Source organism: Coregonus clupeaformis, chromosome 34 (genome assembly GCF_020615455.1).
Source record: "Coregonus clupeaformis isolate EN_2021a chromosome 34, ASM2061545v1, whole genome shotgun sequence".
NCBI lineage: Eukaryota > Metazoa > Chordata > Actinopteri > Salmoniformes > Salmonidae > Coregonus > Coregonus clupeaformis.
Genome location: NC_059225.1, coordinates 37045193 through 37189371, shown reverse-complemented (window position 1 = coordinate 37189371; position 144179 = coordinate 37045193). Strand labels below are relative to the sequence as shown.

Here is a 144179-nt window from a genome sequence, read left to right as displayed (position 1 = left end):
CAAAATTAACGTTTGTAGCTGACCTGAGCTCATGCCTGTTAGATAGTTCATCTGCCTTGAATTGTGAATATGGCAGAGATAATTTAACCAAAGAAGTAGTGTACAAAACATTAGGAATACCATCCTAATATTGAGCTGGACCCCCTTTTGCCCTCAGAAAAGCCTACATTTGTCGGGGCATGGACTCTACAAGGTGTCGAAAGCGTTCCACTGGGATGCTGGCCAATGTTGAGTCCACCTGCAGTTGGAGTCAAGTTGGCTGGATGTCCTTTGGGTTGGGGACCATTCCTGATATACACGGGAAACTGTTGAGCATGAAAAACCAAGCAGCGTTGCTGTTCTTGACACAAACCGGTGCGCCTGGCACCTAATAATAATAATATGCCATTTAGCAGACACTTTTATGCAAAGTGAATTACAGTCATGTGTGCATACATTTTTACGTATGGGTGGTCCCGGGGATTGAACCCACTACCCTGGCGTTACAAGCGCCATGCTCTACCAATTGAGCTACAAAGGACCACTACCATACCCCGTTTAATGGTATTTAAATATTTTGTCTTGCCCATTCACCCTCTGATAGCACACATACACAATCCATGTCTCAAGGAATAAAAATACTCCTTTAACCTGTCTCCTCCCCTTCATCTACAGTGAGGGATCATAGCTTTCACCTCGATTCAAGTCGGAAGTTTACATACACTTTAGCCAAATACATTTAAACTCACTTTGTCACAATTCCTGACATTTAATCCCAGTAAAAAATCCCTGTTTTAGGTCAGTTAGGCTCACCACTTTATTTTAAGAATGTGAAATGTCAGAATAATAGCAGAGAGAATGATTTATTTAAGATTGTATTTCTTTAATCACATTCCCAGTGGGTCAGAAGTTTACATACACTCAATTAGTATTTGGTAGCATTGCCTTTAAATTGTTTAACTTGGGTCAAATATTTCGGGTAGCCTTCCACAAGCTTCCCACAATAAATTGGGTGAATTTTGGCCCATTCCTCTGGACAGAGTTGGTGTAACTGAATCAGGTTTGTAGGCCTCCTTGCTCTCACACGCTTTTTCAGTTCTGCCCACAGATTCTCTATAGGATTGAGGTCAGGGCTTGTGATGGCCACTCAAATACCTTGACTTTGTTGTCCTTAAGCCATTTTGCCACAACTTTGGAAGTATGCTTGGGGTCATTGTCCATTTGGAAGACCCATTTGCGACCAAGCTTTAACTTCCTGGCTGATGTCTTGAGATGTTGCTTCAATATATCCACATAATTTTCCTTCCTCATGATGCCATCTATTTTGTTTAGTGCATCAGTCCCTCCTGCAGCAAAGCACCCCCACAGCATGATGCTGCCACCCCCATGCTTCACGGTTGAGATGGTGTTCTTCGGCTTGCAAGCATCCCCCTTTTTCCTCCAAACATAACGATGGTCATTATGGCCAAACAGTTCTATTTTTGTTTCATCAGACCAGAGGACATTTCTCCAAAAAGTACGATCTTTGTCCTCATGTGCAGTTGCAAACCGTAGTCTGGCTTTTTTATGGCTGTTTTGGAGCAGTGGCTTCTTCCTTGCTGAGCGGCCTTTCAGGTTATGTCGATATAGGACTCGTTTTACTGTGGATATAGATACTTTTGTACCTGTTTCCTTCAACATCTTCACAAGGTCCTTGCTGTTGTTCTGGGACTGATTTGCACTTTTCGCACCAAAGTACGTTCATCTCTAGGAGACAGAACGCGTCTCCTTCCTGAGCGGTATGACTGCTGCGTGGTCCCATGATGTTTATACTTGCGTACTATTGTTTGTATAGATGAACGTGGTACCTTCAGGCATTTGGAGATTGCTCCCAAGGATGAACCAGACTTGTGGAGGTCTACCATTTTTTTTCTGAGGTCTTCACTGATTTATTTTAATTTTCCCATGATGTCAAGCAAAGAGGCACTGAGTTTGAAAGTAGGCCTTGAAATACATCCACAGGCACACCTCCAATTGACTCAAATGATGTCAATTAGCCTATCAGAAGCTTCTAAAGCCATTACATCATTTTCTGGAATTTTCCAAGCTGTTTAAAGGCACAGTCAACTTAGTGTATGTAAACTTCTGACTCACTGGAATTGTGATACAGTGAATTATAAGTGAAATAATCTGTCTGTAAACAATTGTTTGAAAAATTACTTGTGTCATGCACAAAGTAGATGTCCTAACCGACTTGCCAAAACTATAGTTTGTTAACAAGAAATGTGTGGAGTGGTTGAAAAATGAGTTTTAATGACTTCAACCTAAGTGTATGTAAACTTCCGACTTCAACTGTATGTCATGGAAAGAGCAATGTTTTGTACACTCAGTGTATGTTGAGGGTCAATGTTGTCAAAGTACGAGTTAGCTAGCCAGCTAGCGTAGAACCCCGTATTATCGGCATATTCAACAGTGTTTATGAAATATATTACCTTCAACAGTGTTATCTTATGATCAAGCCATCAATGTTTTGTGATTATTGGTGTCGTAAAAATATTAGCTAACGGGTTAGCAATTAGCATGTTTGACATTTCAGTGGAAATCCTACTACAATCAGCTTTTTGATAAGCGGTTTAGCAAAAAAATACGTCCCGTATTATAAGCATACGGTCCCCAGTTATTGGCCACCTTACTATTTTGTTCGATTACAAGATATATCCATTTAATTTTGTTCAAAAAATAGACACCAACCTTGTATCCGAAGTGTTTACTAGATAGTTGACTAGTTGGCTAGCCTTCCGGTAAAAAATAAAATGACTTGCCCATCAACTTTTCATTGCGTAGACCGGTGCGCCCTCCTGTGGACTCTTAAAAATGGTTTGTCACCAACATCTTCTTCAGTGTTGTAACCAAATAATGTCTCATAATTTGTTTTGCGGGTTAATCTTATGTTTTGAGAAGGTAGATACATTTAATACTAAAATATAAATGGGTATTACATCAAATAAAACATTAATTTCAGTAATGTGCATTGACATAAACAATGAAAACCCTGTTGGAGTTTGTGTTGCAGAGATGCACTTGGAAAGTAAAGGAAGAAATACACAAGATGGGTTGAATAAAAATATATATAAATATATACATATATTATATTTTAGACATAAATAATTTCATTTGAAAACAAACAAAACAAACAATTAAATCTAGACCTCCATCCCTATATTGTCACAATATGGAGGCGACTGTATTCGAATTGCAGGGGGCAGGGACACCAGACGAGGCTGCGGTGGTGGTGTGACCAGGGGAGACGGAGGAGGCAGTTGGCCAGAGGAGGCCACGTTGGTGGTGACAGACGGGGGGGCTCCCAGTGTGTAGTGGCCACCGGGGAAATACTTGGGGTAGATGATAAACGGGGGGACGTCCTCACCAGCTGCATTGAAACAGGCCAGCACTGTGATGTGCTCCTTGGTCTGCTGGTATACGTGTTTTGCGCCCCAGGAAGCCAGCACTGTGTGCCTGCTCTGGTCACTACGAAACCCAAACTCATCGCAGTTATAGATTTGTCTGGGTTTCTCCTTCAACCCACTCTCCTCCAAGTGCTTCTCATAAGAAGTGAAGAAGGTGTCCATCGTCGGACGTGTGGCACACTCAGCTCTCCCCCTGTCCAGGGTGTCCGGCCTCCTCATGCTCAGGTTCTTGTGCCTCCTCCTGAACATGTTCCACCTCCTCTTCCTCAGTGGTGGTATTGTTTCCCCTGGGTCCCGAAACCTACAATATAATAGAATATAAAACTGTCCATCCAGGATGAAAATGTTTATTTTGGCATCACCATACACATATACATTTACACCACATAATTCTTAGTGTGTGTTAGCCATTTTCTCTCTGACTGATGTTGTGCTGAAGCTGTGGCTATTGCTGCGTGTGCTGTATGTGCCCACTTGTATAGAATATATTTATAACCTCTACTAATGCAGTTAATAACTCCTCTTTAACAGAGGGGCCTAGCTCATCACATGGTGATATAAGCCAGCTCATATGTGTAGCAGGAGTGGTCTGTCATCTGTGTCCAGTTTTCTGAAGGTTAGGAGAATAGTACTGCAGCATTTAATGTCAGCAGAACGAACACCGACGACTCGGTGTCGCGTACAAGGCAAGCAGAAAGTGAATGTGACGAGAGTGAGGGTCAATTAATTGTGGTAGCAGGTGCAGTGATGACCGCTTAGAAGGAGCTGAGTGTAGAGGAAAGTGGTAAGGAAAGTGCTCTTAGGGCTGACCCCATTTAGTCGACTGGTTGCTTGTTTGGTCGATAGGCTGTTGGTCTAACAAGATTTCGTTCGTCGAGCAGTAGCTGATGGACTGATCCATTGTGGAGGCCGTGGGGATGTCACAGTCCATCAGTGTAAGACGTGCTACTACAATTGTATATGCTTATATTACATAAGAACAATGGTGCAACACTAATAAAAATAATAACAAGTGTGCTTTCTCCCGAAAAGGATAGCGGTCGCTGTCCGCGGTTCACATCAGTGCACTGTTGAATTGGCGCCTTTTCCTAGACCATGTTGCTATGTGCATAATAGCAAAGTTAACCAGCATATTGGTGTTGAGAACAATGCGGCAGAGGAGGTAGCAGAAGAATGAGGAGATGAGAAAACAGCCCATGCCTTATTGTCTAAGAAAAGTGAGGAGAGTGGAAACCCCAACTTAATTAGGTCTATAATCAATAGCCTAACTGTTAAATGTGCCTGGCTTTATAAATCATCAATATATCTATAGAAATAAGAGAGATCCTGCTTCTGTTGCCTGTTTGAGTGTTTGTTTAATAGCCTACTGATTCTGTGAGCACCAAGCCTCATGCAACAGCATGTCAAGTAAACAATTTCACAAATTCCGCTGTTTTTAATCTTTGCTTTGCTGTAATAAAGGCTTTTTTTTCTTCGTTAGAACCACTGGTATAATTTATTATTTATTTAGTGTTGTTCACACTTCCAAATTGTCCGAAAAATAAGATGTATAATAAGATTAATAACGCTCCTTTTTCTTGATTATCTTCTTATTCTTATTATTACTATCATTATTATGATCATAAGTAAAGTCATTATCATTAGTAGGCTTAGTTTAGCAGCCTTGTATAACCACCATTGAGCTGTAGGCCTAAGAGCGCATCCTGTTTCTTCTTAATACCGTAACGTACACTACCGGTCAAAGGTTTTAGAACACCTACTCATTAAGGGTTTTTATTTTTTACTATTTTCTACATTGTAGAATAATAGTGAAGACATAAACTATGAAATAACACATATGGAATCATGTAGCAACCACAAAAGTGTTCAACAAATCAAAATATAGTTTATATGATGAGATTCTTCCAATAGCCACCCTTTGCCTTGATGACAGCTTTGCACACTCTTGGCATTCTCTCAATCAGCTTCACCTAGAATGCTTTTCCAACAGTCTTGAAGTAGTTCCCACATATGCTGAGCACTTGTTGGCTGCTTTTACTTCACACTGCGGTCCGACTCATCCCAAACCATCTGAATTTGGTTGAGGTCGGGGGATTGTGGAGGCCAGGTCATCTGATGCAGCACTCCATCACTCTCCTACTTGGTAAATTAAATTAGCCCTTACACAGCCTGGAGGTGTGTTAGGTCATTGTCCTGTTGAAAAAAAAAATATGATAGTTCCACTAAGCCCAAACCAGATGGGATGGCGTATTGCTGCAGAATGCTGTGGTAGCCATGCTGGTTAAGTGTGCCTTGAATTCTAAATAAACCACAGACAGTGTCACCAGCAAAGCACCCCCACACCATAACACATGCGGAGATAATCCTTTCACCCACACCGCGTCTCACAAAGACACGGCGGTTGGAACCAAAAATCTCAAATTTGGACTTCAGACCAAAGGGCACATTTCTAGCGTTCTAATGTCCATTGCTCTTGTTTCTTGGCCCAAGCAAGTCTCTTCTTCTTATTGGTGTCCTTTTAAAATGGTTTCTTTGGAGCAATTCGACCATGAAGGCCTGATTCACACAGTTTCCTCTGAACAGTTGATGTTGAGATGTGTCTGTTACTTGAACTCGGTGAAGCCTTTATTTGGGCTGCAGTTTCTGAGGCTGGTAACTCTAATGAACTTATCCTCTGCAGCAGAGGTAACTCTGGTCTTCCATTCCTGTGGCGGTCTTCATGAGAGCCAGTTTCATCATAGCGCTTGATGGTTTTTGTGACTGCAAATGTTCTGTATTGACTGACCTTCATGTCTTAAAGTAATGATGGACTGTCATTTCTCTTTGCTTATTTGAGCTGTTCTTGCCATAATATGGACTTGGTCTTTTACCAAATAGTGCTATTGCTATTTTGCTGTCACGTGTGTTACGGTGTTCAGAGTTTGTTATAAACAATTTATTGATGTGATTATGATATGCTATAGGTCAGGCCCTATTTTGCCCTTTTCGGACAGGATTAGTTTTACTGAGGGAGGTCGGGTAATGTAATTACGTGCACGAACACAAAACACCATATCTTTAAATTTAGTCCCGCCCGAATCTGCCATGTCAGTAATTCTTACATGGCAGGAGAGTAACAATTACAGCCAGAATAACCTACAGTTTTTTGGCGAACTCCAAGGTCCTCTGATAATACTAGTCCCGTGCGTATTGACATCCCTGTGTTTTGAGAGAAATGTCTTAGTTTGACAGGTGTTGCTCACGGTTTGAGCAAGAAAACAATAACTGATTTGAGAAATTGAACTAAGTACTGCGCATAAACTAGATATGAATGGCCTACATGTAGCCTATCAACTATCACAGTTAATGCTTTTGTTTATATGTTTTGTGGGTATGAATTGAATATTGCCAAATGCATCAGTAAAAAATATTGAGCCTATTTAATGCAACCCTTGCTGTTAATAGATCGCAAAGCAGTATACAACTGACCTAAACGTTTGGAAATTATAAGTTAACTTTCTCATCCATAGCCTTAAAATACATCTCAAGTGCAATTGCACGGTTTAGCTCACATCTGAAGGCTGGAGGGCATTTAGGACGTATTGTGCTATTGCTAAAATATCCTAATGATTATGATCACACTTCCTCAATTAAAAAATTATGCCGACATTATACCAAAGATGGTTTGGTATTTTTTAGACATGGACATGTTGAAATACTGTATCTTTACACCTAGAATAAAAACCTCCAGCCTTCCGTCATACCTGTCAATTTATTGAAAAAAACAAATCAGAATAATGGGGCAGTTAGATTATATTTTTTGTCTGAATCGTCCTCTGGAATAATGGACATTCTGGGGTAATAATTACATAACCAACATTCTCTAGTAATACTAGTCCAATGCGAATAGGTCTTTGGTCACGTGCATGCGATGCATACAATGTCACGGTTCTCTACGACAGAACCCAGAAGCAGACCAGGACAAGGTGAGTTGAACGAAGGTGAGTATTTATTAACAGATTCAAAAAAAGATGCAGAATAATCCAGGAGACAGAGCGGGCGGCGGAGATGAGTTGGTGGAGGTGAAGTGGCAGATCCAATGATGGCATGGCAGCCGCCGACAACCAGGCAGGGGTTGGGTGAAGGTCCCGGGAGAATGACTGTAGACAGAAAAAAACGGAGGTAAGTACACGGCAGGCCAACAAGGTGCAAAACAACAAAACTAACGCTAGTAACTCAGAGGCTGATATGCTGACAAAACATACTGTTCATGGCTAACGATCCGGCAGGGAATGGATGTCAGGTCAGAGCTTATGAAGGGGTGATGATCAGGACCGGGTGTGCCGAAGCTGATGAGAAGCAGGTGCGGGTAATCGAGAGATCACCCGCCTAGCAACGTCGCCCGGCAACCGGACAGGGTGCGTTCAGGAACCTTCAGGAAACAGGAGATTCAGAGCAGAAAAACGGCAACACAGGCAGGAACAGACTCAGGACGCAGGGTTCATGACAGTACCCCCCCTCCGATGAACGCCACCGGGCGGACTACCCGGAGCGCCAGGATGGAGGCGGTAGAAGTCACGAAGGAGGTCAGCATCAAGGACCTGACGCCGAGGAATCCAACTCCTCTCCTCAGGACCATACCCCTCCCAGTCCACGAGATACTGGAAACCCCGGCCCTGCCGTCTGGAATCCAAGACAGGACCTCCTCCGATCATCCGAGGAGGAGGAGGCAGAGGGGGCAACAGAGGGCTGAGGAGAACAGGCTTGAGGCAGGAGACATGGAAGGTGGGATGGACTCTGAGCGTACTAGGCAACTTGAGTCGAACCACAACAGGATTAATCACTCTCTCCACCACAAACGGACCAATGAACCTCGGCGACAGTTTCCTTGACTCAGTCCGCAGAGGAAGGTCCCGTGTAGCCAACCAGACCCTATCTCCGATGGCATAAGTTGGGGCTGGAATACGGCGACGATTCGCCTGGAGCTGAAACCGGTCAGAAACTCTAAGGAGGGCCTTTCTGGCCCGATGCCAGGTCCGGTGGCAACGACGAATGTTGGCCTGGACAGAGGGAACCCGAGAGATCCTTCTCCTGAGAAGGAAACAAGGGGGGTTGGTAGCCGTATAGGCACTGGAAGGGAGACATCCCAGTGGCAGAAGTAGGGAGAGTATTGTGGGCATACTCAACCCAAGGCAACTGAGAGACCCAAGAGGTGGGGTTGGAGGAAACAAGGCAGCGCAGCGTGGATTCCATCTTCTGGTTGGCTCTCTCCACCTGTCCATTAGATTGTGGGTGAAATCCAGATGTGAGACTGACTGTAGCTCCAATGGCCAAACAGAAGGATTTCCAGACAGCAGAGGTGAACTGAGGGCCACGGTCGGAAACTATGTCACTGGGCAATCCGTGGACCCTGAAATGGGCACAAAGTGGGCGAACTTGCTGAATCTGTCCACAATAGTCAGAATGACCATGTTCCCCTCAGAAGAGGGCAACCCAGTGACAAAGTCCAGGGCCAGATGCGACCATGGTCGCCGGGACAGGCAGCAACAAACCTCCGAGTATCTTCTCCCATGGCAGGCCACCAAAATCGTCTGCATAGAAGCGCCATCGTCCGAGCCACGCCAGGGTGACAAGCCATCATGCTGGCGTGGGACCATTGGAGGACAGCCGAACGGACCGACTCAGGCACAAACAACCAACCGGGTGGACCGCTACCGGGGACGGGCTGCGTCCGAAGGGCCGCCATAACCTCCTCCTCAATCCTCCACATAACGGCTCCCACGACAAGGTTCCGGGGAAGAATCGTCTCAGTCTTGGCCCCACTCTCCTCCGTCTTGAGAACATCCGGGACAGAGCGTCCGCCTTTGCCGTTCTTAGACCCCGGTCAGAACGTCAAGGAAAAATTAAAGCGTCCAAAAAACAACAACCACCTGGCCTGACGGGAGTTGAGACGTTTAGCCGATTGCACGTAAGCAAGATTCTTGTGGTCAGTCCAGACAACAAAAGGTTGCTCCGCCCCCTCCAACTAGTGGCGCCACTCCTCCAAGGCAAGTTTCACCGCGAGAAGCTCCCGGTTAACCACATCGTATTTCCTCTCCGCAGACGAAAGACGACGAGAGTAGTAGGCGCAGGGATGGAGTTTACCGTCAGTGGAGCATCGCTGGGAACAGGATGGCGCCAACCCCCACATCAGATGCATCCACTTCAATGACAAACTGACGGGCAGTGTCAGGTTGAGAGAGAATCGGAGCGTTGGTGAATCGCCTCTTCAAATCCAGAAATGCTCGTTCCACCTCAGGATTCCAACTGAAGGTTCTGGTACTAGAAGTCAGGGCAGTTAAAGGAGCGGCCACACGGCTGTAATCACGGATAAATCTACGATATAAATTCGCAAACCCCAGAAACCTCTGGAGCTGCAATCTCGTACCGGGCTTGGCCCAATCCAGAACCGCCGTAACCTTCTCTTGGTCCATCCTAATCTCTCCCCTGGAGATGATGTACCCGAGGAAGGATGTAGTGTGGGCGTGAAATTCACACTTCTCGGCCTTCACAAACAGGCGATTTTCCAACAATCGCTGCAGAACCTGCTTGACATGCTGGACGTGGCTGGAAAGCTCCTTAGAGAAGATAAGAATGTCATCCAGGTAAACAAACACAAAAAGACCGATCATATCTCTCAGGACGTCATTCACCATACTCTGGAACACTGCTGGAGCATTGGTCAGTCCAAACGGCATCACCTGATACTCGAAATGACCCATCGGTGTATTGAAACCAGTCAACCACTCGTCCCCCTCTCTGATCCGGACCAGATGATACGCATTGCGTAGGTCCAGCTTGGTGAACACAGTAGCACCCTGTAAGGAGTCGAAAGCAGAGCTCATCAAGGGCAGGGGATACTTGTTCTTGACCGTGATATCATTCAACCCCCGATAATCAATACAAGGTCGAAGAGAGCCATCCTTCTTACTCACAAAGAAGAATCCTGCCCCCAAGGGTGATGACGAGGGACGAATGAGACCAGCAGCTAGGGACTCCTTTATGTAGGTCTCCAAAGCTTCACGTTCAGGTCGGGAGATGCTGTATAACCGTCCCTTGGGATAGGCAGCTCCAGGGAACAGGTTTATGGCACAATCATATGGTCGGTGGAGAGGGAGTGACAGAGCCCTCTGCTTACTGAACACTTCCCCCAAATCGTGATATGTTTCGGGAACCAGGGACAAATCTGGGGGGTTAGCCTCAATGACCTGACTGGGAACAGAATGGGAACAGGCAGTCTTGAGGCAGTTAGCATGACAATCAATGCTCCAACTAGTTACCTTGCCAGTCACGCAATCGAACGTGGGATTTTGTTCTTTCAGCCAGGGGTATCCAAGGACCAGAGGAACATGGGGAGAAGGCAGAATGAAGAATGAGATAACCTCAGAATGATTCCCTGACAACAGCATCTTAACCGGTTCAGTCCTCATCGTGATACGTGCCAGACTACTGCCGTTCAGAGTGGTAGCTTCAATGGCTTCCGGTAATCGCTCCTTGGGAAGCCCCAGCTGTTCCACCACGTTGGCATCAATAAAACTGCCATCGGCACCTGAATCGACGAAAGCGTTAATCGCTAAACTCAGATTCCTGTTCATGAGGGTAGCCGGAAAACGGGGTCTGACAGGGGAATTGAGAGGTTGAAACTGGCTCGCTAAATGTCCTCCCAAACTTCACGAGTCGGGCAGTTTGACGGCCGCTGGGAACAAGTGGAGATGTAATGTCCCGAACTGCCACAGTAGAGGCAGCGGTTGGTCTCACGTCTATGTTGGAGCTCCTCATTGGTTAACCCGTGCCGCCCCACTTGCATGGGTTCAGAATCTGGAGGCAGGACCTCTCCACTAATCCCGTGTGGTGGACAATGATCGACGCGTTCTGGTCCACCTCCTGACCCGACTGGGAACCGAGAAGCTGATTGATTGGACGGGCCCCATTGCTTCTCCCTCCTTCTCTCTCGAACTCTGTTATCCACTCGAATAGACAAAGCTACCAAACTGTCCAGGTCACTAGGCTCCGGACAGGAGATCAACTCATCCTTGAGTTGCTCCGACAACCCCTGATAAAAGGCCGCTTGCAATGACTCTTCATTCCGCCCACTCTCCACAGCCAATGTCCTGAATTCGATTACGAAGTCGGCAACTCTGCGAGCTCCTTGGCGAAGAGAAAACAGGCACTTAGCTGCGTCCTTACCTTGGACTGGATGGTCAAACAGCTTCCTCATCTCTGCCGTGAACTCCTGGTATGACGCCATGCAGGAGTCCTGTCGTTCCCATACGGCTGAAGCCCACTCCAGTGCTCTACCACGCAGCAATTCAATAACAAAGGCTATCCTAGCCTTGTCTGGCGTAAGAGTGGGGCTGTAGATCGAACACTAATCCACACTGCATAAGAAAGGAACGGCATCTTCCCAAATCCCCTTCATACTTATCAGGCGTCGGAACCTTGGGCTCACGGAAGGGCACAGCTCCAGAAGCGGCAGGCGAGAGGGGTGAAACCGGTGGTGGATTCTCCACCGGCAAACTGAGCTGAGCCTGGATCTTCGTCAGACTGGTAGAAAAGTTCCGAACCGACAACGCTATCTCCTGTAGCGCCGTGCTTTGTTGTCCCAACATCTTTTCCTGATGGGTAATGGAATGGCGAACAGAGTCCAGGTCCGCTGGGTTCATTTCTGGCCGGATCGTTCTGTCACGGTTCTCTACGACAGAACCCAGAAGCAGACCAGGACAAGGTGAGTTGAACGAAGGTGAGTATTTAAACTAGGTTAGTCTATTCCTAGAAAACATTGAACCACTGTAGTTTACAACAATTATAGTTTCTGAGGTGGAAGTTGGGAGAGTTATATTTGGGAGTTGTGGTGAGGGAGGCCCCGCTCTCTCCTTTCCCAGATGTTTAGTTCATTTTATTCCGATCTCCTCTGCATTATTGTAGCCATCTGCTGCAGCCTGTCAACTATGCCTCTGCCTATCCCTGTTCTCTCCTCTCCGCACAGGCTACACAAACGCCTCACACCGCGTGGCTGCTGCCTCTCTAACCTGGTGGTCCCTGCACGCACGACCCACGTGGAGTTCCAGGTCTCAGGCAGCCTCTGGAACTGCCGTTCTGCTGCCAACAAGGCAGACTTCATCCCAGCCTATGCTACCCTCCAGTCCCTCGACTTCTTGGCGCTGGCGGAAACATGGATTACCACTGAAAACACTGCTACTCCTGCTGCTCTCTCCTCGTCTGACCATGTGTTCTCGCATACCCCGAGAGCATCTGGTCAGCGGGGTGGTGGCACAGGAATCCTCATCTCTCCCAAGTGGACATTCTCAATTTTTCCCCTGACCCATCTGTCTATCTCCTCATTTGAATTCCATGCTGTCACAGTCACTAGCCCATTTAAGCTTAATATCCTTGTCATCTATCGCCCTCCAGGTTCCCTTGGAGAGTTCATCAATGAGCTTGACGCCTTGATAAGTTCCTTTCCTGAGGATGGCTCACCCCTCACAGTTCTGGGGGATTTCAACCTCCCTACGTCTACATTTGACTCATTTCTCTCTGCCTCCTTCTTTCCACTCCTCTCCTCTTTTGACCTCACCCTCTCACCGTCCCCCCTACTCACAAGGCAGGCAATACGCTTGACCTCATCTTTACTAGATGCTGTTCTTCTACTAATCTCACTGCAACTCCCCCTCCAAGTCTCCGACCACTACTTTGTATCCTTTTCTCTCTCCCTCTCCTCCAACACTACTCACTCTGCTCCTACACAGATGGTAATGCGCCGTCGCAACCTTCGCTCTCTCTCTCCCGCTACTCTCTCCTCTTCCATCCTATCATCTCTTCCCTCTGCTCAATCCTTCTCCCTCCAATCTCCTGATTCTGCCTCCTCAACCCTCCTCTCCTCCCTTTCTGCATCCTTTGACTCTCTATGTCCCCCTATCCTCCCGGCCGGCTCGGTCCTCCCCCTCCAGCTCCGTGGCTTGATGACTCATTGCGAGCTCACAGAACAGAGCTCCGGGCAGCTGAGCGGAAATGGAAGAAAACTAGACTCCCTGCAGACCTGGCATCTTTTCACTCCCTCCTCTCTACATTTTCTTCATCTGTTTCTGCTGCTAAGGCCACTTTCTACCACTCTAAATTCCAAGCATCCGCCTCTAACCCAAGGAAGCTCTTTGCCACATTCTCCTCCCCGCTGAATCCCCCCCTCATCCCTCTCTATGGATGACTTCTTCAACCATTTTGAAAAGAAGGTTGACGACATCCGATCCTCGTTTGTTAAGTCAAATGACACTGCTGGTCCTGCTCACACTGCCCTACCCTATGCTTTGACTTCTTTCTCCCCTCTCTCTCCAGATAAAATCTTGCGACTTGTGACGGCAGGCCGCCCAACAACCTGCCCGCTTGACCCTATCCCCTCCTCTCTTCTCCAGACCATCTCCGGTGACCTTCTCCCCTTACCTCACCTCGCTGATCAACTCATCCTTGACCGCTGGCTATGTCCCTTCCATCTTCAAGAGAGCGAGAGTCGCACCCCTTCTCAAAAAAACCAACACTCGATCCCTCTGATGTCAACAACTACAGACCAGTATCCCTTCTTTCTTTTCTCTCCAAAACTATTGAGCGTGCCGTCTTTAGCCAACTCTCTTGCTATCTCTCTCAGAATGACCTTCTTGATCCAAACCAGTCAGGTTTCAAGACTGGTCATTCAACTGAGACTGCTCTTCTCTGTGTCACAGAGGCTCTCCGCACTGCTAAAGCTAACTCTCTCTCCTCTGCTCTTGTCCTTCTAGACCTGTCTGCTGCCTTTGATACTGTGAACCATCAGATCCTCCTCTCCAACCTCTCCGAGCTGGGCATCTCCGGCGCGGCTCACTCTTGGATTGCGTCCTACCTGACCGGTCGCTCCTACCAAGTGGCGTGGCGAGAAGCTGTCTCCGCACCACGTGCTCTCACCACTGGTGTCCCCCAGGGCTCAGTTCTAGGCCCTCTCCTATTCTCGCTATACACCAAGTCACTTGGCTCTGTCATATCCTCACATGGCCTCTCCTATCATTGCTACGCTGACGACATACAACTAATCTTCTCCTTTCCCCCTTCTGATAACCAGGTGGCGAATCGCATCTCTGCATGTCTGGCAGACATATCAGTATGGATGACGGATCACCACCTCAAGCTGAACCTCAGCAAGACGGAGCTGCTCTTCCTCCCGGGGAAGGACTGCCCGTTCCATGATCTCGCCATCATGGTTGACAACTCCGTTGTGTCTTCCTCCCAGAGTGCGAAGAGCCTTGGCGTGACCCTGGACAACACCCTGTCGTTCTCCGCTAACATCAAAGCGGTGACCCGATCCTGTAGGTTCATGCTCTACAACATTCGGAGAGTACGACCCTGCCTTACACAGGAAGCGGCACAGGTCCTAATCCAGGCACTTGTCATCTCCCGTCTGGATTACTGCAACTCGCTGTTGGCTTGGCTCCCTGCCTGTGCCATTAAACCCCTACAACTCATCCAGAATGCCGCAGCCCGTCTGGTGTTCAACCTTCCCAAGTTCTCTCACGTCACCCCGCTCCTCCGCACACTCCACTGGCTTCCAGTTGAAGCTCACATCTGCTACAAAACCATGGTGCTTGCCTACGGAGCTGTGAGGGGAACGGCACCTCCGTACCTTCAGGCTCTGATCAGTCCCTACACCCAAACGAGGGCACTGCGTTCATCCACCTCTGGCCTGCTGGCTCCCCTACCTCTGCGGAAGCATAGTTCCCACTCAGCCCAGTCAAAACTGTTCGCAGCTCTGGCACCCCAATGGTGGAACAAGCTCCCTCACGACGCCAGGACAGCGGAGTCACTCACCACCTTCCGGAGACATTTGAAACCCCACCTCTTTAAGGAATACCTGGGATAGGATAAAGTAATCCTTCTACCCCCCCCTTTTACTCCAACCCACCCCCAAAAAAAAAAAAAAAAAAAAAACAAATACTTTGTAAAGTGGCTATCCCACTGGCTATAAGGTGAATGCACCTATTTGTAAGTCGCTCTGGATAAGAGCGTCTGCTAAATGACGTAAATGTAATGTAAATGTATTTATTAACAGATTCAAAAAAAGATGCAGAATAATCCAGGAGACGGAGCGGGCGGCGGAGATGAGTTGGTGGAGGTGAAGTGGCAGATCCAATGATGGCACGGCAGCCGCCGACAACCAGGCAGGGGTTGGGTGAAGGTCCCGGGAGAATGACTGTAGACAGAAAAAAACAGAGGTAAGTACACGGCAGGCCAACAAGGTGCAAAACAACAAATCTAACGCTAGTAACTCAGAGGCTGATACGCTGACAAAACATACTGTTCATGGCTAACGATCCGGCAGGGAATGGATGTCAGGTCAGAGCTTATGAAGCGGTGATGATCAGGACCAGGTGTGCCGAAGCTGATGAGAAGCAGGTGCGGGTAATCGAGAGATCACCCGCCTAGCAACGTCACCCGGCAACCGGACAAGGTGCGTTCAGGAACCTTCAGGAAACAGGAGATTCAGAGCAGAAAAATGGCAACACAGTCAGGAACAGACTCAGGACGCAGGGTTCATGACATACAATTGAAGTCAGAAGTTTACATACACTTTGGTTGGAGTCATTAAAACTCGTTTTTCAACCACTCCACAAATGTCTTGTTAACAAACTATAGTTTTGGCAAGTCAGTTAGGACATCTACTTTGTGCATGACACAAGTAATTTTTTCAACAATTGTTTACAGACAGATTATTTCACTTATAATTCACTGTATCACATTTCCAGTGGGTCAGAAGTTTACATACACTAAGTTGACTGTGCCTTTAAACAGCTTGTAAAATTCCAGAAAATGATGTCATGGCTTTAGAAGCTTCTGATAGGCTAATTTACATTATTTGAGTCAATTAGAGGTGTACCTGTGGATGTATTTCAAGGCCTACCTTCAAACTCAGTGCCTCTTTGCTTGACATCATCGGAAATCAAAAGAAATCAGTCAAGACCTCAGAAAAATAATTGTAGACCACCACAAGTCTGGTTCATCCTTGGGAGCAATTTCCAAATGCCTGAAGGTACCACGTTCATCTCTACAAACAATAGTACGCAAGTATAAACACCATGGGACCTCGCAGCCGTCATACCGATCCTAACTGACCTAAAACAGGGAATTTTTACTACGATCAAATGTCAGGAACAGTGAAGAACTGAGTTTAAATCTATTTGGCTAAGGTGTATGTAAACTTCCAACTTCAACTGTACATGTGTCATGTAAAGAGAGCAAAGGTTGAGGGAATAGGGAATGTTTTTCCTAAACAAATGAGGGATTTCGGTAACAGAACATTTCAGTCAGAAAAGGCTGTAATAATGTTGCAGCTTCATCAACACGGACAGTGTGATAAACACTTTGATGTTCTGTGGTGGTCGCTGCAGCAGGGAGGAGAGAGAGACAGCTGTTTTTTTTTTTTACACAGCGCAGCAAGTCTGATCCCGGCCCGGCACAATCAAATCAATTGCTGGTCGGACACCCTCTAGTCATTTGTGGGTCTCAATTATTTAATCAAAGAGTGTGCTTAAAGCATCAGACAAGCTCAATGAATATACTTGATTTGATTAAAACGCATAGGATGGAAAAATACACTTTTTAAAATCCCGACCAATTGATTGGTCGAAAGAGCAGACAACTCTTGGTCGACCAAGATGTTTTTTAGTCGGGGACAGCCATACGTGCTCTAGTAGCTCAGAGATGGAACCTGACGAGAGTATGGATGTAGTACCTGCGGTGATGAACGCAGAGTTCAGGCCTCGTCCGGAGGATGAAAAGGATGATTCTGGCCCAGTGGGAGTGAGATTTGTGGAGAGAATGGATCCTTGGATTTTGGCAGATTCATATGTGGTGTCAGGTTGGGTGGAGAAGAGGTTGGGGAATGTTGAGTTGGTGAGTAACTCGGAGTCGATTAGTGATGATGTATTTTGTTTCTTCAGTCCAGAGGGAGCGGGGGCTCCTGATCACGCGATTAGGGACAAGAAATATGACTTGTTTTGCTCTCCGGAGCAGGGTGCCGTTAAAAGGAGTGATAACAGGGGTGGCATTAAGTATTGATCTTGAGGAGATTCCCGGTGTTGTGACGCCTGCCGTTTGGTGCGACACAGATCCGGTGGAGTGGGGAAATGGAGAAGACATTGTCTGTCCTGCTGAATTTTAATGTAGAGTCTTCGCCCGACAAGGTCAAGTTAGGAAGTGTAAGTTATCCCGTGAGAGCTTTTGTTCTAAAAATACTACAGTGTTATAGGTGTCAAGTTTATGGACATGTTGCAGCAGTGTGTAGGAGGGAGATTCCTAGATGTGATAAGTGTGCAGGAGGGATGAGACGAAGGAATGTGTACTATCGGTGGAGAAAGTTGTGTGTGTTAAAGGCTCTGAGTTTGTGTTTATACAGGACCTCCCAACCCCACCTACCGTAAACCAATCATGTCGATGCTATACGGAGCCCTCCGCATTGTTACAAAATTTGCGCACGGCAATGGGGTACGGAGCTCAATTTGGCCTCTGCATGCCTCCGGAGGCGCCGCAATTGAGTCACACCCTCCATACGCAGCCTCCGACCACATTTTCAGATCAAGCACAAATGAGCTTTTAGCTCTGGGGGTGCCGATGGGGCTGGAGATTGGAGGTGTCCGGTGAGAGAAAGGCAGGTAAAAACCTTGTCCTGTAAATCTACAGTAATTTACTGGCTACTGTGCTGCCTGTAATTTAGTGTAATTCAGTACCACCCCACACACAACAGTACCATACTGTATTTTTGGAATCTAAAAAACATTTCCTGTAAATCAACAGTAATTTAATAGCTACTGTGCTGCCAGTAATTTACTGTAATTCAGTACCAACCAACAGAATACAGTACCATACCGGAGTGCTGAATGAGATTGTTGTTTCTGGCTCATTAACATATTTTGAGGCATACAGTGGGGAAAAAAAGTATTTAGTCAGCCACCAATTTTGCAAGTTCTCCCACTTAAAAAGATGAGAGAGACCTGTAATTTTCATCATAGGTACACGTCAACTATGACAGACAAATTGAGAAGAAAAAAAATCCAGAAAATCACCTTGTAGGATTTTTAATGAATTTATTTGCAAATTATGGTGGAAAATAAGTATTTGGTCACCTACAAACAAGCAAGATTTCTGGCTCTCACAGACCTGTAACTTCTTCTTTAAGAGGCTCCTCTGTCCTCCACTCGTTACCTGTATTAATGGCACCTGTTTGAGCTTGTTATCAGTATAAAAGACACCTGTCCACAACCTCAAACAGTCACACTCCAAACTCCACTATGGCCAAGACCAAAGAGCTGTCAAAGGACACCAGAAACAAAATTTTGCCTGTGCTTAGCTCTATTCACTTTCTAATTCATCCTGAAAAACACGCTAGTCTTTGCCGATGGCAAACATACCCATAACATGATGCGACCACCACCATGCTAAAAAATATGAAGAGTGGTAATCAGTGATGTGTTGTGTTAGATTTTCCCCAAATGTAACACTTTGTATTCAGGACACATTTCTAGCAGTTTTATTTTAGTGCCTTGTTGCAAAACAGGATGCATGTTTTGGAATATTTGTATTCTGTACAGGCTTCCTTCTTTTCATTCTGTCATTTAGGTTAGTATTGTGGAATAACTACAGCTAACTTAGAAGCACTGTGCCGATGTATCACTTTCTCAGAAGTACGTCATCAATGATGTCCGGAGCTTTGTTTGATCAGGTGCTTTTTCAAACGTTGTGTTACAAAATGCGAGATCCCACTGATTTCGCAGTGGTTCCAGTACTTCGTTGATTCCAAGCTGCTTTCAAACACCGACCTCTACCAGACACCGTACTTACAAATATAGTTAGAATTTTGTACATGTGCTTTCAACTGTCTGGTAGCTTAGCAGGTAGAGTAGGAAACTATGGGACATTCAGGGATGTTGAAGGCACACTGTTTTGAAAATTGTTTTATGTGAAACCACACTTTCTGCACTGTTGTTCAAATAATATTTTTTATTTAGTATAGTATAAGCTTCTGTCTTAAGCATCCTAAATAATGCCATGGATTCCGTTTTTTTGACAAATAGTCAACTTGAAGGCAAAAAAGGGAAGCATGATGTAAGATGCAAACCTGGAATGTTATGTTCGAGACCAACTAAAGTGAGACCGATTCAAGACCAAGACTGGAGCTAATTTAATCAGAGTCAAGACCAGGACCGGAGGCGGGGCGAGATTGAGACCGGGAGGGGGACAAGGTGTCCGAGACCAAGTCAAGACCAAGACTAGAAAAATGCAAGTCCAATTCAAGACCATGATTGTACTTTTTTCAAATCACCACTGTTAGGTTCTAAATAAACAGAGTAAAAACTAAATGGACAACAAGTCATGTTTCCACCAGCACAAGTTTTTATACCCTCCTTTAGGCGGAGTCACTTGCTTTTCTCTAAACACTACATCTTTGTTTCTAGGCAGGAAGTTAAGTGATGGGTGTAATAAAACTGTTCCTTCTCCTTTCATGTGACCTGACCTGACCTTGGCCCACATTCGCCACTAATCCACAGCTATCCACCCTTATCAGTGACCGCAACCATGTGATTGCCTTTTCCCTTACTTTAACTTTCCAGGTCCTTGGCTATTATCCAACCTTCATTGACCACACCATATACATTCCTCATACATGTAACCATTAACTTCTAGTATAGCAAGTATTTCAAACTAGAACCCAACACCACCATAATAACAGTTCAAAATGTCCAGTATTTCTGTATTCATATTTCAGAACAACATATGGATTCTTTAGACATTCAAAACAGTGAGAAAATGCATGCTGAGGGGGAAATAGAGCCACTTACAGTCCTATTGATCAAACAACCATGAAAAGGTAGTATCTCTCTCGCCCTCAGTTATGCACATCAACAGTTATCAACAACAACAAGATTAACAACTAATGCTAGCCAGAGCAAGATGAGCAAAAATCTAACGAAGGAACATTAGATAAACCCTCTCAAACTTTTTCAGCTAGTTGGCCATCAAAATTGCACTGATAAATGATGGGGAAATGTAGCTTCCTCGTCCTTCTGCAGCTTGACTTGTCCCAACCAAGCACACAAGTTAACTGGCTAAAGTTGGCTAGCTTGCTAGCTAGCTACTTCCAGACAGAAATGAGAGAACGCTTCACTCTTATAATTTTACTTGCCGTAGCAGAGCTGGTAGGCTGTTTCCATTTCTAGAGCGTTCTTGACTAACTATGACTTTTTTTTGTCTACGTTAACTGACCCTGGTCTTATTCAGCAGGTGTTGCACGTTCGTAAATTCATCAGTTGTTCTGCGCTCTGGCATACTCAGAGCAGGGTAGATAGCCTGAGTGAATTTGCGAACACAAGAGATATGCTAACTGGATAACAGTCATCCAAGTTCTTGCTAGCAAACCAAATGACACATGCATCTCTAGTTGTGTATAGCCACCGAAAAATGATATGAGGGTAAAACATCAGCCACTCACCAACTCCTCCAATGGAATGACATGTCATCCTTCTAGCGGCTATCTAGCTATCTGGCTAACATTAGGCTCCGTGTTTTTAGCTTGCGACATAAATAGATACGGTAGCCTACTAGCCACATTTATAACTGACTTGTGATCATTGCCCTTACTAGTTTGATTTTATTGATATTCCCAGCCTTAGTTATATTAGTCAGTTTTTGTCCAGAATATTGAGTCATTAAAACTGAAACAGTGCATCCCGAATGGAGGCAGCAAACAATGTACCAGGCCAGCTGTGATTTTCAACTTGATAGCAATATTTTTTGGACTACCAAGAAATGTATTGGTGAATTATATTACTCATGCATTGAACTGCATCCATCTATTCTGCCAACAATGCCTTAATGTACTTCATGGAACGTTGAGTCAAATATAAACTATTTTTAAAACCTCTTATGATGTTGGTTTTGTGGCATAAACTGGGAATTTGATATTTTTCACTAATATTATGATTGTCTGTTTGTTTCATATCTGCAAAGTAGTTAAAACGCTGTCAGTTTCACATTAAACTTTAGGTCACCGGTTACTTTTTGTGCTAACGTGAAATGTTTTTTGTAATGGGAATTAATACTTGTAAATTTAAATTGGGAAATGCTTAATGGTTGTGTTTTTGTATTCTGATGATTGGAACCTATTGGCTTATTATATAAAGGCCTTATTGGTGGAGTGCTGCAGAGATGGTTGTCCTTCTGGAATATTCTCCCATCTCTACAGAAGAACTCTGGAGCTCTGTCAGTGACCATCGGGTTCTTGGTCACCTCCCTGACCAAGGCCCTTCTCCCCCAATTGCTTAGTTTGGCCGGGCGGCCAGCTCTAGGAAGAGTCGTGGTGGTTCCTAACTTCTTCCATTTAAGAATGATGGAGGCCACTGTGTTCTTGGGGACCTTCAATGCTTCAGAAATATTTTGCTACCCTTTCCCAGATCTTTGCCTCGACGCAATCCTATCTTGGATCTCTGCGGACAATTCCTTCGGCCTCATGGCTTGTTTTGTTTTTTCTCTGACATGCACTATCAACTGTGGGACCTTATATAGACAGGTGTGTGTTTTTCCAAATCATGTCCAATCAATTTAATTTACCACAGGTGGACTCCAATCAAGTTGCAGAAACATCTCAAGGATGATCAATGGAAACAGGATGCACCTGAGCTCAATTTCGAGTCTCATAGGAAATTATCTGAATACTTACGTTCTGATAAAAAAAAAAAAATATATATATATATATATACATTTGCATTTTAAAAAAACTGCTTTGTCATTATGGGGTATTGTGTGTAGATTGATGAGGGAAGTGCCTTGCAAAAGTATTCATCCCCATTGGCGTTTTTCCTATTTTGTTGCATTACAACCTGTAATTTAAATGGATTTTTATTTGAATTTCATGTAATGGACAAAAATTACTTGTTTCAAAAAATTCTAAAAAATAAATAACGGAAAAGTGGTGTGTGCATATGTATTCACCCCCTTTGCTATGAAGACCCTAAATAAGATCTGGTGTAACCAATTACCTTCAGAAGTCACATAATTAGTTAAATAATGTCCACCTGTGTGCAATCTAAGTGTCACATGATCTGTCACATGATCTCAGTATACATACACCTGTTCTGAAAGGCCCCAGAGTCTGCAATACCACTAAGCAAGGGGCACCATGAAGACCAAGGAGCTCTCCAAACAGGTCAGGGACGAAGTTGTGGAGAAGTGCAGATCATGGTTGGATTATAAAAAAATATCCGAAACTTTGAACATCCCACGGAGCACCATTAAATCCATTATTAAAAAATGGAAAGAATATGGCACCACAACAAACCTGCTAAGAGAGGGCTGCACACCAAAACTCATGCACCAGGCAATGAGTGCATTAATCAGATAGGCAACAAAGAGACCAAATATAACCCTGAAGGAGCTGCAAAGCTCCACAGCGGAGATTGGAGTATCTGTCCATAGGACCACTTTAAGCCATACACTTTTTTGAAGAGTGGTGAGAAAAAAGCAATTGCTTAAAGAAAAAAAAAGCAAACACGTTTGGTGTTCGCCAAAAGGCATGTGAGACTACCCAAACATATGGAAGAAGGTACTCTGGTCAGATGAAACTAAAATTGAGCTTTTTGGCCTTCAAAGAAAACGCTATGTCTGGCACAAACCCAACACATTTACATTTACATTTTAGTCATTTAGCAGACGCTCTTATCCAGAGCAACTTACAGCTAGTAGTGCATACATTTTTTCATACACCTCTCATCACCCTGAGAATACCATCCCCATAGATATAGCCTCTGGTTCTCCTCAGACTTAACTGCCCTTGACTAGCACAAAAACATCCTGTGACGTACTGCATTAGCATCAAATAGCCCACGCGATATGCAACTTTTCAGGGAAGTCAGGAACCAATATACACAAGCAGTTAGGAAAGCAAAGGCGAACTTTTTCAAACAGAAATCTGCATCCTGTAGCACTAACTCCAAAAAGTGTTGGGACACTGTAAAATCCATGGAGAATAAGAGTACCTCCTCCCAGCTGCCCACTGCACTGAGGCTAGAAACACTATTACCACTGATAAATCTACAATAATCAAGAATTTCAACAAGCATTTTGCTACGGCTGGCCATGCTTTCCACCTGGATACCACTACCCCGGCCACCAGCTCTGCACCCTCCACTGCAACTTGCCCATGCCCTCCCCCCCACTTCTCCTTCACACAAATTCAGACAGCTGATGTTCTGAAAGAGCTGCAAAATCTGGACCCCTACAAATCATCTGGGCTAGACAATCTGGACCCTTTCTAAAAATTGCCGCCGAAATTGTCGCAACCCCTATTACTAGCCTGTTCAACCTCTCTTTCGTAATGTCTGAGATCCCCAGAGATTGGAAAGCTGCCGCGGTCATCCCCCTCTTCAAAGGGGGTGACACTCTAGATCCAAACTGTTACAGACCTATATCCATCCTGCCCTGCCTTTTGAAAGCCAAGTTAACAAACAGATCACCGACTATTTCGAATCCCACCGTACCTTCTCCGCTATGCAATCTGGTTTCCAAGCTGGTCATGGGTGCACCTCAGCCACGTTCAAGGTCCTAAACAATATTATAACCGCGATCGATAATAGACAGTACTGTGCAGCCGTCTTCATCGACCTGGCCAAGGCTTTCGACTCTGTCAACCACTGCATTCTTATTGGCAGACTAAATAGCCTTGGTTTCTCAAATGACTGCCTCGCCTGGTTCACCAACTACTTCTCAGATAGAGCTCAATGTGTGAAATCGGAGGGCCTGTTGTCTGGACCTATGGCGGTCTCTATGGGGGTGCCACAGTGTTCAAATCTTGGGCCGACTCTTTTCTCTGTGTATATTATTGATGTCGTTCTTGCTGCTGGTGACTCTCAGATCCACCTCTACGCAGACGACACCATTTTGTATACATCTGGCCCTTCATTGGACACTGTGTTAACAAACCTCCAAACGAGCATCAATGCCGTACAACACTCCTTCAGTAGCCTCCAACTGCTCTTAAGCGCTAGTAAAACTAAATGCATGCTCTTCAACCAAACGCTGCTGGCACCCGCCCACCCGACTAGAATCACTACTCTCAATGGGTCTGACCTAGAGTATGTGGACAACTACAAATACCTAGGTGTCTGGTTAGACTGTAAACTCTCCTTCCAGACTCACATTAAGAATCTCCAATCCAAAGTTAAATCTAGAATCGGCTACCTATTTCGCAACAAATCCTCCTTCACTCATGCTGCCAAACATGCCCTCGTAAAACTGACTATCCTACCGATCCTTGACTTCGGCGATGTCATTTACAAAATAGCCTCCAACACTATACTCAGCAATCTGGATGTAGTCTATCACAGTGCCATCCGTTTTGTCACCAAAGCGTCATATACTACCCACCACTGTGACCTGTACGCTCTTGTTGGCTGGTCCTCACTACATCCAAGTGGCTAGATGTGCCAAGCTTATAGAGACATACCCTGAGAGACTTGCAGCTGTAATTGCTGCAAAGGTGGCTCTACAAAGTATTGGCTTTGGCGGGGTGAATAGTTATGCACGCTCAAGTTTTCTGTTTTTCTGTCTTATTTGTTGTTTGTTTCACCCCAAAAAATATTTTGCATCTTCAAAGTGGTAGGCATGTTGAAGATACATACGTAAAAATGTATGCACACATAACTGTAAGTCGCTTTGGATAAAAGCGTCTGCTAAATGGCATATTATTATTATTATTATTATTATTATTATTATTATTATTATTATTATTATTAAATGATACAAACCCCCAAAAAGGCAACAAAATAGGAAAAATGTCAAGGGGGCTGAATACTTTTGCAAGCCACTGTAATTTAATCAATTTTAGATATTTTTTAGTCATTTAGCAGACACTCTTATCCAGAGTGACTTACAGGAGCAATTAGGGTTAAGTGCCTTGCTCAAGGGCACATCAACAGATTTTTCACCTTGTCGGCTCGGGGATTAGAACCAGCAACCTCTCAGTTACTGGTACAACGCTCTTAACCACTAAGCTACCTGCCGCCCCGAATAAGGCTGCATCGTAACAAAATGTGGAAAAAGTCAAGGGGTCTGAATACTTTACAAATGCACTTTACAAATGCTGTTCATTGACTACAGCTCAGCCTTCAACACTATAGTACCTTCCAAGTTCATCATTACGCTCGGGGAACTGGTTCTGATCACCGCCCCGTGCAACTGGGTCCTAGACTTTGACGGGCCGCCCCCAGGTGGTGAAGGTAGGAAACAACACCTGCACTATGCTGTTCTTCAACACAGGGGTCCCACAAGGGTGCGTGCTCAGCCTCTTCCTCTACTCCCTGTTCACCCTTGACAGCGTGGCAACGCATGCCTCCAACTCAATCATCAAGTTTGCAGACGACACAACAGTAGTAGGCCTGATTTATATATGCTGCTTTGCGATCCATTAACCTCTTCATCACGATGTTCCCCATATCCGGGGTACTCCTCCCGCAATCACAAACAATGGCGTAGTACGGTTTTTAAACATTTGTGAATACCTGAATGTTATACACTACTGGAACGAGAAGCGTCTCAACTGTGAATCTAGCTAAACTGTTGTTGCCCAAATTAAATAATATTCCGACTCCAAGCAAATATATAAGCATATAACAAAACCAGTACTGTATTTTGAAACTGTGCATGCCTGTATATTCGTAGACAGGTAACGTATTTTTGTCAACCTATCTACACAAACGATACACCATTCAAAAGCTGCTAGCTCACAGATTCCAACAGTGATAGCTGTGTTCCTCTATGACCATGACTCACTAAACTATTAATCAAAGAACGTCAATAACAAACTTCCATTTTTTTTATCACAACAACAAACTGCGTCTTTGTTGTTTCTGTTACCAAAAGTAGTGTCTGATCGAATAAAACCACTTGAAAAGATACTCTAGGGTCTCTCTCTCATTCCGAGTTGATTTCAATGAGTTTCCATCGTTTTACATGGCCAACAATGTGTTTGAAGATTAAGTCAGTAGTTTGGTTCAATCACAACAGGCCCTGTTTTGTCGCCATCTTCTGGATATATGATGCAATCCCGGTGGTTTGTCATTGTTCTCATTTAATTCTACAGATCCAGAGCTTTCGATAGAGGGGTCACATGTCTATCGGTCCTCTGTAGCTCAATTGGTAGAGCATGGCGCTTGTAACGCCAGGGTAGTGGGTTTGATCCCCAGCACCACCCATACGTAAAAATGTATGCACACATGACTGTAAGTCGCTTTAGATAAAAGCGTCTGCTAAATGGCATATTATTATGTCAAAATCGACCAACCGGTTGTTGAAATATCCAAGTGCGCACCTCATTGTCTCATATTAGTTGACTTGCTGCGTTACGCACGGTTACGCAGAGCGCACCACAACACTAGAATTTCGGAGGTAAAACGCAAAGTTTATTCAAATATGGCAGGCTCTAGTAACAAATATACAGTTACAGAGGTGTTATTCATTGTAACAGATGAAAGTTGGACTCCATGTATCCCCATTGACTCTGAATCAGACGATGAGGACCTGCTTAGACCGGACGAACCAGACCCCAACGACGAGAACGAAGGTTATCGTGTCCAGGGCCCTACTCAAGCATCAGAAGAGTATGTAATCCCATTGTTATTTATTACTTCTAATACTACTATTACTAATTTATTGTATGAGTACAAAACATACATTCTAAAATATCTATTTGAGTAACTGAAGCTCAACGTAGCTTAGCTAGCTTAGCTTAGAGGCCCACGCGCAAGTTGACTTACAATAGAACGCTATGTGTAATATTTATTGTCATTGAATTATCACTTTAGTCAACATTCTCATAGTTATAACTATTTATTTTATATATCTGACTGATTTGAGTCAGATTTGTCAATGAATTAATAAAAGTGTGTTTTAGTCATGATTTTCTTTTCTCTTTTGTCTTGTTTGTACAGTGAAGATGATTATAGGGGTGGAAGGGGAAGCCACAGCTTCCCCTTCCTCAGGCAGAGCCTCCTCTTCCTCAGCCTGGCCTCTTGTCTAGACAACGCACTTCTGCTCCCCTCCCTCGGCCACGGTCTTCATCGGACACTGAGTCCCCTGTAAAGAGCCCTCAACCCAAAAGAAAAGGAAAAGCTTTCTCAAAGTCAGCGCATCCAAGTCAGCGTGGTGGAGGTAGGCCTGCCACTCCAAGAGTCGGGAAGGAAGAAGAGGAAGAAGAAGATAGGTGGCATAATAGAGAAGAGAAAAAAGTGTGTGACAACCCACCCAAGGACACCATATCATTGTTTATAGTTTTGGGATGTGTGTAATTTTTGTTTTTAAATTTGTTGTTTATAGTTTCTAATAAATCTGCTCAGTTTGGAGTCAAACTTTCCCATTGTATGGTTTATTTCAATGGGAACACGTATAGAGGTCTGGGAGAACATGGGAAACAACATCAAAACAGTTGTATTTTGATGGAATGTACACATAGTGATATGTTAGTGAAATTAAATGCCTTTTGCTGTCTGGTACCTAATAAAAGTCAAATGGCACTGATGGTGCCTAAATCTACCCAAATGTCTCCATTTGGTAATCCGCCTAAACATACTTCAACTAAAACCCCTACAACTTTGGTTTACTTTACTTTATTGGCATCAAACATCACATAAGTACTCATCAGATATTGGGCTATGGTCCCATAGTGTTTAGGGGCTGCAGCTGCATAAGTCCAATAAATTATTCCCTATAAAACCTGAAGTTACTTTCAGGCGGAATCAAAACCTCCCAATTTATGCTGTGTTCTAGCTTCATGTACTCTGACACAGTAATACCCACATTAATTATTTCACTTCAAGATACATATTCCATGTGTTACCTCTCTTTTGCTACCAAGATGTTGATAGCCCTTGTCGTTTTGGAGATATACTCTATTCAATTTGGGCATGCATTTTCGAGGCAGGCACTTTAGCCAGGTGCCTAGTGATGAAGAGGTTAACCGCAATGGTTACATTTATCTGATCAGTTATTGTTTTCTTGCTCAAACCGTGATCAACAACTGTCAAACCCAGACATTTCTCTCAAAACACAGGGATGTCGATTCGCATGTTATCAGAGGACCTTGAGCTCACCAAAAATCAGTAGTTTATTCTGACTGGATGTCACGATCGTCGAAGGAGGAGGACCAAGGTGCAGCGTGAAATGCAAACATACTTTATTATCAATAGTGATAACACGATAAACAAAACAACAAACGATAACGTGACGTCCTAGGTATAACACAACCAACACGGAACAAGATCCCACAACTACTGTGGGAAAACAGCCTGTCTAAATGTGGTTCCCAATCAGAGACAACCAGCAACAGCTGACACTCGTTGCCTCTGATTGAGAACCACTCTGGCCAACATAGAAATAGAACAACTAGATAATTAACATAGAACACAAAACACATAGAATCTACACACCCTGGCTCAACATATAGAGTCCCCAGAACCAGGGTGTGACAGTACCCCCCCCCCAAAGGCGCGGACTGCGACCGCGCCTAAACATAAACCAAACAGGGGAGGGCTGGGTGGGCATTCCTCCTCGGAGGCGATTCCGGCTCCGGGCTTGACCACCACCCTCCAACAATCCCCCCGTAGCGCCCCTGGTCCGGTCTGGCCCCGCTGGCTGGAGCTGGACTGGACATCGTAGGAGCGGAATGCTTAGGCTCCGGTGTGGAGCAGCTGACCGGTACCTGACCAGGCACCGGTGACCCAGGCATGGGTTGTGCCGGACTGACGACGCGCATCCCTGGCTTGGTGCGTGGAACAGGAACGGGCCGGACCGGGCTGACGATGCGCACCCCTGGCTTGGTGCGTGGAGCAGCAACGGGCCGGACCGGGCTGACGACGCGCACCCCTGGCTTGGTGCGTGGAGCAGGAACGGGCCGGACCGGGCTGACGATGCGCATCCCTGGCTTGGTGCATGGAGCAGGAACGGGCCGTACCGGGCTGACGATGCGCACCCCTGGCTTGGTGCGTGGAGCAGGAACGGGCCGTACCGGGCTGACGACTCGCACCCCTGGCTTAGTGTGAGTGGCAGGAACAGGCCGTACCGGGCTGACGACTCGCACCCCTGGCTTAATGCGAGTGGCAGGAACAGGCCGGGCCGGGCTGGCGACGCGCACCGTAGGCTTAGTGCGAGGAGCAGGAACAGGCCGGGCCGGGCTGGCGACGCGCACCGTAGGCTTGGTGCGAGGGGCAGGAACGGGCCGTACCGGGCTGGCGACGCGCACCATTAGCTTGGTACGGGGAGCAGGAACTGGCCGGGCCGGGCTGGCGACGCGCACCGTAGGCTTGGTGCGAGGGGCAGGAACAGGCCGGGCCGGGCTGGCGACGCGCACCATTAGCTTGGTGCGGGGAGCAGGAACAGGCCGGGCCGGGCTGGCGACGCGCACCGTAGGCTTGGTGCGAGGGGCAGGAACAGGCCGGGCCGGGCTGGCGACACGCACCGTAGGCTTGGTGCGAGGAGCAGGAACAGGCCGGGCTGGCGACGCGCACCGTAGGCTTGGTGCGAGGGGCAGGAACAGGCCGGGCCGGGCTGGTGACGCGCACCATCAACTTAGTGCGGGGAGCAGGAACGGGCCGGACCGGACTGGTGACACACACCACTTGCTTGGTGTGAGGAGCGGGACTGGGTTTCTTCATAACCCTCCGCTCCCTCAGCTGCCTACACAGTTCCTCTCGCCGTGCCTCTACTTTCTCCTTCTCCCTTATCGCCTCCAGTAGCTCCTCCCTCTGAACCACTAACTCCTGCTCCCTCTGGACCAATAGCCCCCTTAACCTGGTGGCCTCCCTACCTAACCTCCCAATACGCCCTGTAGCTGCCTCCTGCTGCCCCGTCGCCCATGCCGTGTGCCCCCCCTAAAAATATTTTGGGGTTGCCTCTCGTCCGTCCGCCGACAACACTGTTGACGCCGTTGCTCCTCTCCTGCCTGGGTCTCCCCCTTCATAGCCTTCCGGTACCGGACGGCCTCCTCCTCCATAATCTGCCCCCAACCGAGGAGGACATCACCAGGGTGTGACACTGGAATTGTTCCTCTCCTGCCACATACAAATTACTGACATGGCAAATTTGGACAGGACAAAAATGACAGATATAGTGTTTTTGTGTTTGTGCATGTAATTATATTATCCAACCACCCCCAGTAAAACTAATCCTGTCCGAATAGGGATTAAGGCAAGGGCTGTTTCAATCCCAATAAGCTGCTTAAGTTTTGTCAGGGAGACGTGTATGCGGTAGGCGAAGTCAAGAGCAGGACACCGAGCTACTGGCAGAACTTTTACTAGATTCAGTGCAACAAAACAAAGTACACTGGCAACCTCGAACAGCGAGGGAAAAATAACAAAACCTGCACACAAAGGCAACTGCCGCAAAGACCAAAACAATAACGCACAATACACAATGAGACACAGAGGGTATAAAAGGGAACACAATCAAGTAACACAATCAAGACATGCGCAGCGTTCCAGGTTTCCTCCGAGCGCTGAAACCACTCGTCCACCGCAGGGGCCTCGATCTGGCTCTGATGCCAAGGTGCCAGGACCGGCTGATATCCTAGCACACACTGAAAAGGCAAAGTGAGTTTTGGGCGATTTCTGCCCAGGGGACATATTTCGACCACTCCCCCTGGCAATAGGACCTCAGAAACCTACCCACATCCTGGTTCACTCTCTCCACCTGCCCGTTACTCTCGGGGTGAAACCTTGAGGTAAGGCTAATCGAGACCCCCAGGCGTTCCATAAACGCCTTCCAGACTCTAGAGGTGAACTGGGGACCCTGATCAGACACTATATCCTCAGGTACCCCGTAGTGCCGGAAGACGTGCGTAAACAGGGCGTCAGCAGTTTGTAGGGCTGTAGGGAGACCTGGCATAGGAATGAGATGGCAGGCCTTTGAAAACCAATCCACAACGACCAAGATCGTCGTATTCCCCTGGGAGGGGGGAAGGTCCATGACGAAATCCACCGAGAGGTGAGACCACGGTCGTTGTGGAACGGGTAGGGGTTGTAATTTCCCTCTGGGTAGGTGTCTAGGGGCCTTACACTGAGCGCACACCGAGCAGGAGGAAGCGTAAACCCTCACGTCCTTAGCCAAAGTGGGCCACCAGTACTTTCCACTAAGGCAGTGCACTGTCCGTCCAATACCAGGATGGCCAGAGGAAGGTGAGCCCAATATATTAATTGATTACGAACCTCGAGCGGCACGTACTTCCGACCCTCTGGACACTGTGGGGGAGTAGGATTGGTACGTCAAGCCCGCTCGATGTCCGCATCAACCTCCCATACCACCGGTGCCACCAGACAAGACTCCGGAAGTATGGGAGTAGGCTCAATGGACCTCTCCTCTGTGTCATATAGTCGGGACAGGGCGTCTGCCTTAGCGTTCTGTGACCCTGGTCTATAGGTGAGCGTAAACACAAATCGGGTGAAAAACATAGCGCGCCTGGCGAGGGTTCAGCCTCCTCGCCGCCCGGATGTACTCCAGGTTACGATGGTCAGTCAAAATGAGAAAAGGGTGTTTAGCCCCCTCAAGCCAATGCCTCCACACTTTCAGGGCTTGCACCACAGCCAACAGCTCCCTGTCCCCCACATCATAATTGCGCTCCACCGGACTGAGCTTCTTAGAAAAGAAAGCACAGGGGCGGAGTTTAGGCGGCGTACCCGAGCGCTGAGACAGTACAGCACCGATCCCAGCCTCGGACGCATCCACCTCAACTTGGAACGCCAAAGAGGGATCCGGATGCGCCAGCACCGGAGCCGAGGTAAACAGGTCCTTCAGATGCCCAAAAGCTCTGTCCGCCTCAGCCGACCACTGCAGACGCACCGGACCCCCCTTTAGCAGAGAGGTAATGGGAGCTGCTACCTGCCCAAAGCCCCGGATAAACCTCCAGTATTAATTTGCAAAACCCAAAAACCGCTGCACCTTCTTCACCGTAGAGGGAGTCGGCCAATTGCGCACGGCTGAAATACGGTCAATCTCCATCTCCACCCCTGACGCGAACAACCGGTGTCCCAGGAAGGAGATGGATTCCTGGAAGAACAGACATTTCTCTGCCTTTGCATACAGGTCATGCTCCAACAGTCTACCAAGCACCCGACGAACCAGGGACACATGCTCTGCGCGGGTAGCGGAGTATATTAGAATGTCATCAATATACACCACTACACCCTGTCCATGTAAGTCCCGGGAAATCTCATCCACAAACGATTGGAAGACTGAAGGAGCATTCATTAACCTGTATGGCATGACGAGGTACTCATAGTGACCCGAGGTGGTACGGAATGCTGTCTTCCACTCATCTCCCTTCCTAATGCGCACCAGGTTGTACGCGCTCCTGAGATCCAATTTTGTGAAGAATCGCGCCCCGTGTAATGACTCCGTCATACTAGCAATCAGAGGGAGTGGATAGCTATATTTGATGGTGATCTGATTGAGACCACGGTAGTCAATACACGGGCGTAAACCCCCATCTTTCTTCTTCACAAAAAAGAAACTTGAGGACGCAGGGGAAGTGGACGACCGTATGTATCCCTGTCTCAGCGATTCGGCGACATATGTTTCCATAGCCGCGGTCTCCTCCTGAGACAGAGGATACACATGGCTACGTGGAAGCGCAGCGCCTACTTGGAGGTTCATCGCACAATTCCCCTGTCGATGGGGTGGTAATTGAGTCGCCTTCTTTTTACAGAAGGCGAGAGCCAAATCGGCATATTCAGATGGAATGTGCATGGTGGGAACTTGGTTCGGACTTTCCACCGTCGTGGCCTCTATGGAAACACCCACACACCTCCCGACACACTGATCAGACCATCCCTTGAGAGCCCTCTGTTGCCATGAAATGTTGGGGTCATGAGACGTCAGCCCCAACACCACGGGAAACGCAGGAGAGTCAATGAAATACAACCTAATTATCTCCTCATGACCCTCCTGCGTTTTCATCCTGAGCGGCGCCGTGACCTCCCTAATCAACCCAGACCCCAAAGGGCGACTATCTAGGGCATGGATAGGGAAGGGCACCTCCACTGGAACTATAGGAATCCCTAACTTATGGGTGAAATGGCGGTCGATAAAATTCCCAGCTGCGCCTGAATCGACTAGCGCCTTATGCTGGGAATGAGGAGAAACCTCTGGAAACACAACTTTAATACACATATGCGCAACAGGGAGCTCTGGGTGAGTTGGGCGCCTACTCACCTGGAATGACTCATCAGTGCGCGGCCTACTGCCTCGATTCCGAGGAGACCATCCCCAGCACTGACCAGCAGTGTGTCCTCTGTGGCCACAGTTGGTGCAGGGGATGGCCTCTCTCCTGGTCTCTCTCCTAGTACCAGCACCTCCGAGCTCCATCGGGGTCGGCTCGGAAGTGCTGAAGGATGGAATGGCCGGCCCCGAGTCTGGACGTCCGCGGGTAGCCAACAGGGTGTCCAGGCGAATCGACATGTCCACCAGTTGATCGAAGGTTAGGTTGGTGTCCCTGCAGGCCAATTCCCGACGCACGTCCTCCCTCAGGCTACATCTGTAGTGGTCGATGAGGGCCCTCTCATTCCATCCCGCGTTGGCAGCCAGTGTCCGGAAGTCCAGTGCGAACTCCTGCGCGCTCCTCCTCCCCTGTCGAAGGTGGAATAGACGTTCACCCGCCGCCTTACCCTCTGGTGGATGATCGAATATTGCCCTGAAGCGGCGGGTGAACCCCGCGTAGTTGACTGTGTCGGCGTCTATTCCCCCCCACTCGGCGTTGGCCCACTCCAGCGCCTTGCCGGACAGACAGGAGATGAGGGCGGACACGCTCTCGTATCCCGAGGGCGCCGGGTGGATGGTTGCCAGGTAGAGTTCCACCTGGAGCAGGAAACCCTGACACCCGGCAGCTGTGCCATCATAAGCCCTCGGGAGCGAGAGCCGAATCCCACTGGACCCCGGAGATGAAGCGATGGGCATAGCTGATGGTGGTGGTATCGTCGGAGGAGGTGTAGACCAACTTCTTCTTTCCCATCGCTCCACGGTTTTCACCACCTGTTCCATGGCGGTGCCGAGAGCCTGGATCATAGCCGCTTGTTGTTCTACGCGCTCTTCTATTGATCCAGCTGGCACCGCCGCTCCTGCTGACTCCATGTCTAATAGGTGCGTTATTCTGTCAGGGCGACGTATATGTGGTAGGCGAAGTCAAGAGCAGGACACGAGCTACTGGCAGAACTTTTACTAGATTCAGTGCAACAAAACAAAGTACACTGGCAACCTCGAACAGCGAGGGAAAAATAACAAAACCCGCACACAAAGGCAACTGCCGCAAAGTCCAAAACAATAACGCACAATACACAATGAGACACAGAGGGTATTAAAGGGAACACAATCAAACATAATGGGAAACAGGTGTACACAATAAAGACTAAACAAGACAAACACCGAAACATCGATCGGCAGCAGCTAGTACTCCGGGGACGACGGACGTCGAAGCCTGCCCGAGCAAGGAGGAGGAGCAGCCTCGGCTGAATCCGTGACAATTTTGCTATTATGCACATAGCAACATAGGGAATGGTGCCAATTCAACAGTGGACTGAAGAATATGTTTCAGAACCACAGACAGCGACCATATCCAACGCGGGAGAAAGTGCATGTCTTATAAAATGATATTAGATTTATCAGTGTTGCTTTATTCTTTTTACATAATATAACCGTAAACAATTGCAGTATCACATGTCGTAGAGGGATGGACTGTGTCATCCCTGTGGCCTCCTCCATGGATTAGTCCACTGAGACAGGTGAGAATCAGACAGGTGTCTTGTGCGCCATGAAAATAATAAACATTCGCGACTGCTCAACTAAAGCAATCTCGGTCGACCAACAGCCTATTGGCCAAACAATCGACCAGTCGATGAAATGGGGTTATCCCTAATTCTCAGTAATGGTTACAGAAACGTTTTACTTGCTATAACTGTGACATGTTTAAAAAAAAATTATTAACCAGAGTTAATGCATGTAAGTCGCTCTGGATAAGAGTGTCTACTTAATGACCAAAATGTAAATGTAAAAATGAACACTTGCAAAGCACACTGCTGGGTATTATTATAATGAGCTCCGCCCTCAAACAATTTGTAGTTTGATCAATTTGGCCTTGTTTGGGGGTGGAGCTCATTAGAATAATACCCAGCAGTGTACTTTGCAAGTGTTCATTGTTACATTTACATTTTAGTCATTTAGCAGACACTCTTATCCAGAGCGATTTACAGTCAGTGCATTAAACAAAGGTAGGTAAACTAGAATATATCACAGTCATAGCAAGTAGAAAGATTATGTTACGTTACTGAGAATGTTTACTAACTACTGTGATATATTACTTCCAGTAATGCAAAATCTGCTGTTCTGCCCTTGATCAAGGCAGTTAACAACAACACCCTGGGTGCCGACGATATCGATTAAGGCAGCCCCCCGCACCTCTCTGATTCAGAGGGGTTGGGTTAAATGTGGAAGACACATTTTGGTTGAATGCATTCAGTTGTGCAAATGTGTGTTTCAGTAAAGGTCCTGTAAATCTACAGTTATTTACTGGCTTCTGTGCTGTCAGTCATTTACTGTAAAAATTACAGGATTTTATGTACAATGGGTATAGAAAGTCACCACCCCCTTTCAAAATGTTCACCTTTTGTTGCTTATAGCCTGAAATGAAAACATATAAAATCAGACTTTTTTCGGCTTTATTTACACACAGTAACCCACAATATCCAAGTGATTTTTTTTTATTGATTTTTTTATTTGAAAATTAATTTAAATTAAAAGAGTAAAATACCCTATTTGGATAAGTGAACACCCCCCTTAGAATTGCAATTGCAAACTTGCTGAGGTATAACCAACCACCTTCCAGATCACAAATCAAGCTAATTGGCTTCCATCGGTGATCAATTGTAGTGACTTTGATTAGTTCAGAATAAAACAATTGTTCATAGAGGACTCCACTGCTTAGTAGTGCAATTCAAAGCAAAGAATCCACTATGGGCGGAAAGGTACTTTCAAAAGATCTATGAGATAAAGTTGTGGAAAGGCATAACTGAGGGGATGGATATAAAAAAAATCCAAAGGGTTTTTCTATCCCTCGGAGCACAGTTAAGTGGAAGGCGTATGGCACCACCCAGACCCTGCATAGGTCAGGCCTTCCCTCCAAACTGGATGACCGGGCAAGGAGGAGACTGATCAGAGAGGCTACCAGGAAGCCAATGGTGACTTTGAAGGAGCTTCAGGCCTTTATGGCAAAGACTGGTCAATGTATGTATGTGACCACAATATCACAAGCGCTCCACAAATCTGGCCTCTATGGGAGAGTGGCAAGAAAAAAAACTATCCTCAAAAAAAGCAGCTCAAGTCTCGTTTGAGCTTTGCCAAAAAGCACATTATAGATTCCGAGGCCAAGTGGCAAAAGGTGCTGTGGTCAGGTGAGACCAAAATTGAACGTTTTGGCCTGAACGCAAAACGACATGTCTGGCGAAAACCCAAATCATCTTTCCACCCAAAGAACATAATGCCTATAGTAAAGCACGGCAGTGGCAGCATCCTGTTGTGGGGGTGTTTATCTTCAGCAGGGACTGGAGCACTTGTCAGGATAAAAGGGAAAATGAACAGTGCAAAATACCGACAGATTCTTAAGGAGAACCTGCAGTCCTCTGCCAGGAAGTTGAAAAAGGGAAGATGGTTCACGTTTCAACATGACAATGACCCAAAGCACACCGTCAAAGCAACCGTACAGTGGCTGAAGGACAAGAAGGTGAATGTCCTCGAGTGGCCTAGTCAGAGAGCCTCGACCTAAATCCCATCAAAAATCTGTGGAATGACTTGAAGAGTGCAGTCCATGAGCGGTCACCATGCAATTTGACTGAGCTTGAACAATTCTGCAAGAATGAATGGGCAAATATTGCACAGTCTAGGTGTGCAAAGTTAGTAGAGACATATTCAAAGAGACTCATGGCTGTAATTCAAGCAAAAGGTGGTTCCACCAAGTATTGACTCAGGGGGGAGGGGGAGGGGGAGGGGGGGGGGTGGTATTCACTTATCCAAATAGGGTATTTTACTGTTTTCATTGTAACTAATTTTCAGAGTTTTTTAAATTATTTTTTTCACTTGGATATTGTGGGTTAATGTTATTTACTATTGCTAATACTCCACAATTTAAACACTTCCCCCCAATCTCCCCTTTCTCTGATACAGTACATGTGTAAATATTGTACTATATAGTGTGCCTTCCCGTATTATACTTGCGCTAAAATGTATATTCTACTGAGCCATTTACTTTATGTATTCTTATCTTTTATTACTTCTTATTGTTGTTCCATTGTCGAGAAGGAACCTGCAAGTAAGTATTTAGTTGGACAGTGTATACCATGTGTATCCAATACATATGACTAATAATACTTGAAACTTGAGAGAGAGAAGAGGAGGAAATGTTTGCTTACAGATCCTCGTGACATGAATAAGACATTATTCAAGTCTCTCTTTCAATACACTGTTTCTATAAGGTACCATGAATATATGATTCATTCTTCTACATCGAAGTATTAAAACAACTATAAAAATACAATACAAATATGACTATATTTTTGTTTTTAATACAGAATTTAAGGATGCCTGGTTGATTTAAGAACTTGAGTTGAAAGTTGTGTCTTGTGGTAATGTGACATGGTACTGTCAAAGTTTGCAAAGAACCAGATTTCAGCAATATTTACTGGGGGAGGCAAGACAATGGTGGATGTGATGGAATCCAGCCCTGTACTGTAAGTGTGCTGCTACTGCTGCTGCTACTGCTGCTGCTCAGCTCTCCACCAGGGGATGCTCACTCCCATCTCATGTTCTGAAAGCACTATGAATCTTCATGTAAAATTCAAATAGACCAAGGATAGAAGGTGTTGCATTGATAGGAATAGCCCCATAGGGAAAAAAGTAATGGTTCATTGTGCTGTTCTCAATTTTGAGTACAGCTGTTTGCAGGATTCTGTCCCCAAATTGCCCATGTTTTTATGCAGACATGGACGAGTTGGAACAGATGCCTAGCCTAGACGAGAGCACCTGTTCTATTTCAAACTGTAACCCTTGTGGTGCTACTCATGCAAATTTGATTGACAATCAACTTTCCTCAATCAGTTTGCAATGCAGTAAAAAAAGAAAGAAAGTGCGCTTTGGTGCAATTTTCACAACTATTAGTACAAAACTCAAAACAGATCATCAAAAAGGCAGTTGTTTCAAAACTCTAAGCATATTTTCAATTGACTAAGTACAACACAAAATCATATAGTCACTTTTTGACCAAACTTAATCAATTTCTTATCTAGAAATACAGTGCATTCGGAAAGTATTCAGACCCCTTGACTTTTTCCACAATTTGTTAAGTTAAAGCCTTATTCTAAAATGTATTAAATAAATAAAAATCCTCATCAATCTACACACAATACCCCATAATGACAAAGTGAAAACACGTTTTTAGAAACGTTTGCAAATGTATTAAAAATAAAACCTAGAAATACGTTATTTACATAAGTATTCAGACCCTTTGCTATGAGACTCGAAATTGAGCTCAGGTGCATCCTGTTTCAATTTATCATCCTTGAGATGTTTCTACAACTTGATTGCATGTCAGTGCAAAAACCAAGCCATGAGGTCGAAGGAATTGTCCATAGAGCTCCGAGACAAGATTGTGTCGAGGCATAGATCTGGGGAAGGATACCAAAACATTTCTGAAGCATTGAAGGTCCCCAAGAACACAGTGGCCTCCATCATTCTTAAATGGAAGAAGTTTGGAACCACCAAGACGCTTCCTAGAGCTGGCCGCCCAGCCAAACTGAGCAATCGGGGGAGAAGGGCCTTGGTCAGGGAGGTGACCAAGAACCCGATGGTCACTCTTACAGAGTTTCAGAGTTCCTCTGTTGAGATACGAGAACCTTCCAGAAGGACAACCATCTCTGCAGCACTCCACCAATCAGGCCTTTATGGTAGAGTGGCCAGACGGAAGCCATTCCTCAGTAAAAGGCACATGACAACCCGCTTGGATTTTGCCAAAAGGCACCTAAAGGACTCTCAGACCATGAGAAACAAGATTTTCTGTTAATGATGAAACCAAGATTGAACTTTTTGGCCTGAATGCCAAGCATCATGTCTGGAGGAAACCTGGCACCATCCCTACGGTGAAGCATGGTGGTGGCAGCATGCTGTGGTGATGTTTTTCAGCGGCAGGAACTGAGAGACTACTCAGGATCGATGGAAAGATGAACGGAGCAAAGTACTGAGATCCTTGATGAAAACCTGCTCTAGAGCGCTTATGACCTCAGACTGGGGCGAAGGTTCACCTTCCAACAGGACAACGACCCTAGACAAACAGCCAAGACAATGCAGGAGTGGCATCGGGACAAGTCTCTGAATATCCTTGAGTGGCCCAGCCAGAGCCCGGACTTGAATCCACTTGAACATCTCTGGAGAGACCTGAAAATAGCTGTGCAGCGACGCTTACCATCCAACCTGACAGAGCTTGAGAGGATCTGCAGAGAAGAATGGGAGAAACTCCCCAAATACAGGTGTACCAAGCTTGTAGCATCATACTCGAGGCTGTAATCGCTGCCAAAAGTGCTTCAACACAGTACTGAGTAAAGGGTTTGAATACTTATTTAAATGTAATATTTCAGTTATTCTTTAAAAAAAATAATTGTTCTAAAAAATTCTAAAAACCTGTTTTTGCTTTGTCATTTTGGCATATTATGTGTAATAATGATGTAACGTAACAAAATGTGAAAAAGGTCAAGGGGTCTGAATACTCTCCGTACATGTTTCACATTGCAATACATTTTCATATAAAGTAATAGCTTTTCACAATGCAATGCTCACATTACTTTGATAATGATTATCTTCTCTTTTGTTAAAATACATTTTACTATTACTTAATCCGACTGCTCTTAATTGATACAAGGTGTCAAACGAGTTCAACAGGGATGCTGGCCCATGTTGACTCCCATGCTTCCCACAGTTGTCAAGTTGGCTGGATGTCCTTCGGGTGGTGGACCATTCTTGATACTGTACACATGGGATATTGTTGAGCTTGAAAAACTCAGCAGCTTTGCAGTTATTGACACACTCAAACTGGTGTGCCTGTTACCTACTGCCATATCTCGTTCAAAGGCACTTAAATTGTTTGTCCTGCCCATTCACCGTCAGAATGGCACACATACACAATCCATGTCTCAATTGTCTCAAGGCTTAAAAATCTTTATTTAACCTGTCTTCTCCCCATCACCCACACTGATTGAAGTGGATTTAACAGGTGACATCAATAAGGGATTATACCAATCACCTGGTCAGTCTATGTCATGGAAAGAGATAATGTTTTGTACACCCAGTGTATATACTCAAATCCAATATTATGAGGATGACTAATATGATTTTACTTCACAGTAAGTAAGGGGAGGGTTCACACTTCTTTACTAAAATTGCATAATTAATATACGACATGTACACTTTTATCCAAAGTGACAACAGCCCACTCTTTTGGTATGGTGACACCAGTGGGAATAAAACTCATAATTCTGGTGTTGCTAGTGCCATGCTCTTATAAACTGAGCCATGTACAGAACCACTACAATATGTATGAGCATACCACCTTCCTTTAGGCCATGGATGAGGCATGCAATGATTTCAATCCAGGCCTATGTCAGGCTTGGATTTGCCATGCCAAAAGGTTTTTCCCCAGGTGCATGAACAATGAGGATATTTACTGCGATTTCGATGAGAACCTATGGCCAAAAGCTGAAGACAGACTTGATGCAAACTAGAGCTGCTAAACATGATGTTTCTTTCATTTCTTTAATTTGATTACATTGTGGAAGATGTCTTCAATGATCATCACACCTTTGATCACACATGGGATAGAAGTTATGGAAACCTGATGTTCAGTTAATTTTAATGCGTAGTGAAAGTGAATTGCCTAATGTGAATACAGTGTAACGTACTATAATTTATAGATCTGTAGTATACTACATTCAAAGGCCAATTTTGAAACGTGTCTTACATTTTTTGCTATTGGATTAACTGGTTATTGAAATAACTAAATTGAGAAGATATCATTATGTTGTGTTTTGGTGATTAATACTTGTTTTGCTAAAATATTTTGGTTGAAGCTGGGAATATAAGATATGAACGATATGTACGATATGTTGCAGGAATTATAATTATTCTCTCAATAATATGATACCCTGCAACAATCGCGCATGAACAGTAGAGGGACCCACAGGAAAGAAATGAATGCCTCAAGGAAGGAACACTGATTAAGCTTTTATCAGTTTTGCTGATTGTTTTTTTGTGCAGAGGGACCACTGATTGACTATGTAGATTTGTATACCATATGTAGACTAAATTCACAGTGCTATGTGCAAAATATTTGTAATAATAATAACAATAATAATATGCCATTTAGCAGACGCTAAATGAAAGTTCTGATTATCCATTATTGTGCAGAATTTCATTGAATCCATTTGGTGGGAATTCATTCTCCCATTTGAGAATAAATAATAAACAGGTATGATTTATCATTTTAGAGGAGAGCTGTAGAATATTGATGGTTTCTAGCTATTTTCATACAATGCAATTGGATTTGATATTGTTAATCTCCACGGCATAATTCTCCTCTTGACAAAACATGTTGTAATTCAAACCGCATAGAGTACATTAGCTGAATAAAAAGCACAAGATCAACATACTGCTCCTCTTCTCCTTGTCTCCTTAGCAACAGAATCCCCATTAAAGACAGATAAGAATGTCCTCAAGAATACCCAGAGGTGGTACATTATTGAATATTGTAGTGACCCTGTCATTGTTAAACAAAATACCGTTTTTGTTGAATGAGTTGTATTGGCACAATAACACATTGTACACACACCTCACACGCGCATGGCACTGAGTTGATGTCCCTTCCCTTTCGGAATTTGCTACACTAGTGTCAGAAGTGGGATTGGACTTCAGTTGGGCAATTGGTGGTGTTTCTGTGTGGTAGTCTGAAAGAGTGTTAAAGAAACCCAAGTACTGCAGTCAGTCACCCTTATTAGCACAAGAGCTAGCCTCGTAGAAAGATACTTTTGGTCTCCACAAATTCACTATACATCCCTTGTCAGTCAGACATTCATGTCTTAATATGTTGGTTAGTCAATGGGAGAATAAGGCAATAGACTGGCTACATGACTATCATTAGTAGCAGCAGTTAGTTATGGCACATGATATGTCAGAATGTAATTACAATTATGCAGTATAATATGAGGACTTATTTCAGTGTTGAAACAAGTTAATACTGATGCAAAAGAATGATTGACCAGAAAGGCTTATCTCGTGCACATTCGACTTTTGAATCGGATTTGACTCCATAGATTTGACTCTATATGTCCTCTAATAATTCATTCTAGAGAGCATCCCAACATGTACAAAGAAACTCCCCCTCTCTGAATGCTGCGATTGGTATGGTCCTTTCTCAAGAAGTGGTTTCAATTCTCCTCTGAAAAGGCAGATTTATTTCAAGACAAATACCAGGTTGGATAAGGCTGACATTCTTGAGCATCGACGTGGTTTCAGAGGGGCTTTCATCTCACAAAACTGGACCCGTGTAGAATGACCATGTATAAGGGAAAGCGTCGTAATCAACGATGTAAGTTGCCCTGCATCCATACCAGTCTACTTGTTTAGAATAGATGATAACATATTTTTGTGTAGCGCGTGCCTTTATAGATTTTCTGAAGTTATCGATATGAACTCAGAATGTTTTCAGGGAAAGTGTTAACAACTTGATTGTGTAATTAACATGTAATTCATTATATTCAGTGCTGTTAAAAATTGGATGTAATAGCCTGTAGCTTTAATATAAAACACATGTAAATACAGGTAGGTAGGCTACATGGTTTAAGTGTCACTGAGGCTTTTAAATAATTCATTTGGTTTGTAAGAAGAGTTGGAAAGAGTAACACAAATGCTTGTCTTTGTAACTCAATTTATCTAAGCCAACTATTAAAGTCGAAGATAATAATCCTGTATTCTAAAGTAATGGTATTGTAGTCAAATGTCAGGAAAAGGTGTCATTATAGTGCACATCTTTGGGGTTTGGAACACATACTGTAGACAGGATAGCATTGCTCTGTGAATCTGTGAGTGCACGTGTGTGTGTGTGTGTGGTCATACCCATACCCATAGCCTTGCAACTCAGTACACTCTAAAAAGAAAAGGTTCCTGGAGAATCCTTTAGGGGTTCTTCAAATTGAAACTGTGGGGGCACCCCTATAAGTTCTTCAAATAACCGCTTTTAATGGATCCTCAAATAACCTTTTGGGGTTGATTTTAGAACTACACCCCCCCTATTATTATTATTATTATTATTATTAATAATAATAATAATAATAATAATAATAATAATAATAATACGCATAACAATATCACAATATTTTAGTTATCAGTGTTTATTATGATTTTAGTGGCAAAGCAGAATAAAAAAATCAAAATATGAGGTAAACTCCCAGCAGAGCCCCAAGTCCAATCGGTATATTCTCTGGCATGTTGATGTTCTCCATAGCCAGAATGATTTTGCAGTGCATGGTGATCGGACAGGTTTCCTGTTATATTCATCAGAGGTGGAGGGAGGGTGAAGTCTGTGAATCCCAAAAAATGTAATTATACAGAACATGCACACGACAGTATTCATACCGTGCTTCTACACCTGCATTACTAGCTGTTTGGGGTTTTAGGCTGGGTTTCTGTACAGCACTTCGAGATATTAGCTGATGTAAGAAGGGCTATATAAAATAAAATTGATAAAATTGATTGATTTTTGTGCTGAATGTGAATGAAAAAAACTGTTTTGATAATGGTTTTCACACACCTACCTTGTCCATAATGTAGAGGCCTATGGGATTTTCAATGAAGAGGTAAGGGAGGAGGATGGTAAATGTGATCTGCATAACATACCAATACCAATTGACATACCTTTGTATGCCTCCTTATACTATAGACACAAAAGTGAGCAGTTCAGTCATCTGCACCAATACAGCTAGCCTTCAACATATTCTTGTAGCCTACATATTCTTACCTCTGTCCATTGAATTTCGTCAATTTTCTGTTTTAGAAAGATTTGCACAAATATGAAAAGATAGATGGTATCATCATAAAACAATATCAATTTAGATCATACCATCACAAACCTTACCTTAAATGGAGGAGATCTTTACATTTTTCAGTTAAGTGCCTGTACCTGCTGTCCTTTCAAATCCAAATGTTTCAGTTGAGCAGTTCCTGCAAGAACCCCCACCAACTAAGGAGGTTCCTCGATGAACCCCACCTCTTATGGGGTTCAGTGCCAAGAACCGTAAGGTTCATGTTTTCTTTTAGATTCACAACTAGAATCCCTCCACAGCCTCATAGAGGATCTAGATACATTTTCTAACCTCTCTGGATTAAAACCAAATTATGACAAATGTACTATATTACGTATTGGATCACTAAAAAATACAATTTGTACATTACCATGTAGTTTACCAATAAAATGGTCTGATGGTGATGTGGATATACTCGGAATACATATCCCAAAGGAAATAAATGATCTCACTTCAATAAATTTTAATAGAAAGTTAGCAAAAATAGATAAGATCTTACTACCATGGAAAGGAAAATACCTGTCAATTTGTGGAAAAATCACCCTGATTAACTCTTTAGTATTATCCCAGTTTACCTATTTGCTTATGGTCTTGCCTACGCCTAGCAAACAGTTTTTTTAATTATATGAGAAAAAAATATTCAATTTTATTTGGAACGGCAAGCCAGACAAAATTAAAAGAGCATATTTATATAATGAATATGAATTCGGAGGACAGAAATTATTAAATATTAAACCATTAGACCTATCACTAAAACCTTCAGTCATCCAAAAGTTATACTTAAATCCGAACTGGTTCTCAAGCAAATTAGTAAGATTGTCTCACCCACTGTTCAAGAAAGGCCTTTTTCCCTTTATTCAGATTACAACCTCTCACTTTCAGTTATTTGAAAAGGAAATAATGTCCCAAATGTCACTATTTCTAAAACAAGCCATAGAAAGTTGGTTGCAATTTCAATTTAATCCTCCAGAAACGACAGAACAAATAATGCAACAAATATTGTGGTTAAATTCAAATATACTAATTGACTAAAAACCTTTATTTTTTGACAGAATGTTTAAAAAAGGTATAATCTTCGTAAATGATATCATCGGTAGGACTGGTGGAGTTGTCGCACATGCAGCTAACAAAAACATATGGAAATGTCTGCTCTACCCAAAATTACAACCAAATAATTGCAGCCTTACCGCAAAAGTGGAAGAGGAAAGTTGAAGGGGGAGAAAGTAAGGAACTTGTCTGTCGGCCTTGCATTAAAGAACATAATTGGTTAAGGAAAACTGTGATAAATAAAAAAGTATATCAGTTTCACTTAAGGACCAAAGGATTGACAGCCGTCCCATATAGATTGCAAAATAGTTGGGAAGAGATCTTTGACGTACCGATCCCATGGCATAGTGTTTATGAACTGACACGCAAAATGACACCGGATTCAAAAATTAGAATCTTTCAATTTAAATTATTATATAAAATTCTTGCTACCAATAGAATGTTATTTATATGGGGGATACAATCTTCCCAGCTCTGCAGATTTTGCTGTGAAGAGACAGAATCATTAGATCATTTGTTTTGGTTCTGTCCATTTGTAGCTTGTTTTTGGACACAGGTCCAGGAATGGCTAAAGGATTGCAATATTTACCTGGAACTAACCTTGCAGATAGCATTACTGGGTGATCTGAAAAGTCATAGTCAATCAATCAATAATATAATAATACTTTTTGCAAAAATGTTTATTTTTAATTCACAATCTGTAGAAGCAATGAGAATAGAAAGGTTCAGAACTTTTGTAAAACATCACAGTACGGTTGAAATATATATGGCAAATATAAATCCTATATGGATGGTGTTAAGAGATAGATGGGAGGTATTGAATAGAGTTGAAGGATGGGACTAATAACAAACAACAACAAATAATAACAAAGATAGCTAATAATGTAAGCATACTGTGTCCATAATAAGTATATAGGATGTATGTTGGGAGCTTTTGGGAAAGAGCACAGTTAGAAAGATATGGCATTTAGAAGCAAACCGGATGGACATCATGAAAATGATCGGAGAGGTTGAGAGTAGAAGAAGTTCAGGAGCAAAAAAAAAAATAAATAAAAAAAAAATATATATATATATATATATATAGAATTATTGTAAAATTAACTCTGTCCATAAGGTGTAGATAGTAAGTATAGACCGGAAGTAGAGGCCTGGGCGTTGTTGTTCTCTAATTTACTCCAAGTAGGGAAAGGATGGTGGGGTTGAAAAGTAATAAAGGGGAATATATATATAAAAAATAAAAATAAACATGGGGGATTGGAAGTGATGCAGACAATTACATTGATAGAAGATACAATCTATCTGCAATATTAAGCTGATCCATTACCCCCGAAAAAATAAAAAAAATAAAAAAAGAACCGTAAGGTTCTTCAAAGAACTTTGAGGATCTTAGAAGAATCCTTGTTGAACCCCTAATTTTTAGAGTGTAGAAACAATTTACAATGCTCCCAAATTTGCTTTAACATTATAACATTGGTGGGGGGATAATCTTCTTGAATGTCTGCTGCAATAGATGCTGTTCAAAGTGTCATAGCTACCCTTTTTAGAGATCCTCTGTGTGTCACGAGTCACAACCCTCCATATGTCTGCAGCTGTCTTTTGTGTCAAGTGGGCATTTTAACCCCAAGATTGCCTTCCTAGCTGCAGTCTGCAGTGCATGGGCAAATGAATGGCAGCCCGCCGTCTCCTGCTAAACCTCTGCAGATGGTATCTGTGTCCTGTTCGGCAAGCTAGTTCTGTGTAATATCGCTTAAACAAACCTTAGGATAGTTTGCATCTGCCACCATAGCAGATCCCTCCTTGCAATCGATGGTTAAGGCAGGCCTTTAACTTCCTAGTGCTCCCAGTCTTAGTGCTTAGACCTTCCATCTCACATAGGATATGACATGTTGTTGACATCTCCCTAGAGACACTCAAGGCTGTAAGCCTGAAGAGTGTCACTAGTGACACAGAGATAGATCTTGTCCTGGAAATATTAGATGTCTATCAGCATGGGTCTGATGTCCCCACGACCTCTCCAGTCTCCACATACTAGTATGTAAATGTGGGTTATTTTTCGTCTTTTAAACAACTAATTGATCGACGTCGGTTCAATTATTTGAATTCCATTTTGTTCGTTTTATTTTTGTGAGCTCGGTGCCGTTTCTGTAGAGATAAATCAGATCAAGCCTGAACTGTGCGATGTAGTAGGGAGTTGTAGTTTCCAACAGGCCAATATTCTACATACAGTAGTTTAGCGCAGAAAACGTGGTAATTAACTACAATGACCATAATCCATTACGCACATGCTTAAACTTGTCCGGTCTGTGCAGAGCAGACACAGATACTGAGAAAAGAGAGAAAGGTGATCTAGAGGGATAGTAAGCAGTTGCTTCGCGAGCATGAATACACATGATCTAAGTCAGGGATAGGCAACTGCCGGCCCGCATAGCCAGTAATATATATATTTGTTATAATTTTTTATGGGGGGAACTCAGTCGGGGTCTCAACTTACTGTTGAGAGTTAGAATAATAGAATACACAAGGGGCAATTTCGAAATTTGGTTGTGCATCAGCAGTCACTCAATTAACCCATGTCAGCGAAACAATTTTAGATTGGTAAGTTATCTAAATTTGTAGTAAGCATGGTTGAATTACCGACCAGGGTAGGGCCCATTGATAATCAGTTATCATATTGCAAACTGTGACGACCCTCCCACTCTGTCTGCCGTATTCTCTCTTTGCTCTTGTTTCCTTATTAGGATGCCGGTGGGCGGAGTTGGGAGGGTCGTCAGCTACATGGGAAACACCTGGGCCGGGTGTGTCCCAGCATAAATGGACCTCTTCCACATTCATGAAGGGGACTCTCTCCAGGCAGATACTTTGACTTTGGTTGTGGTATTTTTGTGGTCTTTTTGGTTGTTTGCTTTGGCACCTCTCAACACTTTTCCATATTACATTTATGCAAGCAAACACTCACTTACACTACTGATTACTGATTACACACCCCATTGTTATTTGAGTTAGTTTACTTTAGTTAATAAATATATACTTTAAGTATTCCTTGTCTCCACGTGTCTCCCTTTTGTTACGAACTTGAGCCGGTTCGTGACAAGTGGGGGTTCGTCCGGGATCTTGAACTGGTTGTGTTAGGGAGAACGTGGAGTTAATGTCCAATTCTGTATGTTTTTTTTTTGTAAATTTGGTTAGTTTGTTTGAGTTTGATAGGCCCAGTATTGGTTTTCTTTGGGTTGTGTACTGCGTTGGAGAGAGTACATTGGTTAGTTTCCAGTCCCTGCCCAGCCTGGAAACTCTTGCTCTACTCGCTGTTGGGGCATCGGTCTGAGGAGGTGAGTACAATCGGCTGTGTACCTCAGTGGGAGATTGGGTAGGGTAGTGACATTTTCTACCCGGAGCTATAGCTTTTTCCCCTGATAGGCTTAGTGACGTGTTTTGGGATACGTTGGGCATGGTTAAATGTTTGTTATTTTTGTGTGGTGTCTGTGGACTGAGCAGTTGTCTCGGGGGCACATCCGTGGCTTGGTGGAATCTACCAGCGTGCTGGGGGGTTTAATTCCTTGCCAGCGGGCTACAGTGCGTAATTACCCACCGCGAATCCACACGAAGACTAGGGTTGAGTTATTGTAGGTTATGGGGAAGCTCCATATCCCAGCTCTCTTCTGTGGTGCTCGGTGTGATTGTCATTTCTCTTGTGTCTGGTGTGCTCAGCAGAGGGGTTGAGCAAGAATATTATGATATATATATATATATATATATATTATTTTTTTTTCTTCCCTGATTATGGCGTCTAATGTAGACGAGTTCATTCGCTTTCCATCAGAAGAACTGTTAGAATTATGTACTAAAGAACAGCTGTTGAAGGTTGCTGAACACTACAAGGTTGAAATTAGTGATAAACGCCTAAAAAATTATATTAGGTTAATATTGAAGGCCAATTTGATGGAGAGTGGTATTCTGGATGTTACCACTGGGGCAGCCTCTGCTGAGGACACGTTGTCTCCCCGATATGTTACAATGACCGCTCCATCGGTTAGTCATAGTAGTCTTCTCTTTGAACAGCAGAAAGAACTGCTTCTGTTACAGCTGGAGCATGAACAAGCTAAAATGGAGCATGAACGAAATGGACAAAGAGCTAAAATGGAGCATGATCGGGTAAAATATGAAAGGGAATTGGAATTTAAACAGGATATGGAGCGTGCTAAAATCAAGCTGCAACAAGAGCGACTAGAGTTGGTTAGGGGAAGGAAAGCTCTCAGGGGGAGAGTTTGCTCTGGGAAGGTGACCCAGAGTTACCTAGGGGTCGTTCCTCTTTTGGTCGTAATCCAGACACATTTGATATTGTTGGGAATTTACGGTTGTTGCCCCAGTTTAATGAAAAGGACCCGGAGACATTCTTTTCGTTGTTTGAGCGTGTTGCTGACGCTAGGAGTTGGCCTGATTCTGATCGCACTTTGATGTTGCAGTGTGTGCTGACTGGTAAAGCGCAAGAAGCATATTCAGCTCTTAGTGTAGCAGACAGTGATAGTTATGAGAAGGTTAAAACGGCTGTGTTACAGAGTTATGAATTGGTCCCTGAGGCTTACCGCCAACGATTTAGAACTTTAAAAAGGGATGATCAGCAGACTCATGTTGAGTTTGCGCGAATATTATCTTCACAGTTCAATCGCTGGTGTTCTGCCTCTGCAGTTATGACTTTCCAAGGGCTGTGTGATCTGATTATGTTAGAACAATTTAAGGACACAATCCCTGATCGTATAGCGACGTACATTAACGAACGAAAAATAAAGACTGTCGCTGAAGCTGCGGTTTTGGCAGATGAATGTGTTGACTCACAAAAATGTTTTTGCAGAACCCCGTATTCGGAGTGAGTGGGGGCGTTCGCAGAGATTTGGGCCTCGCTCGCCGAGATACTTCGGTTCCCGGGCAGAGTTTCATTCAACTAGGGTTGAGCCTGATACCCGTGGTAAAACTGACGTTGGTCAAGAGTGTCACTACTGTCAAGAATTAGGTCATTGGAAAAATGAATGTCCGATTCTTAGGTCTAGGGGTAAATTCAGTACAGGTGCTTATGGTAAATCGAGGCCTGCAGCGTTAGCAGCGCCTGTTCCACATCAGTTCACTCCTGACGCATTGTCTCATGGCCAGAGCCAGGTGAAAGGTTATATTGATCCCGACTATTTACCTTTCGTTACGGAGGGTTTTGTGTCTATGGTAGGAAGTAAGAACCTAGTGCCAGTAAAGATCCTAAGAGACACAGGTGCCTCTGAATCATTTGTGTTGGAATCTGTGTTACCCTTCTCTGCGGAGACTGATTCGGGGAATAGTGTTCTAATTAGGGGAATAGGTTTGAACACTGTCAGTTCCATTGCATAAACTGATGTTGGATTGTGGACTGGTGAAAGGTGAGGTTGTTGTGGGGGTGCGTCCTTCATTGCCTATTGAGGGTATTGACGTGATCCTTGGAAATAACTTGGCTGGGGAGCGTGTGTGGCCTATCGCGTTTCCATCTTTAGTGGTTTCCACTAAGCCGTCAATTGTAGGGATTCCTGATGAGAGTGCGCAGAATTTCCCAGAGGTGTTTTCTGCGTGTGCAGTGACGCGTTCTATGATCTATGACGACCTGGTCATGGAACTGGCTAACGAGAATACAACAAAGAAGTCGGTTACTGTTTTCCCTGTTATTGTCACGATCGTCTATAAAGGGAGCAGACCAATACGCAGCGCGTTGAGTGAACATGATGACTTTAATAAAGAAAGCACGTAACTACAAAACAAAAGACGATAGTGAAGTCCAACAGTGACTAAGACTGAAACGGAACAAAAACCCACAAAACCAAGGAGAAACCACACAGTTTAAATATGGCTCCCAATCAGAGATAACGAGCCGACAGCTGACACTCGTTACCTCCGATTGGGAGTCATATGACTAATCAAGAACAATCACCAAACATAGAAATGAACAACTAGAATACCCAACATAGAAATACACCCAAACAATGAAAATGAACAACCCTGGCTCAATAATCAAAGTCCATGGAGCCAGAGTGTCACAGTACCCCCCCCTAAAGGTGCGAACTCCGGGCGCACCAGCATACAGTCTAGGGGAGGGTCTGGGTGGGCGTCTGTCCATGGTGGCGGCTCTGGCCCAGGTCGTGGTCCCCACCCCACCTTAGTCACTATCCGCTTCCGTAGCCCCCTCCACATGACCACCCCCCGACTAAACCCCACTGGATTAAGGGGCGGCACCGGACTAAGGGGCAGCACCGGACTAAGGGACAGTACCTGACTAAGGGGCAGCACCGGCCTGAGGGGCAGCACCGGACTGAATGGCGGATCCTGGCTGGCTGGCTCTGGCGGATCCTGGCTGGACGGCTCTGGCGGATCCTGGCTGGCGGAAGGCTCTGGCTGATCCTGTCTGGCGGAAGGCTCTGGCTGATCCTGTCTGGCGGAAGGCTCTGGCTGATCCTGTCTGGCGGAAGGCTCTGGCTGATCCTGTCTGGGCGGAAGGCTCTGGCTGATCCTGTCTGGCGGAAGGCTCTGGCTGATCCTGTCTGGCGGAAGGCTCTGGCTGATCCTGTCTGGCGGAAGGCTCTGGCTGATCCTGTCTGGCGGAAGGCTCTGGCTGATCCTGTCTGGCGGAAGGCTCTGGCTGCTCCTGTCTGGCGGAGAGCTCTAGCGGCTCCGGTCTGGCGGACGGCTCTGAAGGCTCATGGCAGACGGGCGGCTTTGCAGGCTCAGTACAGACGGGCAGTTCCTGCGGCGCTTGGCAGACGGACAGTTCAGACGGCGTTGGGCAGACGGGCAGTTCAGACGGCGTTGGGCAGACGGGCAGTTCAAGCGCCGTTGGGCAGACGGGCAGTTCAGGCGCCGTTGGGCAGACGGGCAGTTCAGGCGCCGTTGGGCAGACGGCAGACTCTGGCCGGCCGAGACGCACTATAGGCCTGGTGCGTGGTGCCGGAACTGGTGGTCCCGGGCTGAGGACACGCATCTCAGGGCTAGTGCGGGGAGAAGCAACAGGGCATGCTGGACCCTGGGAACGCACATAAGGCCTAGTGCGTGGTGCCGGAACTGGTGGTCCCAGGCTGAGGACACGCATCTCAGGGCAAGTGCGGGGAGAAGGAACAGGCCGGACCGGGCTGGCGACGCGCACCGTAGGTTTGGTGCGAGTGGCAGGAACAGGCCGGGTCGGGCTGGCGACGCGCACCGTAGACTTGGTGCGGGTGGCAGGAACAGGCCGGACCGGGCTGGCGACGCGCACCGTCGGTTTGGTGCGAGTGGCAGGAACAGGCCGGGTCGGGCTGGCGACGCGCACCGTAGGTTCTGTGCGTGGAGCAGGAACAGGCCGGGCTGTGCTGGCGACGCACACCGTAGGTTCTGTGCGTGGAGCAGGAACAGGCCGGGCTGGGCTGTCGACGCACACCATAGCCTTGGTGCGTTGAGCAGGAACAGGCCGAACCGGGCTGGCGACGCACACCGTAGGTTCTGTGCGTGGAGCAGGAACAGGCCGGGCTGGGCTGGCGACGCACACCGTAGGTTCTGTGCGTGGAGCAGGAACAGGCCGGGCTGGGCTGTCGACGCACACTATAGCCTTGGTGCGTTGAGCAGGAACAGGCCGAACCGGGCTGGCGACGCACACCGTAGGTTCTGTGCGTGGAGCAGGAACAGGCCGGGCTGGGCTGGCGACGCACACCGTAGGTTCTGTGCGTGGAGCAGGAACAGGCCGGGCTGGGCTGGCGACGCACACCGTGGGCTTGGTGCGTGGAGTAGGAACAGGCCGGTCCGTACTGGGAACACACACCACTGGCCTTAACTGGGGATCAGGAACGGGCCGGACCGGACTGGTAACACACATCAGTCTCTCACGCCGTGCCGCAACAACTTCCCTTCCCCTACTCGCCAATGGCTCCCGTAATCCGATAGCCTTCTCTCCACGTCTCCCTGTGGCAGCCTCCTGCTGCCCAGCCGCTAAGCCATGTGCCCCCCAAAAAACTTTTTGGGGTTGCCTCTCGTCCCTCCGACGATGGCCCTGCCGACGCCGTTGCTCCTCTCTCCGTCGCCTCTCCACTGTTTCGCTCCATGGACGGCGATCCATCCCCTCCAGGATTTCCTCCCAAGTCCAGGACCCTTTTCCGTCCAAAATCTCCTCCCATGTCCAGGAATCCTTTGGAGCTGGGTCCTGTTGCCGCTTGACACGCTGCTTGGTCCTCTTATGGTGGGTTTTTCTGTCACGATCGTCTATAAAGGGAGCAGACCAATACGCAGCGCGTTGAGTGAACATGATGACTTTAATAAAGAAAGCACGTAACTACAAAACAAAAGACGATAGTGAAGTCCAACAGTGACTAAGACTGAAACGGAACAAAAACCCACAAAACCAAGGAGAAACCACACAGTTTAAATATGGCTCCCAATCAGAGATAACGAGCCGACAGCTGACACTCGTTACCTCCGATTGGGAGTCATATGACTAATCAAGAACAATCACCAAACATAGAAATGAACAACTAGAATACCCAACATAGAAATACACCCAAACAATGAAAATGAACAACCCTGGCTCAATAATCAAAGTCCATGGAGCCAGAGTGTCACAGTTATCCCGTTATCTATATCCCGCTCCGATTTAATCGAGGCGCAACGGACTGACCCTACATTAGAAGAGTTGCGGGACCAAATTGTGCCTGTGGAACAGTTGGGAGATGTCGCACAGGGCTATTTTCTCCAAGAGGAGGTCCTGATGAGAAAGTGGATGTCTCATGGTAGTTGTTTTCTGGGGGAGGCGATTAGTCAGGTGGTGGTACCAGTTAAGCTTCGTGAGTTGGTGCTAACAACTTCTCACAATGACGTTGCTGGGCATATGGGTGTGAGAAAAACCTACAATCGTATATTACGACATTTCTTTTGGCCAAGATTAAAGAGGGATGTTTCTGATTTCATCAAAACTTGTCACACCTGTCAATTAACTGGTAAACCTAATCAAGCTATTAAGCCGGTACCACTGTTCCCTATTCCTGTACTCAGTAAACCTTTTGAGTATTTGATTATTGACTGTGTTGGTCCTCTGCCTCGTTCTAGAAAGGGTAGTAATTATTTGTTGACTGTGATGTGTCAGACCACTAGGTTTCCTGCTGCCTATCCTCTCCGGTCTATCACGACTAAGGCTGTGTTAAAAGCTTTGACTCAGTTTCTCTCACTGTTTGGAATCCCTAAGGTCATTCAAAGTGATCAAGGATCTAATTTCACCTCTAATCTCTTTGGTCAGGTTCTCCAACAACTCCATATTAAACACAACTTGTCTAGCGCCTATCATGCCCAAAGTCAAGGAGCACTGGAACGTTTCCATCAAACACTTAAGTCGTTGTTGAGAGCTTATTGTACTGAGATGGAAAAGGATTGGGAGGAGGGGTTGCCTTGGTTATTGTTAGCAGCTAGGGAGGTTTCACAGGAGAGCACGGGTTTTAGCCCAAATGACCTAGTGTTTGGACATCGGGTGCGTGGGCTTTTATCTGTTCTCCAGGATGACTGGAAGTCTCCCGAGCCTCCTCAGTCCCTGTTATCATATGTGGGTGATTTTCAGCGACGCTTGTATGCCGCTGGTGAAATGGCTAAAGAGAAGCTATCATCTTCACAGGACAGGGTGAAGAGCATATATGATCGCCGAGCTGAGCCTCGTCACTTTAGTCCAGGTGATCAGGTTCTGGCTCTGCTGCCAATTGTTGGTTCTCCTTTTCAAGCCAAGCTTCAAGGTCCATATACAGTGGTGCGCCAGTACACTGAGCAAAATTATCTAGTTGCCACTCCAGAACGGAGGAAAGCAAACCAACTGTGCCATGTAAATTTGTTAAAACCCTATTATGCACGTTCCTCTGAGACTGAACAGGGGGAGTCTACAGAGGACGGTAAGGCTGTTCTTTTGGCTGATACTGTTTATTCCAAGAGTGCTGGTCATGCTAGGTCTGTGCAGGAGCAGGAAGATGTTTCTGGTCCTGACGATTGCATATTGCAGGGTAGATTGAAAAATTCAGAGACACTGGAGATTTTAGATAGCCTTCTTACTCATCTACCTGTTGATGAGCGGAAAGAGATGGTTGGTTTGATTCGGAGATTTCCAGGGTTGTTTTCTGATACACCTACACGTACAAACTTAATAGAACATGATGTTGACATTGGAGATGCTGACCCCATTCGTCAACGGTTCTGTGGAGTTTCTTCCGAGAGACTGCGTTGTCTGGATGCTGAGGTCGGGTGCATGCTGGAGAGTAGGGTAGCGGAGCCTTCTTTCTCCAGTTGGGCTTCTCCCTGTATCTTGGTCAGTAAATCGGATGGAACAAATAGATTTTGTACGGACTACCGTAAGGTAAACGATGTCACTAAGCCGGATTCATTTCGTCTTCCTCGGATGGAGGACTGCGTTGATCAAGTCGGCGCAGCTAAGCTGGGATAGGATATAGTAATCCTTCTACCCCCCCCCCAAAAAAATTGTAAAGTGGTTATCCCACTGGCTATAGGGTGAATGCACCAATTTGTGAGTCGCTCTGGATAAGAGCGTCTGCTAAATGACTAAAATGTAAATGTAAAAATGTGAGCAAATTTGACATGTTAAAGGGGTATTGGCAGGTGCCACTGACGAGTAGGGCACGTGAAATCTCTGCCTTTATTACACCTTTTGGTCTGTACTCGTATTCGGTTATGAGTTTCGGACTGCGTAATGCGCCTGCCACTTTTCAGCGACTTATGAACAGGGTTGTCTCTGGTCTGGCCGGGTGCGCTGTTTATCTGGACGATGTAGTGATATATGCAGATACTTGGGAGGAACATCTGTCCCGTATTCAAGCCTTGTTCGGACGTCTGGCTGCGGGTTGCCTTACGATAAATTTGGCTAAATGTGAGTTTGCTCAGGCGACTGTTACATACCTTGGAAAGGTGGTTGGGCAGGGTGAAGTGCGTCCTGTTCGGGCTAAAGTGGTAGCTATTGATGCTTTTCCACTACCAACTACTAAAAAGGAACTGATGCGTTTCTTGGGAATGATTGGGTATTATTGTGGTTTTTGTATGAACTTCTCTACTGTGGTCGCTCCCTTGACAGATTTGCTGAAAGCTAAGGCTGTGTACGTATGGTCTTCTCATTGTCAACAGGCTTTCGAACGTGATTGCTGATGCGCTCTCTCGTGCGCCCTGTTCATGAATATTGATGTGACCGACCATTGTTTGATTTTGTCATGTTCTATCTTTCCTGTTTGTCCCCTCCTAGTCTTGGGTTCTTCTTTCCTCTTAAAGGTTGCTTCCTGTGTAAAGGTTGCTGAGGTCTGGAGAGGAGGATGATGGGTGGGGCAAGTGGAGGTGTGAACATGTACAATTTGTCGGTTTGGGACGCGGGGGCTGGTACATTGGTCCGGGGTCCTTGTTGGTCCCCGGTCTTATGGGGGGTGTGACGACCCTCCCACTCTGTCTGCCGTATTCTCTCTTTGCTCTTGTTTCCTTATTAGGATGCCGGTGGGCGGAGTTGGGAGGGTGCGTCAGCTACATGGGAAACACCTGGGCCGGGTGTGTCCCAGCATAAATGGACCTCTTCCACATTCATTGAGGAGACTCTCTCCAGGCAGATACTTTGACTTTGGTTGTGGTATTTTTGTGGCCTTTTTGGTTGTTTGCTTTGGCACCTCTCAACACTTTTCCATATTACATTTATGCAAGCAAACACTCACTTACACTACTGATTACTGATTACACACACCATTGTTATTTGATTTAGTTTACTTTAGTTAATAAATATATACTTTGAGTATTCCTTGTCTCCACGTGTCTCCCTTTTGTTACGAACTTGAGCCGGTTCGTGACAGTTAACAGTGGGGTAGGTATATAACATATAAGTACTGACAAGCTAGGTAGAACCTCAAATCAAAATAGTTGCTGGTTTGTTAATTTGTTGTCAATGTCAAGCTATTGCTTGTTGTCCTAAAATATCAGAACATTCTAATAGACAGTATGAGCCATTTTTACTGTTCAACAAAATGCTGTGCCAATGTCTACATATCCATTAACGTCTCACATTAGGCCTAATACAAGAAAACGTCAGTCACACAAGCCTGTCGCTCTATATAGCTAGTTGATTTCCTATGGGGTTTGGACTGTGGCATTTCACATGACTCAGACCTCATTAAAAAGTTGGGAATATGTGAACTAGAAGCTGCCAGTCATTCTTGCACAAAATCAGTGTGTGTGTGTTTTCCCTGGGGACTGTCCACCCACACACTGCTGGTGATGAGGGAGGAGGAGAGGAGAGGCAGCAGTCAGTGTGTATGTGGTAGTGCTGAGCAATTAGTGGTTTTAGAGGTCGGTTCAGTTGATACTTTTTTTGGGGGGGACATTAAATGTACTATGCATTATGTGGGTTGAATGCAGTAACAACACTGAATAAAACAATTAAAACTGCAATTTGTAACTTTTGGGCGACCCGACCAAATTCATGAGTTATAGATCTGTCATTGTCATTGAAAGCAAGTCTAAGAAGCGGTAGATCTGTTCTATGTGCGCTATTTCTATGCTTCCCGTTCTTAAGTTTCGTTTTTGAGTCTTCTACTTTCGGTTTTGTACATCAGCTTCAAACAGCTGAAAATACTATATTTTCGGTTATGGAAAATATATTTCACAGCAGTTTAGATGGTACAATGATTCTACACCACAGGTGTCAAATGGAGGGCCGAGTTTCTGCAGGTTTTTGCTCATCCCTTGTACTTGATTGATGAATTAAGGTCACTAATTAGTAAGGAACTCCCCTCACCTGGTTGACTAGGGCCTAATTGAAATGAAAAAACTAAAAGCTGCAGACACTAGGCCCTCCATGGAATGAGTTTGACACCCCTGCTCTACACTATACTTGCTTATTTTGTCACAAACTGAAATTAGGTGAACTATTAGAATTTTAGCATCCAGGAAATGCCGGAGCGATTTCTGCATATTGCATATTTAATAAAAGTCCCATTATTTTAGTGACTGCTTATCACTTATTAACATTACTTTATTTTAATAAAGTATTTGTTTTATTTGATGACTTTATTATTTAATTCCAAGTCGTCATCTCATCTCTATAGAGCTGCTCCTTATGCTGTCTGACAAAATCTCTATTTAGTAGTTCTTCAAAGTAAATAAGGCATACTTTTTTGACTGCTGAATACCAACTATCAATCACTTAGATCAGGAATGGGCAACTTTGATTGGGGTGTGGGCCACAAAAAAACAGAACTCATCATGAGGGGCCGCAGTGGCTCGTGGGTCTGCGTACCCACATCCATAACCTCCCACCTTGCGAGCAAACATTTGTAGCGGAGCCCCCTTGTGACAGCGAATAAAAAATTTAAAACGTTTTTTAAGTTTGCCATGGGAAGAATTTGCAGTTTTACAGCTAATTTCCTGAAATTCTACACATTTTGCCATAGGGTGGAGACAAATGTTGGCAGTTTTGTCACGAACCGGCTCAAGTTCGTAACAAAAGGGAGACACGTGGAGACAAGGAATACTTAAAGTATATATTTATTAACTAAAGTAAACTAACTCAAATAACAATGGGGTGTGTAATCAGTAATCAGTAGTGTAAGTGAGTGTTTGCTTGCATAAATGTAATATGGAAAAGTATTGAGAGGTGCCAAAGCAAACAACCAAAAAGGCCACAAAAATACCACAACCAAAGTCAAAGTATCTGCCTGGAGAGAGTCTCCTCAATGAATGTGGAAGAGGTCCATTTATGCTGGGACACACCCGGCCCAGGTGTTTCCCATGTAGCTGACGACCCTCCCAACTCCGCCCACCGGCATCCTAATAAGGAAACAAGAGCAAAGAGAGAATACGGCAGACAGAGTGGGAGGGTCGTCACATTAACTGACACTGTATATCAGTATTATAATTAGATATGCGCTTTAGTTCTGTGTCAAAATGAAATATACATGTTGTACAGAGAAGGTGTTGTGATGCCAGCCCTGTTCAAATGTATTTATAAAGCCCTTTTTACATCAGCAGATGTCACAAAGTGTTAATACAGAAACCCAGCCTAAAACCCCTAACATCAAGCAATGCAGATGTAGAAGCACGAGAAGCAAAGATCTCTGTCATACGTTTCACACCAGAGAGTTAGCTAGTGACAGCCTATTTTTAGAGTTCATACTCAGCAGTTAGAGATAGATAGATCAACATTATGTGTGGTAACCTGATTATCATGGCCTGTCATGATTATTTCAAACCACAGATTATTAAAGGGAAAGCGTGTTCTAAAATGTAAATATTTGTTTTTAATCGTACACGCCTCATTACTCACAATCAAATTATCACAAGCTTTTAAGCTAATTAGGTTCCTATCCCTCTAGTGCCTTCCACACTGCAATATTGATCAGTCTCTAAAGGGGAATATAGTTCAAACCTGATTTCCCGGCTTTTTGACAAAGTGCGTCATTGTTTACAGAAGGGAAAGGAGCCAGCTCGCTTGATTTCACAGTTCATATCAAAGTGCTATCTCACCTGGATGCATTTCCCTTATCTGTTATTATGGTGCCTTAGGGTCAATGGATTTGGAGATTATCCATTTAGACTATGTCGTAGGCAGGGGTATTCATCTCTTACCCTACGAGGTTTTGAGCCTGCTGGTTTTCTGTTCTACCTGATAATGAATTGCATCCACCTGGTGTCCCAGGTCTAAATCAGTCCCTGATTAGAGGGGAACAACAATTTTTTTTAAAAACAGTGGAACTGGCTTCAAGGTCCAGAGTTGAATTTGAGGAGCATAGAGCTTCAGAGACTAACTGGGGCAGGGGAACTGAGACTCAGTCCTCTGTGTTCTGTTCACTGTAATAGAAAAAGGTGTCATATACAGTCTATGCATTTTCCACTGAATGGACAGGTCGCTTATGCAGAACAGATTGGAAACTCTGCCAAACATGTTGTAACTGTGCCATGTCAGAGGGATTTCTGTTTTATATTTCCAGAAAACTAGGTTACTAGTTTTGATTGAATAGGGCAGGTACTGATAATGATATGGCAAACAAACACGTTTTCTCATCGTGCAATAAGGACAACTTATGCAAACAACAGCTTTGTAGAAGTTACACAATAGACCAGACAATTTACTATGGATGAGCAACCCACCTACCATAATGCACACAGGACCATACAAACATACTGTGCGCACTATGATCTACAGATCCAAAGACATACTGTTTGCATAACCCTGCTTAGTTAAAAGAGCAACAGACTCACCATTATAATTGAATGTGGTTTTTAATGAATTGCCTTGTTCTGTTTGATGTGCGGAGGTCTAAAGGACATTTGATATGCAGAGTATTCAAACCCTCCACGCCAGCCCAATGTTTTACTGTGTAATGAAATCACAGTGTAACCTTCGGCTGCATGTAGACTTTCCTCGCTGTTACTCTCTTTAGCAGCCAGCCTGATTAGCAAACAGGTAGATTCTCTGTTTAAAGGTCTGGCATTGATCCAGCATGGAGGAGAAAAAAGAGATAGAAGTGTTCAAGGGACAAAAGACAAAGGACAAGGTAAATGGTTTTGGCAAGATGTGCGACACTTTTATATGTGACCTTGGTTGAAGGCCGTGCTGCTCTAGGAAAGGGAAGGGATGATTATGTCTGCGACTGGAGGGAAGAAAAAAGTCTGTATTGCAAACCAACCAGGGTAAATTAAGTCTATTTGTCTGAAGAACAGGCAATTTCGTTGAAGGCAGGGATGCAGGATGATGTTAGCCTGCTAGACAGCTGTTTCAGGCAATCTCTTTGGGGAGTTTGTTAGCAGTTAGCGGTAGCTATTCTGTCTGATCTGGTTCATGATGAGTGTTCTCGGGTCCTAGCTCTAAGGGCCAGGTAGACCAGCCATCTTGGTTATCTACATCAACAATTCACATTCTTTGTACCTCATCCAAGTATGACATAATCAAACCTGGTACAAGGTAATTGGGTTATTCACATTTTTTCAAGACATTGTTTATGTAAGAGGTATTTCTTTTTTACAGACAGAAGGAGAGATAACAAATAAAAATAAAAAATAGGGCAGCACAATATCGGCCAAAAATCGAAATGTGATTTATATATATTTTGTTAACAAATATTGTGATTGCAATTTGATGTGCTTTATAGATCAAAACTTGGGGGAACTGTTGGAATCATAGAAATACAATGACTTATATTAAGAGGCAAAGTGGAAAGCAGCATCGTTCTTGTTTGGAACAATCGGTTGACTGCATTTGACCTAACAAGAAAAGCATGCAAACTTATAGTGAATCTAACAGCGAGGAGGACCTGAGCTGTTTGAGTGACAGGGGGCGGCGCTTGGTGTGTGTGGGAAGTAGCCCCAAGAGGAGAAAATAAACAAAGTCAACTATAAAAACGGACATTACACGAGGCTGATATGCATTTCAAAATAGTGCCTACAATGTGGAGCTCTTGCGATATTGATATTGCACATGTCAATATTGCGATTTCGATGTGAATTCCATTAAATGTGGAGCCCTAAAAAAGGCAGCAAAAATTTCATTGTGAACACGGGCAAGAATCAAAGGCACCTTGAGTCAGAGAATGCTCTTCCCACAGATATTTATTCTGAAGACGATGTGCTGTCTTTCCACCCGGCATTTGACAAAGACAAACCTCTGATGAGCTGTGTGGGTTGGCCACTGGGTAGTCTAAACAACAATATTTTCTACCAAAAGCTGCCAGCTCTCCCGTCTTGCCACACATCCATCACGAGCAAGTTTTCTTCCTCTGATGCTCTGTTCTTTTTTCCTTCCCTCCCGCCGCTTCCCACTTTCATAATTAGTTATTTAGTTCAGTTAATTAAGACTTCAGCTAGATTGGCGGCGGCACACTTTCTGCTGCTTTTCTGCCCACAAAAGGCATACAACTGTCTTTCTCTCACTCTCCCCTTAAGGTTTATCTTGTCAAAGAGACAGCAGGGATATGAGGGGGAGGAGGGAGGGTGCATGGTAAATTTGACAAAGATGTAGAAAGGAAATGCCAGTATTCGGGTATACTGCGTCTGTTTAATGGAGATGGAATGAATGTGCTTCTCAATCTTAGAGAGAGAGAGAGAGAGACGAATGTTAGTCCATTATAAATAGCCTACAGAAACAAAATAACAAAATGTAGGTCTATCCCATATTTGCTAAATATGTTACAAATGTTTGCAGTCCACATTGTTCTAAGTAGGCTAACTGCATGGCAGTTTTTTTTTGTTACATAGCATTAGCACTGATATACTGTAAATGGCGTTATGTCTGAGCTATGCCAAACATTGTCATTAAGCAAGATTAAATTCACTATTTACTGTGTAACTTCTAAGGATAATGAAAAGAGGGAGAGAGTGAGGCATGACATGCAAGTCTCTCGTTTGCAGCACAGGTCAGATATGAAGGACACACAGGTGATGCTCAGCATTGACATTTCTTATAAGTGAAGCTCTCACTCCTCTGCCTCTGTGAAAGAGAGAGGGAGGAGAGAGAAAAGGGGGCGAGACAGAGTGAGAGATGTGAGGGGAACAAATTTGTCCAATAAAAAAGCAGGCGTCCGTACCCCAGGGAGTCACGGATGCATGTTTAGGTCGCGCTCCTTCCCTGACTCCGACTCCCTGCCTCGCAACTAGATTTCAGCCTGTACCCACTTTTTTTTTTTTCATCTTTTCCGAGAAGATCAAATCAAATGAAATTGTATTGGCCACATGCGCCGAATACAACAGGTGCAGACATTACAGTGAAATGCTTACTTACAGCCCTTAACCAACAGTGCATTTATTTTTAATAAAAAAGTAAAATAAAACAACAACAAAAAAGTGTTGAGAAAAAAAGAGCAGAAGTAAAATAAAATAACAGTAGGGAGGCTATATATACAGGGGGGTACCGGTGCAGGGGCACCGGCTAGTTGAGGTAGTTGAAGTAATATGTACATATAGGTAGAGTTAAAGTGACAATGCATAAATAATTAACAGAGTAGCAGCAGCGTAAAAAGATGGGGTGGGGGGGGCAGTGCAAATAGTCCGGGTAGCCATGATTAGCTGTTCAGGAGTCTTATGGCTTGGGGTAGAAGCTGTTGAGAAGTCTTTTGGACCTAGACTTGGCACTCCGGTACTGCTTGCCGTGCGGTAGCAGAGAGAACAGTCTATGACTAGGGTGGCTGGAGTCTTTGACAATTTTGAGGGCCTTCCTCTGACACCGCCTGGTATAGAGGTCCTGGATGGCAGGAAGCTTGGCCCCAGTGATGTACTGGGCCGTACGCACTACCCTCTGTAGTGCCTTGCGGTCGGAGGCCAAGCAGTTGCCATACCAGGCGGTGATGCAACCAGTCAGGATGCTCTCGATGGTGCAGCTGTATAATTTTTTGAGGATCTGAGGACCCATGCCAAATCTTTTCAGTCTCCTGAGGAGGAATAGGCTTTGTCGTGCCCTCTTCACGACTGTCTTCGTGTGTGTGGACACCAAGGAACTTGAAGCTCTCAACCTGTTCCACTACAGCCCCTTCGGTGCGAATGGGGGCGTGCTCAGTCCTCTTTTTTTTCCTGTAGTCCACAATCATCTCCTTTGTCTTGGTCACGTTGAGGGAGAGGTTGTTATCCTGGCACCACACGGCCAGGTCTCTGACCTCCTCCCTATAGGCTGTCAGTATGGCTTTCACTTATTTATCAACCTGGAACATATGTGCTGTAGAGCCTGCATATGATTACGGAAGTACTGCAAGGGCAATGACAAATAGAGGTTGTTTGTTTTTAATATGTGTATATCGATATAAGGTGTGTAATATTACTATAGTCAGCAAGTTGAGTGAGATAAATAAGTAGCTGAAAAAGTAGTTGCGGTAGTTCTGATTGTGGATGCTACGAGTGATTCGGTGGAAAGCCGGTCTGAATAGGAATCTTTAATTTCTCCTGTATCCAAAAGGCACCGAGTTCTCTTCCCCTCCTCCCCTCCACGGAGCTCTGATTTAGCACTATGTATAGCGCCCTTCCACTCTATGTGCCAAGGCTTCACTCGACGTATGCAAGTGGAAATTTAACATTTGTTTAGTCATGCCTTGAAATCAATGGGAGTTTTGCGCAAAAATTATATTTGCATGCGTGTATGTCAAGTTAGTGTGTGTCACCTTAGAGATCACCTGTATTCTCTGTTTGGTTAGGTCAGGGTGTGATTTGGATAGAATCTAGTGTATTCTGTTTCTATGTTGGCCGGGTGTGGTTCCCAATCAGAGGCAGATGTCGAACGTTGTCTCTGATTGGGGATCATACTTAGGCAGCCATTTTGCCTACCTATGTGGGGGGTCTTGTTTCTGATTCTGTTTAGGCTTGTTGCTGATAGCGTTTAGAACTTCACTTTCAGTTGCTTTTGTTATTTTGTCAAGTGTTTATTTATAAATTAAACATGTACGCATACCACGCTGCACCTTGGTCCAGTCCTTTATACAACGAACGTGACAGAGTGGAGTGGATATCTGCCTTAGCACCATGGACAGCACACATCTACTTCATGCTGTAGGACTTTATATCAGCACCACGGACAGTACCCCGTCTTCTCCGTAGTAGTAGTAGTAGTACTTGATATCAGTACTATGGACAGCCCCACTCATCATAATACTTGACATCAGCACCACGGACAGCAACGATATTCTCTGTGTTGTACCTTATATCAGCACCATGGACAACATCCCTCTTCTCAGTACGCTGTGGTAATTAATTTCAGCACCACAGACAGCATCACTCTTCTCTGTACACAGGTAGCATATGGTGCAAGCAAATAGAGGAATAGTAAACAGATCAATAATATATGATCCATAATTAAACCCACACTATTTAAATGCACCACATGAACCTTGGAATTTGATTCCTTGCATTGTAGCACATTCTCTCTCACATACTGGGCTGATGGTCCAGCGAGAGAGCTCTAAGGGCTAGTCTAGGATCAGCTTTACCTTCCCTTGTTGCTTCTCAAATGGTGTCGCTGTAGCTTTGATGGCCCTGCTCCAGTGGAGTTAACACCTGAGTCAGGCTTATTCTGACAGCCCAGTCAAGCTGTTCTAAACCTCCCTCTGGCAGAGGGACTATTGCCAAGCAGAGCCAATGCCAATAGACAGTCTGTCAGGTTGCTGGTTGAAGTGCTGTATTGCACAGTGTCAAGTACTGTGTGCAGTATTTAACCCATGCAGAACATCTTTGTCTGATTTTAGAGATTGTTTTGTGTTATACTAAAGAACTACCTGATCTTTATACCTGTTATCACCTGGGGCTTACATGTATATTACTTCAAATGGATCTTTATGGCTATGTATACATTTGCCTGGGTCTCTCATCAACATTTGTTATATTTTTCATCTTCAAATATATTTTGTCATTACTGTGGAATTATATCTCATGTGAAAACATCAAACAGATAATAGGATTATTTTAGAGTTATCTTCACTGTTAATCATGCACAGACAGACACACAGACACACACACACCTAGGTAATAGCATTATATTAAAGTCCTCCTCACTAATAAACGCCACGCACACACACACTTTCTCTCCCACACTCTAAATCAACAAGGCAGTGTTTTAGGATGTCTAACAGGGGGGTGTACAAACAGTTGTGGGCCTAATCCCATTTCTGTGGAGAGCGGAGGGGCGGGGAGCTAGGTGGCAGAAATCCTCCAGCAGTTTATTCTGCCTCTCCCTGCTGAGTTCTCACCAGGGGGGTTTGGCTGCTCGCAAGTGAGCCCAGCCGGGTCCACATGCATAATTTAGACTAACTCATCTGATTAGATAGGACTGACTGGGAGTGCTTACTAAACAGTGAGAAATGCAAACACAAGCCATAGCGATATATCTGAGAATTTTGACACACTTTTCCTGTCAGACATATTCATTTTGTTTGTGTTTTGACAGAATGTTGTGACTCTTTAATAGGCAGAGGGTAAAGGAATTGCAGATAATGCAAGTAGTGATTCACTATACTCAATGAGCATCATAGACTATATAGACTACACAAATTAGACTCCTGTACAGTAGGTCTCATCGAGGGTCTTGTTTTGTGAGGAACAATGTAATTTCCTGTTCCTGTCTCTCTTCTGTACCGAGTACTTGCCATTTCAGAACAACCTTGCAGCTCAAACAGGTGTTGAGCATCTTTGACATGCAAAAAAACTGATGAATTGTACGGAAGGTAGAAGTTGTAAAGGAGACCTTGTAAAAGGTCTCATATGCACATGAACACAGATAAATATAGGGACAATAGGATACACAAGGGAGGGACATAGTTAATGTCATACTTGTGGAAAGAGCTTTCCGCTCTACAGCATCCGTACCTTTGTTGGGTTCTCTTCTCTCCCAAGGATGCCCGTTCCATTTATGAGTGTGCTGTAGGAAACTCTGATTGCTCTCCCTTTCCCGTTGTATTGGTGTGCACTACCAAGGTTAGTATGGCTATCTTCAGAGCAATGTACTTTAGAGAAGAGCTTCATAAATAAACAGGAAGGTTTCAAGGAGGATGCATACCATAGCAGCTCACAAAGTATTGCTTCGTTGTTGACGCATACACTATACAGATGTCAAATATTGGCACAGTTGCACTTTACAATGGAGTGCAATGGAGCAGAATGTTCAGTTTTCTCTTTTCAAAACTGGTTGAATGGCTATTTTTACCCAGTAGGCACCTGCAATTTACCACAGGTGAGATTAATTACATAGTAAACATGATAACTCGCCTCTAACCAAATTAATTCAAGGCCATTTTGTACGCTGAAGTGAAAAATCTCAATTTCAGTTCATGACTTTCAACGTTTTTTCAGTGTAATTGTATTTTAAAATAAATAGTGAATTGTGCAAGGGTGCCAATATATTTGACTGCATCTGTAGGTACATAGCATTGATGTATTGAGTTATGTGCTCCATTGAAGTGTATCTTAATGTTGAACCTGGGGATTTCACTCTAGCTGAGCATCATCATTAAGTTTGCAGACGACACAACAGTGGTAGGCCTGATCACCGACAATGATGAGACAGCCTATAGGGAGGAGGTCAGAGACCCGGCCGTGTGGTGCCAGGACAACAACCTCTCCCTCAACGTGACCAAGACAAAGGAGATGATTGTGGACTACAGGAAAAAAAAGAGGACTGAGCACGCCCCCATTCTCATCGACGGGGCTGTAGTGGAACAGGTTGAGAGCTTCAAGTTCCTTGGTGTCCACATCACCAACGAACTATCATGGTCCAAACACACGAAGACAGTCGTGAAGAGGGCACGACAAAGCCTATTCCCCCTCAGGAGACTGAAAAGATTTGGCATGGGTCCTCAGATCCTCAAAAAATTATACAGCTGCACCATCGAGAGCATCCTGACTGGTTGCATCACCGCCTGGTATGGCAACTGCTTGGCCTCCGACCGCAAGGCACTACAGAGGGTAGTGCGTACGGCCCAGTACATGACTGGGGCCAAGCTTCCTGCCATCCAGGACCTCTATACCAGGCGGTGTCAGAGGAAGGCCCTCAAAATTGTCAAAGACTCCAGCCACCCTAGTCATAGACTGTTCTCCCTGCTACCGCACGGCAAGCGGTACCGGAGTGCCAAGTCTAGGTCCAAAAGACTTCTCAACAGCTTCTACCCCCAAGCCATAAGACTCCTGAACAGCTAATCATGGCTACCCAGACTATTTGCACTGCCCCCCCACCCCATCCTTTTTATGCTGCTGCTACTCTGTTAATTATTTATGCATAGTCACTTTAACTCTACCCACATGTACATATTACTTCAACTATCTCAACTAGCCAGTGCCCCCGCACATTGACTCTGCACCGGTACCCCCCTGTGTATATATAGCCTCCCTACTGTTATTTAATTTTACTTCTGCTCTTTTTTTCTCAACACTTTTTTTGTTGTTGTTTTATTGCACTGTTGGTTAAGGGCTGCAAGTAAGCATTTCACTGTAATGTCTGCACCTGTTGTATTCGGCGCATGTGACCAATACAATTTGATTTGATTTGATCAGATGCTGTAGACTCAAATGAATATTGTCACGACTTCCTCCGAAGCTGCCTCCCCTCCTTGTTCGGGCAGGCTTCGGCGTTCGTCGTCACCGGCCTTCTAGCAACTGCCGCTCCATATCTCATCATTCCATTTGTCTTGTCTTGTCAATTACACACACCTGGTTCATATTCCCCTCATTAGTACGTGTTTAAGTGTTCCCTCTGCCTCCTTCTCCTTGTGGGTGATTGTTTATTGTGAGGATTAGTAGCTCGGTTGAGCTCAGTATTTTGTATTGCCGGGGTAATTTTCTCCGTGTGCATGTTACATTACATAACCAAAAGTCTGTGGACACCTGCTCGTCGAATATCTCATTCCAAAATCATGGGCATTAATATGGAGTTCGTCCCCCCTTTGTAGCTATAACAGCCTCCACTCTTCTGGGAAGGCTTTCCACTAGATGTTGGAACATTGCTGTGGGGACTTGCTTCCATTCAGCCACAAGACCCTTAGTGAGGTCGGGCACTGATTTTTGGGCGATTAGGCCTGGCTCACAGTCTGCGTCCAATTCATCCCAAAGGTGTTCGATAGGGTTGAGGTCAGGGCTCTGTGCAGAAGTGAAGTTCTTCCACACTGATCTCGACAAACCATTTCTGTATGGACCTCTCTTTGTGCATGGGGGAATTGTCATGCTGAAACAGGAAAGGCCCTTCCCCAAACTGTTGCAACAAAGTTGGAAGCACAGAATTGCCTAGAATGTCATTGTATGCTGTAGCGTTAAGATTTACCTTCACAGACCATTATTCCTCCTCCACCAAACATTATAGTTGGCACTATGCATTTGGGCAGGTAGCGTTCTCCTGGCATCTGCCAAGCCCAGATTAGTCTGTCGGACTGCCAGATGGTGAAGCGTGATTCATCACTCCAGAGAACGCGTTTCCACTGCTCCAGAGTCCAATGGTGGCAAGCTTTACACCACTCCAGCGAACTCTTGTCATTGAGCATGGTGATCTTAGGCTTGTGTGTGGCTGCTCGGCCATTGGTAGTGAGTGTTGCAACCGAGGACAGACAATTTTTACGCGCTACTGGCTTCAACACTCGGCGGTCCCGTTCTGTGAGCTTTTGTGGCCAACCACTTCGTGGCTGAGCCGTTGTTGCTCTTAGACGTTTTCACTTCACAATAAAAGCACTTACAGTTGACCGGGGAAGCTCTAGCAGGGCAGAAATTTGACGTGTTGGACAGGTGCCATCCTATGACGGTGCCACGTTGAAAGTCACTGAGCTCTTCAGTAAGGCCATTCTAGTGCCAATGTTTGTCTATGGAGTGTGCTCGATTTTATACACCTGTCAGCAACGGCTGTGGCTGAAAAAGCCGAATCCACTAATTTGTATATATAGTGTATCTACAGTACATGGGTAGAGGCAGCCCAATATCTGAAATATATCACCTTCAGAAAGTATAAACAGAAATACCTTATTTACATGATTATTCAGACCCTTTGCTATGAGACTCGAAATTGAGCTCAGGCGCATCCTGTTTCCATTGATCATCCTTGAGATTTTTCTACAACTTGATTGGTGTCCACCTGTGGTAAATTCAATTGATTTGACTTGATTTGGAAAGGCACACACCTGTCTATATAAGGTCCCACAGTTGACAGTGCATGTCAGAGCAAAAACCATGGGGTGAGGTCGAAGGAATTGTCAGTAGAGCTCCGAGACAGGATTGTGTCGAGGAACAGATGTGGGGAAAGGTACAATTATATATATTTTTTTTTTCACCTTTATTTAACCAGGTAAGCCAGTTGAGAACAAGTTCTCATTTACAACTGCGACCTGGCCAAGATAAAGCAAAGCAGTGCGATAAAAACAACAACAACACAGAGTTACTTATGGAATAAACAAAACGTACAGTCAATAACACAATATAAAATCTATATACAGTGTGTGCAAATGTACTAAGTTATGGAGGTATGGCAATAAATAGGCCATAGTGCAAAATAATTACAATTTAGTATTAACACTGGAATGATAGATGTGCAAAAGATGATGTGCAAATAGAGATACTGGGGTGCAAATGAGAAAAATATATAACAATATGGGGATGAGGTAGTTGGGTGGGCTAATTACTGATGGGCTGTGTACAGGTGCAGTGATTGGTAAGCTGCTCTGACAACTGATGCTTAAAGTTAGTGAGGGAGATAAGAGTCTCCAGCTTCAGAGATTTTTGCAGTTCGTTCCAGTCATTAGCAGCAGAGAACTGGAAGGAATGGCAGCCAAAGGAGGTGTTGGCTTTGGGGATGACCAGTGAGATATACCTGCTGGAGCGCATACTACGGGTGGGTGTTGCTATGGTGACCAATGAGCTAAGATAAGACGGGGATTTGCCTAGCAGTGATTTATAGATGACGTGGAGCCAGTGGGTTTGGCGATGAATATGTAGTGAGGGCCAGCCAACGAGAGCGTACAGGTCACAATGGTGGGTAGTATATAGTGCTTTGGTGACAAAACGGATGGCACTGTGATAGACTACATCCAATTTGCTGAGTAGAGTGTTGGAGGCTATTTTGTAAATGACATCGCCGAAGTCAAGGATCGGTAGGATAGTCAGTTTTACGAGGGCATGTTGGGCAGCATGAGTGAAGGAGGCTTTGTTGCGAAATAGGAAGCCGATTCTAGATTTAACTTTGGATTGGAGATGCTTAATGTGAGTCTGGAAGGAGAGTTTACGGTCTAACCAGACACCTAGGTATTTGTAGTTGTCCACATATTCAGTTGCAGTTGGAAGCTACAGAAGGAGTGCTGTATGGCATTGAAGCTCGTTTGGAGGTTTGTTAACACAGTGTCCAATGAAGGGCCAGATGTATACAAAATGGTGTCATCTGCGTAGAGGTGGAACTGAGAGTCACCAGCTGCAAGCGCGACATCATTGATATACACAGAGAATAGAGTCGGCCCGAGAATTGAACCCTGTGGCACCCCCATAGGGACTGCCAGAGGTCCAGACAACAGGCCCTCCGATTTGACACATTGAACTCTATCTGAGAAGTAGTTGGTGAACCAGGCAAGGCAGTCATTTGAGAAACCAAGGCTATTTAGTCTGCCAATAAGAATGCGGTGATTGACAGAGTCGAAAGCCTTGGCCAGGTCGATGAAGACAGCTGCAGAGTACTGTCTTTTATCAATCGCGGTTACAGTATTGTCCCGAAGCCACTCCTGCGTTGTTTTGGCTGTGTGCTATGGGTCGTTGTCCTGTTGGAAGGTGAACCTTCGCCCCAGTCTGAGGTCCTGAGCAGTCTGGAGCAGGTTTTCATCAAGGTGATACAGGATTGTGTCGAGGCACAGATCTAGGGAAAGGTACCAAAACATTTCTGCAGCATTGAAGATCCCCTAGAACACAGTGGCCTCCATCATTCTTAAATGGTAGAAGTTTGGAACCACCAAGAGTCTTCCTAGAGCTGGCCGCCCGGGCCAAACTGAGCAATCGGGGGAGAAGGGCCTTGGTCAGGGAGGTGAACAAGAACCCGATGGTCAGTCTGACAGAGCACTAGAGTTCCTCTGTGGAGATGGGAGAACCTTCTAGAAGGACAACCATCTCTGCAGCACTCAACCAATCAGGCCTTTTATGGTAGAGTGGCCAGACGGAAGCCACTCCTCAGTAAAAGGCACATGACAGCCCGCTTGGAGTTTGCCAAAAGGCACCTAAAGACTCTCAGACCATGAGAAACAAGATTCTCTGTTCTGATGAAACCAAGATTGAACTCTTTGGCCTGAATGCCAAGCGTCACTTCTAGAAGAAACCTGGCACCATCCCTACGGTGAAGCATGGTGGTGGCAGCATCATGATATGGGGATGTTTTTCAGCGGCAGGGACGGGTAGACTAGTCAGGATCAAGGGAAAAATGAACGGAGCAAAGTACAGAGAGATCGTTGACGAAAACCTGCTCCAGACCGCTCAGGACCTCAGATTGGGGCGAAGGTTCACCTTCCAACAGGACAACGACCCATAGCACACAGCCAAAACAACGCAAGAGTGGCTTTGAGACAAGTCTCTGAATGTCCTTGAGTGGCCCAGCCAGTGCCCGGACTTGGACCCGATCAAACAGCTGAAACCCGATCGAGACCTGAAAATAGCTGTGCAGCAATGCTCCCCATCCAACCTGACAGAGGTTGAGAGGATCTGCAGAGAAGAATGGGAGAAACTCCCCAAATACAGTTGCCAAGAGTAAAATGTCTGAATACTTATGTAAATGTGATATTTCATTTGTTTTATTGTAATAAATTAGCAAAAATATCTAAAATCCTGTTTTTGCTTTGTCATTATGGGGTATTGTAAGTAGATTGATGAGGGGGAAAAAAACATTTTAATCAATTTTAGAATAAGGCTGTAACCTAACAAAATGTGGAAAAAGTCAAGGGGTCAGAATACTTTCCGAAGGCACTGTACAGTACAGTACACTACTATACTAATTGAAAAAGTAAGGTACATGCAAATATTTAAAATAGAGGAATTTGAATCTCCACAGGACTTAAGATGACAAACCTTGATATTACATCACATCAGTCCCCATTGTAGACCACATGTTAAATAAATATTTTATACACTGAATAATGCTGTCTGACGCTTTTTCAGTGCCCTTGGGTACTATTTTAGCTTTAATCACCATGAGTTTGGATAAGTCTCTGGTTGGTTGAAGGATTTTGCATCCCTTTACCAAAAAGGGTTCTTCAAAATCCAGACTTTAAAAAATAAGTTACACTGCACTGAAGTGTTAATTTGGATTAGATGCTGGAACGGCTTTTCTGAGACAGGATTGGTACTGACATGAGTTGCTGTTACTTTAGGTGCTTGAATGTCTTGGGGAGGGGGGAAAAAGTGCTGAAAAAGAAAAAAAGATTACTAAGGACTTTTATTTGTATGTTTTTTTTCCAGACATTAACATGGCAGGGGATCACAAACCGTACCGGCCAAAGCCAGGCTCCAAACGGCCGCTGTCAGCTATATACAGGTAAGCCCGTACCAGTCAAAAGTTTGGACACACCTACTCATTCCAGGGTTTTATTTTTACTATTTTCTACATATGGAATCATGTAGTAACCAAAAAAGTGTTAAACAAATCAAAATATATTTGAGATTTTTCAAAGTAGCCCCCCTTTGCCTTGATGACAGCATTGCACACTCTTGGCATTCTCTCAACAAGCTTCATGAGGTAGTCACCTGAAATGCATTTCAATTAACGGGAATGCCTTGTTCAAAGTTAATTTGTGGAATTTCATTCCTTCTTAATGTGTTTGAGCCAATCAGCTGTGTTGTGACAAGGTAGGGGTGGTATACAGAAGATAGCCCTATTTGGTGAAAGACCAAGTCCATATTATGGCAAGAACAGCTCAAATAAGCAAAGAGAAATTACAGTCCATCATTACTTTAAATTTCTTCAAGTGCAGTCGCAAAAACCATCAAGCGCTATGATGAAACTGGCTCTCATGAGGACCGCCACAGGAAAGGAAGACCCAGAGTTACCTCTGCTGTAGAGGATAAGTTCATTAGAGTTACCAGCCTCAGAAATTGCAGCCCAAATGAAAGCTTCACAGAGTTCAACTAAAAGACACATCTCAACATCAACTGTTCAGAGGAGACTGCGTGAGTCAGGCCTTCATGGTCGAATTGCTGCAAAGAAACCACTACTAAAAAACACCAATAATAAGAAGAGACCTGCTTTGGCCAAGAAACATGAGCAATGGACATTAGACCGGTGGAAATGTGTAGTTTGGTCTGGAGTCCAAATTTGAGATTTTTGGTTCCAACCGCCGTGTCTTTGTGAGACGCAGAGTAGGTGAACGGATGATCTCTGCATGTGTGGTTCCCACCGTGAAGCATGGAGGAGGAGGTGTTATGGTGTGGGGGTGCTTTGCTGGTGACACTGTCTGTGATTTATTTAGAATTCAAGGCACACTTAACCAGCATGGCTACCACAGCATTCTGCAGCGATACGCCATCCCATCTGGTTTGCGCTTAGTGGGACTAGCATTTGTTTTTCAACAGGACAATAACCCAACCAACCTCCAGGCTGTGTAAGGGCTATTTGACCAACAAGGAGAGTGATGGAGTGCTGCATCAGATGACCTGGCCTCCACAATCACCCGACCTCAACCCAATTGAGATGGTTTGGGATGAGTTGGACAGCAGAGTGAAGGAAAAGCAGCCAACAAGGGCTCAGCATATGTGGGAACTCCTTCAATACTGTTGGAAAAGTATTACAGGTGAAGCTGGTTGAGAGAATGCCAAGAGTGTGCAAAGCTGTCATCAAGGCAAAGGGGGGCTACTTTGAAGAATCTCAAATATAAAATATATTTTGATTTGTTTAACACTTATGGTTGCTAAATGATTCCATGTGTGTTATTTCATGGTTTTGATGTCTTAACTATTATTATACAATGTAGAAAATAGTAAAAATAAAGAAAAACACTGGAATGAGTAGGTGTGTCAACTTTTGACTGGTACTGTAAGTTTTCAGACCACTCAGTACTTTGTTGAAGAGCCTTTGGCAGCGATTACAGCATCAAGTCTTCTTGGGTATGACTACAAGCTTGGCACACCTGTATTTGGGGAGTTTCTCCAATTATTTTCTGCAGATCCTCTCAAGCTCTGTCAGGTTGGATGGGGAGCGTTGCTGCACAGCTATTTTCAGGTCTTTCCAGAGATGTTCGATCGGGTTCAAGTCCGGGCTCTGGCTTGGCCACTCAAGGACATTCAGAGACTTGTCCCGAAGCCACTCCTGCGTTGTCTTGGCTGTGGGCTTAGGGTCGTTGTCCTGTTGGAATGTGAACCGTCGCCCCAGTCTGAGGTCCTGAGCGCTCTGGAGCAGGTTTTCATCAAGGATCTCTGTACTGCTCCGTTCATCTTTGCTTCGATCCTGACTAGTCTCCCAGTCCCTGCCGCCGAAAAACTTCTCCAAAGAATTATGCTGCCACCACCATGCTTCACCATAGGTATGGTGCCAGGTTTCCTCCAGACTTGACGCTTGGCATTCAGGCCAAAGAGTTCAATCTTGGTTTCTCATGGTCTAAGAGTCTTTAGGTGCCTTTTGGCAAACTCCAAGCGGGCTGTCAGGTGCCTTTTACTGAGGAGTGGCTTCTGTCTTGCCACTCTACCATAAAGGCCTAATTGGTGGAGTGTTGCAGAGATGGTTGTCCATCCGGAAGGTTCTCCCATCTCCACAGAGAAACTCTAGAGTTCTGTCAGACTGACCATCGGGTTCTTGGTCACCTCCCTGACCAGGGTCCTTCTCCCCCAATTGCTCAGTTTGGCCGGGCGGCCAGCTCTAGGAAGGTGGTTCCAAACTTCTTCCATTTAAGAATGATGGAGTCCACTGTGTTCTTGGGGACCTTCAATGCTGCAGAATTGTTTGGTACCCTTCCCCAGATCTGTGCCTCTACACAATCCTGTCTCAGAGCTCTACCGACAATTCCTTCGATCTCATGTTTTGGTTTTTGCTCTGACACGCAATGTCAACGGTTGGACCTTATATAGACAGGTGTGTGCCTATACAAATCTTGTCCATTCAATTGAATTCGAGTCTCATAGCAAAGGGTCTGAATACCTATGTAAATAAGGTATTATTATTTATTTTTATTTTTATTAATAATATGCAAACATTTCAAAAAACCTGTTTTCACTTTGTCATTATGGGGTATTGTGTGTAGTCTGCTGAGAAAAATTATATATTTAATCTATTTTAGAATAAGGCTGTAACGTAACAAAATGTGGAAAGATTCAAGGCGTCTGAATACTTTCCGAAGACACTGTATGTGACACTGTATGCTGTTCATTGACTACAGCTCAGCGTTCAACACCATTGTCCTCTCCAAGCTCATCACCAAGCTTAGTGTCACGATCGTTGACTGATGAAGCGGACCAAGGCGCAGCGTGATAAACATACATACTTTATTCAGTACTTAACACGAACAAAACAACAAACGAAACGTGAAGTCCTAGGTTAACACAAAACCTTAACGGAACAAGATCCCACAACCTAACATGCCAAAAGGCTGCCTAAGTATGGTCCCCAATCAGAGACAACGAGCTACAGCCGTCTCTGATTGGGAACCACCCTGGCCAAACATAGATATAAACGATCTAGAACAAAAACCAATGAAAACTAAACATAGAAAATCCACACCCTGGCTCAACAGTTAAGAGTCCCCAGAGCCAGGGTGTGACAGTACCCCCCCCCCCAAAGGCATGGACTGTGACCGCGCCACACCAACACAACAGGGTAGGGGCCGGGTGGGCATTCTGCCTCGGAGGCGGATACGGCTCCGGGCGTGACCACCACTCTATCTCTACCCCCCCGTTGCGCCCCTGGTCTGGTCCCGCTGACCGGAGCTTGACTGGACACCGGTGGAGCGGATTGCTCTGGCTCCGGAGTGGAGCAGCTGACCGGTGCCGGACCAGGCACCGGTGGAACAGGCACGGACCGTGCCGGACTGACGACGCGCACCACTGGCTTGGTGCAGGGAGCAGGAACGGGCCGGACCGGGCTGACGACGCGCACCACTGGCTTGGTGCGGGGAGCAGGAACGGGCCGGACCGGGCTGACGACGCGCACCACTGGCTTTGTGCGAGGGACAGGAACAGGCCGGACCGGGCTGGCGACGCACACCACTGGCTTGGTGCGAGGGACAGGAGCAGGCCGGACCGGGCTGGCGACGCGCACCACTGGCTTGGTGCGAGGGACAGGAGCAGGCCGGACCGGGCTGGCGACACGCACCACTGGCTTGGTGCGGGGAGCAGGAACAGGCCGGGCTGGACTGGGAACACGCACCATTGGCTTGGTGCGGGGAGCCGGAACGGGCCGGACTGCGGAGGCGGACTGGAGGTCTGGAGCGGAGAGCTGACACAACCCGTCCTGGCTGAATGCCTATTTCCACACAATCTGTGTGAGGCATCAGCACAGGACGTACAGGGCTGTGCACTCGTACTGGCGCTACAGCACGTGGCACTGGCACAGGATATCCGGGACCGAGGAGGGGTGCTGGAGGCCACTAGCGTTGAGCCGGCACACTCCGTCCTGGCTGCATGCCCACCTTAGCACGACACGTGCGTAGTGCTAGCACAGGACGTACAGGACTGTGCCGGAACAATCGCGGCACAGTACGTGGCTCCGCCAACCACCCTTTTAGCCCCCCCCAACATTTTCTTGGGGCTGTCTCTCGGGCTTCCTCCTCGGCCGGTACCCTCTGTGTTGCCGCTGCTCCTCTCTGTAGCGCGCCTCCACAGTCTCCTCTCCTGCCTGGGCATACACCTTTGCCCATGGCCCTCTGGCCGCGAATATCTCCTCCCATGACCACCATTTGCCCACCTGAGCCATCGCCCTCTTCTCCTCCTGGGCACGCTGCTTGGTCCTCTGGTGGTGGGATCTTCTGTCATGCTGCTTGGTCCTCTGGTGGTGGGATCTTCTGTCACGATCGTTGACTGATGAAGCGGACCAAGGCGCAGCGTGATAAACGTACATACTTTATTCAGTACTTAACACAAACAAAACAGCAAACGAAACGTGAAGTCCTAGGTTAACACAAAACCTTAACGGAACAAGATCCCACAACCTAACATGCCAAAAGGTTGCCTAAGTATGGGCCCCAATCAGAGACAACGAGCTACAGCCGTCTCTGATTGGGAACCATCCTGGCCAAACATAGATATAAACGATCTAGAACAAAAACCAATGAAAAATAAACATAGAAAATCCACACCCTGGCTCAACAATTAAGAGTCCCCAGAGCCAGGGCGTGACACTTAGGACCCTGGGACTCAACACCTCCCTCTGCAACTGGATCCTGGACTTCCTGACGGACCGACCCCAGGTGGTGAGGGTAGGCAAAATCACCTCCGCCATGCTGACCCTCAACACGGGGGTCCAACAGGGGTGTGTGCTTAAACCCATTGTGTAATCCCTTTTCACCCACATCTGCGTGGCCACGCACGACTCCAACACCATTATCAAGTTTGCTGACAACACAACGGTGGTAGACATGATCACCGGCGATGATGAGACAGCCTACATGGAGGAGGTCAGTGACCTGGTAGTGTGGTGCCGGGATAACAACGTCTTCCTCAACGTCAGTAAGACCAAGGAGCTGATCATGGACTACAGGAAATGGGGGGGCGAGCACGCCCCCATCCACATCGACGGGGCTGTAGTAGAGCGGGTAGAGAGCTTCAAGTTCCTCGGTGTCCAAATTACTAAGGACTTAAAATGGTCCATACAAACGTGCACAGTCTTAAGGTTGAGAAGGTTTTGCATGGGACCTCAAATCCTCAAATAGTTATACAGCTGCATCATTGAGAGCATCTTGACTGGCTGAATCACTGCTTGGTATGGCAACAGCACCGCCCTCGATCGCGTGGTGCGGACAGCCTAGTACATCACTGTCTTGTTTTGTACGCTTTGTACAAAATAATAAAATGCAGGACGACAGGATATTTATAAACGTAGCTCTTTATTAACTAGCTATAACGTGCATGTCCATGTGTCTCTGGCCATGATCATCTTAGAATGACCTCACCACCTGGGTGGTCTTAACCAATCATTGCACAGTATGATGCATCCAATTACAATTCAGTATGGTGACACATATGAATATTACATCCCCCTTCTTTTAAAAAAAAGAAAAAAATATGTGGAACAATAAAGCGTTTCTTTTGAATATATGCTCTGTAGTTTGAACTCGAGGTAAGTAACCATTTAAACTGCACCAACTGCATCAACATAACAGACAAACAATGATTCAGCATATTGTTATTTTTAGAACAAATAGTTCTCAGCAACTCAGCTTTTCACTGTAGCAATGACATCTCAACATATCAAACAAATACAATACCAAAGCATTTCAAGTTAACTTTCAATAACAAGTTTACAGTCTGGAAACTCTTTTAGGGCAGCGATCCGCCTACACCCTTTGACATTTCACAGGTCTAGGACAGCTCTAGGCTTGACCTCTCTTCCTGACCTTGTGTGATATGAAGCTGAGCATGCTTCTGTGTCAGTCAACAGTTCTTGTGGTGTTGCAGGTAAGTATGGTGTATGTTGTGTTGTGTCTGTGTTTAGTCCATCCCGTTCTCTTTCAGGGGAACAGTTCATCTCGTCAGTGTGTTGTTCTTTTGTGTTCAGTAGGTGACGACGATTGCGGCGGTACACCGCTCCTTCTGCGGTGCGAACGTGATATGAACGTTCAGTGTCAGCTGGTTGGATGACGACTGCTGGCTTCCAGTAGCCATGCTCCTGGATTCTAACTGACTCTCCGTCGTTCAGTGGTGGCAGTGGTCTGGCTGACCTGTCGTAGTATCGCTTTTGCTGTTGCTGTCTCTGTGCACGTTTTGCATGCACTTCCTTGTAGCTGACGACCTCAGGTTGCAGCTGCTGGTTGGTGCTGGGGAGGATTGAGCGAAGTCTGCGGCTCATCAACAGCTGGGCTGGTGATTTGAAGTTGTCAACTGGAGTGTTGCGGTATTCAAGGAGACTGAGGTAGGGGTCTCTCTTGTCTGCTTTTGCTTTGTCCATGAGTGATTTAGCGATCTGCACAGATTTTTCAGCAAGGCCATTACTTTGAGGGTAATGTGGGCTTGTGGTGACGTGTGTGAACTCCCATGCTTTTGTGAAGGATTCAAACTCATTTGATTTGTAACAGGGCCCATTGTCAGATATTAAAGTCTCTACAATGCCATGCCTGGCAAAGGCTGCTTTCAGCTTGTGTATCACAGCTGCAGATGTGGTGCTGTGAAGCTTGTCGAGTTCGAAGTATCTGCTGTAGTAGTCCACTGTTATAATGTAGTCCTCGTTGTTCCACGTGAACAGATCGGTTGCCACGACCTGCCAGGGTCGGTCTGGGATACGGTGAGGTAACATTGGCTCTTTGGTGTTCGAGGGGCGTCGTTCAAGACACGTGGGGCATTTACCAACCATGTCCTCTATTTGTTTGCACATTCCGGGCCAAAACAAAATGTCCCGTGCTCTCTGTTTGCACTTTTCCATGCCCATGTGTCCAGCATGGATCTTTGTCAAAATCTCTTCTCTGAGACTGGTAGGAATGATGATTTTCTCTCCTTTGAAAATGATTCCGTTGATCTGTGATAGTTCGTCACGATGGTTCCAGAACTCTGAGACGCTCTGAGGGCATTTTCTCCTCTCCTCAGGCCATCCTGACTGTATGACTTTCCTCAGCTGTGTGAGTTGTGTGTCTTTTTCTGTTTCTGCTCGGATCTCCTTCAGTTTTGTGTCACTAACTGGTAAGTTGCTGTACACAGTGTGCACCTGCATGTCCATGCCTTCACTGAGGCTGCTGTCCTTGTAGGTAAGAAACTTCCTGGAGAGTGTGTCTGCGACAGGGATGTCTTTGCCTGGACGGTGAGTGATTGTGAAGTCGTATTTTTGTAGTTGAAGGATCATTCTCTGTAGCCTTGGCGGGGCTGCGGCTAACGGTTTCCTCATGATTGACTCGAGGGGCTTGTGGTCTGATTCCACAATGACTTGTCGTCCATAGACATACTGATGGAAACGCTTACATCCGAACAGAATGGCGTACAGCTCCTTTTCGATTTGAGCGTAGTTGATTTCACAGTCTGTGAGAGATTTGGAAGCGTAGCCGATGGGTTTTCCTTCTTGCAGTAGCACTGCCCCTAGTCCATACTTTGACGCGTCCACCTGGAGTCTGAGCTCTTTGTTGGGGTCGTAGTAGGCAAGGATTGGTCCTGGTTCTCTCGTGATCAAGTCTTTCACTTTCTGGAAAGCGATGTCGTGTTGGTTGTCCCAGAGGAACTCACTGGACTGCTTTAGCAGCTGACGCAGGGGTGCATTAGCATTGGAGAGGCTGGGTGCGAACTTGGCTAAGTAGTTGACCATGCCAAGCACTGTTTCCAGCTCTGCGCGGTTCTTTGGTGGCTCCATTTCCTTTATGGCTGAGATCTTCTGCGGATCTGGCTTGATTCCATTCGCTGTGAGAAGATGCCCGAAGTAGCTGACCTCTGTAGCGCCCGACTGTGCTCTTCTCGGGGTTGAGCCGGACTCCTCTCTCGCGGGACCTTTGCAGCATCGCGCTGAGGTTTCTGTCGTGTTCCTCTTTGGTTCGACCATAGACAAGGATGTCGTCCACAATTGCCACGACTCCGTCGAGGCCTTCGTACACCTCGTCGATCTTTCGCTGAAACTCGTCTTGGGCTGAGATAATCCCAAAAGGCAGGCGACGGAACCTGTAGCGTCCCAAACGGTGTGTTGAACGTTGTGAGCTTAGATGACTCTTCTGTGAGCTTGATAGCCCAGTAGCCTGATCTGGCGTCCATGACACTGAAGTAGCGTGCGCCCGCTAGCTTGTGTGTGATGCCATCTAGCGTCGGTAAGGGGTAATGGGGGCGTTTGATAGCCTTGTTCAAGTCTCTTGGGTCGAGACATACTCTGAGCTTGCCTGTCCGTGGTTTCTCCACCACCACTAACGCGTTGACCCAATCCGTCGGTTCTGTAACCTTGGTGACGATGTCAGATTGCTCCATGCTCTCCAACTCTTTCTTCAGACGGGCGCGGAGAGCAAGTGGAATCTTTCTCGGTGGGTAGATCACAGGGGTTGCGTCTGGGTTAAGGTGAATGGTACATTCTCCTGGGAATAGTCCTATTCCTGTAAAAACATCAGCAAACTCCTCCATGACATTCTCTATCTCTACTGGTGCTGTCACTGATAAAACTAGCTTGATAAGGTCCATGTCTAAACATGCTTTAAGACCTAGCACTGCAGGTGCTCGAGTGTCAACAACGTAAAAGTCCAACATCATGTCCCTTTCCTTGTATTTGCATTTGAGAGTGCATGTGCCTTTTACTGGGAGCTGTTCACCACCATAACCAGTCAGTCTGCGCGTGGTGGGCTGTAGCTCACACTCAGATGTCAAGCTTCTGTACTTACTCAGAGGAATAATGTTTACTTGTGCACCAGTGTCTAGTTTGAATTTTAGCTCTGTGCCTTGTCTTCCTATCTCAATGTCAGCAAAGGCTTGCTCTGTCTCTGATATCTGACTTTTCTGTGTCACTGAATCAATAAACAGTTCATCAGCATTTGACTCTTTGATTGACATTTCATCTTCACTCACTGTATGTACTGTTTTTCCACGGTAAACTCTGCACACTTTTGCAAAGTGATTCCATTTTCCACATTTAGTACACTGTTTGCCTTTATCTGGGCAATTCCCTGTTCGCCATGCACTTTGTATCCACAATATCCACATGTTTTGGGGCGTTTGGAGTCTGTGTCGCTCTGTTTTGGAGTTCTGTCTGTCTCCGTTCTGAAACATGCTCTCTGGGCACTGGAGGTGTGCTTTGATGTCTGCCTGACTGCGTGCACTGCTTGTTCACGTGATGCGCTCATGCTGCCGCCTGAAATGGTTTTCATCTGAACCTGTGCTAGCTCGTGAGATCTGGCTATGTCGATAGCTTTGTCCAGCGTTAACTCTGATCCAACATTCAAAAGTTTCTCTCTCACTCGCGGTGATTGTATTCCAAATACAATACGGTCCCTGACCATCTCATCCTTGTTTGCATAATCACAGTCTTTCACAAGCAGACGCAGCTCAGTGACAATCTGTTCAAACGATTCACTAGCGCCTTGTACTTTCTCATGGAATTTGTACCTAGCGAAAATTGTATTGGTCTTTGGCAAAACATATGCTTCAAAACGATCGTAGTATGTTTTCAGTACCTTTGATTCAGCCTCGGTAAGTGTCCATGTGTTGTAAATGTCTCTCCCTTTTTCACCGATCCAGAGGAGCAGGTAGCTGCACTTTTCCTCTTCTCCTCTTTCCTTCAGAGGACCCGTGAACATCAGCTCCACATGCTGTTTGAACTTACGCCATGCATCGGGTAGATTTGTAGACCCCCAATCCATTCGAGGTGAAGGAACTCCAGCAAAATCCATCTTTTAGTCCTTTTACTCTGACACCATGTCTTGTTTTGTACGCTTTGTACAAAATAATAAAATGCAGGACGACAGGATATTTATAAACATAGCTCTTTATTAACTAGCTATAACGTGCATGTCCATGTGTCTCTGGCCATGATCATCTTAGAATGACCTCACCACCTGGGTGGTCTTAACCAATCATTGCACAGTATGATGCATCCAATTACAATTCAGTATGGTGACACATATGAATATTACAATCACTGGGGCCAAACTCCCTGCCATCCAGGACCTCTATATCAGGCAGCGTGAAAGGAAGGCCCGGAAAATTGTTAAAGACTCCAGCCACCCAAGCCATAGACTGTTCTCTCTGCTTCCGCACGGCAAGCGGTACCGGTGCATCTAGTCTGACACCAACAAGCTCATGAACAGCTTCTATCCCCAAGCCAAAAGAATGCTAAATAGATAACAAAATGGCTACACGGACTATCTAAGTTGACCCTTATATTTGATTTGTATTTCTCTATGCACACTTAGAGGACTCTACACGGTCACGCACACTGACACTCCAACACACCACACACACGCACACACTCTCACATCCAATCATCATATACGCTGCTGCTACTCTGTTTATCATATATCCTGATGCCTAGTCACCTTACCCCTATACATACTGTATCTACCTCTATCACTCCAGTATCCCTGCACATGGTAAATATGGTATTGGAACTAACTCTGTATAGTGTATAGCTTACTTTCTTTCTCATGTTCTTCTTATTTCATATTTTTATTTCTCGTGTGTTTTTTGTTCTACATCATCTTCTTTTTAGTACTACATTAATATTGATTACTGCATTGTTGGGTTTAGAGCTTGCAAGAGGCATTTCACTGTACTTTTGCACGTGACATTAAAACTTCTTCCATCTGTTAGGCCACAGTCTGAGATTAGAATCTGTGTTCCACTTGAAGTGCATATCTCAATTGATATCTTGATTATGCGACAATTATCTGATCCTGAATCAAAATGATTAGATATCCCTGAACAAACTAAACCAGATACGGATGTAGGATCTGAATCTGAGCCTATTTGCTAAAGCAGGAAAATAATCCTGAAGCAACAAGAAATGTTAAATATTATGTGGATTATAATTGATGGACATTTTGGGGAGTTTATACATTTTTTCGTAAGGGAAAATCAAGTCTAACATTTCCAAGTAAAAATTACAAATCCTGAAGCCTTTTTAAACCACTACAAGTTATCCTGCAACAGGGTCAAATGAAGATCATACATCTGTAATTTGTTACATTAACAAACAATAAGCTTTTCCTTGAAACCACACTCCTAAAAGGATATTGCTTAAAAAAATTCCAGTCTTGGCCTGCACTGCAGTAACCCAGTTATTCTAAAAAGAAATGTCTTGCCTCTAATAGCTAAAGTAGGTCCAGTAATCAGTGGGACATATTTGTTAAGCTCTCAGACAGTCACATTCATTCACATACCATTCACTATCAACGGTGTTCTCTCTATTTCGGCTTTTATTCTATTATTCCCAATGACGTCCACAACAGATTATTGCCTCTATAGAAATGCTTTTGAATTCCATAAATGACAAACCAACAAGCCAGGGAATGAATGAAGGACAAAATCATGTTTTTTCTCTCTCTCTCTCTCTCACAGCTATGGAGAGATGAGGAACGTGTCTAAAGTGTGTATGAGGCTTTCTCCTAACAACTTGGATTAGTGTGTGGATGTCAGGTGAAGGCTAAGGAGTGATGGGAATTTAGATTATGTTTAGGATTTGGCATATAAGCAAGAACCGTATAGGCAAGAACATACAGTGCATTCGGAAAGTATTCAGACCCCTTGACTTTTTCCACATTTTGTTACGTTACAGCCTTATTTTTAAATGGATTAAATAAATAACAATCCTCATCAATCTACACACAATACCCAATAATGACAAAGCGAAAACAGGTTTTTAGAGGTTTATTTACATAAGTATTCAGAAGCTTTTCTATGAGACTCGAAATTGAGCTTGGGTGCATCGTGTTTCCATTGATCATCCTTGAGATGTTTCTACAACTTGATTGGAGTCCACCTGTGGTAAATTCAATTGATTGGACATGATTTGGAAAGGCACACACCTGTCTATATACGGTCCCACAGTTGACAATGCATTACAGAGCAAACACCAAGCCATGAGGTTGAAGGAATTGTCCGTAGAGCTCAGAGACAGGATTGTGTCGAGGCACAGATCTGGGGAGAACACAGTGGCCTCCATCATTCTTAAATGGAAGAACACCAAGACTCTTCCTAGAGCTGGCCACCCGGCAAAACTGAGCAATTGGGGGAGAAAGGCCTTGGTCAGGGAGGTGACCAAGAACCCGATGGTCACATTGACAGAGCTCCAGAGTTCATCTGTGAAGATGGGAGAGCCTTCCAGAAGGACAACCATCTCTGCAGCACTCCACCAATCAGGCCTTTATGGCAGTGGCCAGACTGAAACCACTCCTCAGTAAAAGGCACATGACAGGCTGCTTGGAGTTTGCCAAAACGCACCTAAAGGACTCTGACCATGAGAGATTTTATGGTCAGATGAAACCAAGATTGAACTCTTTGGCCTGAATGCCAAGCGTCACGTCTGGAGGAAGCCTGGCACCATCCCTACGGTGAAGCATGGTGGTGGCAGCATCATGTTGTGGGGATGTTTTTCAGCGGCAGGGACTGGGAGACTAGTCAGGATCGAGGGAAAGATGAACAAAGCAAAGTACAGAGATCCTTCATGAAAACCTGCTCCAGAGCGCTCAGGACCTCAGACTGGGGCAAAGGTTCACCTTCTAACAGGAAAACGACCCTAAGCACACACTGAAGACAATGCAGGAGTGGCTTTGGGACAAGTCTGAATGTCCTTGAGTGGCCCAGCCAGAGCCCGGACTTGAACCCGATTGAACATAGGAGAAACTCCCCAAATACAGGTGTGCCAAGCTTGTAGCGTCATACCCAAGAAGACTCGAGGCTGTAATCGCTGCCAAAGGTGCTTCAACAAAGTACTGAGTAAATGGTCTGAATACTTATGTAAATGTAAATATTTTTTTATTTGTAATACATTTGCATAAATGTCTAAAAACCTGTTTTTGCTTTGTCATTATGGGGTATGGTGTGTTAATTGATGAGGAACATTTTTATTTAATCCATTTTAGAATAAGGCTGTAACGTAACAAAATGTGGAAAAAAGGAAGGGGTCTGAATACTTTCCGAATGCACTGTATAGGAGACTGGTCTTGACAGCTAAGTAATACTAAAGATACTCTGGCTTTGCATGAGAACTGTCATGACTCTCTCACTCCTTGGTGAGGATCAAAGGTGCCAGATCAGCTTGGAAAATGTCTGACAGATAAATGTTGTATAAAATATATGATTAAGTATGAGAATACTTTTGTGAAGATAGGAATGTGATAATAGTTTTTTAAACAAACTATGCATAGTGACTAGCCACGCCCTGAGTAACATCAGAAATCGTGTCATCATGATGGAACGCCCCTTTTACCCAGAGGGCATAAAAAGCATTGAAAAACAAATCAACCTTTAGATCAGGAAGCCTGGAGCTGTGGCTACATGGCTTAAAAATGGTTAAACCAGGAAGCATGGAGATGTGGCTACATGGCTTAAAATGGTTAGACCAGAAAGACCAGGAAGCGTGGAGCTGTGGCTACATGGCTTAAAATAATTAGACCAGGAAGCATGGAGATGTGGCTACATGGCTTAAAATGGTTAGACCAGAAAGCATGGAGATGTGGCTGCACGGCTTAAAATGGTTAGACCAGAAAACGTGAGAGTGGCGACTGCACGTTTAGAATGATTAGAACTCTGAATGAGAAAGACCAGCCGACGTGAAGCGCGAGCTCTCATTACAAATGGTTGAACATCTACAGACCAGCCAACGTGCAGCGGGAGCTGAAAGTTACAAATGGTTGACACTAAGACCAGGAAACATGAGACAGTAGTCCATATGTTAGAAATGGTGAAACTCTGAAACTCTCAATCTCTACACGTGAAGAAGACCACGCACTACAGCTTATCATATCAGTCTGCAGCTGTACATGTAAAGTTGTCTAGAACTTTCACTAAAGACACGAGTTGGGAAGGACAATCCCATCTCAGACAACCGTTGGTACATCTGAAGTATCTATTCTAACGAACACTCCACTCGAAGAAAAGCTGAGTCTCACTGAAGTGGAGGACACTCAAACCCTTTTTGAGAAAGTGGTTCAACAGAGAGACGACGATCAAGGACAGCTACGTGTAGATATGCATTGCATTTCTTATCCGAATGAGCGGTGGTTTCCAAATGTAACAACGATAAGTTGAATCTCTGTCTCTCCCTTTCACTTTGACCCCTCCTCTCTTCCCTTTCTATTGACCCCTCCTTCCCCTAACCAAGTAGTCATGCTATTGTTAGTCAAGACCACTAGGGACCTGTTTTCATTGTATTACGTTAGTAATCAGTAACCTATACTGTGTGTGTGTTTGTATTCTCTCTTATTATTTAGTTAGTTAGTAAATAAATGATTAAGCCAATTTGTGTATTGCTGATTCATCAATAAGGTTAGGGTTCTTGCAGGTTCAAGGATCATGCGAAGTTCAGAATGACACTGATGAGGTAATGATTTAATAAGTGAGTGTTATCGATATATAACATATCTTTTAAGAGTTTAATTCGGGAGATGGTAACTTGTTAAACAACTTCTTCCGTGGTGCCCCAAATTCCTAATGAGTTAATTGTTACAGTGCCTTGCAAAAGTATTCATCCCCCTTGGTGTTTTTCCTATTTTGTTGCATTACAACCTGTAATTTAAATTGATTTTTATTTGGATTTCATGTAATGGACATACACAAAATAGTCCAAATTGGTGAAGTGAAATGAAAAAATAAATAACGGAAAAGTGGTGCGTGCATATGTATTCACTCCCTTTGCAAGATCTGGTGCAACCAATTACCTTCAGAAGTCGCATAATTAGTTAAATATAGTCCACCTGTGTGCAATCTAAGTGTCACATGATCTGTCACATGATGTCAGTATATATATACACCTGTTCTGAAAGGCCCTAGAGGCTGCAACACCACTAAGCAAGGGGAACCAACAAGCAAGTGGCACCATGAAGACCAAGGAGCTTTTCAAACAGGTCAGGGACAAAGTTGTGGAGAAGTACAGATCAGGGTTGGGTTATAAAAAAAATATCAGAAACTTTGAACATCCCATGGATCACCATTAAATCCATTATTTAAAAAATATGGCATCACAAAAAACCTGCCAAGAGAGGGCCGCCCACCAAAACTCACGGACCAGGCAAGGAGGGCATTAATCAGATAGGCAAAAAAGAGACAAAAGATAACCCTGAAGGAGTTGCAAAGCTCCACAGCGGAGATTGGAGTATCTGTCCATAGGACCACTTTAAGCCATACATTCCACAGAGCTGGCTTTACGGAAGAGTGGCCAGAGAAAAAATAAACAAATAAGCAAACAGGTTTGGTGTTTGCCAAAAGCCATGTGGGAGACTCCCCAAACATATGGAAGAAGGTACTCTGGTCAGATGAGACTAAAATTGAGCTTTTTGGCAATCAAGGGAAACTTTATGTCTGGCGCAAACCCAACACCTCTCATCACCCTGAGAACACCAACCCCACAGTGAAGCATGGTGGTGGCAGCATCATGCTGTGAGGATGTTTTTCATCAGCAGGGACTGGGAAACGGGTCAGAATTGAAGGAATGATGGATGGCGCTAAATACAGGGAAATTCTTGAGGGAAACTTGTTTTAGTCTTCCAGAGATTTGAGACTGGGACGGAGGTTCACCTTCCAGCAGGACAATGACCCTAAGCATACTGCTAAAGCAACACTTGAGTGGTTTAAGGGGAAACATTTAAATGTCTTGGAATGGCCTAGTCAAAGCCCAGACCTCAATCCAATTGAGAATCTGTGGTATGACTTAAAGATTGCTGTACACCAGCGGAACCCCCATCCAACTTTAAGGAGCTAGAGCAGTTTTGCCTTGAAGAATGGGCAAAAAATCCCAGTGACTAGATGTGCCAAGCTTATAGAGACATACCCCAAGAGACTTGCAGCTGTAATTGCTGCAAAAGGTGGCTCTACAAAGTAGTGACTTTGGGGTGGTGAATAGTTATGCACGCTCAAGTTTTCTGTTTTTTTGTCTTATTTCTTGTTTGTTTCACAATAAAAAATATTTGGCATCTTCAAAGTGGTAGGCATGTTGTGTAAATCAAATGATACAAACCCCCCAAAAATCAATTTTAATTCCAGGTTGTAAGGCAACAAAATAGGAAAAATGCCAAGGGGGGTGAATACTTTCGCAAGCCACAGTACATGATTAATTTAATTGAGTGACAATTAAACATAGTTAGTTGATTCGATAAATAACAGTCATCATATTAATGTACAGTACCAGTCACAAGTTTGGACACACCTACTCATTCAAGGGTTTTTCTTAATTTTTTGCTATTTTCTACATTGTAGAATAATAGTGAAGACATCAAAACTATGAAAAAACACATATGGATTCATGTAGTAACCAAAAAAAGTGTAAAAATAGATATTATATTTGAGATTCTTCAAATTGCCACCCTTTGCCTTGATGACAGCTTTGCACACTTGGCATTCTCTCAACCAGCTTCACCTGGAATGCTTTTCCAACAATCTTGAAGGAGTTCCAACATATGCTGAGCACTTGTTGGCTGCTTTCCTTCACTCTGCTGTCCAACTCATCCCAAACAATCTCAATTGGGTTGAGGTTGGGGGATTGTGGAGGCCAGGTCATCTGATGCAGCACTCCATCACTCTCCTTCTTGGTCAAATAGCCCTTACACAGCCTGGAGGTGTGTTGGGTCATTGTCCTGTTGAAAAACAAATGATAGTCCCAATAAGCCCAAACCAGATGGGATAGCGTATCTCTGCAGAATGCTGTGGTTGCCATGCTGGTTAAGTGTGCCTTGAATTCTAAATAAATCACAGACAGTGTCACCAGCAAAGCACCCCCACACCATAATGCTTTCGGTGTGAAATACACATGCGGAGATCATCCGTTCACCCACACCGCGTCTCACAAAGACATGGCGGTTGGATCCAAGAATCTCCAATTTGGACTCCAGACCAAAGGACCTATTTCCACCGGTCTAATGTCCATGTGCTCGTGTTTCTTGGCGCAAGCAGTTATCTTCTTCTTATTGGTGTCCTTTAGTAGTGTTTTCTTTGCAGCAATTCGACCGTGAAGGCCTGATTCACACAGCCCCCTCCGAACAGTTGATGTTGAGATGTGTCTGTGATTTGAACTCTTTGTAGCATTTATTTGGGCTGCAATTTCTGAGGCTGGTAACTCTAATAAATGTATCCTCTGCAGCGGAGGTAACTCTGGGTCTTCTATTCCCAGTTTTTGCGACTGCACTTTCTTGAAAGAAACAAAGTTCTTGAAATGTTCCATATTGACTGACCTTCATGTCTTAAAGTAATGATGGACTTTTGTTTCTCTTTGCTTATTTGAGCTGTTCTTTTACCAAATAGGGCTATCTTCTGTATTTTTGGTTACTACATGGTTCCATATGTGTTATTTCATAGTTTTGATGTCTTTGCTATTATTCTACAATGTAAAAAATAGTAAAAATAAAGAAAAACCCTTGAATGAGTAGGTGTGTCCAAACTTTTGACTGGTAGTGCAAGTTACGTCATGACATATTGATGCCCCCGTGCGAGGAATCTAAGATGGAATGAGACCTTACTGTTGAATTCAGTCTATATGAATTGTGCAGCACATTATGTTATACACCCAGATTATGTTCTACACCAGTAGAGCCGTAGGCATTATTTGTTGTTGAGGTGTGTGTGTTTCCATTTGAACAAGATACTAGAGTTTGCCTCCGGTGTTGTTTATCTGACAAAGTCAGCGTGTAGGGTGAATTACTGAATGCTACGAGCCAGGACATATGGGCCGGCCGATTTAGGTATTCTGAGAAATAGACTCATTGACCAAAACGTAGTACTATTTCTGTCTCTCGCGTTTCTAGAGCGAGGACATATGGGCCGGCCGATTATAGAAATTTGAGTACATAAATTACCTTGACCGAAGCGAGTAATTATCTCTCCATCTCTCGCGTTTCAGTAGCGTGAGTAGATCAAGGTGTATTTCTTAATGTTTCCGCGCGTTCCGGTAAACATTGCGAAAATTAACGCTGATTTAAGGGTGAACGTGAGACATCATTGGTAAACCCCCGTTCCCTTGTTATAGGGGACTCTGTTGTGCTGGGAAGAGAGATTCCTGTACAAATAGGGTTAGCTTTGCACTAGCTGCTAAGCTAACAAAGGGAGAGCAGAAATGTTTTCCTTTGTTCACAGTGAAGCGGTTTTGGAGCAGTGGCCTCTTCCTTGCTGAGCGGCCTTTCAGGTTCTGTCGATATAGGACTCGTTTTACTGTGGATATAGATACTTTTGTACCTGTTTCCTCTAGCATCTTCACAAGGTCCTTTGCTGTTGTTCTGGGATTGATTTGCACTTTTCGCACCAAAGTACGTTCATCTCTAGGAGACATAACGCGTCTCCTTCCTGAGCGGTATGACGGCTGCGTGGTTCCATGGTGTTTATAATTGCGTACTATTGTTTGTACAGATGAACGTGGTACCTTCAGGCATTTAAAATTGCTCCCAAGGATGAACCAGACTTCTGGAGGTCTACAATTATTTTTCTGAGGTCTTGGCTGATTTCGTTTGAATTTCCCATGATCTCAAGCAAAGAGGCACTGAGTTTGAAGGTAGGCCTTGAAATACATCCACTGGTACACCTCCAATTGACTCAAATGATGTAAATTAGCCTATCAGAAGCTTCTAAAGCCATGACATAATTTTCTGAAATTTTTCAAGCTATTTAAAGGTACAGTCAACTTAGTGTATGTAAACTTCTGACTCACTGGAAATGTGATACAGTGAATTATAAGTGAAATTATCTGTCTGTAAACAATTGTTGGAAAAATTACTTGTGTCATGCATATATATACATGTAGGCCTATGTATTTTAATATACAGTGGGGAGAACAAGTATTTGATACACTGCCGATTTTGCAGGTTTTCCTACTTACAAAGCATGTAGAGGTCTGTACTTTTTATCATAGGTACACTTCAACTGTGAGAGACGGAATCTAAAACAAAAATCCAGAAAATCACATTGTATGATATTTAAGTAATTCATTTGCATTTTATTGCATGACATAAGTATTTGATACATCAGAAAAGCAGAACTTAATATTTGGTACAGAAACCTTTGTTTGCAATTACAGAGATCATATGTTTCCTGTAGGTCTTGACCAGGCTTGCACACACTGCAGCAGGGATTTTGGCCCACTCCTCCATACAGACCTTCTCCAGATCCTTCAGGTTTCGGGGCTGTCGCTGGGCAATACGGACTTTCAGCTCCCTCCAAAGATGTTCTATTGGGTTCAGGTCTGGAGACTGGCTAGGCCACTCCAGGACCTTGAGATGCTTCTTACGGAGCCACTCCTTAGTTGCCCTGGCTGTGTGTTTCGGTTCGTTGTCATGCTGGAAGACCCAGCCCCGACCCATCTTCAATGCTCTTACTGAGGGAAGGAGGTTGTTGGCCAAGATCTCGCGATACATGGCCCCATCCATCCTCCCCTCTATACGGTGCAGTCGTCCTGTCCCCTTTGCAGAAAAGCATCCACAAAGAATGATGTTTCCACATCCATGCTTCACGGTTGGGATGGTGTTCTTGGGGTTGTACTCATCCTTCTTCTTCCTCCAAACTCGGCGAGTGGAGTTTAGACCAAAATGCTCTATTTTTGTCTCATCAGACCACATGACCTTCTCCCATTCCTCCTCTGGATCATCCAGATGGTCATTGGCAAACTTCAGACGGGCCTGGACATGCGCTGGCTTGAGCAGGGGGACCTTGCGTGCGCTGCAGGATTTTAATCCATGACGGCGTAGTGTGTTACTAATGGTTTTCTTTGAGACTGTGGTCCCAGCTCTCTTCAGGTCATTGACCAGGTCCTGCTGTGTAGTTCTGGGCTGATCCCTCACCTTCCTCATGATCATTGATGCCCCACGAGGTGAGATCTTGCATGGAGCCCCAGACCGAGGGTGATTGACCGTCATCTAGAACTTCTTCTATTTTCTAATAATTGCGCCAACAGTTGTTGCCTTCTCACCAAGCTGCTTGCCTATTGTCCTGTAGCCCATCCCAGCCTTGTGCAGGTCTACAATTTTATCCCTGATGTCCTTACACAGCTCTCTGGTCTTGGCCATTGTGGAGAGGTTGGAGTCTGTTTGATTGAGTGTGTGGACAGGTGTCTTTTATACAGGTAACTAGTTCAAACAGGTGCAGTTAATACAGGTAATGAGTGGAGAACAGGAGGGCTTCTTAAAGAAAAACTAACAGGTCTGTGAGAGACGGAATTCTTACTGGTTGGTAGGTGATTAAATACTTATGTCATGCAATAAAATGCAAATTAATTACTTAAAAATCATACAATGTGATTTTCAGGATTTTTGTTTTAGATTCCGTCTCTCACAGTTGAAGTATACCTATGATAAAATTACAGACCTCTAAATGCTTTGTAAGTAGGAAAACCTGCAAAATCGGCAGTGAATCAAATACTTGTTCTCCCCACTGTACACCTCCATGCTTCACGGTTGGGAATGTGTTCTTGGGGTTGTACTCATCCGTCTTCTTCCTCCAAACACGGCGAGTGGAGTTTAGACCAAAAAGCTCTATTTTTGTCTCATCAGACCACATGACCTTCTCCCATTCCTCCTCTGGATCATCCAGATGGTCATTGGCAAACTTCAGACGGGCCTGGACATGCGCTGGCTTGCGCAGGGGGACCTTGCGTGCGCTGCAGGATTTTAATCCATGACGGCGTAGTGTGTTACTAATGGTTTTCTTTGAGACTGTGGTCCCAGCTCTCTTCAGGTCATTGACCAGGTCTTGCCGTGTAGTTCTGGGCTGATCCCTCACCTTCCTCATGATCATTGATGCCCCACAAGGTGAGATCTTGCATGGAGCCCCAGACCGAGGGTGATTGACCGTCATCTTGAAATTCTTCCATTTTCTAATAATTGCGCCAACAGTTGTTGCCTTCAAACCAAGCTGCTTGCCTATTGTCCTGTAGCCCATACCAGCCTTGTGCAGGTCTACAATTTGATCCCTGATGTCCTTACACAGCTCTCTGGTCTTGGGCATTGTGGAGAGGTTGGAGTCTGTTTGATTGAGTGTGTGGACAGGTGTCTTTTATACAGGTAACGAGTTCAAACAGGTGCAGTTAATACAGGTAATGAGTGGAGAACAGGAGGGCTTCTTAAAGAAAAACTAACAGGTCTGTGAGAGCCGGAATTCGTACTGGTTGGTAGGTGATCAAATACTTATGTCATGCAATAAAATGCAAATTAATTACTTAAAGATCATACAATGTGATTTTCTGGATTTTTGTTTTAGATTCCGTCTCTCACAGTTGAAGTGTACCTATGATAAAAATTACAGACCTCTACATGCTTTTAAGTAGGAAAACCTGCAAAATCGGCAGTGTATCAAATACTTGTTCTCCCCACTGTGTATATATATATATATATTCTGAGAGTTTAATTCGGGAGATGGTGACTCGTTGTCACGATCGTCGGATACAGAGGACCAAGGCGCAGCGTGGAAGGTGAACATATTTATTAAAATAATGATTACACGAACAAAAACAACAAATCGATACGTGACGTCCAAAGGTGCAAAACACAAACCTACACAGGAACAAGATCCCACAAACACTGTGGGAAAACTGTCTGCTTAAGTATTGGTCCCAATCAGAGACAACAAGCAACAGCTGATACACGTTGCCTCTGATTGAGAACCACACTGGCCAACATAGAAATACTAAACTAGAACGAAAACAAAACGAAAAATCACACCCTGGCTCAACATACTAGAGTCCCCAGAGACAGGGCGTGACAGTACCCCCCCCCCAAAGGCGCGGACTCCGACCCCGCCAACCAAACACCACAGGGGAGGGACCGGGTGGGCACTCCGCCTTGGCGGCGGTTCCGGCTCCAGGCATGATCCCCACTCCCTCTCTAACCCCCCAAAGTACCCCTGGTCCGGTCTGGCCCTGCTGACCGGAGCTGGACTGCACACTGGTGGAGCGGATTGCTCTAGCTCCGGCGTGAAGCAGCTGACCCGTGCCGAACCAGGCACCGGTGGAACAGGCACGGGCTGTGCCAGACTGACGACGCACACCACTGGCTTGGTGCGGGGAGCAGGAACGGGCCGAGCCGGGCTGACGAAACGCACCCCTGACTTGGTGCGGGGAGCAGGAGCGGGCCGGACCGGGCTGACGAAGCGCACCACTGACTTGGTGCGTGGAGCAGGAACAGGCCGGACCGTACTGGGGACACACATCACTGGCCCTACGCAGGGATCAGGAACGGGCCGGACCGGACTGGTAACACACCCCAGTACCTCTCGCCGTGCCTCTACACTTTCCCTCTCCTCTGTGACCAGTGGCCCCTTAACCTGGCGGCCTCCTCTGCAAACCCGCTGGACCGCTCTATCGCGGCCTCCTGCTGCCCCGTCGTCCACGGCGTGAGCCCCCCCCTAAAAAATTTCTGGCGGTCTCTCCTCCCCGTGGGCCAGGCCCAGTCGAGGTTGATGTCCTTTAGCGATACCTCTGACGCTGGCTCCTGGACACACTGCTTGGTCCAGTGTTGGTGGGATCTTCTGTCACGATCGTCGGATACAGAGGACCAAGGCGCAGCGTGGAAGGTGAACATATTTATTAAAATAATGATTACACGAACAAAAACAACAAATCGATACGTGACGTCCAAAGGTGCAAACCACAAACCTACACAGGAACAAGATCCCACAAACACTGTGGGAAAACTGGCTGCTTAAGTATTGTTCCCAATCAGAGACATTTACATTTACATTTTAGTCATTTAGCAGACGCTCTTATCCAGAGCGACTTACAGGAGCAATTAGGGTTAAGTGCCTTGCTCAAGGGCACATTAACGTCATTTAGCAGACGCTCTTAGCCAGAGCGACTCACAAATTGGTGCGTTCACCCTATACAAGCAACAGCTGATACACGTTGCCTCTGATTGAGAACCACACTGGCCAACATAGAAATACTAAACTAGAACGAAAACAAACGAAAACTCACACCCTGGCTCAACATACTAGAGTCCCCAGAGCCAGGGCGTGACACTCGTTAAACAACTTCTTCCATGGTTCCCCAAATTCCTATTGAGTTAATTGTTTAATTATTATTTTAATCGAGTTACAATTACACATAGTTACTTGATTCGATAAATAACAGTCATCACATTAATGTAAGTCACGTCATGACACACTTCTTGAACATTAGCTGCATACTGTTCAACATTATATAAACTTGGAAATTCCTTTTAAATGATGAAACATTGATAATAAAACATTAACAAGAAATAAAAACACGATTAACATTCACAGTTGATTATTATGTTTACAAATCCAAGACTTATGGCCTCTGTTCTATAATCACACTATGCCCGCTCTTATTTCCATCTCTCATCGGACAACAGAATGACATTTCAGCTGGAGCTTTTGACTTTCTCCATTTCCTCCTTCTGGTTCCTAAGAGAGTGATAGCACAAGACTTGAAAAGCAAAAAGAAACACAAAATGTTATTATTACTAATGTGTTAAGCTATGCATAATTATTTATGCTAAGAAAAATAAAAGTTTAATAACATGACGATTCCCACTCTCTCTTCGCCTGACTCTATGCCTTCGGGATACTTTTTCTGCTGGGTTCCACAAAAATGAAGGCCCTAAAAAACCTCCTCATGCTTTCACCTAGTCTTCCCCCTGTCAGGCCACAGGTTCCAAGAGGTGTTCCCAAGCCATGTCATTTTCACTTCGCTCCCCATCTCCTTCCTCATCCATGGCCACCCGATATATACGTGCGGTGGCCCTAATCAACTTTACCTCATCTTGAGGTAACTCAGTACTGTATATACGTTTCACATCACTGCCCTCAAAATGTTGTCCAGTGTACAATTACCCCAACATCTATCCTTTTTACATGGTGCATTAACCAATAAAGCAACTGACACAAAAACTATGGCTTTTAAAGTAGCTCCCAGACCCAACCCAACTGCATGTCTACAGTGGAATCTACTCTTCCTCTTCTCTTTAGCTCCACTTCCTTTATCATGGCGTCTTCCAGAAGTGTGAACCCACCGAGGAGAGGCTGTGGTCTTTACTACTGCAGGTGCTGTAAGGAGTACTGTGTGTGGACCAGACCAACGCTGTCCCAACACTCCAGCCTGGTGGATCTTGATGTGGATCTCGGTTATCTCCTGCTCCTCATGTGCTGCTTTCCCCTAGGAATGTACACACTGCAACGCATGGGTCATTTCCTGACGATAGGACAACATAGACTCCCATTATGGCCAGATCACTAATTTGTGTCATGTGACTAACAACACCCGATACTCCCATCGGTCTCCCATTTACCACTTCATGTGGCATGAGTCCTGTGGTGGCGTTGGAAGAGTATCCAACCTAATACAACCCTGAGTCACATGTTTCTTAATCACACTCTTTATGAGATGTGATGCTATTATTACAGCGAACTTCCCTTCCCTTCCCTTCTGAGTGCATTTACTAATTTTGTTAATGTCAGGGAGGAACACATTTTTTTCAATAGCTGTCACAAATATTTACATTTGTTCCAGACAAGTTGCTGGGTCACATGGCTCACGAGAGGACGACCAGGCGGGAGTACGATAGTTTCCTACTAATTTTGCCAACATTGCTTTGGGCAATAGGGAACGGACAACATTATCATAATCACCAGCGTGGAATCCCAAAATTCTGCCCTGTTTCCTCAGGAAACTGATAAACTCTTGACCGTCTTTAACCGGGTCAGGCACTACTTTCATTATGCTACACATTTCACCACGACAAAACTCTGGCATCGTTTTTTTGTTAGAGGTCAGTGTTCTGTATGGGTTTAACTCGCTGGTATTGTGAGGAAATGATCAATTATATGTATATGGGGCCTTTCTTGGCTGAGGAAAAGCTCAGGCAGGTTTTAAATCAGCAATCTTGGGATTTACAATTGTGACGCGTGAGTTGAAGGAGTCAGGCGCAGGAGGGTAAATCACAGAGTAACAGGATTTATTCAGGAAAACAGAGTTACGCAGTAATGCGTCAAAAACAGTCCAGTGTGCAAAACAGGCGCACTGGAACCAACAAGGCACACAGGGAAAATAACCTGGCGATACAAAATACAAGGAGCTCCACCGAGCTTCACTATCCTCACAATAAACAATCACACACAAAGACAAGGGGGCAGAGGGAACACTTATACAGGTACTGATGAGGGAATATGAACCAGGTGTGTGTAATGAACAAGACAAAACCAATGGAATGATGAAATTAGGAGCGGCAGTGGCTAGAAGGTCGGTGACGACGAACGCCGAAGCCTGCCCGAACAAGGAGAGGAGGCAGCCTCGGAGGCAGTCATGACAACAATAGTTTGCCTATGTTTCTCAAGGGCACAAAAAATAGGAACCGTGAAAACTTCTGATAAAATGTTAATTTTTATTTCCCAATTTACACGCGGAGCTCCTTTACTCCCCATGCAATATTAAGTCAAGTAATTATATTGAAAATATGAAGGCCATTGCCCTAATTTTCTCCCATACACATCTCCATTTTCTTGTCAATCTATAATATAACAGATGTGTGGCCATATTGGTCTATTTACTATGACTAATGGTTACCAGACTGTCGTATAGTGGTTATTTGACACCATCTCAATCCATAGTTGTCCCATTCAGTGGCTTGTTCCATTACGCCTCTTTGTTTACTTATTTATTCATTTACACTTTGTTTTTTATGTTATAAATTAATTAACTTAATTTGCATTTTAATATCACAGCACAAAACAGCCGTGATGTAACATGGTAATTAGAGAACCAAAACAGGAGAGCCAAAGCCAACACTGGGCTGCTCTAAATGGAAATGACATTTTCATGATTCTTAATTAAAAATGATCCCTGTGAAAAAGAAATGTGAACTTCTGTCCTGTTCTGAATAGGTGTTTATTTATTTTATCCCTTAAATGTAGATCATGTTTTGTTACATTCTTACAAATAAGAGCTTACTCTGAGCTCACAGTTTACGTGAGATTGACAAATGTGTTGTTGATGGAGGTACCTTAGTTCTTGTGACAATCCTAGGTTTATTCACAGGTTGCGGCCTTGAACGTAGAACCTCTCTGAAACCACTCTTATTCCTGTCAGTCAGTCTTTGGCCTCCGCATGTCAGATTAGCAAAGGCTTTCTCCGTTGGCAGTGACCTTAAGACTTGACCTACATGTCTGTTAAAATCAAACGGTTTCTGTTTTGATATGTTAGCGTTTGACAGAGCTTTTGGTAAACATTAAATGCTAAACAGTCTCTCTTTCTCTACCCTCTCTCTCTCTCTTTTCACTTTCTTTTATCCCCAGTGGTTATGAATTTGACTATGACTACTACAGGGATGACTTCTACAGTCGGTATGTATGAAATAATTCACTTACTTTTATGAAATTTGAAAAACTGTAAATGACATATGCCAAATTTAAAACCGTTCAAATTAAAATAGATTGAGATTGAAACATTCTCAGCAGAGAGTATTCTGCTTTAAATTGTTCCATCTGTTTTGCTAAGCAACCTTCACTACATTTGCCTTGAGATGAAGAAGAATATTATTAAGACAACTCTATTCCGTTGTTTCATCCATCCATTTGAGCACATCCTTAAACTTTATGGACCAGTGTTTTCTTTCTCTAATTTGTTTGGTGTTCAGTGCTTTTATCTGGTGAGACATTTACTGAATGTTAACTTGCACTGAGAGCTGTGATAAAAATCTACTGGCACTGTGAAATTAGTGAAGGAAGACACCTCACTTTGACATTTACATCTTATTTTATTTATCCCTGCTTATTTTGAAGATGGATTGGAATATTCTTGGTAGTAAATTACTGTGTAATAGTAATTTGATCGATGTGGAAAAGAAAGAAAAGTCTGGCATGTGAGAGAATTGACATTTATTTGCATGCAAAAGGGCACACTTGAATCAGAATGTTTTAAATGGTAGGGCACATATTTGTTTGTCATTGATAAGAAATAATATATAGGTAAGAGCTCATAGAATGAGATATAAGGTATAGAAATAGATTGTGAGAAATAGGCCTACGCTATGAGTAATAGGTTGTGAAAATGGAACCTAGGACATTTGATAAGCAAGCCCAAGCCAGAAAGATTATAAATTATACAGTTACCATCAATGTTATATGTAATATTGTTGGGTGATATACTATACTTCATAAGTCCTTGATGACAGGATACACATACTGTAAGGTGTCATTCCCCCCCGCCCTCCCCCTCCCCTCCCCTCCCCTCCCCTCCCCTCCTCCCCTCCCCTCCCCCTCTTCAGGCTGTTTGACTACCATGGCCGGGTGGCACCTCCCCCCAGGGCGGTGGTCCCCTTGAAGCGCTCCCGGGCCCTTACTCCATCCATACGCAGTGGGAAGACATCCTTCCCCATCAAGACCACCTCCTATTCCTCCTCTTCCTCCAGACCACCCACCTCCTTCTCCTCCTCTACCTCTTCCGTACTCAAGTGTAGGTTCACCGAGACGTTCTCCTGTTATATACTCTATGTGGCTGATTCCAATGTAGCAATACTATCATTGGAAAATGAAGAACACAAATAGCTAACATTCAGCTAAACAAATTAGATTTTGAATCGTGGAATGTGAGAGGGATACATAATCCAATGAAGCAGGAAAATATGTACAGACAGATTAAGTTGCTTAATATACTACAACTATTTCACATACGGTGATGTCTGAAATTATTGATATCCTTGATAAAGATGAGCAAAAATGACTATAAAATAAATAATTGAAATATTGAGCTATATTGTATGCTCCAAAAACTTCTGAAATTATATTATTGTACACTAAAACATACAGTAGGTATGGGGTTCTTTTCTGCTAATGTATTCTCATTAAGGCGCCAAACTGTCCAATTGTGTGTGTGTAGCCAAATAATTTTTTTGTGATCTGACCAAAGCACCGGTTCCAATCCAAGTGCCAATTCCGTTTAGCAAACTCCAGGTGTTTACATTTGTTGGATGACATTTATTAACTTTTATTTAATCAGGAGAGCCCAATTGAGACCAGGGTCTCATTTTCAATGGTGCCCTGAGACCATAAAGTAAAAGATAAAAAAATATATAACAAGATACAATAACAAGTACATTACATTAGAACATCACTAACATCACAGCGATCATAAACAAGTTATTAAATCAATCAAAGCAATTGCACACCTCGGTTAACTCATTTATCATCAGGGGTTTAAAATGCCCTAGTGGCACCAGGGAATCCAAATGTAAAGAATTTTGTAAGTGATTCCAAAAAGTGAGAGTGAAAACTAAAAGCGGATTTACCTAATTCCGTGGAGACCCGAGGAATTTGAAGAGTTCACCAACCCTGTGAACGGGTTTGGTTTCTCACTCTTTTATACATTAGCAACGAAGATAGGTAAGTTGGAAGCTTGTGTAGTAGGGCTTTGTAAACAAAAAGGGAGTACTGAATTGATCTACGGGACTTTAATAAGGACCAGCCAACCTTTTGATACAGGATGGAGTGGTGAGTATTAAAACTGTCACCAGTGATAAAACGAATGGTGTTATTGTAGACGGCATCCAATGGTTTAAGAGTAGTGGCTGCCTCTATCTGGTAAATGGTGTCACTATAATCAAGAACTGGCAGGAAAGGCGACTGTACAATCTGCTTCCTGATATATGAAAAAAATACATTTTTTTAACATTAAGTCTTTGTCATTCCAGATGCCCAGATATTTGTAGGCGGGAACCCGATCAATGGGAGAACCATCCAATTAATAAATATGCAGTCCATCTGAAACATTCTTGCGAGAACTAGAGAACAACATGTATTGCTCTTTGGCCACACACACCAGTGGTAGGTTTGGCGTTGAAATGAGAATGCATGGGAAGAAAATAACTCCATACCTACTGTAAAAAATGGTGGTGGATTTTTGATGTTATCAGGCTATTTTGCTTCCACTGGTCCTGGAGCCCTTGTTAAGGTCAACAGCATCATGAACTTTACCAAGTACCAGGATATTTTAGCCCAAAACCTGATTCGCTCTGCCAGGAGGCTGAAACTTGGCCGCAAGTGAAACGTCTAGGATCAACAATGGCTCAGCCACAAAGGGGTACAGTAGGCCACACAAGCTCACAGAACGGGACCGCCGAGTGCTGAAGCGAGTAGCACATAAAAATTGTCTGTCTTCGGTTGAAACACTCACTACCGACTTCCAAACTGCCTCTGGAAGCAACATCAGCACACAAACTGTTAGTCGGGAGCTTCATGAAATGGGTTTCCATGGCTGAGCAGCTGCACACAAGCCTAAGATCACCATGCGCAATGCCAAGCATCGGCTGGAGTGGTGTAAAGCTCGCTGCCATTGGAGTGACTTCCGTCTCGCTTCCGCATTGTCTCCGTGCTGCTGTGCTGTTTGTTGCTACTTGGCTACCTGCCAAACTATTCACGTTTTACTTTTAATAAACGTTTAATCAATCTCTGTGTTCAACAAATTTACCAACTTTTTAGTTTTGTCCTCACTCATCTTTTTTCGTTAAACTTTTTTCACCCCCGGACGTTTATCCCGAGACAGAAGAGTCATTTTCCTGTGCGTTTTAGCTGCCAACTTTACGTTATTTTCCTTTTTTCCATCGCAACTTTTTTCCCTTATTCAACTTTTTTCACTCCGGACGCTTTATCTGGACATGGTTCATCAACATCTTCAACAGCCGAAGCTAAGTAGTAACATTAACATGATGTCTTCTAATTGCAGTCGCTGTACTCATAATATACAGGAGAACGATCGCCTTACGAGCGAGAATAGCTGTGCTACAAGCCCAGCTTCAGACGCAATCGTTAGGCAAGGGTAATCTCAGTGTAGGAAAGGAAGAAACAGCGTCTGTGCCACCAGTAAGTACAGACAGTAACGTTAGTATAAATCCCCCCGCACAGTCCCACGCAGCCGGACAACTTTCTCATGGCTTCTGGAGGGAAATACTGTTGGAATGCTCAACCGGTGTCGCTCATTCAGCCGACAGAAACCTTCAACCGGTTTTCCCCATTATGTAGCGAGTCGGAGTCTGAGTCTGAGTCTTCTCTAGTCTCTACTCCTCCCGTTACGGGGTCTGAGACGCCGAAGGCTCCCACCATTAGCTCTGACAAATTGAAAACCCTAGTCATTGGCGACTCCATTACCCGCAGTATTAGACTTAAAACGAATCACCCAGCGATCATACACTGTTTACCAGGGGGCAGGGCTACCGACGTTAAGGCTAATCTAAAGATGGTGCTGGCTAAAGCTAAAACTGGCGAGTGTAGAGAGTATAGAGATATTGTTATCCACGTCGGCACCAACGATGTTAGGATGAAACAGTCAGAGGTCACCAAGTGCAACATAGCTTCAGCGTGTAAATCAGCTAGAAAGATGTGTCGGCATCGAGTAATTGTCTCTGGCCCCCTCCCAGTTAGGGGAAGTGACGAGCTCTACAGCAGAGTCTCAGCACTTAATCGCTGGTTGAAAACTGTTTTCTGCCCCTCCCAAAAGATAACATTTGTGGATAATTGGCCCTCTTTCTGGGACTCACCCACAAACAGGACCAAGCCTGACCTGCTGAGGAGTGACGGACTCCATCCTAGCTGGAGGGTGCTCTCCTCTTATCTACCAACATAGATAGGGCTCTAACTCCTCTAGCCCCACAGTGAAATAGGGTGCAGGCCAGGCAGCAGGCTGTTAGCCAACCTGCCAGCTTAGTGGAGTCTGCCAATAGCACAGTCAGTGTAGTCAGCTCAGCCATACCCATTGAGACTGTGTCTGTGCCTCGACCTAGGTTGGGCAAAACTAAACATGGCGGTGTTCACCCTAGCAATCTTATTAGGATAAAGACCTCCTCCATTCCTGCCATTATTGAAAGAGATCGTGATACCTCACATCTCAAAATAGGGTTACTTAATGTTAGATCCCTCACTTCAAAGGCAGTCATAGTCAATGAACTAATCACTGATCATAATCTTGATGTGATTGGCCTGACTGAAACATGGCTTAAGCCTGATGAATTTGCTGTGTTAAATGAGGCCTCACCTCCTGGTTACACTAGTGACCATATTCCCCGTGCATCCCGCAAAGGCGGAGGTGTTGCTAACATTTACGATAGCAAATTTCAATTTACAAAAAAAAATGGCGTTTTCATCTTTTGAGCTTCTAGTCATGAAATCTATGCAGCCTACTCAATCACTTTTTATAGCTACTGTTTACAGGCCTCCTGGGCCATATACAGCGTTCCTCTCTGAGTTTCCTGAATTCCTATCAGACCTTGTAGTCATAGCAGATCATATTCTAATTTTTGGTGATTTTAATATTCACATGGAGAAGTCCACAGACCCACTCCAAAAGTCTTTCGGAGCCATTATCGACTCAGTGGGTTTTGTCCAACATGTCTCTGGACCTACTCACTGCCACAGTCATACTCTGGACCTAGTTTTGTCCCATGGAATAAATGTTGTAGATCTTAATGTTTTTCCACAAAATCCTGGACTATCGGACCACCATTTTATTACATTTGCAATCGCAACAAATAATCTGCTCAGACCCCAACCAAGGAGCATCAAAAGTCGTGCTATAAATTCTCAAACAACACAAAAATTCATTGATGCCCTTCCAGACTCCTTCTGCCTACCCAAGGACGTCAGAGGACAAAAATCAGTTAACCACTTAACTGAGGAACTCAATTTAACCTTGCGCAATACCCTAGATGCAGTTGCACCCCTAAAAACGAAAAACATTTGTCATAAGAAACTAGCTCCCTGGTATACAGAAAATACCCGAGCTTTGAAGCAAGCTTCCAGGAAATTGGAACGAAATGGCGCCACACCAAACTGGAAGTCTTCCGACTAGCTTGGAAAGACAGTACCGTGCAGTACCGAAGAGCCCTCACTGCTGCTCGATCATCCTACTTTTCCAACTTAATCGAGGAAAATAAGAACAATCCAAAATTTATTTTTGATACTGTTGCAAAGCTAACTAAAAAGCAGCATTCCCCAAGAGAGGATGGCTTTCACTTCAGCAGTGATAAATTCATGAACTTCTTTGAGGAAAAGATCATGACCATTAGAAAGCAAATTACGGACTCCTCTTTGAATCTGCGTATTCCTCCAGGGCTTAGCTGTCCTGGATCTGCACAGCTCTGCGAGGGCCTGGGATCGGGAGAGACACTTAAGTGTTTTAGTACTATATCTCTTGACACAATGATGAAAATAATCACGGCCTCTAAACCTTCAAGCTGCATACTGGATCCTATTCCTACTAAACTGCTGAAGGAGCTGCTTCCTGTGCTTGGCCCTCCTATGTTGAACATAATAAACAGCTCTCTATCCACCGGATGTGTACCAAACTCACTAAAAGTGGCAGTGATAAAGCCTCTCTTGAAAAAGCCAAACCTTGACCCGGAAAATATAAAAAACTATCGGCCTATATCGAATCTTCCATTCCTCTCAAAAATTTTAGAAAAAGCTGTTGCGCAGCAACTCACTGCCTTTCTGAAGACAAACAATGTATACGAAATGCTTCAGTCTGGTTTTAGACCCCCATCATAGCACTGAGACTGCACTTGTGAAGGTGGTAAATGACCTTTTAATGGCGTCAGACCGAGGCTCTGCATCTGTCCTCGTGCTACTAGACCTTAGTGCTGCCTTTGACACCATCGATCACCACATTCTTTTGGAGAGACTGGAAACCCAAATTGGTCTACACGGACAAGTTCTGGCCTGGTTTAGATCCTACCTGTCGGAAAGATATCAGTTTGTCTCTGTGAATGGTCTGTCCTCCGACAAATCAACTGTACATTTCGGTGTTCCTCAAGGTTCCGTTTTAGGACCACTATTGTTTTCACTATATATTTTACCTCTTGGGGATGTTATTCGAAAACATAATGTTAACTTTCACTGCTATGCGGATGACACACAGCTGTACATTTCAATGAAACATGGTGAAGCCCCAAAATTGCCCTCGCTAGAAGCCTGTGTTTCAGACATAAGGAAGTGGATGGCTGAAAACTTTTTACTTTTAAACTCGGACAAAACAGAGATGCTTGTTCTAGGTCCCAAGAAACAAAGAGATCTTCTGTTAAATCTGACAATTCATCTTGATGGTTGTAAAGTCGTCTCAAATAAAACTGTGAAGGACCTCGGCGTTACTCTTGACCCTGATCTCTCTTTTGACGAACATATCAAGACTGTTTCAAGGACAGCTTTTTTCCATCTACGTAACATTGCAAAAATCAGAAATTTTCTGTCCAAAAATGATGCAGAAAAATTAATCCATGCATTTGTTACTTCTAGGTTAGACTACTGCAATGCTCTATTTTCCGGCTACCCGGATAAAGCACTAAATAAACTTCAGTTAGTGCTAAATACGGCTGCTAGAATCCTGACTAGAACCAAGAAATTTGATCATATTACTCCAGTGCTAGCTTCCCTACACTGGCTTCCTGTTAAGGCAAGGGCTGATTTCAAGGTTTTACTGTTAACCTATAAAGCGTTACATGGGCTTGCTCCTACCTATCTTTCCGAGTTGGTCCTGCCGTACATACCAATACCGTACGCTACGGTCACAAGACGCAGGCCTCCTAATTGTCCCTAGAATTTCTAAGCAAACAGCGGGAGGCAGGGCTTTCTCCTATAGATCTCCATTTTTATGGAACAGTCTGCCTACCCATGTGAGAGACGCAGACTCGGTCTCAACCTTTAAGTCTTTACTGAAGACTTATCTCTTCAGTAGGTCATATGATTGAGTGTAGTCTGGCCCAGGAGTGTGAAGGTGAACGGAAAGGCTGGAGCAACGAACAGCCCTTGCTGTCTCTGCCAGGCCGGTTCCCCTCTCCACTGGGGTTCTCTGCCTCTAACCCTGTTGCAGGGGCTGAGTCACTGGCTTGCTGGTGCTCTTTCACACCGTCCCTGGGAGGGGTGCGTCACTTGAGTGGGGTTGAGTTACTGACGTGATCTTCCTGTCTGGGTTGGCGCCCCCCCTTGGTTTGTGCTGTGGTGGAGACCTCTGTGGGCTATACTCGGCCTTGTCTCAGGATTGTAAGTTGGTGGTTGGGGATATCCCTCTAGTGGTGCGGGGGCTGTGCTTTGGCGGAGTGGGTGGGGTTATATCCTTCCTGTTTGGCCCTGTCCGGGGTTTCTTCGGATGGGGCCACAGTGTCTCCGGACCGCTCCTGTCTCAGCCTCCAGTATTTATGCTGCAGTAGTTTATGTGTCGGGGGCTGGGGTTAGTTGGTTATACCTGGAGTACTTCTCCTGTCTTATCCAGTGTCCTGTGTGAATTTAAGTATGCTCTCTCTAATTCTCTCGTTCTCTCTTTCTCTCTGAGAACCTGAGCCCTAGGACCATACGTCAGGACTACCGGGCATGATGACACCTTGCTGTCCCCAGTCCGCCTGGCCTTGCTGCTATTCCAGTTTCAACTGTTCTGCCTGCGGCTACGAAACCCCTACCTGTCCCAGACCTGCTGTTTTCAACTCTTAATGATCGGCTATGAAAAGCCAACTGAGAGACCTGAGCCCTAGGACCATACGTCGGGACTACCGGCCGTGGTGACTCCTTGCTGTCCCCAGTTCGCCTGGCCTTGCTGCTATTCCAGTTTCAACTGTTCTGCCTGCGGTTATGGAACCCCTACCTGTCCCAGACCTGCTGTTTTAAACTCTTAATGATCGGCTATGAAAAGCCAACTGAGATTTATTCCTGATTATTATTTGACCATGCTTGTCACTTATGAACATTTTTGAACATCTTGGCATGGTTCTGTTATAATCTCCACCCGGCACAGCCAGAAGAGGACTGGCCACCCCTCATAGCCTGGTTCCTCTCTAGGTTTCTTCCTAGGTTTTCGCCTTTCTAGGGAGTTTTTCCTAGCCACCGTGCTTCTACACCTGCATTACTAGCTGTTTGGGGTTTTAGGCTGGGTTTCTGTACAGCACTTCGAGATATTAGCTGATGTAAGAAGGGCTATATAAAATAAAATTGATTGATTGATTGAGTCTGGAGCAGTGGAAACGCGTTCTCTAGTGATGAATCACGCTTCACCATCTGGCAGTCCAACGGACGAATCTGGATGCCAGGAGAATGCTACCTGCCCAAATGCATAGTGCCAACTGTAAAGTTTGGTGGAGGAGGAATAATGGTCTGTTTTTTTTTTGTGGTTCAGGCTAGGCCCCTTAGTTCCAGTGAAGGGAAATCTTAATGCTACAGCATACAATGACATTCTAGATGATTCTGTGCTTACGACTTTGCTGCAGGGCCTTCTCCAAACTGTTGTCACAATGTTCCAACATCTAGTGGAAAGCCTTCCCAGAAGAGTGGAGGCAGTTATAGCAGCAAAGGGGGGACCAACTCAATATTAATCCCCATGATTTTGGAATGAGATGTTCATCAAGCAGGTGTCCACATACTTTTGGTCATGTAGTGTGTATCCCACTGGTGGCTGAGTTGAATATTTTGTTATTTATATCATTTTAATCGTTTAGAAGACACTCGTATCCAGAGCAACTTACACAAGAAATTAGGGTTAAGTGTCTTGCTCAAGAACACATCGACAGATTTTTCACATAGTCTGTTTCAAACCAGCGACCTTTCGGTTACTGGCCCAACACTCTTAACCGCTAGGCTACCTGCCACCTTCAACTTTTAAATGTCTTAACAAAGTCTTCCAAACTGGCAACGACTACAGGTAGTGATGTTACGTTTGATACCGGTGCGCCAAGGCATGCATCGAAATTGCTGGGCAACTAACTTTGAAGCAGTGTGCCGATGCGTGTATAGCTTTATCAGAAGTACGTCATCAATGATGTCCGAAGCTTTTTAAAACCACGTGTTGTAAAATGCAAGATCCTACTGATTTCGCTGTGGTTCTGGTGCTTTCTTTGTTTCCAAGCTGCTTAAAACACCGACCTCTACTGGACACCGTACTTACAAATATAGTTAGGATTTTGCCTGTCTAGTAGCTTAGCACTTAGAGTAGGGAACTATTGAACATTCAAGGATTTGAGGGTTTGAGGTCGAATCCCATTGAAGGTACATTATTTAGAAAAGTGTTTTATGTGGTTAGGGTTAGGGTTGTTCAAATAATTTGTTTCATTTAGTATAATTTACGCTTCTGTCTTAAGCATCCTAAATAATGCCATAGATTCAGTTTTAGAAAAAGAGTCAACTTGAAGGCAAAAAGAGAAGCATGATGTAAGATGCAAACCTGGTATTCCAACTGATTATAGGCTACTAAAGCCAACAACTTACCACTGTGCCACAGAGTTCTGATTAAAACAGTGGAGAAAAACAATGTTTATCTGGTAATCACGCTGCTATTTATTGCTGACCAGCAGATGTCACTAAAGTGCATTGTTAACAAATAATGTGCTCAGAGTAATGAACCACACAGTTTGGTGAAAACCTCGGTTTCCCATTACTAACTACAGGGCAAAACAGACGAAAAGGACATGGTAAAATGTTCAACCATTAATAGTTTAAGACTTGCTACCACTCCAATATGTCCCCTATACATTTTACATTGATGGGGCACTACTACCACATACCAGTTAAATTGGTACAGCACTCTCACTAACGGGAGCAACAAATATAGCTACTTACAAGGCACACCTTAAAAAAATTGAATGAGCCAGAAACAACAATACCATGCACCCACTAGTGGTCAATAGGTTTTTGGCGCTCCAAAAATACGTTACGTTACTGTATTCTGTGGGATGGAATTACAATATCATTCGAAATACAGCAATTCTTTCCCCGCCCATTAATATTTTCCAACCATGCAGCAAATTATTTATTGTTCATCATTTGTTACACAACATAATAATGGCATCCCCTTGTATTTCCTGATTATGTTCCCAAAAAAAAAAAAAAATTATAAGTAAAGGTTGGATACAACTGTTAGTGTAGGTAGCGTACAGAAATCAAGCAGCATGGTGGATGTAAGTCATTAACTCATCTCCAAATTGAATGCAGCGGGTTAATATTTGGAATAGGAGAACCATACAAGGTCCGATACATTGATATGTTGATGAAAGGATAGAATGATAGGAGGAGCCTAGGGTACGACCCGATGATAACATCAGTTCCGTGATAATGAAAGGGAATCGTGGAGGGGAGTTTTGTATCAAATAAATCAGGTAAAATAAACACACATTAAGGTAGTAATAAATACATTTATATCCTCTCTGTCTGTTTTTATGTCTCAGCAGTGAAGACGGACCAGCTCCAGACCATCAAACTAGAGCTGACTCAGATCAAGATGAAAATCGACTCTCTGTTGGGTCGCCTGGAGAAGATCGAGAAGCAGCAGAGAGCCGAGTCCGGTAAGCAAGAAAGAGGGGGAGAGAGAGGGGGGGGGGAAGAGAGGGGGAGAGTGAGAGAGAGCGAGAGAGGGAAAGGGTGTCAGAATGAGAGAGAGAGAGAGAGAGAGAGAGAGAGAGAGAGAGAGAGAGGGAAAAGGTGAGAGTGCAAGAGAGAGATTATGAGGGGGGAACCTGCCAGCAAAAAACACCAAACGCTGGGGGAAGGAAATTAAGAGTGCACACTAGCCATCCGTCTTGCTGACAGAATGGGAAGATAAGAAGCCCTAGCTCTCTGTCATAACAGTAGACATGTGTCAACACTGGGCTAATTCAGTTCATATGAGGGGCCTTTATAGTTTGTCCTTGACTAGAGGAGAGTCTCACAGCAGGGGTGAAGTAGTTGGTGAAGTTCAACTTTTAAAGCTTATTCAGATGCTAGACACAGTGAAGAATTCACCAATACTGATTAGTATGATCCTCTAATAGTATGAATCTCAATTGCAAGTCTCTCCTTTTCCTTGCTACTTTTTGTCACCAGTTGTTACTTTGGTCTCACTTCTTTGTCCTATTCTCATATTTTTTTCACTCTGTCTCTTCTTTTCACTTTTTCTCCAGAGGCTCCGAGAAAGTACGAGGACAACTGTGATTCTCCCCACGAGAAGTCTGTGTCGGAGAAAGCCGAGACCTCCGGAGAGGAGACTGGCGATGGGGCGCTGGATGTCGAGGCCGGGGAGATGACCGATAGGGGCGAGGACGACTACGACGAAGACAACAGCTACAATTTGGTAGGGAAAATGAGTGATTAAGGGCAGCCTGGAAAGGGGGACAAGGGAGACAGTGGTTTGGGATGGGAGATTTCAATTGGGCACACCAGTCTTGCCCTTAAGAAAGTTAATTCTGCCGAATTATTCATGGGTCCAGATCTGAGTGTGAGGTTGCTCATGGGTGAATGGTGAGGGCACCTCAACTGACAGTTTCTCTCTGGTGGCTTTGGCTCAAGTGGAGGCGGTGGCAGGTCTCTGTTCACATACGCACAAATGCACGTGCACACGCACACATACATACCATACACACACACACACACCTGCTGTCACGGGTTGTAATTTAAACAGGGGGACTTGGAAGCCTGTCTTAACCAGTCCGAATATGAAAATTAAGATGGATTTGCTACTGAGGGCACTGAAAGTGTTCTTCAAAGTCACGGTCTTTATACTCTAAAAAGAGATAGACTTAGGGAAAAGTGGAACTCTTTGACAACTTCTGGAGTGGCTGAGATGACACCTTTTATCAATTAGTGATCACTTCAGATCACAACAACTTTGAACTCCTTTATTGATATATCTGACATTAATTTCCACAAATAGTATGCTATATATCTTCCCTGTTGTGTCACTAGAGTCTGGCTCCTCACAGAGTACACAGTTCAAGCAGGAAGATCAAAGGAATTACAGTGAGGGGAAAAAAGTATTTGATCCCCTGCTGATTTTGTATGTTTGCCCACTGACAAAGAAATGATCAGTCTATAATTTTAATGGTAGGTTTATTTGAACAGTGAGAGACAGAATAACAACAAAAAACTCCATAATAACGCATGTCAAAAATGTTATAAATTGATTTACATTTTAATTAGGGAAATAAGTATTTGACCCCCTCTCAATCAGAAAGAGTTCTGGCTCCCAGGTGTCTTTTATACAGGTAACGAGCTGAGATTAGGAGCACAACCTTAAAGGGAGTGCTCCTAATCTCAGCTTGTTACCTGTATAAAAGACACCTGTCCACAGAAGCAATCAATCATTCAGATTCCAAACTCTCCACCATGGCCAAGACCAAAGAGCTCTCCAAGGATGTCAGGGACAAGATTGTAGACCTACACAAGGCTGGAATGGGCTACAAGACCATCGCCAAGCAGCTTGGTGAGAAGGTGACAACAGTTGGTGTGATTATTCGCAAATGGAAGAAACACAAAATAACTGTCAATCTCCCTCGGCCTGGGGCTCCATGCAAGTTCTCACCTCGTGGAGTTGCAATGATCATGTGAACGGTGAGGAATCAGCCCAGAACTACACGGGAGGATCTTTTCAATGAAGAAAACAATTGGTAACACACTACGCCGTGAAGGACTGAAATCCTGCAGCACCCGCAAGGTCCCCCTGCTCAAGAAAGCACATATACAGGCCCGTCTGAAGTTTGCCAATGAACATCTGAATGATTCAGAGGAGAACTGGGTGAAAGTGTTGTGGTCAGATGAGACCAAAATCAAGCTCTTTGGCATCAACTCAACTCGCATTGTTTGGAGGAGGAGGAATGCTGCCTATAACCCCAAGAACACCATCCCCACCGTCAAACATGGAGGTGGAAACATTATGCTTTGGGGGTGTATTTCTGCTAAGGGGACAGGACAACTTCACCGCATCAAAGGGACGATGGACGGGGCCATGTACCATCAAATCTTGGGTGAGAACCTCCTTCCCTCAGCCAGGGCATTGAAAATGGGTTGTGGATGGGTATTCCAGCATGACAATGACCCAAAAACACACGGCCAAGGCAACAAAGGAGTGGCTCAAGAAGAAGCACATTAAGGTCCTGGAGTGGCCTAGCCAGTCTCCAGACCTTAATCCCATAGAAAATCTGTGGAGGGAGCTGAAGGTTCGAGTTGCCAAACATCAGCCTCGAAACCTTAATGACTTGGAGAAGATCTGCAAAGAGGAGTGGGACAAAATCCCTCCTGAGATGTGTGCAAACCTGGTGGCCAGCTACAAGAAACGTCTGACCTCTGTGATTGCCAACAAGGGTTTTGCCACCAAGTACTACGTCATGTTTTGCAGAGGGGTCAAATACTTATTTCCCTCATTAAAATGCAAATCAATTTATAACATTTTTGACATGTGTTTTTCTGGATTTTTTGGTTGTTATTCTGTCTCTCACTGTTCAAATAATCCTACCATTAAAATTATAGACTGATCATGTCTTTGTCAGTGGGCAAATGTACAAAATCAGCAGGGGATCAAATACTTTTTTCCCTCACTGTATCTGTGGGGTTCATCTATGGTTCAACGCAACCATGCTTTCCCTATTATGGGATGTTTATGCCACATTATAAAAGGGAGCGGGTGCATGCCATCCAAGATCTATGCCTTGTCTTCTCACTAATAGAATATATTATTTTTCCCAGTGAGTGTGTGGGAGATTTATTTGTTTCTGCATTCAAGGTCATATTGATCAGAGATAGTGGTAATGTACACTGACTGGCAGAACTTCTATCCAACAACTTGAAAAGCCCTGAATTGAGCTCTGATTTAAGCGGGATTTGTTTTATAGCTGATTACATTAGAACTGCCCAGATTGGTTTTTAAACACAAATAAATACTAATACATTTTGTGTCCTTTTCTTTTCAGATAGAGAACCATGTTTCTGACATTGACAACTGAGAACAGGTAAGAATGTGGAACCAATAACCTTTTGAAAATTATATAATCTAAGCTTGTGTATGTATGGTCAGCCATTTTAGGTTCTCTAATGTTTTCATTTAGTTTCATGACCCTTAGGTCCTCACAAATGACAACTATTGGAGTGTTTCTTTCATCTTTACCATCACCAAGCATCCATTCATCAATCATGAATATGCCATTTAGCAGATGCTTTTATCCAAAGCGACTTACAGTCATGTGCGCATACATTTTTTAAGTATGGGTGGTCCCGGGCATCGAACCCACTACCCTGGCGTTACAAGCGCCATGCTCTACCAATTGAGCTACAGAGGACCACAATCACGTCCTAATGTAAAAGCAGCACTATGACAGGGCAAGCTTGCTCCAGTGAAGGGCAGCTAATGCAGACGTTGAGAGAGGGCACAGTAATGGAGTAGCAATGGGCCAGAACTGGCCACAAACAACATTGATCTGAATAATGTGGAAGTGGCGACTGAATGGCAGGGCCCGAGGAAAAGTGTTTCTCCGGCTCAGGGTAATGACCAAGGAAGCCACATCATCAGTTGGCCTAGCAAGCAGGTTTAATTGTGTCTGTCCTATATCTAGGATACAGTGCATTCGGAAAGTATTCAGACCCCTTCACTTTTTCCACATTTTGTTACGTTACAGCCTTATTCTAAAATGGATTTGAAAAAATAATAATCCTTAGCAATCTACACACAATATCATATACTGACAAAGCGAAAACAGGTTTTTCAAATTTTTTGCAAATGTATTGAAAATAAAAAACAGATATACCTTATTTACTTAAGTATTCAGACCGTTTGCTATGAGACTCGAAATTGAGCTCAGGTGCCTCCTGTTCCCATTGATCATCCTTGAGGTTGTTTCTACAAGTTGATTGGAGTCCACCTGTGGCAAATTCAATTCATTGGACATGATTTGGAAAGACACACACCTGTAAATATAAGGTCCCACAGTTCACAGAGCATGTCAGAGCAAAAACCAAGCCATGAGGTCGAAGGAATTGTCCGTGGAGCTCCGAGACAAGATTGTGTCGAGGCACAGATCTGGGGAAGGGTACCAAAGAATTCTGCAGTATTGAAGGTCCCCAAGAACACAGTGGCCTCCATCATTCTTAAATGGAAGAAGTTAGGAACCTCAAAGACTCTTCCTAGTGCTGGCCGCCCGGCCAAACTGAACAATTGGGGGAGAAGGGCCTTGGTCAGGGAGGTGACCAAGAACCCGATGGTCATTCTGACAGAGCTCTAGAGTTCCTCTGTGGAGATGGGAGAAACTTCCAGAAGGACAACCATCTCTGCCATCTCTGCAGCACTCCACCAATCAAACCTCGCACCATCCCTACGGTGAAGCACGGTGATGGCAGCATCATGCTGTGGGGATGTTTTTCAGCGGCAGGGACTGGGAGACTAGTCAGGATCGAGGCATAGATGAACGGAGCAAAGTACAGAGATATCCTTCATGAAAACCTGCTCCAGAGTGTTCAGGACCTCAGACTGGGGCGAAGGTTCACCTTCCAACAGGACAACGACCCTAAGCACACAGCCAAGACAACGCAGGAGTGGCATCAGGACAAGTCTCTGAATGTCCTTGAGTGGCCCAGCCAGAGCCTGGACTTGAACTTGATCGAACATCTCTGGAGAGACCTGAAAATCGCTGTGCAGCAACGCTCCCCATGCAACCTGACAGAGCTTGAGAAGATCTGCAGAGAAGAATGGGAGAAACTCCCCAAGCTTGTAGCGTTATACCCAAGAAGACTCAAGGCTGTAATCACTGCTAAAGGTGCTTCAACAAAGTACTGAGGGTCTGAATAATTTTGTAAATGTGATATTTCCAACTTTTTTTTTTTTTATATAAATTTGCCAAAAAATGTTGAACCTGTTTTTGCTTTGTCATTATGCGGTATTGTGTGTAGATTGATGAGGGGGGAAACTATTTCATGAATTTTAGAATAAGGCTGTAATGTAACAAAATATGGAAAAAGTAAAGGGGTCTGAATATTTTCCAAATGCAGGAAATATATATATTATTTTTTTACACGTATTTAACCCCTTATTTTCCGGGGCACAAAACTACCTCCATACTTCCATTCGTTTTTATGGGTTACCTGCAGAAGAGTCCCTTGACACTTGTTGGGGGTCGTAGAGCAAAACGGAGAACACCATCCTGTTCGTGAGAGTCTCCCTTTTCCAAACGGTTCGGACGCTACAAACAGAAGTTTGCACATCAGCATTACCGACTTCAGACGAGCCCCGTTTGGACGCTACAGACGTTTTCGTGATGGCTCATGGTTTGAAAAACACAGCTGTACCTCGGTCACCTTCCACCGCAGATGCGGAAGGCCGACAGGCGGATGCAGTGGATTCAGACACAGCCCAAAACAAAACTGGATATCTCTAGCTTAAACTGACGGATTTTGATGGGGATTTTTTTGGGGGGGGTTACTTAGCTTGGTGGATGGGTGCGTCAATATACTCTTAAGGATTAATGTTGATGGATGGAATGTAACATAGGATATGTAAAAGTCACACCATATGGCTTTAGTAGGCAATGGCATGTTCTCTCTCTCTCACTTTCTCTCGCTCTCTCACTCTCTTTCGCTCTCTCGCTCTCTTTCGCTTTCTCGCTCTCTTTCGCTCTCTGCCTCTCTCTCCCTGCCTTTCCACGCATCTGGAGAGGCAATTCCCTTGCATCCACATAAAACAGCCATATGTCACACTGCCATTCAAACTGGGCAAGCATTAAGCACCGTGTAATTGTTGGATTTTCAGTTTTATAAATAGTTGCATTAATACGAAGAGAAGCCTGCGTCTATTTCCTGTTTTCTCATCTGCATTTTTGTTTATATCTTTAGGACGAGGGAGCGGACATCTCACCTTATACTCTACGGCATCAAGAAACATCATCATCACCTCTGAGAGAAACCAAAGGAAAGAACAATTGTGTGGTGTAAAAACAATATGGCGTCTCCTTCCTTTCCTCTCTTTCTGTGTAGCAGAGACATGAACAACATTAAGATACCCCACTTTGCAGCAGTAACTATATGAATATGGCCTGCTGCTGTCAGAAAAAATCTAATGTTACTGCATCTGCCCTAATTCACTCCATGGATATTCAATTTGCAATTGTTTTTGAGAGACTGATTCGATCATATTGATGCTAGAGAGAGAAGAAAATACTGATGTTGATAATAACTGTCACTCCCTTGAGTTATGTTCACATTTGTTTATGTGTGGCATTTAATTTCCGTACTGAACACAGTCAGAGAGGACAATTTTGCATAAGTGTCTAAGTTTTTGTCCTGTAGATTTTATCTCTTGTTTTTATTTTTTATTTGACCCGACAGTCATAAATATGATAAATGATGCACTATTGAAATCACAAATGTTTTTTTGAAAGGATTTGGAATTGTATGGAACAACATCGATCTTGGCAGTTTTGGGCCCTTACCCATGCATAAGAGATAGCCTTTAGCGTAACTTTTCCAGTTTATCAATTTATTACATGCATGCCCTGGGGGGATGTTCCATAATTTATTCCGACCTCCTGCCGAATTTCAAAGGGGAAAACGGGCTTCCTGTGATAGCCAGCCCACATCTGCCTTGGCGTCCTGCCAGGGAGCAGTGCCCCCTGCCGCCCCTGCACAGTCTGTACTATCCAGCATGGATCGCTCTATAGGAAGCTGTGCCCTCTCTCTCCATACGGATCTGATACAAGGAGAGAAACTTATTTTAGCACACCGCTAAAATAAGTGGCTTAAAAACCTATTTGAGCGAAAATGAAAAGAGGGAGAATTTCAGTGCTGCACTGTCATTTATCTTGTTCCAATCAGCCTAATTGAATAATTAATGCAATTGCTCCCAATGGACTAATTAGACTAGTTTGAATTCATTGGTGGGATTGGACGTTGAAATATCTTTCTGTCAATTAAATTATAATTTTTATGTTCATCTTGGAGTCACCTAATACAAGGTCAAACAGAGTTCCATTGATTAAAAGTTTCTGATGACCTGAAAAGAAAGAGCAGTGGATTATATCAATGCACTTTCTTGTACAATTTCTAGGTTGCAATTCTTCTGCTGAACGAGCTATGTGTATTTGGAGTTGAATTACAAAGGTTCAGAAACTGCCTCTTTACATTAATCTAGAGGCAGAGATTCTGCCGGTAACTCTGTATGATTTCACAATGATATATGTTCTTGTGTCAAATTAAAAACAAAAATATTCCATTCTTCGCTCTCAAAAACATTGTTTAAAAGGCATTCAGGGTTTCACTGTGATGCATCCACACTACTGAAATACAACATTGTCACTATACCATTCAAAGCACATTTTAAGTAGGTATTGTAATAAATTAGATAACTATGTGGGCCAACTAGGTGGATCAAGAGAAATGCTCATTTTAGCATAGATGGATTTACTGAATTGCAGGCTTTGATTGAATCCTTAGCTGACACCATTGAATTAAGAAAAATAGTGTCAATAGATCAATTGTTTTGGTTTGTTTGGTTGATTGTTTGTTTATTTGTCTGTTAACGGGTCAATTGCAATAAGTAGTGTCTCATGTTTTCTATACAAGGTCATCTACGATTAAAATTTGACTCTATTTTGTCTGCCGACAGTTTATGCTACTCTGCAGCAAACCTTGCTATCAAAAGCAACGTGTAATTTGGTGCAAGTGCAGCCATCGTTTACATACAGAGGATGAACCCAAAAACATAGAAACACCACAGAGTTGGAGATGATCTTAAAGCCCAGACAATGAGATGATATCCTGATCTTGTTGCAATTGACCCCCTATGTTTAAAATAAAACTATACTGTATTAGGGATGGAAGTGGAAAAGGGTATTTTAGAAATGTGCAATTAAATAATATTGTTGTACAGTGCCTTCGGAAAGTATTCAGACCCCTTGACTTTTTCCACATTTTGTTACGTTACAACCTTATTCAAAAATGTATTACATTGTTTTTCCCCTCATCAATCTACACACAATACCCCATAATAACAAAGCAAAAACAGGTTTTTAGACATTTTTGCTAATTTATTAAAATAAAAGAACAGAAATATAACATTTACATAAGCATTCAGACCCGTTCCTCAGTACTTTCTTGAAGCACCTTTGGCAGCGATTACAGCATCAAGTCTTCTTGGGTATGACGCTACAAGCTTGGCACACCTGTATTTGGGAAGTTTATCCCATTCTTCTTTGCAGATCTTCTCAAGCTCTGTCAGGTTGCATGGGGAGTGTTGATGCACAGCCATTTTCAGGTCTCTCCAGAGATGTTCGATAAAGTTCAAGTCCGGGCTCTGGTTAGGCCACTCAAGGACATTCAGAGACTTGTCCTGATGCCACTCCTGCGTTGTCTTGGCTGTGTGCTTAGGATCATTGTCCTGTTGGAAGGTGAACCTTCGCCCCAGTCTGAGGTCCTGAACACTCTGGAGCAGGTTTTCATGAAGGATCTCTCCATACTTTGTTCCATTCATCTTTGCCTCGTTCCTGACTATTCTCCCAGTCCCTGCCGCTGAAAAACATCCCCACAGCATGATGCTGCCATCACCGTGCTTCACAGTAGGGATGGTGCGAGGTTTGATTGCTGGAGTGCTGTAGAGATGGCAGAGATGGTTGTTCCTCTGGAAGGTTCTCCCATCTCCACAGAGGAACTCTAGAGCTTCTTGGTCACCTCCCTGACCAAGGACCTTCTCCCCCGATTGCTCAGCTTGGCCGGGCGGCCATCTCTAGGAAGAGTTGGTGGTTCCAAACTTTTTCCATTTAAGAATGATGGAGGCCACTGTGTTCTTGGGGACCTTCAATGCTGCAAAAATGTTTTGGTAACCTTCCCCAGATCTGTGCCTCGACACAATCCTGTTTAGGAGCTCTACGTACAATTCCTTCATCCTCATGGCTTTGTTTTTGCTATGACATGCACTGTCAACTGTGGGACCTTATATAGACAGGTGTGTGCTTTATCAAATCATGTCCAATCAATTGAATTTACCACAAGTGGACTCCAATCAAGTTATAGAAACATCTCAAGGATGATCAATGGAAACAGGATGCACCTGAGCTCAACTTCGAGTCTCATAGCAAAGAGTCTGAATACTTATGTAAATAAGGTATTTCTGTTTTTAATTTTTTATAAATGCGCAAAAATGTCAAAAACCTGCTTTCACTTTAATATTATGGGGTATTGTGTGTAGATTTCTGTGGATTTCTACTTTTTTTATCCATTTTAGAATAAGTCTGTAACGTAACCAAATGTGGAAAAAGTAAAGGTATCTGAATACTTTCCGAAGGCACTGTATATATAAGTACATTTTTGTAAATATACAGTTGAAGTTGGTTTACATACACCTTAGCCAAAAACATTTAAACTCAGTTTTACACACTTCCTGACATTTAATCCTAGAAAAAATTCCCTGTTTTAGGTCAGTTAGGATCACCACTTTATTTTAAGAATGTGAAATGTCAGAATAATAGCAGAGAGAATGATGTATTTCATATTTTATTTCTTTCATCACATTCCCAGTGGGTCAGAAGTTTACATACACTCAATTAGTATTTGGTAGCATTGTCTTTAAATTGTTTAACTTGGTTCAAACGTTTCGGGGAGCCTTCCACAATAAGTTGGGTGAATTTTGGCCCATTCCTCCTGACAGAGCTGGTGTAACTAGTCAGGTGTGTAGGCCTCCTTGCTCGCACACGCTTTTTCAGTTCTGCCCACACATTTTCTTTAGGGTTTAGGTCAGGGATTTGTGATGACCACTCCAATACGTTGACTTTGTTGTCCTTAAGCCATTTTGCCACAACTTTGGAAGTATGCTTGGGGTCACTGTCCATTTGGAAGACCCATTTGCGACCAAGCTTCCTGACTGATGTCTTGAAATGTTGCTTCAATATATCCACATAATGTTCCTTCCTCATGATTCCATCTATTTTGTGAAGTGCACCAGTCCCTCCTGCAGCAAAGCACCCCCACAGCATGATGCTGCCACCTCCGTGCTTCACGGTTGGGATGGTGTTCTTCTGCTTGCAAGCCTACCCCTTTTTCCTCCAAACATAACGATGGTCATTATGGCCAAACAGTTCTATTTTAGTTTCATCAGACCAGATGACATTTCTCCAAAAAGTACGATCTTTGTCCCCATGTGCAGTTGCAAACCGTAGTCTGTTTTTTTTAATGGCGGTTTTGGAGCAGTGGCATCTTTCTTGCTGAGGGGCTTTTCAGGTTATGTCGATATAGGACTTGTTTTACTGTGGATATAGATACTTGTGTACCGGTTTCCTCCAGCATCTTCACAAGGTCATTTGCTGTTGTTCTGGGATTGATTTGCACTTTTCGCACCAAAATACGTTCATCACTAGGAGACAGAACGCGTCTCCTTCCTGAGCGGTACGACGGCTGCGTGGTCCCATGCTGTTTATACTTGCATACTATTGTTTGTACAGATGAACGTGGTACATTCAGGCATTTGCAAATTGCTCCCAAGGATGAACCAGACATGTGGAGGTCTACAATTTCTTTTTTGAGGTCTTGGCTGATTTCTTTTGATTTTCCAGTGATGTCAAGCAAAGAGGCACTGAGTTTGACGGTAGGCCTTGAAATACATCCACAGGTACACCTCCAATTGACTCAAATTATGTCAATTAGCCTATCAGAAGCTTCTAAAGCCATGTCATCATTATATGAACATTTCCAAGCTGTTTAAAGGCACAGTCAACTTAGTGTATGTAAACTTCTGATCCACTGGAATTGTGATACAGTGAATTATAAGTGAAATAATCTGTCTGTAAACAATTGTTGGAAAAATTACTTGTATCATGCACAAATGTCTTGTTAACAAACTATAATTTTGGCAAGACGGTTAGGACAAGACATTTGTGGAGTGGTTGAAAAACGAGTTTTAATGACTCCAACCTAAGTGCACGTAAACTTCCGACTTCAACTGTATCTTTATGAAGGGCATGTTTATTCTCTCTGTTTTTCATTTGGTTGCAACTGTTGTATGACTATAGGGTCCAGAGCCTAATACGATGACAGGTCGTAAATATAAATAAATATCAAATGCAAATATGTTTTATTGGTTTTCACTTCAGTCGATAAAATGTTTCGGGTTTATGTCATGTAATCAATTAATTGAATGATAGGCATTCCATTTTATTTTGAAAATAAAGATCAACTGAAAGACAACTGAAATGCTAATCTATTGTCAATAATAATGCAGTTATTGATCGTTATTTACTATACATAATATTTGTTGTAATTTCATTACACATTTTAGAGGTTCTAAAATCTCTTGGTAATGTTAAAGAGCAACTGCCCCTAACAACCAACTTATCCTTTTGAAAACAGCTTATCGGGCACTGATATGAGTCAGAAACATGTATTTTAGTGTCAAAATTGACTACAAAGTGTAAATAGGAAAAGATTTCAGTCTCGTCCAAAACAGAGATTTGTGAGATGATAGGAAAAAAGGAGATGTCACGAATTAAGGATATGTCAGAAATGTTTCTGATGGTTGGATTACGGATTACTTAGATGCCCACTTTTACTAATGATGCCCAATTGCCCAGAGATAACACGGTGGGGTCTGCCCCTTGCCATGTGGACATGTGTCAAGTCTGCATGTGTGCTGCAACACACATTTTGCTCAGCAAATATGAGTGAAAAGTGGGCTTCCATAAACTTGGTGCAAACTTACAATGCATTTGAACAATATTGCCAGATGACCAGGAATGAATTACATCTGACACGTTCACTTCTGTGAATGGTTTTGGTGAGTATGTTACAGTCGTGGTCAAAAGTTTTGAGAATGACACAAATATACATTTTCACAAAGTCTGCTGCCTCAGTTTTTATGATGGCAATTTGCATATACTCCAGAATGTTATGAAGAGTGATCAGATAAATTGCAATTAATTGCAAAGTCCTTCTTTGCCATGAAAATGAACTTAATCCCCCAAAAACATTTCCACTGCATTTCAGTCCTGCCACAAAAGGACCAGCTGACATCATGTCAGTGATTCTCTTGTTAACACATGTGAGAGTGTTGATGAGGACAAGGCTGGAGATCACTCTGTCATGCTGATTGAGTTAGAATAACAGACTGGAAGCTTTAAAAGGAGGGTGGTGCTTGAAATCATTGTTCTTCCTCTGTTAGCCATGGTTACCTGCAAGGAGACACATGCCGTCATCATTGCTTTGCACAAAAAGGGCTTCACAGGCAAGGATATTGCTGCTAGTAAGATTGCACCTAAATCAACCATTTAGTGGATCATCAAGAACTTCAAGGAGAGAGGTTTCAGGGTGCCCAAGAAAGTCCAGCAAGCGCCAGGACCATCTCCTAAAGTTGATTCAGCTGCGGGATCGGGGCACCACCAGTGCAGAGCTTGCTCAGGAATAGCAGCAGGCAGGTGTGAGTGCCTCTGCACGCACAGTGAGGCAAAGACTTTTGGAGGATGGCCTGGTGTCAAGAAGGGCAGCAAAGAAGCCACTTCTCTCCAGGAAAAACATCAGGGACAGACTGATATTCTGCAAAAGATACAGGGATTGGACTGCTGATTGTTTGGGGCATCCGGAAAAAAGCTTGTTCAGAGAAGACAAGGGGAGCGCTACCATCAGTCCTGTGTCATGCCAACAGTAAATCATCCTAAGACCATTCATGTGTGGGGTTGCTTCTCAGCCAAGGGAGTTGGCTCACTCACAATTTTGCCTAAGAACACAGCCATGAATAAAGAATGGTACCAACACATCCTCCGAGAGCAACTTCTCCCAACCTTCCAAGAACAGTTTGGTGACGAACAATGCCTTTTCCAGCATGATGGAGCACCTTGCCATAAATCAAAAGTGATAACTAAGTGGCTCGGGGAACAAAACAGGAAACTCCCCAGACCTTAATCCCATTGAGAACTTGTGGTCAATCCTCAAGAGATGGGTGGACAAACAAAACCCCACAAATTCTGACAAACTCCAAGCATTGATTATGCAAGAATGGGCTGCCACATGTCAGGATGTGGCCCAGAAGTGAATTGACAGCATGCCAGGGCGGATTGCAGAGGTCTTGAAAAAGAAGGGTCAACACTGCAAATATTGACTCTTTGCATAAACTTAATGTAATTGTCAATAAAAGCCTTTGACACTTATGGAATGCTTGTAATTATACTTTAGTATACCATAGTAACATCTGACAAAAATATCTAAAAACACTGAAGCAGCAAACTTTGTGAAGACCAATACTTGTGTCATTTTCAAAACTTTTGACCACGACTGTAGATAAGTAGATAGCTGGTACTAACTAGCTACTTTTGGTTATACAACATTAGTTGATAATGCTAGCGAGCCAGGCTAGCTATGATACCACAGATGAAAGAGGAATTATACTGTAGCTAGCTAAATACATCAAGCTAGTGTGTAATGTGATGTAGCATGTACCAATGTGCTCAGTTGGTAGAGTATGGCGCTTGCAACACCAGGGTTTTGGGTCTGATTCCCACAGGGGACTAGTATGCAAAAGTACGAAAATGTTAGCACTTGAAGTCGTTCTGGATAAGGGCGTCTGCTAAATAACTAAAATGTAAATGTAGCATGTCAGAGGAAGATGCGCATAGCTCACGTTAATGAGTTACCTTGCTAACAACAGCTAACTGAAATCCATCAGTATTTAGGATCAATGCAGGGCATGCATTTGGATACTATCTTGCTAGCTAGCTAATCATAGGATGTAGCTAGCTTACTTCCAATAATGTTTAAACTCGAACTGGCTAGCTAACATTACCTAGCTAAATTAGATATTTAGAAAGAGGCGCTATGATACAAGTTGTTTTAAAAAAAATGTTTAAAGCTAAAATTACTTTTTGCCTGAGTAACCTCTGGTGGCAGAGCATTCCACGATGGCATGGCTCTATACATAACTAAGCGACACATTAATTCTGTTTTTGGTTTGGGTACTGTGAAGAAACCTATAATGGTGTGCCTGGTGGGGTATGTATGTCTGTTTAAAGTGTATGCAAATACATTATACAAGTGGTTAGGCACTTTCAACACACAAAAGTTTCTTAAAAAGACTAGATGACAAGTAGTCAATTTCTCCTCAATCATAAAAGACTATCATGCATGTTGTTGGTGTTACGTCATGTGTGTGCAGTTAAGGGCAAAGTGTGCTGCTTTGTTTTGAGCCAGCTGCAGCTTCATTTGGATTAACCTCTGCCCCCAGCTTCTTCCAAAAGATCATGAAGTCTGTCTTCACTGGGATCCCAGGGGTGGTCATCTACCTCAATGACATCGTTGTTCACGGGCCCACCACCAAGGTCCATGATGAACGCCTCCACAGCGGTTTCACTGCACTGCCAAAACACCACCTCACTCTCAATAGAAAAAAGTGTTTCTTCTCCACGCCTGCCATTGACTCGCTCGAGGGCATTTCCCCACTCCACTCCAACACTGAAGCAATCTACTGGATCCCAAAGCCAACCTCCGTTTCCTACCACAGTACTCGTCCACAACCGCTCCACTGTGTCACTTGCTGAAGAAATAGGAACCATTTGTCTGAATGCCAGCCTGCTTCGATGTTGTGCGCCTCCTTAAATCACAGCTCACCTCATCACCGGTCTTGGCCCACTTTGACCTCCCAAGTACCACCCTTGTCACGTGCGACGCTGTTGCCGTAGGAGCAGTGCTGTCCCCGCTGCAAAATGGACAGGAGAGACCAATCGCTTTTGCCTCCTGAGTTCTCAGCCTCACAGAGCAAAGATATTGCGTGGGTGAGCGTGAGGCTCTAGCATGCGTCTTGGCATGTGATCGGTGGCACATGTATCTGTACGGACGTGCATTTGCACTTCAGGCAGACCACCAAGCACTCAGCACCCTTCTGGCCACGTCTGGCACAGGCAACAAACCCCTGCACCGCTGGACGGACCGTCTGCAGCAGTTCAATCGAGTACAGGCTTACCTGAATGAACAACAGAGACAAAATGCAATATGGAATTTTCTTAAATAGTTTGGGGTATGGCCTCGTCTCCGAGGAATGATCCTCGGAGCCAGATGCTGATGACAGGTAGCCCTCTGCTGGGGGAAAGGAGTTCCAATGACGGGCCTTAAGGTTATTATAGCTGGTGGTGGTGGGGAGGTGGATGGTTGCTGAAAAATAGCAAGTGAGAAAACATGCGTAAGTTGAAACTTAAATACCTCCCAAGATTTACGCCCATTGGTTGAGAGAGAAGAAGGTGATAATTGCAAGAGTGAGCCCATAGGTTGAATAGCAAGCGTGAGGAATGTGCATTATTGTGCCATGCTTATAAAGTGCCATCAGAAAGTATTCAAGCCCTTTGCTGGGCGGCTGGCATCAAAACCCCCAAAATAAATAAGATACTCACCAAGAAGAAGGGACACAGCAGAGCAACAGTTGGATCTAAAGATTGAAGACAATCAGGAAGTAATCATAACCCATTACCTATTCCATATTTTGTGTTACAGCCTGAATTCAAAATGTATTAAATATATTTTCATCTCTCCCATCTACACACAATACCCCATAATGACAAAGTGAAAACATGTGTTAAGATTTTTCAGTAAATTTATTGAAAATGAAATACAGAAATATCTATTCACACCCCTTGAGTCAATACATGTTAGAATCACTTTGGCAGCAAGTACAGCTAGGAGTCTTTCTGAGTAAGTCTCTAAGAGCTTTGCACACCTGAATTGTACAATATATTTACATTATAATTTTTTTAATTATTCAAGCTCTGTCAAGTTGAATATTGCTAGACGGCCATTTTCAAGTCTTGACATGGATTTTTAAATCGACTTAAGTCAAAACTGTAACTAGCTAGGCCACTCAGTAAGATTCAATGTTGTCTTGGTAAGCAACTCCAAAAAGGATTCCAAAAGGGTTCTTCGGCTGTCCCCATAGGAGAACCCTTTTTGGTTTTAGGTAGAACCCTTTTTGGTTCTAGGTAGAACCCTTTTGGGTTCCATGTAGTACTCTCTGTTGAAAGGGTTCTACATGGAACCCAAAATAGTTATACCTGGAACCAAAAGGGTTCTATCTGGAGCCAAAAAGGGTTCTTCAAAGGGTTATCCTATGGGGACAGCCGGATAAATCTTTTCGGTTCTAGATAGAACCTTTTGTACATTTGGCCTTGTGTTTTAGGTCATTGTCTTGCTGAAAGTTTAATTTGTCTCCCAGTGTCTGTTGGAAAGCAGACTTTCATTTTATCTTTAAAAAAAACTCCCTAGTCCTTGCCGATGACAAGCATATCCATAACATGATGCAGCCACCACCATACTTGAAAATATAAAGAGTGGTATTCAGTGGTGTTGTGTTGGATTTGCCCCAAACATAACGCTTTGTATTCAGGACATAAAGTTCATTTCTTTGCCAATTTTTTTGCAGTTTTGCTTTTGTGCCTTATTGCAAACAGAACACATGTTGAAATCCCTGAGCGTTTTCCTTCCCCTCCGCCAACTGAGTTAGGAAGGACGCCTGTATCTTTGTAGTGACTGGGTGTATTGATACACCATTCAACGTGTAATTAATAACTGCACCATGCTCAAAGGGATATTCAATGTTTGCTTTTTTTATTTTTACCCATCTACCAATAGGTGCCTTTTTTTGCAAGGCATTGGAAAACTTCCCTGGTCTTTGTGGTCGAATCTGTGTTTGAAATTCACTGGACCTTACAGATAATTGTATGTGTGTGGTACAGATATGAGGTAGTCATTCAAAAATCAAGTTAAACACTATTATTGCACACAGAGGGAGTCATTGCAACTTATTATGTGATTTGTTAAGCACATTTTTACTCCTGAACTTATTTAGGCTTGCCATAACAAATTCAGCCTTAAACACAACAAAATGTGGAAAAAGTCAAGGGGTGTGAATACTTTCTGAAGGCACTGTAGGGTATAAGGTAAATAGTTGAATGGCATTCTCCTCGGAGCCAGATTCTGATGACAGGTAGCCCTTTGCTGGGCAGCTGGCATCAACCTCCCCTCCCCGGCAGAAGGGACACAGCAGAGCAACAGTTGGATCTAAAGATTGAAGACAATGATAATTAGATGTACAGTGCCTTCAGAAATTATTCATACCCCTTCATTATTCCACATTTAGTGTTACACCCTGAATTCTAAAAAAAATGTGTTCATAGAAATTGTAGCAAATGTATTTAAAATTAAATTCAGAAATATCTAATTTACATAAGTATTCACACCCCTGAGTCAATAATGTGTAGAAGCACCTTTGGCTGTGATTACAGCTTTGAGTTGTCGTGGGTATGTCTGCTTTGCACATCTGGATTTAGGGATTTTCTCCCATTCTTCCTTGCAGATTTTCTCAAGATCTGCAAAGTTAGAAGGGGAGTGGCAGTGAACAGCAATCTTTGGGTCTTTCCACAGATTTTCAATGGGATTCAAGTCTGGGCTTTGTCTGGGCCACTCAAGCACTTTCTCATTCTTGTTCTGAAGCCATTCCAGCGTTGCTTTGGCTGTATGCTTGGGGTCATTGTGCTGTTGGAACTTAAATCTTTGCCCCAGTCTAAGGTCGTTTTCACTCTGAAGCAGGTTCTCATCAAGGATTTGCCTGTATTTGGCTCCATTCCTTGTTCCCTCTATCCTTACCAGTCTCCCAGTTCCTGCCGGTGAAAAGCATCCCCGAAGCATGATTCTACCACCACCATGCTTTACAGTAGAGATGGTGTTAGACGGGTGATGAATTGTGCCTGCTTTTCTCCAGACATAGTGCTTTGCATTTAGGCCAAATAGTTACATTTTTGTCTCATCAGTCCACAGAATCTTTTGCCTTATTTCACTTTGTCATTATGGGGTATTGTGTGTAGATTGGTGAGATTTTTATTTATTTAAACCATTTAGAATTCATGCTGTAACACAACACAATGTGGAATAAGTCAAGGGTATATGAATACTTTCTGAAGGCACCGTAAAAGAGATGCATGCAATGAATAGAACAAAAGTGCAATTATGCTGTAATGGGAAATATTCAATGTTTACAGGTATTAATGCAAGGCGCGCTGAGTGCAGAATTCAAACATCGTTTAATGTGTTTGGTTGAATTTAGATGTCTGCATGTACAGTTGAATCGGAAGTTTACATACACTTAGGTTGGAGTCATTAAAACTCGTTTTTCAACCACTCCACAAATTTCTTGTTAACAAACTATAGTTTTGGCAAGTCGGTTAGGACATCTACTTTGTGCCTGACACAAGTAATTTTTCCAACAATTGTTTACAGACAGATTATTTCACTTATAATTCACTGTATCACAAATCCAGTGGGTCAGAAGTTTACATCCACTAAGTTGACTGTGCCTTTAAACAGCTTGGAAAATTCCATAAAATTATGTCATGGCTTTAGAAGCTTCTGATAGGCTAATTGACATCATTTGAGTCAATTGGAGGTGTACCAGTGGATGTATTTCAAGGCCTACCTTCAAACTCAGTGCCTCTTTGCTTGAGATCATGGGAAAATCAAACGAAATCAGCCAAGACCTCAGAAAAATAATTGTAGACCTCCAGAAGTCTGGTTCATCCTTGGGAGCAATTTTAAATGCCTGAAGGTACCACGTTCATCTGTACAAACAATAGTACACAATTATAAACACCATGGCACCACGCAGCCATCATACCCAGTGGCGGCTCCTGAAAAAATTCTCAGGAGGGGCAATTTTTCTGATGATTTAGGTGACCTACACACATTTTTAAAAAGATATGTCCAGCAACAACATGAAGACAGGGGCAGCATATAAGTCAATACCAGAAGCATTTATTGACTGATCTCAAAAGTGTTGGCTTACAAAAGCAAAATAAGTTATCACAGTAAAAATAATCAAGGGTGTTCTTTCACATTCCTCAACACTGCATAAACAATATGTATGGCTTTGTAAAAATGAACAACCATATTCTGGCCAATTGTATAGATTTGTAAATATGAACAACCATATTCTGGCCAATTGTATAGATTTGTAAAAATGAACATGAACAGATTTTTTATTTTTTTGAATGGCAGTACCTTTCAAACATGTCTGCTTGCAGTAAGGTAGCACTCACAAGGTGGCCAGAGAAAGAGAACCTTTCTTTGGTGTGATCCAGGATGGTGTTGCAGACCTCTTCAGACAGCCTCTGCTTCTCCTCTTCTCTCAAAGCTGTTCTGGGTCTTTTGGCTCCTGTTGCTTCTTGCAGCTGCTGTTGAGAGGAGTCCCTGAAGGCAAACAGACCAATGTGTTTGTTGGCTTTGTACAGTATTGTTGTCTATGTGATGCACAGGTATATGCAATGTATCCAGGTATAGTACAAATACTTCAGTTCCACTTAAAATGGGCAGGGATGCATAAAGTCTTTAGTGTTTAAGTTAGCCTTTGTGTCTCACATAGCCTGGATGTTCAGCACAGTATACAGTGGTGCTCATAAGCTTATGATCCCATGCTAAAGTTGACTAAAAAGAGGAATAAAAAAGAAAAGAAAATTGGTGTCCTTAAAGGTTGGATTTTCCAACTTTTTTAATTAAGTCATTAAGATCAATTTCCAAAAGATGATTTTTTTATTTTTTTATTCCTCTTTTTAGTCAGCTTTAGAATGTGTTCATACACTTATGAGCACCACTGTACAGTACACATAGTATATAAAATAAGATAGATTACACCACTGGCCATATATAATGACAATAATGTAATTTCAAACACAAATGCAGTCTCCTTTCATGCATACATTTTCAAATAAAGCTCTGCTTTGAGAAAGATCGAATGATATTGTTTAATCTTTATCTTACCTTACCTGCTTGCGAAGCTGTCGAGGGCACGTTTGATAAAGACAGCATCGATGTCCTTATTCTGTAGCTTCTGGTACGGTGGGCTGGTCAAATGAACCCAATGAACCCGTCCGGATGGCTTCAAAACATTCTATGAGGTCGTCTCGATTCTCGTAGACAGTGTTCACGACTCTGCTGTTGCTAACCTCATCGTTGTGGCGGCGGACAGCTAGCCTGTATCCCTCATCCAGTTGAGTGGCAATATTCACTCTCACCAAAGCAGACAATCTCAAACAGCTATCAATGTGGGTCTTTGACAGCTCATTTTTCTTAATCTTTTCTGAAAGATGGTGCATGTCGGTTACACCAGTCGCTGTCCAAGCGTTGCTGTCTGCCGTTCATGGTTACGTTACGTTACGTATGACGAAAGCGCGTAAGTGCAAGCCCTCAGACACCCATAGAGAATGTATTGAAAGCTCAGAAATTTGAAAAAAAAATATTTTACATTAGAGGCTATGAGAGACTTCTGGGCGATTTTCAACCTGACTGAAATCGCCCCAAAACGGGCGGGGACATTTGAAGCACGACTTTAGCCTGATTGGACATTTAGTGGCTGGCAGATCAGACGTGAACACTGAACTACTGTTGCCATGATATAATTGATTAGAAAAAAAATCCCTTCCTTTTCCCGTTTGGCAGTGCGTCGCCCATATCGCCCTATTGAACACACCGCCCATGATCATACCGCTCAGGAAGGAGACGCGTTCTGTCTCCTAGAGATGAACGTACTTTGGTGCGAAAAGTGCAAATCAATCCCAGAACAACAGCAAAGGACCTTGTGAAGATGCTAGAGGAAACAGGTACAAAAGTATCTATATCCACAGTAAAACGAGTCCTATATCGACAGAACCTGAAAGGCCGCTCAGCAAGGAAGAGGCCACTGCTCCAAAACCGCTTCACTGTGAACAAAGGAAAAAATGTCTGCTCTCCCTTTGTTAGCTTAGCAGCTAGAGCAAAGCTAACCCTATTTTGTACAGGAATCTCTCTTCCCAGCACAACAGAGTCCCCTATAACAAGGGAACGGGGGTTTACCAATGATGTCTCACGTTCACCCTTAAATCAGCGTTAATTTTCGCAATGTTTACCGGAACGCGCGGAAACATTAAGAAATACACCTTGATCTACTCACGCTACTGAAACGCGAGAGATGGAGAGATAATTACTCGCTTCGGTCAAGGTAATTTATGTACTCAAATTTCTATAATCGGCCGGCCCATATGTCCTCGCTCTAGAAACGCGAGAGACAGAAATAGTACTACGTTTTGGTCAACGAGTCTATTTCTCAGAATACCTAAATCGGCCGGCCCATATGTCTTGGCTTTAAAAGCTTCTGAAAAGCTAATTGACATCATTTGACTCAATTGGAGGTGTACCTGTGGATGTATTTCAAGGCCTACCTTCAAACTCAGTGCCTCTTTGCTTGACATCATGGGAAAATACAAATAAATCAGCCAAGACCTCAGAAAAAGGATTGTAGACCTCCACAAGTTTGGTTCATTCTTGGGAGCAATTTCCAAATGCCTGAAGGTACCACGTTCATCTGTACAAACAATAATACGCAAGTATAAACACCATGGGACCACAAAGCCGTCATACCGCTCAGGAAGGAGACGGGTTCTGTCTCCTAGAGATGAACGTACTTTGGAGCGAAAAGTGCAAATCAATCCCAGAACAACAGCAAAGGTCCTTGTGAAGATGCTGTAGGAAACAGGTACAAAAGTATCTATATCCACAGTAAAACAAGTCCTATATCGACATAACCTGAAAGGCCGCTCAGCAAAGGAAGAAGCCACTGCTCCACAACCACCATAATAAAGCCAGACTACGGTTCGCAACTGCACACGGGGACAAAGATCGTACTTTTTTGAGAAATGTCCTCTGGTCTGATGAAACAAAAATAGAACTGCTTGGCCATAATGACCATCGTTATGTTTGGAGGAAAAAGGGGTAGGCTTGCAAGCCAAAGAACACCATCCCAACCGTGATGCACGGGGGTGCCAGCATCAATGCTGTGGGGGTGCTTTGCTGCAGGAGGGACTGGTGCACTTCACAAAAAAGATGGCATCATGAGGAAGGAACATTATGTGGATATATTGAATCAACATCTCAAGACATCAGTCAGGAAGTTAAAGCTTGGTCGCAAATAGCTCGTCCAAATGGACAATGATCCCAAGCATACTTCCAAAGTTGTGGCAAATTTGGCATAAGGACAACAAAGTCAAGGTATTGGAGTGGCCATCACAAAGCCCTGACCTCAATCCTTTAGAAAACTTGTGGGCAGAACTGAAAAAGAGTGTGAGAGCAAGGAGGCCTACAAACCTGACTCAGTTACACCAGCTCTGTCAGGAGGAATGGGCCAAAATTCACCCAGCTTATTGTGGGAAGCTTGTGGAAGGCTACCCGAAACATTTGACCCAACTTAAACAATTTAAAGGCAATGCTACCAAATACTAATTGAGTGTATGTAAACTTCTGACCCACTGGGAATGTGATGAAAGAAATAAAAGCTGAAATAAATCATTCTCTCTACTATTATTCAGACATTTCACATTCTTAAAATAAAGTGATGATCCTTACTGACCTAAGACAGGGAATCTTTACTAGGATTAAATGTCAGGAATTGTGAAAAACAGAGTTTAAATGTATTTGTCCAAGGTGTATGTAAACTTCCGACTTCAACTGTACATCTACCCAACTAAGCATGCTGTAATACAATATGTTTGACTAACATGAAACACTAGCTGAGCATTGAACCCAGTAGTGCATGCTGAAATGTGTGAAGATATGGGCACCTGCCTAAAGTCCCGGCCCAATGCTGACGTTCTGAGTGCCTCACATTAGTATATATGAGATGTTGTAATAATGAATTACCGCCACCGCTATATGCATGAGTGTAAATGGAAACACCACCTAATGTTGCTGTTGATAGCTATTGTAAAATGATCATTTAGCTGAGAGGATAGCCAATAGATTGTGCCTAACATACAGTGGCTTGCGAAAGTATTCACCCCCCTTGGCATTTTTCCTATTTTGTGCCTTACAACCTGGAATTAAAATTGATTTTTGGGGGGGTTGTATCATTTGATTTACACAACATGACTACCACTTTAAAGATGCAAAATAAGAAACAAACAAGAAATAAGACAAAATAAACAGAAAACTTGAGCATGCATAACTATTCACCACCCCCCCCAAAGTCAAAACTTTGTAGAACCACCTTTTGCAGCAATTAAAGCTGCAAGTCTCTTGAGGTATGTCTCTATAAGCTTGGCACATCTAGCCACTGGGATTTTTACCCATTATTCAAGGCAAAACTGCTTCAGCTCCTTCAAGTTGGATGGGTTCCGCTGGTGTACAGCAATCTTTAAGTCACACCACAGATTCTCAATTGGATTGAGGTCTGGGCTTTGACTAGGCCATTCCAAGACATTTAAATGTTTCCCCTTAAACAACTCAAGTGTTGCTTTAGCAGTATGCTTAGGGTCATTGTCCTGCTGGAAGGTGAACCTCCGTCCCAGTCTGAAATCTCTGGAAGACTGAAACAGGTTTCTCTCAAGAATTTCCCTGTATTTAGCGCCATCCATCATTCCTTCAATTCTGACCAGTTTCCCAGTCCCTGCTGATGAAAAACATCCCCACAGCATGATGCTGCCACCACCATGCTTCACTGTGGGGATGGTGTTCTCGGGGTGATGAGAGGTGTTGGGTTTGCGCCAGACATAGCGTTTTACTTGATGGCCAAAACGCTCAATTTTGGTCTCATCTGACCAGAGTACCTTCTTCCATGTTTGGGGAGTCTCCCACATGACTTTTGGCGAACACCAAACGTCTTTAAGCAATGGCTTTTTTCTGGCCACTCTGTGGAGTGTACAGATTAAAGTGGTCATATGGACAGATACTCCAATCTCCGCTGTGGAGCTTTGCAGCTCCTTCGGGGTTATGTTTGGTCTCTTTGTTGCATCTCTGATGAATGCCCTCCTTGCCTGGTCCATGAGTTTTGGTGGGTGGCCCTCTCTTGGCAGGTTTGTTGTGGTGCCATATTCTTTAAATTTTTTAATAATTTATTTAATGGTGCTCCGTGGGATGTTCAAAGTTTCTGATATTTTTTTTATAACCCAACCCTGATCTGTACTTCTCCACAACTTTGTCCCTGACCTGTTTGGAGAGCTCCTTTGTCTTCATGGTGCCACTTGCTTGGTGGTGCCCCTTGCTTAGTGGTGTTCAGTGGCGGCTCCTGAAAAAATTCTCAGGAGGGGCAATTTTTCTGATGATTTAGGTGACCTACACACATTTAAAAAAAGATATGTCCAGCAACAACATGAAGACAGGGGCAGCATATAAGTCAATACCAGAAGCATTTATTGACTGATCTCAAAAGTGTTGGCTTACCAGGGTTGGTGGAGCCCTCAGTTTCATCTTTGCCTCGCAAAGCTAACTCAAACACTCCGCAAAACTTCACACACTGGATTAGCCGGCTGAGGATGTGGCGGTTCTTGCTAATGTCGTAGTAAATATATTTGTTATAGTGAATATGGAATATGATATGTTGAGTAAAATGTTGTGCTAAGATCTATTTAGGTCAGGAGCTGGTTATAAGTTCTGTTCCTATCCAATAACAATGGACAAAAGGGTCCTATCTTGTCAGCCTTGTCAGCAGGTGGCCAAGGACAACACCCATGCCATAGGCCTCTCAGTTCTTCCAACTCACGAGTTCTTGCTCTGAGGACACACACACACACAAACACACACACACACACATCATCACTGTTAAACACACACACACACACACATCATCACTGTTAAACACACACACACACACACACACACACAAAAATCCCCTCTCTTAGGCTGAACATTTGAAGACAGAGAACCCGACTCAGAGCCAATGCAACAGTGACAGTAGCCTGGAGGTGACCTCGCCCAACTCATCAGGACCAATCAGAAGATCAGAACTACTAGATTGAACCTACTTCATTTATTGCATAAAATGTCTGCACACAATGTTTCGGGGCTCTCTTCAGATAATAATAATAATAATAATAATAATATGCCATTTAGCAGACGCTTTTATCCAAAGCGACTTACAGTCATGCGTGCATACATTTTTGTGTATGGGTGGTCCCGGGGATCGAACCCACTACCTTGGCGTTACAAGCACCATGCTCTACCAGCTGAGCTACAGAAAGTGGATACTCATGGATGCGCATTGCAATTGTAAAATGTCAACACAATTGGAGACACCACGTCATTTTTGGAGACATGTTATTGACAGTAAACTATTGTAGATGCGACTGCTAACAAACATTTTAGCTGGCTAGCTAATCATCTTAGCTAAATGTGGGGCAAACAATTCAGTTATTTACCGTTAATTTGAGGGATTGGGGTGAAAGAAATCGAGTTACATAGTGATACTTTACGATATACTGTATTGACAATATCGCAATATTTTAGCGCTAGTTGGCTGTACCTGCACCAAAACACCATTATTGTTCCTTCATAGCTTGTTCTCAATCTTTTCACATTGGGAGCCAATTTGTTTTCAGCACTTTTATTTCCATGACTGATCAAAACTCGTTCTCATGGCTTTCTGATCCCTCTGCAACAGACATATGGTGCGCAATAAAATCACAGTATCGAATCGCAATACGTATAGAATCATGAGACTCGCAATGCTGATGCATATATCTTATCGTGAGGTTCCTGGCAATTCCCAGCCCAAGTTCATTTGCCACAACAAATCTCTTCGCTAGCAAACGCGATGTCTTCTCCAAAACGGCAATGTGTCTCCAGCAATGTTTACTTTTTTGACGTTCTATGGCATCTCCACTTTCCAAGCATATATGACCACATGTAATATTTTGGTAAGTGATGCAAATAGTGAACTATGTAGGGCCAGGATGTAAAATATATGTAGCTGCAGCAATTTCTCTTATCTGATATGGTAAGTAATGGGGCATAATTTATAGCTCCCTAAGAGTTTGACGAACGGGTCCGTGAACGCGATTCCAGATATATTTACCTCTGAATAAACTGCCTTTATTACACCATATCCACCCTGTCCAAAGTCTCTACTTGGTCTCAGTTGGTTCTCCAGTAAACTTGTGTTTATCAACACTAACCTCATCGTTGTGGCGGCGGACAGCTAGCCTGTATCCCTCGTCATCCAGTTGAGTGAGTGGCAATGTCTTTTTTCGTTCGTACCAATTTTTGGAAAATCCTCGGGTGTAGGACTTTCCGCCTTTAGTAGAAACCTGTTGAATTATTAAATTTGGTCTGGGAGGTCCTAATTGTTTCGTTGCCAATTTATCTTCATTTGTTCGCCGACAAAAAGGAACTTCTTTCAAACAATCCACTCTTTTCTCAGTTACGTTCATGGTTACGTAACGTATGACTAAAGCGCGTAAGTGCAAGCCCACAGACACCCATTGAGATTGTATTGAAGGCTCTGAAATTTGAAAAAAATAGATTTTACATGGGAGTCTATGACAGACTTCTGGGCGATTTTCAACCTGACTGAAATCGCCCCAAAAGGGGGGGGAGCCATTTGAAGCACGACTTTAGCCTGATTCGACATTTAGTGGCAGTGTGGCACTGTGGCAGATCAGACGTATAGATTACAACACTGATAACTACTGTTGCCGTGATATAATTGATTAGAAAAAAAATCCCTTCCTTTTCCCGTTTGGCAGTGCGTCGCCCATATCGCCCTATTGAACAGGCCGCCCCTGGCTGGTGTTGCAGACTCTGGTGCCTTTCAGAACAGGTGTACAGTGAGGGAAAAAAGTATTTGATCCCCTGCTGATTTTGTACGTTTGCCCACTGACAACGAAATAATCAGTCTATAATTTGAATGGTAGGTTTATTTGAACAGTGAGAGACAGAATAACAAAACAAAATTCCAGAAAAACGTATGTCAAAAATGTTATAAATTGTTTCCATTTTAATGAGGGAAATAAGTATTTGACCCCCTCTCAATCAGAAAGATTTCTGGCTCCCAGGTGTCTTTTATACAGGTAACGAGTTGAGATTAGAAGCACACTCTTAAAGGGAGTGCTCATAATCTCAGTTTGTTACTTGTATAAAAGAGACCTGTCCACAGAAGCAATCAATCAATCAGATTCCAAATTCTCCACCATTGCCAAGACCAAAGAGCTCTCCAAGGATGTCAGGGACAAGATTGTAGACCTACACAAGGCTGGAATGGGCTACAAGACCATCGCCAAGCAGCTTGGTGAGAAGGTGACAACAGTTGGTGCGATTATTCGCAAATGGAAGAAACACAAAATAACTGTCAATCTCCCTCGGCCTGGGGCTCCATGCAAGATCTCACCTCGTGGAGTTGCAATGATCATGAGAACGGTGAGGAATCAGCCCAGATCTACACGGGAGGATCTTGTCAATGATCTCAAGGCAGCTGGGACCATAGTCACCAAGAAAACAATTGGTAACACACTACGCCGTGAAGGACTGAAATCCTGCAGTGCCCACAAGGTTCCCCTGCTCAAGAAAGCACATATACATGCCCGTCTGAAGTTTGCCAATGAACATCTGAATGACTCAGAGGAGAACTGGGTGAAAGTGTTGTGGTCAGATGAGACCAAAATGGAGCTCTTTGGCATCAACTCACCTTGCCATGTTTGGAGGAGGAGGAATGCTGCCTATGACCCCAAGAACACCATCCCCACCGTCAAACATGGAGGTGGAAACATTATGCTTTGGGGGTGTTTTTCTGCTAAGGGGACAGGACAACTTCACCGCATCAAAGGGACGATGGACGGGGCCATGTACCATCAAATCTTGGGTGAGAACCTCCTTCCCTCAGCCAGGGCATTGAAAATGGGTTGTGGATGGGTATTCCAGCATGACAATGACCCAAAAACACACGGCCAAGGCATCAAAGGAGTGGCTCAAGAAGAAGCACATTAAGGTCCTGGAGTGGCCTAGCCAGTCTCCAGACCTTAATCCCATAGAAAATATGTGGAGGGAGCTGAAGGTTCGAGTTGCCAAACGTCAGCCTCGAAACCTTAATGACATGGAGAAGATCTGCAAAGAGGAGTGGGACATAATCCCTCCTGAGATTTGTGCAAACCTGGTGGCCAACTACAAGAAACGTCTGACCTCTGTGATTGCCAACAAGAGTTTTGCCACCAAGTACTAAGTCATGTTTTGCAGAGGGGTCAAATACTTATTTCCCTCATTAAAATGCAAATCAATTTATAACATTTTTGACATGCGTTTTTCTGGATTTTTTTGTTGTTATTCTTTCTCTCACTGTTCAAACAAACCTATCATTAAAATTATAGACTGATAATTTCTTTGTCAGTGGGCAAACGTACAAAATCAGCAGGGGATCAAATATTTTTTTCCCTCACTGTATATATATACTGAGTTCATGTGACAGATCATGTGACACTTAGATTGCACACAGGTGGACTTTATTTTAACTAATTATGTGACTTCTGTAGGTAATTGGTTGCACCAGATCTTATTTAGGGGCTTCATAGCAAATGGGGTGAATACATATGCACGCACCACTTTTCCGTTTTTTATTTTTGAGAATTTTTGGAAACAAGTTATTTTTTTCATTTCACTTCACCAATTTGGACTATTTTGTGTATGTCCATTACATGAAATCCAAATAAAAATCCATTTAAATTACAGGTTGTAATGCAACAAAACACGAAAAACGGCAAGGGGGATGAATACTTTTGCAAGGCACTGTATGAGGTGTAAGCAGAGCATAACTAGTGACCTCGTTGCTTCTGAGTGAGGGTGGAAATATGCCTAGTTTGGCTGCTGTGGTTGCAGCTCCAGCTCTGATCGAGTGACCAGTGTAGCGTTGAGGTGAAAGATAACATCTTTATATTACTTGAGAAAGGAGAAAAGTAAAACAGATGAGGGTTGAAGAATGATGAGGCGCAGAGCGGGGTCGAGCATAAATATATATTAGCATAAAGTATAAGACGTAAATGAGTGAGTGTAGGTGCAAGGTATTATGATAGTACACTAGGAATCCAATTTAGAATGCTTAAGAGTGAAACGTTAAATTTTTTGGGGGTTGGTATTTTCCCCCCTTTTTCTCCCCAATTTCGTGGTATCCAATTGGTAGTTACAGTCTTGTCCCATCGCTGCAACTCCCGTACGGACACGGGAGAGGCGAAGGTCGAGAGTCGTGCGTCCTCCGAAACACAACCCAACCGAGCCGCACTGCTTCTTGACACAGTGCCCGCTTAACCCGGAAGCCAGCCGCACCAATGTGTCGGAGGAAACACCGTACACCTGGCGACCGAGTCAGCGTGCACTGCGACCGGCACAGGAGTCGCTAGTGCGCGATGGGACAAGAACATCCCTGCCGGCCAAACCCTCCCCTACTCTGGACGACACTGGACCAATTGTGCGCCGCCCCATGGGTCTCCCGGTCGCGGCCGGCTGCAACAGAGCCTGGACTCAAACCAGGATCACTAGTGGCACAGCTAGCGCTGCGATGCAATGCCTTAGACCACTGCGCCACTCGGGAGGCTTAAGAGTGAAGCTATAGTGATTAGGGTGAAAAGACTGGATCAGAAAACCTAAATCACGTGAAGGAATACAAGTGATAGAAGGAGTTGTGAACTCACCATTAGAAAGAAACCATGGAAAACCGTTAAGAAGACAGCCTCGCGAAAACGTTAAAGTGAAGGTTAACTGCCTTGTCTGAGGCCTGCAAGCATATGCTGTAGAATAGGAAGTATCAGGTAGCTTAGTATTAAGATTACATTTGTTGTGTTGCAATGAAGAAGAGTCGTGCTGATTGAATATGAATGGGCAAAGATGGCACGAGACAAAGCACCGAAATGTTATAGCTGCCTGAAATATGCCATGCTGTGCTAGGCATATGAGTTGAGGCCGACTATTGAGTTAACAATTATCCGTAATGTAACAACAATGAACTGCAGACTATTGAGCCTAGAAATCTCCCAAAAGTACACGGTTGGAAAGCATCTGTATTAAAATTTGAGGGCCAACTTTGTAACACATAAGGAGATCTTGAAATCATCAGGCACTGTTGAAACATGACCATAGAATCTGTAGGACCAACCATAAAAAAGCACTTGAGTAAAAGTGATATGAAGAACTGAGTGCTAACCAAGGACGTGCAGGTGCCAGATTAACCTTGTGCGCTAGCAGTAGGGGAACCAACGTGGTGGGACCCATTGCTAGGTAGCCTTAATTTGCAAACAAAAGGTAGTGACTGTGGGTTCAATCGTTGTTAGTTGGGTAGGATGTTTGAAGATTACATAGAGAAGCATTTCCCCGAATCAGTTCAGGCATGATGTAACCCGGTTCTTAAAACTGAAACTCAAAATTATTATTATTAGAATGATGACAAAACCATGAAATTAGCATTAATAGGCTACAGGTAACATAACTGAAGCTGAAAGCCACAGTTCTTAATTGATATTTTACTGTCGATGGCCACACTGCCACTTGGTTTGCTGCTGGGAGGCTGGAGAATATAACCATTATTCGAGATGGAACTGACTGCAAGGACTGACTCAACATATCAAGTTATTGCAGAAGACATTTTGTTTATGATGAGTTTAAATAACAATTAAGTGAAAATGCCTAGCCTGAAGAGAGTCAAAGGGAGTAGCAGGTCAACTGAGCTCATAAAGCATGGATGAAATATTAAAAAAAATTAATCACTGAAGAATAAATTGATAAAATGACTGATATTGCAAAGCTCCACTTATGAAATAAGTTCTGCATGTAAGCCAACTTAATGTCAAATATGAATGACTATGCTTACAGACTTTAGAAAACATGTTGTCTCTGATCATTATACGATACCAATCCATGATTGCTGGCGATGGAGTGTCGGCGAGGCTGCTCGAGTTCACTCCTATTAGTTTGAGTCCACTCCTATGCAACCATATACAGTGGATATAAAAAGTCTACACACCCCTGTTAAAATGCCAGGTTTTTCTGATGTAAATCATTCAGAAGTTTTTCCACCGTTAATGTGACCTCTAAAGTGAACAATTCAATTAAAAAACAAACTGAAATATTCGAGGGGGAAAAATGAAAAATAAACACCTTACAATAACCTGGTTGCATAAGTGTGCACACCCTCTTATAACTGGGGATGTGGCTGTGTTCAGAATTAACCAATCACATTCAAACTCATGTTAAATAGAAGTCATTACACACCTGCCATCATTTAAAGTGACTCTGATTAATCACAAATAAAGGTCAGCTGTTCTAGTAGGATTTTCCTGACATTTTCTTAGTTGCATCTCAGAGCAAAGGCCATGGTCCGCAGAGAGCTTCCAAGGCATCAGAGGGATCTCATTGTTGAAAGATATCAGTCAGGAGAAGGGTACAAAATAATTTCCAAAGCATTACATATACCATGGAACACAGTGAAGAAAGTCATCATCAAGTGGAGAAAATATGGCACAACAGAGACATTACCAAGAACTGGACGTCCCTCCAAAATGTATGAAAAGACGAGAAGAAAACTGGTCAGGGAGGCTTCCAAGAGGCCTACAGCAACATTAAAGGAACTGCAGGAATTTCTGGCAAGTACTGGCTGTGTGCTACATGTGACAACAATCTCCCGTATTCTTCATATGAATGGGCTATGGGGTGGCAAGACTTTTCTTACAAAGAAAAACATCCGAGCCCAGCTGAAGTTTGCAAAAACAAACATCAAGTCCTCCAAAAGCACGTGGGAAAATGTGTTATGGTCTGATGAAACCAAGCTTGAACTTTTTCGCCATAATTCCAAAAGGTATGTTTGGCGCAAAAACAACACTGCACATCACCCAAAGAACACCATACCCACGGTGAAGTATGGTGGTGGCAGCATCATGCTTTGGGGCTGTTTTACTTCAGCTGGAACCGGGGCCTTAGTCAGGGTGGAGGGAATTATGAACAGTTCCAAATACCAGGCAATTTTGGCACAAAACCTTCAGGCGTCCGTTAGAAAGCTGAAGAGGAAGTTCACCTTTCAGCACGACAACGACCCAAAGCACACATCCAAATTCACAAAAGCATGGCTTCACCAGAAGAAGATTAATGTTTTGGAATGGCCCAGCCAGAGCCCAGACCTGAATCCAATTGAACATCTCTGGGATGATCTGAAGAGGGCTGTGCACAGGAGATGTCCTCGCAATCTGACAGATTTGGAGCGCTTTTGCAAAGAAGAGTGGGCTAATATTGCCACGTCAAGATGTGCCATGCTAATAGACTCCTACCCAAAAAGACTGAGTGCTGTAATAAAATCAAAAGGTGCTTCAACAAAGTATTAGTTTAGGGTGTGCACACTTATGCAACCAGGTTATTGTGAGTTTTAAATTTTTCCCCCTCAAAGATTTCAGTTTGTTTTTCAATTGAATTGTTCACGTTATAGGTCACATTAAAGGTGGAAAAAGTTCTGACATGATTTATCTTTGTCTCTTTCATTAAAAAACCTGGCATTTTAACTTTTTATATCCACTGTAGCTGTGAATAGCGCAACAGCAATCGGCCAGTCGACAGGATATTTCACGGCCGGCAGGGCACAACCATGAAAGACACGCAGTGTTATATAGCATTCCATACATTCTAATAGAATTAATAGAGGAGAGCACAATAGCAAGGGGAGAGGAAACAGCACAACACGTTAAGGGGAAAGAGTGGGCTACACACCTGAAACCAAACATAAAGCCTAGACTGCAGACGTGCGCTAGATCCGTGCTAGATCAATATGACATGATAAATATGGACATAGCCC

At 44.0% G+C, this 144179-nt stretch overlaps 1 protein-coding gene across 2 annotated transcripts; it reads left to right on the top strand.

Annotated features, from left to right (window-relative positions):
* Window positions 1-43045: 43045 nt before the first annotated feature.
* Window positions 43046-119535, top strand: LOC121549588 (RNA-binding Raly-like protein). 2 transcript variants are annotated; one of them, XM_041861373.1, is made up of 8 exons: window positions 43046-43158; window positions 73601-73676; window positions 100166-100213; window positions 101137-101324; window positions 111061-111174; window positions 111769-111938; window positions 114550-114588; window positions 117458-119535. In XM_041861373.1, exons 1-7 carry the CDS (start codon window positions 43122-43124, stop codon window positions 114580-114582), a joined length of 666 nt encoding a protein of 221 aa, XP_041717307.1. In that variant the 5' UTR covers window positions 43046-43121; the 3' UTR covers window positions 114583-114588; window positions 117458-119535. The 2 variants fall into 2 exon arrangements, with proteins under 2 accessions (XP_041717307.1, XP_041717306.1); XM_041861372.1 differs by having other exon boundaries at window positions 111058-111174.
* Window positions 119536-144179: the final 24644 nt, after the last annotated feature.

Bases quoted from the DNA above. Each gene is read 5' to 3' on its own strand.
- LOC121549588 (XM_041861372.1), top strand. From the start codon at position 43,122: ATGACCATGTATAAGGGAAAGCGTCGTAATCAACGAT. The intron at 43,159-73,600 runs GTAAGTTGCCCT...TTTTTTTTCCAG, and splicing joins AAAGCGTCGTAATCAACGAT to ACATTAACATGGCAGGGGAT. The intron at 73,677-100,165 runs GTAAGCCCGTAC...TTTTATCCCCAG, and splicing joins CCGCTGTCAGCTATATACAG to TGGTTATGAATTTGACTATG.